The sequence below is a fragment of the Pelophylax lessonae genome, assembly GCF_965119305.1.
Source record: "Pelophylax lessonae genome assembly, chromosome: 4".
NCBI lineage: Eukaryota > Metazoa > Chordata > Amphibia > Anura > Ranidae > Pelophylax > Pelophylax lessonae.
Window position 1 is genome coordinate 59213692 of NC_138771.1, and position 140891 is coordinate 59354582.

A 140891-nucleotide genomic window follows, 5' to 3' on the forward strand; every position below is an offset into this window, starting at 1 on the left:
TGTTTGAGCTTCATGAAACTTGCCATCTACTGTTCTGGCAGTGGTAATTTTTATAATAGTAACGAGTAACTATGCAGCACAGAAAAAAAATATCGGAGTAGAAGTATTGAAATTATCGGAAAAAATGTAGTGAAGTAAAAGTGGAAGTAGGAGAAAAAAGGGGGGGCGTGGCTTGGCACGGGCAGGAGATGGCCGCTTGAACAAGGAGCTCCGAGAACGATCCGGTCTCCTTAGCCATCTCGGGCACTGAAGCACTCAAATATGGGCAGATCTACAAAACCTGGACACAGCACCAAACCCTCCAGGTCCGGAAGCAGCGCTGCAAAGCAAATACCGGATTTCTTCTCCTCACAGCGATCCAGCAGAAGAGGCTCTCAGGGACACAAGATGGCGCGGGCTGCATCCCAGGAGGATGAGAGAGAATACGACACCGACTCTGTGGCAGATACTGAGGACACGGTAGGAGATCCTGAAATTTCAGATCCCCCTCTGAACTTTAAAAGCATGTCTGCAATAGCTGCAGACATAAAGAATTCATTCGCTGCTGCAATCATCGATCTGAAGGCAGACATCAACAGGCTTTCTGATCAGATGTCTGCTGTAGAAAAGGCGGGTAGACACAGAGCCATTAAAAAATTGGAAGACGTCTCCCTCTCCCATTCCTTGCACCTCATAGCCATGAATAGGCAAATTGAGGATTTGGACAATCGGGGTCGAAGAAATAACGTGCGTGTCAGGGGGATTCCCGAATCGGTTGATAGAGAGCAGATCAAGCCAGCCCTAAGATCTATATTTAACAGCCTGCTTGAAAGGCCAGAGGAATCTCCCATTGACTTTGAGAGAGCCCATAGAGCACTGCGCCCCAAAGCTCCAGACGATGCCCCCCCCCGAGGGATATAATTTGCTGCCTCTCGAGTCATCCGTTGAAGGAAGAAATTTTAATGAAGGCGAGACAGAACGATCGCATCTTATTTAACGAGCAAAATATACTGCTATTTCAAGACCTTTCCCCTATAACATTGAAGAATAGAAGGGCACTTAGACCATTGCTGGAGGTCCTCAGACAGAAGGAAATGCAATACAAATGGAAATTTCCTTTTGCTTTACAAGTCACACATGGAGGGAGGCAACACTTACTTCGCACCCCGGCTGACCTGCCAGATTTTTGCGCAAATTTAAGACTTGGCGAAGTAGAATTACCCGAATGGTATGCTGAATTCTTGCTGCCCCACTCTCCGGGCCATCCACATGAAGGGAATGATTCTCCGCCACCCCGCTCTCCTCATAAGAAACGGGGGAAATTCCAGAGGAGGCGCGAACTGGATTCGCTTTTTGGGGCCTCACCCAAAACCCCCAAAACACCGAAAAATCCTAAAGCCAGAGATCGTCCTTGAGAAACCTTTTTACTTTCCTATCTCTCCTCCACTGCGGATTACGTCTATGGGTTACTAGATGCTCTACAAAATGTTTTCGTTCTTTCTTCAATGCCCACAGATACCTTACAGTTAATATTAATACAGACTGCCCATGTCTGACCTGTTTGAATTTTTTCACATTGCTTGCCCGAGATCTTTCATTTCATGTTATACAATTATTTCATTTCATGGTTTGGCCACTTGAGGGCAGCAGACGTTCACAAGTTTGTTTCTCAATTAGTTTCCCTGAAACTGAAGTCAATACAGTATTTCATCACTGAGTTTGAACCTGGTTCTTTTTACTTCCCCAAGGGTCTTCGGACACTGTGAAGTCACCTAACGGATAGCCTAAATATACGTTTGAATTTGTCCATGCACTGTTACTTAACGGGCAACTACCCTTTTACAACTAAAGAAAGTAGACTCTATACTTGTCTTTGAGATAATGGCAGACATTAGATCCAAAGACAAAGGCTGCTCAGGACCTTTTTTCATACAACCTTATAGAATAGCAAGCACCTGACAGGATTCTTGGCCTAGGTCCTTTTGACAGGGGTGATGGACAAAACGACTGCCATAAGTCCTTTTTTTTTTTTTTTTTTTTTTTCAAAGCTGATATATTTGAGTATTTCATACCAGGCTATGCAGCTATGGTGCAGAAATCATATGGCTACTGTACGTCATATATGGCTGTACCCCATTTTAATGGTGCCTGAGGGGTGTATTATACTGGGCATTGACAAAATGGGGCGTTGAGAAACTACAATGCCTATAAGTGTCCTAAGTTTACTCTGTTATAGCATTCTCATACTATGAGTGGTTAACGCCAGAGAAATGCTGCTGCCTTCTAGTTCTGTTACCATAATTGTTGTTTTTTTTTTTTTTTCTTACGTTTCACATTATGGAGACACGGATTGTTTTCAGTCCGTTTACTGAATACTTTACATTTTATACTTATATTAGATTGATTAATCTCTTGAACTGTCTTCCACGACCTCACCAGGATAGTCAGTGTTTTTCTCATATTATTGAACTGCTGTATTTTATCCTTTATAACAGCGATCTCAACGGGACCCCAGCGGGTCCAGTTTGACATCGCACCACCTAGAGTCTTTCCTCTTTATCTCTACTTTTCCTACTTTCTTTCTACCCTCGTGTGACTCCCACTTCCCCTTACTTACCTCTCCCCCAATCCACCTTTGTTTTAATCAGATTTTTATTCGTCCCATACCACTAGGCCTCGCTAAGTTCAGACTCCCGATTCAGGGGACCCATTGACGGACATCATGGTGTACTCATATTTAGGTAAGAACCCTTTTTTGATTTCTCACAATGTGAATGGTCTCAATACGCCAGAGAAAAGGAGGAAAATCTTAGGCGAACTTAAAAAAAGCGGACCGCAGATAGTTTACCTCCAGGAAACACACTTTAAAGGAAAGAGAACATCCACAAATGACTAATCGGTATTTCCCCACAGCTTATTATGCAACCAACGAACTTGCTAAAACAAAAGGGGTAGCAATCCTCCTGCATAAGGACACACCTTTTGTTTATGAAAAGCACCTGGCAGATCCAAACGGGAGGTACATTTTTCTTGCGGGTACACTGAACAAAAAACCGTTAACTTTAGTGAATGTGTATTTCCCAAATAAAGCGCATTTGACCTTCTGTGCCCAATTGATCACGGAGCTTAAAAGCTTTGCTCGGGGTTGTGTGATCCTGGGTGGGGACTTTAACATACCCCTTAACCCCCTGATTGACACCTCCTCGGGCAAATCTAGTGTCTCATATACCATCCTTAGAAAAAAAAAAATCCTGTTACAATCGGTCACCCTCATAGATGTATGGAGAACGCTTCAGCACTCCGCAAAAGATTATACTTATTATTCTGCACCGCACAAAAGATACACAAGGATTGATATGATTTTTATCACACAAAGAGATCTTGCAGAGGCGACGAGATCGGAGATAGGAGTCATCTCTGTCACTGACCATGCACCTGTTTCCCTACACATGCAGATTTCCTCTAGGCGGAAATGCGATCGCTCGTGGCGTCTGAATCCTTCTCTGCTACTAGACACTCCCACCCAAAACCATATTCAATTACTTTTGAAAAATTATTTCACAGAAAACACTTCAGAGGAGACCCCTCCCTTGACTGTCTGGGAGGCTCATAAAGCAGTGTCCAGAGGAGAGCTGATCCGCATTGGCGCACAAAGGAAAAAAGAAAGGGAGGACATTAAGACCAAGTTGATAACTAAAATTAAAAACCTTGAGACTAAACATAAACAATCTTTGGCACAACAAGCGGAAGAAGAACTTCTTCACGCGAGGAAAGAACTTAGAGAGTTACTGGATACCAACACGAAGCGTATCCTATTCTTCAAAAAGTCCCTATACTATGAGCAAGGCGACAAATCAGGGAAAATCCTAGCCAGGGCACTTAAAGAGACACAATATGCCAACAACATTTATGGTATTAAGAATGCTCATGGTCACCTTCTACAAGATTCTAAAGACATAGCAAACACTTTTGGAGAATTTTATGCTAATTTATATAATATTCCTGCTCAAAATAAACCTGCGAATGTTACAACCCACAGATCACAAGCCATCAAAGACTACCTAATAGGAAGTGGCCTGCCAACACTAGATCAGGAAAGCCTTAATAACCTAGAGAAGGAGATTACGGTAGATGAAATTATAATGGCAATTAAATCCCTAAAACCCGGGAAGAGTCCAGGCCCAGATGGCTTCACTTCTCAATACTATAAGATATTTGCTGATCTTCTGGCCCCCTCTCTAGCTAATGCCCTAAACTCTATTAAGAATAATCACACGCCTTCTAGCGAATTTTTACTGGCCCACATAACCGTGATCCCTAAACCGGACAAAGATGATACCTCTTGCGCCAATTACAGACCCATTTCGCTACTTAACACCGACTTAAAACTCCTGGCCAAAATTCTGGCGGACAGGTTGAGACCCCTTTTAGAAAAAATTATTGGACCAGCCCAGGTGGGCTTCATGCCTGGTAGAGAGGCCAGAGACAACGTCATTAAAGCGATTAATCTGATGCACGGAGCTCGCAGAGCTGGATTCGAGGGCCTTCTCCTGTCTACGGACGCGGAGAAGGCTTTCGATCGCGTTGCTTGGGATTATCTCTTCGCCACATGCGAACACCTGGGCCTCAGAGATAATACAATGGCCTGGATTCGAGCTCTTTACTCGTCCCCTAAGGCCAAAGTAAAAGTGAATGGGGTCTTCTCTGATCCAATAGAATTAAAAAATGGTACTAGACAGGGTTGCCCCCTTTCCCCTCTCCTTTTCATCCTAACCCTTGAACCCCTGATTCGTTCCATTAACATGGATGCCTCTATCCAAGGAATTAAATTACCCCAAAAAGAATTCAAAATAGCTGCATACGCAGACGATCTACTCCTTTTCATCGCACAACCTCATATTTCCATACCCAATCTTAATTTGCAATTCAATCATTTCAGATACTTATCCAATTTCAAGATCAACAACTCTAAGTCTGAAGCAATGAACCTGACACTTCCCACCCACATGATTAACCTCACCAGGGCTAACTGTCCATATAAATGGGAGCAGCACTCTTTGAAATACCTAGGGATAAAGCTCACACCCGACCCCAAAGATTTGTTCGATGCTAACTTCTCCCCGCTATTAAAGTTGACTGATGACCTCAGGAGATGGGATAGAGGCAAGTTTTCGTGGTTCGGGAGAGCTGCAATCATTAAGATGGCGGTTTTGCCTAGATTATTATATCTGTTCCATGCTCTCCCGATCCACTTGCCCAGTTCCTTCTTCCGGAAACTAACTAACATTCAAAGAAAATTCATTTGGGCGAATAAGCACCCACGAATCAATTTTGGCTACCTACAACGAAGCAGAGAGGAAGGCGGGATGGGTATACCAAATTTCTACAAGTACTACATAGCCACTCACCTTACGAGGATTATTGATTGGCATTGCCACGACAAAATAAAGGACTGGGTAAACATTGAAAAGTACTGGACATGTTTTCATACCCAACATCTGCTATGGTCCAGCCATCTCTCCTACCCAAAAGAAGTTAGAGCTCATCCCCTGATATACCCTACTCTTGATCTCTTCCGTAAATGCATGTCAAAACATAACTTGTCATCCTCTCCTAGCCCACTCACATCCCTATTTAATAACCCGGACTTTCCGCCGGGACTTCAGAATAAGTCTCTGTTGAGGATTACTAATGGTAAATTGACACCGCTATTTGTTGCTGACTGTTTCCGTAATGGTAAAATTCTGAGCTTTGAGTCGCTAAAAACAAAGTGTTCCCCAAACCACCCTCTGACGTACTGGAACTACGTACAGATCCATGACTTCCTCCAAAAAAACAAGACCAGAGCACTTCTCTTTAGAGAACCTACTGAGTTTGAGAGGTACTGCATGCACCAAACCCCACTAAGGGGAGTTACCTCACTGGCCTACAAATGGCTTAATGCCACAACTAGAAACTTTTCTGACCCCTACAAACGCAAATGGGAAAAAGTGCTCGGAAAACATATTTCTGAGACTCAATGGAGGAAGTCATGCGTTTTCTCGTACAAGTGTTCAATTAGTACGAAGTTGCAAGAGAATGCATTCAAAGTCAGAACTCAGTGGTATAGAACACCGGCGACCCTTAAAAAATGGTACTCCAATGCCTCAGACAGATGTTGGCGTTGCAATACTGACCAAGGCAACTTTCTACATATATGGTGGTCTTGTCCTAAGATCCAGCCCTTCTGGATGTCAATTTCCCATTGGATTAAGCATGTAACAGGGAACCAACTAGATCATGACGCATTGACATTTCTGCTCCATATAAATTCATTTTCATATAAAGCATACAAGTCCTCCTTGGTTAGGCATATGTTGAACAGTGCCAAGAGTTTAATTCCCTTGCACTGGAACTCTTCCAATGTTCCCTCAATTAGAGATTGGATCCTGAAACTTGACCAACTTTATGAAATGGAAAGGACAGTAGCTATGAAATACGAAAGAAATGATCCATTTCACAAGCTGTGGGCTAACTGGAAATTATTTACTGTTTCACAAGAATACCAAGCACTAAAATTCTCCTTGTAAAGTAATTGCATTAAGAAACTCTCCCCCTTTGATGCTTACTGGATGATGACCACTCGACCATTGCACCTGAGCACTTTAGGCGCACTCGGTGTGCCTATTGATCAATATCCCCCCCATTCTGAAGGCCTTACACCAACCCCCTTTCTTCCCTCCCCCCCTTCCCCTGCCCCTCCCTTCTCATGTCTGTCTATCTGTCTCTCTTTCTTGTTTCTTCTTCTTCACCTACACTTCACCAACCTGGCGAGGCCTTATCTTACCCTCGTCAGGGAGATGAAGCTAAAACCATAATCCAACGTCTAATATCTACGATGCCCAATAACTTTTATTGCATCCTGGACTATCTCTTTCTTCTGATACGGATGTAATAATTTACTATTTTTTGAAGATAGGTTTGAAATTGCTTGCCTTTATTGGGTTTAGGGGTTACGGGGCGATTGTGAATACTATGCCTCTGTATTTTATTCTTTCATATCTCCCCGGAATTACTTATATAACCCTGTACTACGATATATATGTCCACGAATGTATGTTGAAATTTTTCTTTGTTGTATTTTAATTACTTCAATAAAGCACCTTTTTGTGTTAAAAAAAAAAAAAAGAAAAAAATTCTACTCCAGGAAAGTACAGATACCGCCTTTCGGTACTTTTTTTTTTTTTTTGAATAAACTTTATTGAAGCAAAGTTACGGTACATGAAAATGTAAGTACAACATTAACCAACACATTTTACATTTTTATGGGAGTCAGAGGCCGAGCAATAGCAGAAGCTCGCAGCTGACTCTAAAAGTAAGGGTATTGTGCATTAAACAAGATACAATCATCAAATACACTAGAAACCTAGTTGGATGGATCTCGCGCATTTATCATAACTGACTAAACAAACATAGAGGGGGGGGGGGAGATGGAGGAGCGGAGAGCGAGTGAGTGAGGGCAGACTTTGAAAGAGAAGGGGGGGGGGGGAGCTAACTCCAGAACCATTGCACCCGAGTCTTACCCAGGGAGAAGGTATGAGAACGTATCTTCTTGCAGAGTGGTAGTGACATCCTGGGGTAGCGAATCCATAAAGTCCTGCCAAGTGAGATAGTAACGGTTAGCGGATGATGGAAGATGAAAATCCGTATTAAGTCGATCCTTGGTCATAAGGGTTAGCAATTCCTTATGAACCTGGGAGACTGAAGGAACTACTGTCGTTATCCAGTTTGCCAGTATTACCCTGCGAGCTATCAGCAAACACGTTAGAGTCCATACCCGAGGGTATGGTGGCGGGCGGCTGGACCAAATCTGGAGCTGTTTGTCCCAATGTCCAAAGATTAGTAGAAGGGGATCCTTAGGCAAATGAAGAAGGGTGATCCTTTTAATGAGCAAAAGTACTTGGTCCCAGAACGTGGATATGAACGAGCACGACCAGAACCTATGGAGTAGGTTCGGCCTGACGACCTTGCAGTAAGGACAGAGGCTGGTAGAAGGATCGTCTTTGTTACAAGTGAATGGTATATAAGCCCTATGTAAAATTTTCAGCTGCGTTTCTCTCCAGGTTTCACTAGGGGTTATGCGCAAAGTTCTGTTGTATCCCTGAAAGAGTTTGGTAACTATGTCCTCAATAGGAAAGTCTTTCGCCCAGTTAGCCGCCGAGGAACTGGCATGGTGGAAAGAGGAGAGCTTTTGGAAAGGTTTGTATATATCTGAGATGCAATACTTCCCCGCCGCCAGTAAAGGGTCCAGTAGAGGATCAAGAAAGCCTTTGTGTGGGCCTCTGTTAGTTGACTGAAGAAAACTGAGGCATTGTATAACCGAGAAGGTATGTGAGGCCGGTAGCTGGTAGGATTCCAGGATATCACTCATAGACCTTTGCTTTCCTGAAACGGGGTCACAGAGATCCGAAAAGTATTTGAGAATTTGGATATGGAAAGTGGAAGCTTTAAGCGCTTTCTAGTCTCTCTCCAGGCAATCACCGTGTCTCTCAGAAGAACATTGTGTTGAAGCCTGGATGGCATACTTTTCCATTTGGCGTGTAGTAACGCCGCCAGCGAGTAGGGAGCAGACATTTGCGTTTCCAGGTCGTAGTTTGAATAGCAGGAAGACTGAGAGAGCCAATCTAAGGATATCCTAAGAAGGCATGATAGGTTGTACATTCTAACGTCAGGCAGGCTAGCACCCCCCTCGCCCCTGCGAAGACAAATTTTACTGAAAGAGATGCGTGGTCGCTTGCCCCGCCAGACAAACCTGGAGATAGCCTTATTAATAAGTTTGGTGTCTGTGTGTTTGATTAACAGAGGGATCGTTTGCAATGGATACAAAAGTCGGGCGAAGCTGACCATTTTGACCAAATGACATCTACCCAGGAGCGAGAGAGGGAGATCCATCCAACTATCCAATTCCTGTTTGAGCTTCTGAAACAGCGGAGGGTAGTTTAGGGAGTATATTGAAGACGGAATTTTGCCTATCTTAATACCCAAGTATGTAATGTGTGAGGTGGCCAGGGTGAAGGGGGCAGAGGAGGCCCAAGTTGGTTTGTATCTGGTACCTAAGGGAAGTATTTCGCTCTTCGCATAATTAATCCGCAGGCCAGAGCAGAGTTTGAACCTATCAAATGTGGAGATAATGGTGTGCATGTCTGAGGAGGGGTTTTGAGTGAAGATTAGAACATCATCCGCGAAAAGCGATACATGAAGTTCATGGTCACCTATCAGGATACCGTGAAGTGGCGCGGCCTCCAACAGGTATCTGGAAAGAGGTTCTAGAGCCAAATTAAAGAGTAGTGGGGACAAGGGGCATCCCTGTCTCGTTCCCTTGAAGAGTCTAAACTCGTCGGTGAGAGAGCCGGCCACCCAAAGCCTGGCCGCGGGGGAGGTATACATCGCCTTGACAACGTGCGTGAAAGGTCCCGAGAAGCCAAAAGAGGACAGAACCTTGGAGAGCCATGCAAAATTCACGTTGTCAAAGGCCTTCTCCGCGTCCAAGGTGATGATCGCCAGATCTTTCTCCGAGTACACCCTAGCATGGTCCAGGGCCAAAAGGACCTTACGTATGTTAGATGCAGCTGATCTGCCCTTGGTAAAACCGGATTGCGCCGGGTGAATCAATGAAGGCATAATCAGGGCAAGCCTGGACGCGAGTATTTTCGATAGGATTTTGACATCCAAATTTAAAAGTGAAATCGGCCTATATGAGCCAGGTTCTAAGGGATCTTTACCTTTTTTCGCCAAGAGCTTTATAATGGCCTGATTACCTGTAGGGGGATAGGGGCCTCCGGACCAAACGGCTGAGTAGACCTCCAGCAGGGTAGGTCCCAACGTCTCTAGAGCACTCTTATAGAATTCTCCTGTAAAGCCGTCTGGGCCGGGGGCTTTGTTAGGGGCAAGATGTTTTATGGTGTCTTGTACCTCTGAAAGTGTCACCGGGGCGTTTAAGGCCTCCAACTGGGTCGGGGATATCTTGGGTAGTACTACGCTGTTAAGAAAAAAGTCCGCCTGAGTGGCATCATAAGGGTCAAGGGAATAGAGAGATTTATAAAAGTCGCGCATGATGGACTGCACTCCCGCGGGAGTGGACTCCACCCTGCCCGAGGCGCGCCGGAGAGAAGCTATATGTGTGGGTTTGTAAGGGGCCCTGCAGAGCCGCGCTAGTAGTTTGCCCGCCTTGTTCCCAAACTTATGCATAGTAGCCGTGAAGTGCGCTCTCTTAGTAGATTCCAATTTATCAGCCCAGGAATCAAAGGCTTGTTTCGCAAGGACCCACGCCTGTCTGTGAAGGGGGGAGTCAGAGGACAGCAATGTAGTTTGGGCCAAACGAAGGCGCTCACTCGCCCGGATAAAACTCGCCGAGGCGTTCTTCCTATAGGCAGAAGCGTAGGAGATGATTCGTCCGCGAAGGAAGGCTTTACCAGCCTCCCAAAACAGAGTCGGCTGACAGATGTGGGATACATTGTCTGCCGAGTATTCCTCCCAGGCCCGGGTCAGGAAGACCTGGAAGTCTGAGTTGTTGTGTAAATAGCTCGGGAATCTCCACAGGTGGGAGTCTGCGTTTTTATCCGGGGGATCTAGCGTAATGGAAATAGAGGCGTGGTCAGAGATGACAATGTCATGGATTTCAGGGTCTTCGATCCTATGCGCGGCAGAAGTAGAGGAAAAAAAATAATCTATTCTAGTGAATACATTATGGGGATGGGAGTAGAATGTGTACTCTCTGTCGGTGGGGTGATGGAGTCGCCACACATCCGTCAGATGGAGGGAGTCCACGATACTTGCTAACGGGTTCAGGGTTGGGACATTGGTTCGATGGGACTTAGACTTCACCGTGGACCTATCTATGGTAGGGTCCATGATCAAGTTAAAATCTCCGCCAATTAGGTGCGGGACGTGGGGAAATTTAAGCAGATGGTTTGATAGGGCCCTAAAAAATGGTTGATCGGGTACATTGGGGGCATAAACGTTGGTCAGCAGAATTTCCCTGTTGTTCAGTTTCAAGTGCGCCGAGACATAGCGACCGCTATCATCCGTAACTAGGGACAGAAGTTCGCATGATAAATTTTTGTGAATTAAAATCAGCACGCCCGCTTTTCTACCCGCCGCCGCTGAACCGTATACCGTGCCCACCCACATTTTTTTCATACGGAGGAAATCTGCTAGGGGCAGGTGGGATTCCTGAATCAGTGCAATATCAGCCTTAAGTCGTTTGAGGTGTCTAAGGACCTTCATCCATTTAAAGGGGGAACGTAAACCCCTGACATTCCATGAAATGACTTTCATGGAGGGTCCAGGTGATTTAGGTGTGGTGCAAGAGGTATAAGCAAGACATACTGAGGGGCAGCAAATAGAAGTAGTGTCAAGTATATTGGTGCTACCAGTGGCAGGAACGTGTATGGTACTAGGAGCCTGGTTGATCCGGCTCCAACCTTGGAGTCAGTTAGAAACGTGGGGGGGGGAATAAGCCAGGGTGGGGAGTGAAAAGACCAAAACAACAAAACATGCAGTGAAAGTAGGGAAAAACATCGTGAACTTCACTTTTTTCCGGATGCTGCAACTGTGGTAGACGGCAAGGTCCTTGGTACAGACCCAAAACAGGTCTATAAACACCTCGGCCCGCCTCGCCCCGAGGGCGCCAGGAAGCGAGTGGTTATCGAGGGTCCAGGACAGATTTACCCAAGTCCTCCAAAGTGCCAGCATTGTCAGCGCCGGAATACACATGAAACATAATACGAACCGAACTGTAAAACATAACTAGCGGTCACATAACTACTGAAAGAAAAAAAAAAAAAGATTGCATAATAGCGCAATAGTGCTCTAGTTACTTGTCTGAGGCCTTGCCTCATAGGTAGACCAAAGTGCTAACTCAAAAAGTACGTAGAGAAGAATACTTCACTGTTCAACGCAGCACCTCGGTAAGAGGAGAGTGGAGTGATCCATGGCTGTGGTAGGTCAGCGATGATGGTTAGAGCGACCGCTGACCGCTTCGGAATATTTCTGTCTTTTGGGTGACTCCTTGCGAGGACTCCTCGGGACCAGAGATCGCTGGACCGGGGGAAGCCTGACGTCCATGTTACTAGAGCCATCTCTGTTGAGAGAGCTGATGAAAGAATCCGCTTCCGATGGGTCTTGGAAAGCCAGTTGTTCGCCTGAAGGCGATCGCAGCCGAAAGATAGCTGGGTATGCCAGCGTAAATTTGATCTGGGCTTGATGCAGCTTGGCGCACACCGTCTGGAAAGCTTTTCTCTTTCTGGCCACTTCGACCGAGTAATCCGCAAAGATCAGTATTTTAGTGCCATCGATCTGGAAAGACTTGGCCTGTCTGAACTTTTGAAGAATCGCTGACTTATCGGCGTAGTTCAGATATTTGGCGATAATCGGTCGCGGTGTCGATCACTCAGAGGAATGAATCCCCATGCGGTGGGCTCGTTCAACAACGCAGGTACCTTGTAGGCCCAGTGCCTCTGGAATTCTCTTAGAGCACAGGTCAGGAATGGCAGATGGTGGCACCGATTCCGGTATCCCTATGAACCTGAGGTTACTCCTGCGCGCTCGATTTTCCAAGTCCTCCAATTTTTGTAATATAAAACGGTTAGTCTTGTCCTGAGTCTCCTCAAAGCTGTGAGAGCTGTATATCTCCTCTTCCACACTGGCTACCCGGGATTCCACTTCCTGCAGCCTGTGGGAATGCTCTGTAAGCTTGTGCTTAATCTCCTGCATGCCTGCTGCTACTGCAGACTGCACAGCTGCGGATATGGTGGGGGATAGGAGAGCCACCACCGTTTGGGCTATGCGGTCCGACTGGGGGTCCCCCAGAGAAGGCACTGGGGAAGCCTGAGGGACGTGGGTGTCCATCTGAGCGGCATCCGCCGCTCCAGCGGTACAGGCCGAAGCCGGGGCCTCGATTTGCGGCGGACCCGGCGGAGCGCGCGGGCCGCCTTTCTCCAGGAATTTGTCCATTATATGGATTTATAGGAGCCAATGTAGTGCCCGGAGGTCGGGGAAGTAGCGGCCTGCCCGTACGAGGCGATGCGGGGGTTTTATATGCTGCTTTTGTGGTCCGACCGCGGGAGCCGAGGAGGGATGCGGTCACAGCATTCGGCGCCGGAACCGGAAGTTCGCCTTTCGGTACTTAAGTACAGTAGTGAAGTAGTTCTACTTAGTTACTATACATCTCTGGTGTCAGCTGACACCAGCCTGGCACCTGATCCGACAAAACCTGCTGACAACAGATGTATGGCGACACGTTCGCCATCCGTCCAGTGGGTCGGATCTGATGAAAACGTTTTTCATCCAATCTCCCCCATAGAGGAGAGCGGGACTCTGAGAGGTCCTTCTCTGCACATTGAGTGGAGACATGCCTGTCATCTGTCTGCTCAGCGGGGATCAATCAGTGGAGTCCTTCAAAACGGATCTGTCCCATATGAAAGGGGCCTAAAGCTTTAACTTTTTTTCTTTTTTTTTTATTAAAATAATAAACCTATTATACTTTCCTGCTCGGTGTAATAGTATAGTGCAGAGCAGCCCCAATCATCTCTTTTCTGGGGTCCCCTGCCAGCACTCTTGGCTCCTCTTCCCCGCCGAATGCCCCCATAGGAAACTGCTTCCTATGGGGGCACTTGTGCATGCTTGATCCTGAGACAGGCTGATCATGTCTATTCCGAGGCACAGACCAGCTCAACCCCTCCCCCCTACTCGCAGTTTTGGACTGACGGCGGCAAGAGCCAATGGCATCCCCTGCTCTTAACCAAGCCTGGAGAGAAGAGCTGCTGCACACGTGCACATCACTGGATTGAGATGGAGCTCAGGTGAGTATTTGGAGGGGAGGGGGGCTATTAAAATGTTTTTTACCTTAATGCTTAAAATACATTACAACTTTCATACAAATTTCTCTATTTTTAATTAAAGTTGATCCAGGGAATATCCGATTGCCTCATGGGGGATCAGGATTAGGAAGGATTTTTTTCCCTTGCTGTAGCAAATTGGATCATGCTTTGCTGGGGTTTTTCATCTTCCTCTGGATCAACTGTGGGTATAGAATTGTGTATATGGGATTGTATGGTTGTGGTTTTGTTTTTTATTGGTTGAACTAGATGGACTTGTGTCTTTTTTCTACGTGACTATGTAAAAAAAAAAAACCTTTTACCTACACAACAACTTCACAATGGTTTTAAAGGCTCAAAGTTTTTTTTACCTTCATAGATACTATGCATAAAGGTAAAACACCATCTGTGTGCAGTGCCCCCCCAGCTCCCCCTAATACTCAACTGAGCCCCTTCTCGATCCAGCAATGTGCACAAGAGCTAAGCTCACTCCTTTATCATTGGTTGAGACAGCAGAGGAAACCATTGGAATAGAGAGCAAAGCGGACACCTAGTGTAGTGACAAATAGTAGGGGATTTCCCCTCAATTTAGGGAGGTTTACTCTTACTTCCTCTTTTGTTTCCTGGACAGGGAGAGAATGGAAATCTTCCTATAGGACAAACAGCAAAAAAAAAAAACGACTGTACACGTGTTTGCATTTTGGTGTGCGGAGACAGCAGAGGGGAGCTTTAAAGCTGAACGCGGGGGAGATCAAACATTGTATATCCTTGAATCTCGCTGTGATTTGTGTATTTCTTCCCCATCTGTGCAGTAATCCAGTGTGAGACTTTCCCTTTTAATATAGACCGCTCACTGCTGCTCTCTCTCCTTGTGCAGGGTGACTGGCCTCCTCTCCGCCCCCTCCTGTAGTTTTCTGCTGACAGCTCTACTACAATTCCCATGACTCCATTCCTCTGTAATGAAGGGCTTTCTTGACTTTAGCTCTCCCCCCTGCTGGCTGGAGGAGGATGGTGCGTGACGAGGAAGAGGATTCCTTCTCCACATTGCTGTAGCCCAGCACCTGACTACAAAACTTTATTGCTGTCACAAGGGGATTATAAGTCGCTCGGCATCCTAAAGCCATTTACAACAGCCATGAGCTTGTTTTTAAAGTGGTTGTAAACTCCCATAGGTGAATTGTACCTATAGGTAAGCCTATAAGACCTTATATATCCTTTAAAAAAAAAATAATAAAAGACTTACCTATAGGTACTGTAAATATCTCCTAAACTTGCACCATTTAGGAGATATTTACTGTATATGCAGCCAATGATGTCATCGGTGCATGCACTTTGAAGGACGGCCACCCATGTAGTTCCTTTAGAGTCCTGTGCCGTGACTGCATGCGCGAGATTGACGATACGGGGCTCCAGTCAGTCACACAGCTGGAGTCCGCGGACCTGGAAGGAAGACGGGTGAAGATGAATGCAGCCTCCAGCGGTGACAACACATCCCTGGAGGGCTTTGTTTGCAAGTAACTACCCAAATGACCCTGATCAAAAGTTTACACACCCTGGTGATTCTGGCCTGATAACATGCACACAAGTTGACACAAATGGGTTTGAATGGCTATTAAAGGTAACCATCCCCACCTGTGATCTGTTTGCTTGCAATTAGTGTGTGTGTATAAATGGTCAATGAGTTTCTGGACTCCTGACAGACCCTTGCATCTTTCATCCAGTGCTGCACTGACATTTCTGGATTCTGAGTCATGGGGAAAGCAAAAGAATTGTCAAAGGATCTGCGGGGAAAAGGTAGTTGAACTGTATAAAACAGGAAAGGGATATAAAAAGATATCCAAGGAATTGAGAATGCCAATCAGCAGTGTTCAAACTCTAAAAATGAAGATGAAGGAAAATGAGGGGTTCTGTTGAAACCAAACCACGGTCAGGTAGACCAACTAAAATTTCAGCCACAACTGCCAGGAAAAAATTGTTCGGGATGCAAAAAAAACCCCCCACAAATAACTTCTGGGGAAATACAGGACTCTCTGAAAACATGTGGTGTGGCTGTTTTAAGATGCACAATAAGGAGACACTTGAAGAAAGATGGGTTGCATGGTCGAGTCGCCAGAAGAAAGCCATTACTACGCAAATGCCACAAAGTATCCCGCTTACAATACTTCTGGCACAAAGTCATTTAGAGTGATGAAACCAAAATTGAGCTTTCTCCATCGTCCATCGACAGACAAAGCCTCATCTTCATGAGCTGAGTGGGTTATGCTGCCACCTGCAGGAGTAGTCTAGGCAGTACGTTAGTACAAAACTTTTAACATGTACACGCCCACAGGGCTGTCCCTCCAGGCATAACCTCCACTGCCATAGCCCAGCACATCAGTTTGTTTCTGCCTAGAGGAGTAGGACCTAGGTTTCCTGCTGGGACTCCGGTTTCAGTTTTTTTATTCTTTTCAGAATATTTTCTTTTTATTTCTCTTTACTCACTTGCTAGCTAGTGTTCAGGGAAGAATTTTCCTGGTGATCTACAAGCAACGATGCCGGCTGGGGCTTCACACTTGATAATCTAGATTCTTATGGTCCCCCCAGTCTGGCCTACGAGTGTGACAGGTTATAGTCCCGATCTAGACCCAGCCACGACGGTGCCCCTTTTCCGGATGGGGACGAGCGGATGCCTTGCCGGGACGTGACAACCTGGAGCGCCCTGAGTCGCAGCGTATCCCTTAGCTGGCAGCACCCCCAATTTGGGTAAGCGGAGCCCACCTGGTCCATGGTGAGTAAATGTGCCCCCCTTGCCCCTGCTGGCCTTGGTGGGGATGTGGGCCCTCTCCTGGGATAATGGGATTTGTGCCTCCCAAGAGATCCCCCTGGCCTGCCCGATGCCCAGTCCTACCCTCCCCCCCTTCCCTGTCCCTGCGGTGGCTGTTTGTCTGGAGTGCCTGGCACCTTGGGGGGGGGGTGGCATGGTACCTTGGGCTTGCTAGTCCCTGTTGTGGTTCCTAAAGGCCTTCATGTGTTGGTCCCTGGCCGCATGGCTCGCCGTGGGCTCCGCCATCTTAAGTGTGGGAAATGTGAATTTTTCCCCATAGACTTGTATGGGGCAGCCATTTTCCCTGAAGCTTCCTATTGATATGTATGGGCATCTATCTTTGCGTAGCCCCTGTGCTATGCTGACCAGCGTGACCTTCCTCAGGCGACACCACTTCCTGTGCTTTTGTTTCCTGCTGCTAGCCATGGTCACTTCCTGTCTTTCTCTCCATGCTGCTGGAAAAATCAGGAGGACGGTTTGTCTGAGGTGGTACAGTACTTGGGGCTCCTGCGGGCATATTCCTGCACATTCTGCTGTCAGTTTAGTTTAAAGGGGGTTCCCTGCAGACCACTGCGATCGGTGGTGGGTGCCGTGGTCGGTGCTCTTAAAGCGACAGTTCTCCATTTTTTGCCACGATTACAGCAGCCCTGGAAAGCCTGGCGACTAAAGTTGATTTAGTCTTGAAAAAGGTTGATAGCCAAAAACGGCGCTTGCTGTCTCCATCTATGGAGGTGTCCTCTGAATCAGAGACTGATGTCGCCCCGGACCCTCCCCTACCTGAGGGGTCGCTGTCCTCTCAGTCAGATGGTGGAGAGGCCCTGTCTTCTTCAGCTACAGCGCGGGAACGCGCTTTAGTGGAAGCCTTGATTATTTCAGTATGGGATACTTTAAAATTGGCTGATGTGCCCACAGCAGCAGGGACGCAGGTGGCTTTTGGCTCCCAGAAGTCTCCAAAGACTGACAGGGTTTTCCCTGGTCTCAATGCTTTTCACGATATTGTGAATGACCAATGGCGGCGCGTTAAGCACGTGTTAGTTGTGCCTTTTGCTGAAAAGGTCTCCAACCGTTGGATGGTGCCACCTAAAGTGGACCACCCTGTATCCAGATTAAACAAATCTGGCCTTGTTACGTCGACAAGGTATCTCCATTGTGGGATATATGGACGATCTCCTGTTGCGAGCAGTCTCCCATTTGGATCTGCTGGACAACGTCTCTATCACCATTCAGACCCTTCAAGAAATTGGCTGGAAAATCAGTTTAAAAAAAAATCTGCCCTGACGCCGTCCGTGTGGGTCCTCCACTCTGCTCTGGCGAGGGTCTTCCTTCCCTTGTACAAGCTTCAGATGGAGACTGATCAGTCCTCCTTGCGGGCCTGCATGAGGGCCTGGAGTCTAATGGTCTTGACCTTCGAAGCGGTCCTGTTTGCTCATTTTCACACAAGACAGTTGCAGAAAGAGATTCTGACAAAATGGAACAGGGATTCTTGTCTTTGGACCTGAAGATTCGGTTAAGCCATCTCACAAAGTCGGCTCTCTTGGTGGCTCCAGTCACCTGTCCTGTGCCAGGGCAAGTCCTTCCTGCCGGTGTTTTGGACGGTGGTCACCACGGACGCCAGCCTGTCAGGCTGGGGTGGAGTGCTGGGGAAGCTCTGTACCCAGGGGACTTGAACGACTGAAGAGTCTTCCTTGCCGATCAATATTCTGGAGCTGAGAGCGATCAAGCTCTGCCTGCTTCACTGGACGAGTCAGCCGTGGTTTACATCAATCATCAAGGGGGCACCAAGAGTGCCCTTGCGGCTGAGATTCTAGTGTGGGCAGAACATAATGTTCTGGCTCTTTGCGCAGTCCACATCCTGGGTGTGGAGAATTGGCAGGCGGATTACCTGAGTTGTCAAGTGTTGGATCAAGGGGAGTGGTCCCTACATTCAGGGGTGTTTCATCTCCTGTGTGCCTGTGGGGGACTCCAAAATTGGATCAGTTTTGCGAACGGGAAGGTTCAGCGTTTTGTGGACAGGTATCGGGATCCTTTGGCCGACGTCACAGATGCTCTGGTGGCTCCTTGGATTCAGTATCGCCTGATCTATGCCTTCCCTCCCCTCGTTCTCCTGCTGAGGTTTCTTCACCGGGTGGCGATTTAAGGTGTCCGGTCATTCTGGTGGTACCAGACTGGCCTCAGTGGTCCTGGTACGCAGAACTGGTAAAAATGGTCATGGATCCTCCATAGCGTCTTCCTCTGTGGGAAGATCTACTATCTCAAGCACCGATCTTTCATCCTGCTTTACAGTCGCTGGCTTTAACGGCTTGGCTGTTGAAAGCAAGGTGTTGAAGGATAGAGGTCTCTCTGATTCGGTGATTCCTACCCTTTTGAAGGCCAAGAAGGCGACATCTAGGAAGATCTATCATCGAACATTTCATGGTGTGAATCGCTTACAGCTGCACCCTGGCTTGTTCTCTATAGCTAGGGTTTTGGCCTTCTTACAAAAAGGGGTTGAGCAGCGCTTAGCGTTGGGCACTATCAAGGGCCAGGTGTCGCCCTTGGCTATTTACTTCCAACTTCCGTTGGCTACTAATAGTTTGATTCACACTTTCATTCAGGGGGTGCATCTTCTGGCTCCTCCGCGGAGATCCTAGTTACCGCCGTGGGATCTTAATCTGGTTTTGTCTGTTATTCAAAAGCCTCCTTTTGAGAATATTAGGGAGATTTCTCTGCTTTCTTTGTCACAGAATGTTGCCTTCCTAGTCGCTATCACTTCTGCTCGCAGAGTCTTAGTTGGCGGCACTGACCTGTCATTCGCCTTATTTGGTGGTCCACAGGGATAAAGTGGTCCTTCAACCTAATCAGTCTTTTCTTCCTAAAGTGGTGTCGGATTTTCACCTGAATGAAGACATTGTGTTATCATCCTTATGTCCTAAGCCTAAACATCCCAAAGAAGTTGCCTTGCACTCTCTGGATGTGGTTCGGGCGTTACGGGTTTATCTGACAGTTACTGAGTTCTTCAGGAAGTCGGACTCTCCCCTTGTCCTTCTGGAAGGTCCTCGCAAAGGTTTGGCTGAGTCCGCTGCTACCATTTTGAGATGGATCAGACAGACGGTTGTTCAGGCTTATTCAGTAAAGGGTCAGAGGTCCTCCTTTCTCTGTGAAGGTGCATTCTACTAGAGCGCTGAGTGCATCTTGGGCTTTTCGCCCTCAGGCCTCTGTTGTACAAGTTTGTAAGGCAGCGACTTGGTTGTCTGTGCAAACCTTTACAAAATTTTACAAGGTGTATTTGTTGGCATCTTCGGATGCTTCTTTTGGCCGCAAGGTTTTTCAGGCTGCTGTTTCATAAGAGAATGTTTTTTTGTTATTCTCTTAGGGGTCTTTTCCCTGGGTGAGCTCCTGTTTGGTTGAGCTCCATTTTGCCCGGTTGACTAAGTTTAGCCTCTTGGAGTTGACGTTAGTGTCTGGTTGGGCTTTTCCCACCCCTCATGCCTATACTGCTTTGGGACGTCCCACTCAGCTCATGAAGAGGAGGCTGCATCTGTCCATGGGCGATAGAGAAAATAGAATTTTTGTAAGATATTACCGTATTTCTCTGATGTCCATCGACAGACACAGCAACCGACCCCTCTCTATGGGGATGGTTCTTTTGTCATCACTGTCTGCAACCAAACTGATGTGCTGGGCTGTGGCAGTGGGGGTTATGCCTGGAGGAACAGCCCCGTGGGCGTGTACATGTTAAAAGTATTGCACTAACGTACTGCCTAGACTACTCCTGCAGGTGGCAGCATAACCAAATCAGCTCATGAAGATGAGGCTGCATCTGTAGATGGACACGAGAGAAAAAGATTTTACGGTAAGATCTTACAAAAAGCTTATTTTTTGGCCACAACCTTAAGTGCTACATTTAGAGAGTCAACAAGGCCTATAAAGAAAGGTACACCATTCGTACTGTGAAACACAGAGTCAGCTCGCTGATGTTTTGGGGATGTGTGAGCTACAAAAAGGCACGGGAAATTTGGTCAGAATTTATGGCAAGATTAATGCAGTATATTATCAAAAAGTACTGGAGGAAAATTTGCATTCATCAGCCCGGAAGCTGGACCTGGGACATACTTGGACATTCCAACATGACAATGATCCTAAACACAAGGCTAAGTCTACCTGTCATTGGCTACAACAGAATAAAGTGAAGGTTCTGGAGTGGCCATCTCAGTCTCCTGACCTCAACATCATTGAGCCACTCTGGGAAGATCTCAAACATGCAGTTCATGCAATCCAGCCCAAGATTTTACAGGAACGGAAGAATGGGCAGCTTTACCATCTAAGAAGATAAAGAGCCTCATCCACAAATGTAAGACTTCAAGCTGTCATTGATGTTAAAGGGGGCAATACACAGTATTAAGAACTGGGGTATGTAAACTTTTGATCAGGGTCATTTGGGTCGTTTCTATTGCCATTATGATTTAAAAAAGTAAACAGTTGACTGATAGATCACTGCTTGACAGAAGCCATTTATTATCTATGTGGAAGCTGATATAAAATATACAGCAGGAGTGAAAGAAAAGTTTTTGTGTTCTTCAAATTCTCTGAAAAATGGCCAACAAATCATAAATTCTGCCAAGGTATGTAAACGTACGAGCATAGCTGTAAAAAAAAAAAAAAAAAAATTTATATATAAATTTTTCTTTACTAATAATGGCGGCGATCAGTAAATTATAGCAGGACTGTGAAATTGCGGCTAACAAATCGAACACCTGACACTTTTGGGGACCAGTGCTAAAAAAAATATGCATTGTTACTGTACCAATGACATTGGCAGATAGGTGTTACCATAGGGGTGATCAAAGGGTTAACTGTGTTCCCTGGAAGTGATTACTAACTGTGGGGGATGTGTTTTGACTGGTGGAATGTAAAGATCTGTGTTCCTGCTTAGCAGGAACACAGGATCAGTACATTCACCTCACAGAATGGTGGTCTGCCTTGTTTACATGGGCAGCCCACAGTTCTGCCTGTCTCCTAAACGATCGGTGAGTCACGCTGAGTCTAATCACAGCAGGAGGGGGTTGTCGGTGGCGTGCGCTCTAGATCCGGAAGTGTCAGATTCTGTACTAGGTATGTGATCTGGAACAGAGCAGCCGCCCTGCTCCAGTATATCTGTGTGGGGCGGTCCGCTAGAGGTTAAAGTGTATTTTAGTTGTATGGTCTACCCTCAAGTTGTAAAGCGCTGCGTAAACTGTCGGTACTATAAATCCTGTATAATAATAAAACTGCTAGGCAACATTTTATAACGCCATTCTGTACTCACAAGGGAAACTGAAGAGATAACTGCTACAAGATAGGCACAAGGTCGTTACTGATTGCCTATACTATCTATGTAGAAGCTGATATAATATACAGCATGGTTGACCTCTTATGATCTGGAGGGCTATGAGTCCAGTAAGCGGTGTACTACTGTTGGTGTAGTGAAGAACATTTGGTTGCATTCACATGCTTCAGGCACAAAATTTGGACTTGACACTTTTTTTTTTTTAAATGGACTTTGTTCACTTTATAATTAATTCACTTTACACAAATTTAATTTTACTTTTTTCATGTTTACATTTTTTAAAGGGAAAGCGCACCATTTTTGTACATTTGCACAAAGTTGATTATGCAGAGGGATTGTGTGCAGCTTACCCGTTTTACGTGTTCCTTTAACACTAAGCGCAGAGTCTTTCATATAATATTTATGGCCCACTGCCTGCCATACTAGGTCACTAGCTTGAAACAAAGTATGCAACAGGGATGATCTCTGATCTGCACACTTGTTTCAGGAAAGTGATCCAACTATTAGCAGCCACCATGATCCCTACTGACAGATTTCTTATTAACCCCATACTGCAACAGGAGAAAAGCCAGCCATAGATAGAACACATCACAACCAGTTCAGCAGGAACCGGCCAAGATTCCATCCATCTATGGGCAGGCTGATTACACCCAGGTCAATTGACTTGGGTACAACCAGCATGTCAGATTTTTAGCATGCGATTATTGCCAGTGGCTGTAGCTGCAAACAATAATCATTGTGGACTCCCTGCTACAGAACACAATAACTCCATGGGAGGGATTCACCTGTAAACATTGACTGTGTTGATGGGGGAATCTTGTGATTTTTCTGGTTGCACAAAAGCCAATTGCATAGTCTATGGCCTGCTTAAAGCTTGTAGGAGCCACAGAAAAATTTAACAAGTTTTATTTGTACTAATCTGTTGTTAATTAGGCTCATGCTGCAAGGAAATAAAATTACACATTATTTTAGTAAAAAGCAATTATGTATTAAAGTTTACATTCAGATTCTGTATAGAAAATTGCCATCACTGTCAAAATATTCTCTCCCTTTCTGTACAACTTTCATCATATTTTCAGGTCCATTGTTTGCCAGTTCTTCTAGTTCATGATCACTTATTACCTCCCCATCCCATGTGTCATCAAGTGTCTCCCCATCCTCTTCTACAGGGACACTGGGCACAGGTTCTCCCTGTACACTAAGATTAGCACTAGTCAGAGCTGGAGAAGGTGGAGCCTCCCGGACCTTGTGAAGGGTGATTTGAGGCATCAGGGAATTATCTTGGGGTCTCTGTGCCCCTTCTCCTCGCACAGCTACATGAGAGATGTCTGATGTTTTGGGAGAAGGAAGAAGTGGTGGGGAGTGACGGACTAGCAGCTGCCTGGCACTGTTACCATCTGCTGCGATGTGTTGTGTTGGATGTTTAGAAGAAGACATCAACTTAAGCTGGTCCTGCTTTGTCCTCGGGGAGATTTGTCCTTGGTGTCCAGAAACAATAGCATCCTGTTTCATCTTCCGAGCTTCTGATGGGACAAATTTGGACTTCAATACTCTCCTGATGACATCGGTACTAACATTAAATCCAGAAGCAAGGCGCTGTAAAGTCCACTCCTCAGGGAACTCCTGCTTCAAATATCTGTATAAAAAAGGGGGAAAAAAATGTATTAAGGACAGTAGATGTGCTATACACTTTATTTTTTTTTTAACACCACATTATCATAGTACAGAGAACAGGTGTAGTAAGTCTGCCCCTCTGCCAAATCCCTGCAAACACCTGCAAATCTGGGCTCTGAAAATGAAGGCGGGAGTTGTTGTTTACATACAGCTATATACAGTATGTTTTACTTTGTTATCTTTAGGGGGGGGAGGCATCATAGAACGAATGTAGCATGTCTGTCCCCCTGCTAGTAATTCTGGTGCTGCAAATATATATCTCTCTCTCTATCTATACATACACTTTTTTTTAAAATAAAATATAAGTGGCTATTCCCCGTTTCCCTTAAAAACATTAATTTCCTCCTTTTTTTCTTTTATTTTTTTTATTATAGAAACTTTGTTCACACTTGTGCGATCCGATCCTGTGCGAACTGCAAGATCGCACTGCGATATGCGATCAAACTGGGGGTGTCATTAAGATTTCATTGACACCCCCAGCGTATCGCATATGGCAGTGTGAACTGCCGGGGGTGCGTTTGCGATGCGGGAACAGGCTGCGAATTTGCAGCCTTCCCGCATCGCATAAGTGTGAACCGGGGCTTAGTCCCGGTTCACACTGCCACGACTTGATCACAGTCGTGCTCCATTCTGTGCAATGGAACCGTTCTAATCAGAGTGACTCAAGTCGCCCCGACATAGAAAAAGGTTCCTGCACTACTTGGGGGCGACTTCGGAGCGGCTTGCATTGACTTCTATTAGAGAAGTCATTTGCAAGCCACGTTTAAGTCGTGCTGCACGGGGCGGCTTCGAGTGCCCCAGTGTAAACCGGCTCTTATTTAAATTTGCAAATAGCTTTACAACGTTTTGTACTATAGTCTTTTAATCCTTGCCTATGTGCCATGACCACTGCCCCAGTTTTCCTGTTTCAGGGTGGCTCTTTTCTCTTGCAGCATTCTATGAAGCCACCTTTGGATACGGGAATTAGAGTGGTGTCATCCCACACCATGTGCGTCAATAGCAAGGCACTCCTTTGCTCCTCCCTTAACTAACCTAACAGACTGGCTCGAGACTGCACTGTCCATTTTAAATTCTTTCCTGTAAAGACTGGAAGTTAAGCAAAGCAGCATTAAAGTCACTGTAAAGCCACTTGTAAAGTCTCTCCAATCTCCTCTGTTAGATAATGTTATGTTCCTCAATATGTGGGATTAAAAAAAAAAACAAAAAAAAAAAAACGCTGTGTACCTTATTCTATAGCTCACGTGACCACCTGGCTCTCTCCTCTCCCAGACTGAAAGCTACAGAGGGAAGGGCCGAAGGGCAGTAGAGGAGGAGAGAGCCAGGCGGTCACGTGAGCGCCAATCTACGCTATAGAATAAAGTACATGGCAGGCTTTAAAAGAAAAAAAAAAATCACTCACATTGGGGAAGGCAACATTAACAGAGGGGATTGGAGAGACTTTACACTGTTATTCTATCATCAGGAGCAGAGGATCGGGGAGCTGACAGGGAGGGAGGGGGGAGAGGACCAAGGAGGGACGCGGATGATGGGAGCTGACCACGGTGTCAGAGCTCAGCAGGCATTTCAAGTGATACATGGGGCCAAATTACACAGCACAAGCACTGTGCTTTATAACAGGCTTTAAAGGAAAAGGATCTTTCTTTCTTTTTTTTTTTTTTTTTAGGGTTACAAACACTTTACGAGAGAAGGGCAGGCAGCTTTGAAACTGCCGATACTGGTGAGAATTTTAATAAACAGTTTACTGTGGAATGTTTATTTTATTGTGCTCAATGCGATAAGCTAAAAATGCTGAGGTTCAAAATGCTATAACTAAAATCTGGACTAATAAATGCACCTGCAAAAATGACGACATCTCCCACTGGGACCCCTACGTTATTACAGAACAGTAATCTAGAAGTGGACAGGAGGAACGAATGATTGAAGTGGGAAATCAGGAGATTGACACTCCCTGAGGTGTTTTAGGATTTCAGCAGACTATTCCGCTTCATTAGATCAGTGTTTGATGGTGTGGCTGCAGGGAAGGTACCAAAAACGTAAATGTATTTTATGGGATAGACCAACACAAAAAGGATAAATGGTTTTCAAAATCTTTTACAAATAAATATCTGAAAAGTGTGGCGTGCATTTGTATTCAGCCCCCAAATCTAAACTTACTATACTTTCCCTGCAATTATAGCTGCAAGTCTTTTTGGGGATGTCTCTACCAGCTTTGCACATCTAGAAAGGGACATTTTTGCCCATTCTTCTTTGTAAAATAGCTCAAGCTCTGTCAGATTGGACGGAGAGCGTCTGATCAGCAATTTTCAAGTCTTGCCACAGATTCTCAGTTGGATTTAGGTCTGCACTTTGACTGGGCCATTCTAACACATGAATATGCTTTGATCTAAACCATTCCATTGTAGCTCTGGCTGGATGTTTAGGGTCATTGTCCTGATGGGAGGTGAACCTCTGCCCCAGTCTCAAGCCTTTTGCAGAGTCAAACAAGTTTTCTTCTAAGATTGCCCTGTATTTGGCTCCATCCAACTTCCTATCAACTCTGACCAGCTTCCCTGTCCCTGCTGAGGGAAAGCATCCCCACAACATTGTGCTGCCACCACCATGTTTCACGGTGGGGATGGTGTGTTCAGGGTGATGTGCAGTGTTAGTTTTCCACCACACATAGGGTTTTGCTTTTAGTCCAAAAAGTTCAATTTTGGTCTCATCTGACCGGAACACCGTCTTCCACATGTTTACTGTGTCCTCCACAAGGCTTCTCACAAACTGCAAACGAGACTTCTTATGGCTTTCTTTCAACAATGTCTTTCTTCTTGCCACTCTTCCATAAGGGCCAGATTTGTGTAGTGAATGACTAATAGTTGTCCTGTGGACAGATTCTGCCACCTGAGCTGACCTCTGCAGCTCCTCCAGAGTTACTATGGAAGTCTTGGCTGCTTCTCTGATGAATGCTCTCCTTGCCCTGCCTGTCAGTTTAGGTGGACGGCCATGTCTTGGTAGGTTTGCAGTTGTGCCATACTCTTTCCATTTTCGGATGATGGATTGAACAGTGCTCCATGAGATGTTAAAAGCTTGAGATGATTTGTAATAACTTACCCCTGCTTTAAACTTCCCCACAACTTTATCCCTGACCTGTTTAGTGTGTTCCTTGGCCTTCATAATGATGATGTTTCTTCACTAAGATTCTCTAACAAACCTCTGAGGGCTTCACAGAACAGCTGTATTTATAGTGAGATTAAATTACACACAGGTGGACTCTATTTACTAATTAGGTTACTTCTGAAGGCAATTGGTTCCAATAGATTTTAGTTAGGGGTATCAGAGTAAAGGGGGCTGAATACAAATACACGCCACACTTTTCAGAATTTGTAAAAAAAAAAAAAAAAAAAAAAAAAAAAAAAATGAAAAACATTTATCATTTTCCTTCCACAATTCCGTGCCACTTTGTGTTGGTCTATCACATAATAAAATCCCAATAAAATACATTTACAGTTGTAACATGACAAAATGTGGAAAATTTAAAGGCACTGCATATTTACCTTCACTTCCTATCTGCATGGTTTATCTATGGGAATGAAAAGAGGAAGCCATATGTAAGCTCCAAGTCACTCTGATCAAACCTTACACAAGGTACACAAAGGGCTTGGGACATTCTCCCTGTCCCCGTGTGACAGCACTGGTGCCTACCAATCAACTGCCTAATCACCCAGTGCTTTATCCCGAGCGGAAAGAAAGAGTGTCACATGCCCTCCATAGAGGTAATGGGTATAACCTCATCAATGGGTTGCTGCTTACTTATCCAATCACCTCTTCAAGGTAAAGCAGTTGCTATAATTTTTTAGCTGTGTATGCAGTGCCGCTTTAGGTTTAAGTTTTTTTTTTTATTTTTTTTTTAATTACCGGATCTGCTCCATTGCATTCCAGGTCAGACGCCTTTCAGGTGCTCCAGGGGGTTCCATCTCCTTCTTTATTTGTTTGAACCGGATTGCTTCCCCTCGCCTTTTCAGCATTCTAGGGAATAAAATAAAATATAAATAAGTAAAAAAAATAAATAATAATAAAAAAAAAAAAAAAAAAAAAAGAAGGATCGAGGATACCTCCACAGTAAAACTGGGCAATATATTGTGTAAATGTCACTATAGCTTTACTTAAAAATATTTTATTTTTTACAATACAAAAGGTGTGGCAAAAAAACAAAAAGATACAGCGACCCCTGCAAGGAAAGCCAATAAAGATGAATTCCAGGTGTGAATTTAGCACAGTTCCATCAGATAAGTATGTATACATCATACTGGTGGGATCCCTGTGGAAACTAGAAATCACTAGTAAACCGCCCGTCCCCCTTTGCTTGTGCGTAGTGGTGAACACAAACATAGGTCACCCCTACACATGTAAACAGTGTTCAAACCACACATGTGAGATATCGCAGTGAACGACAGAGTGAGAGCAATAATTCTAACACCAGACCTCCTATGTAACTCTAAATTGGTAACCTGTAGTAAATTTTAAAATGTCGCCTATGGAGATTTTTACGCAATGTAGTTTGGCGCCATTTTAAAGCATGACATGTTGGGTATCTATTTACTCCGCATAACATCATCTTCTAGATGTTACAAAAAAAGGGAAAAGAAAAGAAAAAAAGAAAAGAAAGAAAAAAGAAAAGAAAAGAAAGAAAAAAGAAAGGAAAGAAAAAAAGAAAAGAAACAAGAAATGGGCAATTTGGGACTTTATGTGAGAACTGGCGAGCACTGCTCAGTGTCTCCATCCCTGTGAATAGTCAATTGAAAAACAAGATGGGATAAATGAAGGTGTGTGAAAAACAGCCGGTCCCTAAACTAGGGACCGGCTGTTTTTCACACACCTTCATTTATCCCATCTTGTTTTTCAATAGAAGAAAGAAAATAGAAAAGAAAAAGAAAAGAAAAAAAGAAAAGAAAGAAAAAAGAAAAGAAAAGAAGAAAACAAATAAGAAAGAAAAAAGTTCTAGATTGCGTTTTATTTTTATTTTTTCCAAACAAAATTGTGTTTGAAGATCACTCTGCAAATACTGTGTGACAAAAAAAAAAAAAATCCAGTGACAGTTATTTTATTCTTTAGAGCCTCCGCTGAAAAAATTATACATATTTTTTTTTTGTTTATATATATATATATATATATATATATATATATATATATATATATATATATATATATATTTTTTTTTTTTTGGGGGGGGGGGGTTCTAAATTTTCTAGCAAGAGAACACTGATTTTTACATATATGAGAAAAGGTGTCAGAATTGGCCCGGGAAAGCAAGTGGTTAACAACCGCTGTTTTTTTTTTTTTCTAGGACCTGCAAGGTAAAGGAATAATGTGTTAGTATGCATTGCATACTAACACATTATGTGAAACTTGCCTGAAAATGAAGCATCGCTGGGGGCGGGCTCCATCTTCACCCAGTCTTAAGCCTCGTACACACACAACGATTATCGGCCGACCGATCGTCCATCTTTTGTCCAGAGTGGTGTTTTGTTGGTTGGAATGTGCCCGACAGAATTATACTTCAGAAGTGATGTCATGTGTTGGTTTGCTTTCTTTGTGTTCTTTCATCTCTGAGCATGCCCAGACTTGCTCATAAGATTTTTCCCGGTCGAAATCTGTACTGACTGCACGAAAATCGGCCGTGTTTTGACAGAGGACAAAAATTTTATAGCCTGCACACCAGGATTTTTTTCGGCCGAAAAGTTGGAGTCGGTTGTCGAAAGCATCATACTAACAAGCCGAAAATCTGCAGATCGGTCGTCGGATGAAAATTCCCTGCCAATTTTCGGCGCGTGTGTACGAGGCTTTACTTTCCAGATCCGCCGACTCCGGCTGTGTGACAGACTGGAGTCGTGATGAGGTCACTCCTGTGCATGCGCAGGGGAGCCGCCATTTACGGCACGGGTGGCTGTTCATTCAGAGCGCATGCGCTGATGACATCATCGGCTGCATGTAATGTATATGTGTATATGTCTCCTGAACGCTGTATGGTGTTTACAGTACAGATTGGGAAGCCTCATTATTATAGGCTTATCTATGAGTACAAGTTATGCACAGGATTTTACTTCCTCTATAACATGAGCAAAAAAAAATAAAAATCACACAAACAGCTGACAGTGAAAGGATTAAAGACAAACTTTTCTTTGTAATTATATCAGGTTTGGTGTTCATGTACTGGTGACACCAGGGCAGTGTTGGTGTCTGTGGTGTCTGTGTTGTTGGTATTTATGTCCTCTCAGCAGGAGGGAGGATTTTACCTCATTTCCTATCCCTATGAAGTAAAATGTGTCCCCAGTGAGGACATTGCCTCTTATTTCCTGTACTGGTGACACCGGGGCAGTGTTGGTGTATGTGGTGTGTGGTGTTTGGTATTTATGTCCTCTCAGCAGGAAAAGGGAGGATTTCACCTCATTTCCTGTCCCTATGAAGTACAATGTGACCCCAGTAAGACATTGCCTCTTATTTCCTGTACTGGTGACACCGGGGCAGTGTTGGTTAGGGGGAAGTCTCCACAATGGTGACACAGAGAGTAATACACCCCTAAGAAAGCCAACCCCTCAGTCATACAGGTGACACCGGATATGCATTACCTCTGGACTTCCTGCTCCTCATTCCCCTCACTCTCCTCCAGCTCTTCCTCGTCCCCAGACACCGGACTGAACGGAGGACGGCTCCGTAGGGAACGACATCCCAGCAGAGCCGGGCGGGAGCCGCTACAAAGCCAAATTCTCCTCAGGGACCATAAAATCGAAGCAGCCATCGCTGGATATCGATTGGTTACGCCTGGCCTGTGCCCTGACACACACGCTGCAGAGTAGAATTGTGGGCGGTGTTCCCGTGCAGCGCCACTGCTGATTGGCTTTCCTTTGACTCCTGGCCTGTCACACCCATCTCTCAGCATCACGCCCCTTGGCTGTTTCTATAGAGACAGAACCTTCCTCCTGACTAATCCGGAAGTAGTCCTTCTCTTTTCTCCTTCCCTGGCATCTCTATTTGGTTCCTAGGGAAGTTACTGCAGAATATTGATGGGGATGACTGAGTGATCGGGGTGGTCAGAGCTGTGCTGGGTGAGTAGAGGACTGCTGCTGCTCTGTATAGGGGGAGAGGGGGGTGGTAATGTTCCTCTTCTGATTTATTGGGGAGGACACAGAACTGACCGGAAGTGCAGTGTCACAGCTGTCATTTCATCCCTGCCAGAACACCTCATCCTTCTCATCAGAATATATTCCCTAAAGCTGGATACACACTATACAACATTTCCTTTAGATTATCCTTCAGCTGTGTAGTGGAAGGGCCTGCCTGATTGCATACAAATTAGAAGTGTTTAGATTTGACCTCATATTATATGGTTTTGGTAAATCTAAGGGAAAAAATCTAAAGACAATTGTATAGTGTGTATGGCCCATAAGGCTGGGTTCACACTTGTGTGATGTGGGAACCAGTGCGATTCCTGAATCGATGGCGGTGTCAATGTAGAGTTAAAATAGAACTATAGGCAATTTTTTTTTTCTTTTTCATTTTTGGAAGACCAAGGGAGGAGGGTTATATCCCCTGCCAGATATATTTTTTTTACCACATATGTGTCTCATTGGGGAGATTTACCTTCACATCCTGTCCCATACCCAAACAGGAAGTGAGAGGAAATCCCTGCCAATTAAAGGAATTCTTTGGGGACCCCCAGGTCACCAAAACTAGTGTACCCATTGGAAAATTTCCCCTTTATTACTTTTCTGGAGACGACCCAAAATGCTGGAATTTTTATTTTACTTTCCCTTTCAATATTAATGATAAGCAGGACAAATAGAGAGGGAGAATCTCCTTAATGGGGGCACAGAAAGCAATAAAAACCTGACTGGGGTTCTAAGACATCGCTATCCAAAAAAAAAAGTTTTGCCCTTAGATATAATTTAATGACACCCCCAGATCAGTTCGCAGATTGCAGTGCGAACTATGAAATGGTGCAGGAATCGGATCGCATAGGTATGCAATCTGATTCCAGTGTGGACCATAAAAAGGGTCCTGCACCATTTTGGTGCGAATGCAATGCGATTTTAGACATACGATTTGTATGGCTGAAGTCGCATTGCACAGACATCACGTGTGATCTTCACAGCAATGTGGTGCGAATCACATGTCGATGTCTGTGATCACACCAGTGGGAACCCAGTCTAAAGCCTCGTACACACGAGTGGAAATTCGGCCGGGAATTTTCATCCGACGACCGATCTGCCGATTTTCGGCTTGTTAGTATGGTGCTCTCGACAACCGACTCCGACTTTTCGGCCGAAAAAAATTCTGGTGTGCAGGATATAAAATTTTTGTCCTCCGTCAAAACACGTCCGATTTTCGTCTCATTAGTACAGATTTCGATGGGGAAAAATCTTATGAGCAAGACTGGGCATGCTCAGAGAGGAAAGAACACATAGAAAGCAATCCAACACATGACATCACTTCTGAAGTAGAATTTTGTCGTGCGGGAAAATTCGTGTGCAGTCTAGAGCACATTCCAACCAACGGATGACCGGTCGGCGGAAATTCGTAGCGTGTGTACGAGGCTTTAAGCTGCTCATACACTACACAGTCTGGTTGTACAATCTCCTTCAGCTTTAACATAACTGTGTCATAGGAGGACAAACCTAAACAACCCTTTACACTTCTATCCAATCAGGTCATCCCTTCTATTACATAGGTGAATCTGAAGGAGATTGTACAATCAGATTGGCAGATATAACTAGCATAAAGATCCGCTGACACTTGTGGTTGTGGAGTAGCGATGGGCTCGGATGTGGTCAGATTGAGCCCCCCAGGAAGCCGGCACTGCACAGCGCCAATTATAGGCAGCGTGTGTATGTGCAGCTGCCGGTCAGGGAATGCCTCGCTGCCTATGATTGGAGGTGTGCGGTGAGGGCTCGTTGGCAGGCTCAATCTGAACATGCCCGAGCCCTTTACTATTGAGGAGGTGTAAAAACAGGTGGATAAGCCAAGTTTTTACTGCACATAATAAATAGGAGCTCCAGGCTCCCTCAGAAAAACTTAAAAGCAGCTACAAATGCTGAAGCTGCTGACTATAAGGACAGTTACCTGTCTGGGGATCCCGCAATGTCCTCATCTGAGCCGATTCTTCAGTAGGCTTCGGTTGCAGGCACCGGCATCTCTAGTAAGGGAAACAGGAAGTGAAGCCTTGCGGTTTCACAGCCAGTTTCCAACTGTCCATGCGCGTGTTGTGCTGTGCCTTGTGAATGGTCTCCTAGTCTTCTGGGACTTGTGATGTGTCCCAGAAGAGTGTGACGGAGGGGGGCCGAACTTCCGGCTCAGTTCGCTGCGGCAGTCTGAGCCGGAAGTGCGAGCGGGTACTTGTCAAACCCCCCCCCCCCCAAAAAGTGCCAAAGGTGGCAGTGGAGAGTGCAAACAAGCGGAGCTTCCCCCTTTTGGGAGGAGCTCCACTTTAACACTCCCCCCCCCCCCCCCCGGCCAATAGCAGATTGACGGCCGGGCGGTGGTTTAGTTGTCCTGATTGGGCGTGTCATATGATGTCCTATCAGAATGTGCCAATCGTGTGGCCGCGCAGGGGCGCAATCTGTTACCAGCCATGTCCATGGCCGATGATCAACCTGAAATTGGTACCATGTGACTGCCTTAGTCAAGGCAAGTCACATGACAATTGTAAACAATGGATGGCTTCCTTTCACACCATCCATTGAATACAACGGCGTTGCTAGTTGTGATTGGTCAGTGTGATCACATGGTACAGACAGGGCCAATCACAACCCATCTGTACCACATGATTAGTTCTGGCCAATCACAACTAATCAAAACAAATCAGACTAAATGAATCAGTTCCAGTCAGTAAAATTCTTGCTTATAGCATTGTAATGTACTACTATAAGCAAATATAATGTGTAAATAAATGAAAAAAAAATCCTGATCACTTCTTCAGAGTAGTGCAGTGTTACGGTATCATTATATTGTTCTGGTCACAGTGTGTTTAAAAAAAAAAAAAAAAAAAGATGTTAAAAAAATGTTAAACAAATTTATTGTAAATTAATTATTATTTTTTTTTATTTATTTATTTATTTTTTTTTTCAAAAAATTCTAACAAAAAATTACAACTTCAAAAAACTTGATGCCTCTTACTATATACCTTGGACTTTTTTTTTTTTCTTCAAAAAAGGGGTAATTTTAGGGGTGTATTTGTACTGTCCTGGCATTTTCAGGCCTCAAGAAATGAGATAGGCCGTCAGTACATAAGAATTGATTAATTTTCAGCTATATCCCATAGATTGTGGACTCTAAAACTCCCTACAGACAAATAATATACACTGATTTGGGTTATTTTGACCAAAGAAATGTAGCAGAATACACTTTGACCTAAATTTATGAAGAAAGATTATTTATTTGCAAAATGTTATAGCGGTAACAAAGAAAAACAAACTTTTTTTTCAAAATGTTCAGTATTTTTTGTTTTTTTAACAAAAACTAAAAATCCCAGTGGTAATTAAATACCACCAAAAGAAAGCTCTATTTGTGTGAACAAAATGATAAAAAATTAGTTTGGGTGCAGTGTTGCGTAACTGCGCAATTGTCATTCAAATTGGGATTACACTAAAAGCTGAAAATTGGCCTGGGTATGCCCTATACAAAGTTACATTGGTTCAGGCTGGTCTAGTATAAGGCCTCATGCACACAGGGCGTTTTTGCAGCTGCTGTAAGGAGCGTCAGACATTTTTTTTTTTTTTTTTTGCAGCTTAAAAATACCCCTCCATGTTATTCTATGGCCTCATGCACACACAGGCTTTTAGGAGCTCCAAGTGGCATAGGCGTTTTTAAGCTGCAAAAGAAACCCAGGGCAAGTGCGTTCAGGAGCAGCAGCGTTAAGCTGTAAAAACGCCCAATGCTGCTAAACGCGCCTTAACGCAGTACATCGGCTCTTAGCAGCGTCAGGCATTTTTTAAAATGTGAAAAAGAAAAAATGTGATTGGTCACAACAGGGCTTGACAAATTTTCCTGAAATCTAGGAGCCAGCTAAAAAAGTTAGGAGCCAGTTTTTTTTTTTTAAACTAACAACCAAGCTTTATTTAATAAAACGGATACTAAATTTACACATAAATACGACTAGAACCCCACTCTCCTCTAGCGCAATTGGATGGAAACAGACTGTCTGTCTCTTTCCATCCGATGCCATCTGATCCGATCCACGGGATGGATAGAAAAGAGAACCACCATCCGTCTGCTTTTGGAGGACAGGATCAGATGGCGGCAGATTACTGCTCCATAGAGGAGAATGAAGGGTCCGATCAGGTCTGCCTGAAAAACTGACAGGCGGACCTGATCAGACAGCCCGTGTGAAAGGGGCCTTCGGCTGTGGCATGGCGATGAGGAAAAAAAAAAGATATTATATATATATATATATATATATATATATATATATATATAATATATATTATTATTTTTTTTTTTTTAATAATTGGAAAAAAATATATATTTTTTTTAATTTTTTTTAATAATTAAAAAGAAAAAAATATTATTTAGTTTTTACATTTAAAAAATAAATTAAATGAATAATAAATAACCACACTCCCTGTCAAAGGAAACTAACTGGACAGGGAGATGGTAATGCATTGTGAACAATCAGGCAGTGGAAACAGTAATTACAACAGTCATTACTCCGGGCCACCACAAGAGGGCGCCAGTTCCCCATTGGAAGCCTCTCATCTCAAGTAGGCCGAAAAGCCGGGGCCTCAATTTTCGGACGGCCCGGAAGTCCGTGCACTCCGTGCGCGGAAGTCCGTGCAAAAATGACAGGACACCTTCTGCAGGGCACCCCAGGCGCCAGGTCGCTAATTCTAGTTGCAAATGCGACCTGGCGCCCGGGTTTTGTCGAGGCCTGGGTCACAAATAGAATAGGGTTGTGTTTATTTAAAAACGCTGCTAAGCGCCGACGCGCTTAAATGCGCATTGACACCAATGCGAAATGTTGCTAAAGGCGCATTTTTGACACCACTTTTTCCTGACGTCAGAAATAGCTTTGCTCATTTTTTCTGACGCCCTGTGTGCATGGGGCCTAACTGTATAAAATATTCCATGCCTGGAATTCATCTTGAGAAGTCCGGTTAAAGCTCGTTTGGCTGTACTTCTCCTGTGGATCACAGGAGTGCAGATCGTTCTTCACTCCTGTGATCTGTTTTCAGCTGACATCACCGTGCTGGTCCAGGCTCGGGCAAGATCGCGACCACATGCCTGGACCCGCACCCGGCTCTACCTCTCAGGGAGCCAGCCACTCCCGCCCCATCCACAACCCAGCCCTCCAGTGAGCATGGGGGGGATAGAGCAGAGAGCCGATGACTGACAGTAACAAGCTCTCTGCTCAGGGAGCCCTGAGAATTGTTCTCAGTGTAGAGGTGCCGGGGACAGATGTAGCATCAGACCGATGCTGCACCCACCTAGGTAAGTATGAGTGCAGTGATTTGCTTTACGTCACGACAATAACTATACCCCCTGTTTCCTTCAGCAGGAGCAGTACCGCCTGCTGGATGCAACCTGTTCAAGTGCAGCACAATGGAGTGGGATTTTAGAGGGTAAAACAGGCGGGGAGGAGACAACATAACACCTAACAGCCACCATTTACATGCCCCACTGTAGATCACTCTTCAGAGGGCATTACTAATGTAAACAAGCCCTAATAATGTTACCTTAGAAGAGCCTTGGGTTGAAAGCATAGACTGGTGGTTAAGCAAATCTCTGGGAGGGATATGGTAAGAGAAAAACAGCATAATACAGAATGATGTTGCATGGTGTGGAGCCGATGTCTCTGTGTATGAATTCCAGCAATAAAAAAATGATGGGGTATCTATCCTATTCACCTGGTACATGTGGCTGCAAATTCCACCCAAGGGAAAAAAATGGATAGTGGCGCAGCAACATATTCCAAGGGGCATTCATGCACACTGGGTGTTTAGCCCTGGTACATGATATCCCAGAATTTTTTGTGGGCGAAAGGCAGAGACGCACTGTCCATCCTCGCTGTATGAGAGGCAGACAGTTGTTGTGGCTGGACAGTGTACCTAACGTGCTACTAATATTTAGTGCAGTATGTGCCCAGGGATGAATGCCCAGAATGCACGCAGTTTGTGTTCTGAGCATTCATCTTCAGGTGTATACTCCACTGAACATTAGTGATGCCTTTTGCACCTTCCAGCAGCAGCTGTCAGCCTCTCATAGAGGTCCTCTCAGCCTCTCATGGGTGCTGGCAGTGGGGCTCCCAACCACAGAAAAACACCAGGATCTCATGCACCTGCACTAAACACCCAGTGTGTGTGAGGCCTATCATGTATGACCCACAGGCTCCCAGTAGAGATAAGCGTGGGCATCCTCCGAGCCCAACTCTGTCTGCTGTCATACCCTCCTGTCATACTCTCTGCACTCCTGCATTTACTGCCCCATGGCATACCCTTCCCACTCCTCTCCTGCACATACTGCCCCATGGCATACCCTCCGCACTCCTCTCCTGCATATAATGCCCCATGGCATACCCCCGCACCCCTCTCCTGCATATACTGCCCCATGGCATACCCCCCGCACCCCTCTCCTGCATATACTGCCCCATGGCATACCCTCCGCACCCCTCTCCTGCATATACTGCCCCATAGCATACCCGCCGCACCCCTCTCCTGCATATACTGCCCCATGGCATACCCTCCGCACTCCTCTCCTGCATTTACTGCCCCATGGCATACCCTCCGCACCCCTCTCCTGCACATACTGCCCCATGGTATACCCTCCGCACTTCTCTCCTGCACATAATACCCCATGGCATACTCTCCGCACTTCTCTCCTGCACATAATACCCCATGGCATACTCTCCGCACTTCTCTCCTGCACATACTGCCCCATGGCATACCCTCCGCACCCCTCTCCTGCATATACTGCCCCATGGCATACCCTTCCCACTCCTCTCCTGCACATACTGCCTCATGGTATACCCTCCGCACTTCTCTCCTGCACATAATACCCCATGGCATACTCTCCGCACTTCTCTCCTGCACATAATACCCCATGGCATACTCTCCGCACTTCTCTCCTGCACATACTGCCCCATGGCATACCCTCCGCACCCCTCTCCTGCATATACTGCCCCATGGCATACCCTTCCCACTCCTCTCCTGCACATACTGCCCCATGGCATACCCTCCGCACTCCTCTCCTGCACATACTGCCCCATGGCATACCCTCCGCACTCCTCTCCTGCACATACTGCCCCATGGCATACCCTCCTCACTCCTCTCCTGCATATACTGCCCCATGGCATACCCTCTGCACTCCTCTCCTGCACATACTGCCCCATGGCATACCCTCCGCACTTCTCTCCTGCACATACTGCCCCATGGCATACCCTCCGCAATACTCTCCTGCACATACTGCCCCATGGCATACCCTCCGCACTCCTCTCCTGCACATACTGCCCCATGACATACACTCCTCTCCTGCACATACTGCCTCATGGCATACCCTCCGCACTCCTCTCCTGCACATACTGCCCCATGACATACACTCCTCTCCTGCACATACTGCCCCATGGCATACCCTCCGCACTCCTCTCCTGCACATACTGCCCCATGACATACACTCCTCTCCTGCATATACTGCCCCATGGCATACCCTCCGCACTCCTCTCCTGCACATACTGCCCCATGGCATACCCTCCTCACTCCTCTCCTGCATATACTGCCCCATGGCATACCCTCTGCACTCCTCTCCTGCACATACTGCCCCATGGCATACCCTCCGCACTTCTCTCCTGCACATACTGCCCCATGGCATACCCTCCGCAATACTCTCCTGCACATACTGCCCCATGGCATACCCTCCGCACTCCTCTCCTGCACATACTGCCCCATGACATACACTCCTCTCCTGCACATACTGCCCCATGGCATACCCTCCACACTCCTCTCCTGCACATACTGCCCCATTGCATACCCTCCGCACTCCTCTCCTGCATATACTGCCCCATGGCATACCCTCCGCACTCCTCTCCTGCATATACTGCCCCATGGCATACCCTCCGCACTCCTCTCCTGCACATACTGCCCCATGTCCTCTGCAGTCCTCATCTGCACATACTGCCTGCTAAAACACTTATTTTGCATTGTTTCTTATATCCCCAGTGTTTCCTGTTTTGCAATAGGCACACTTTTTTTGCTAGGTAATGTTTACATTGCATAGACTTGAAGACTTGAACTAGAGTATTATTCTCCTACTGCTAGGTATTACCTTGCTGAGATATTGACCTTAACTTATTTCTGTAGGTGTGCTGCCAATAAACAACAAACATGGCATCAGAAAGGCTAGATCCTCCAAATTTACCGGATTTCACCATTCTTAAAAGGTTGGCTCGAGACCAGCTGATCTACCTCCTGGAGCAGGTATGGGTCCTTGCCTTTCAGTCTTGCGTTGATACCCACCGAGGTACCTGCTGTGTATATTGATTGTCTCTAAAGAATTGTTCCATTGTAGGCTGAGATTTTATCAGGCAGTCTGTTTTTTATTATGATTGATTAAGCTCATATAGGCAGCATTTATATCTATCTTATATCTAATTAGCTCCCTGGAAAAAAAGATTTGTTTATTGAACCTGAGCTGATGAGCCCACTGGATCGTATTGCCAATGTGTCAATACTGAAGGTACGTTTTCAATGTGTTCATTTCTCTTTGTATCAGCGTATTACTCTGTAAAATTGATCGTTGTTTTATCACCTTTCTTTTTTTTTTTTTTAGCAACATGATGTTGACAAATTGTATAAGCTTGACCACAAACCCATTTACACCAATGCTGACCAGTAAGTCATTTAAATCCCATTTTCCCTCTGTAATTAGATTGTGTGATTTTAAAGTTGGAGTGAAAACAAATATTTAAAAAAACTATTTTTTTCAGTTAATCATCAAATAGTCATTGGGTATATTTTAAAGGTCAACTTCAGGTCTGAATAACAATAAAAATATAAATAACCCACCAATAGCGAAAGCAGAAAAAGGCAGTCTATTGCTTTCCAGTGCTGTTTCCTGTAGACTCACTGCTGCCACTGGTCATCTGGGTTCAGTGATGCCCGGCATCATTCAACCCGCTTGCTGATAGCCCTAGGGGTGTGTCATCTTGCCAGCTGGGGCTTACAGTACTGCTGTACGGTACAATGCTCACACATCATTACATGAATGGAGTTCTGCACAGGTGTAGAGCCTACCACCAGGGTGGAAAATGACCCCATAGGTCATGTGACTGAAGAGAAAAGGTATTTTAATGAAGGGGGGGGGGGGGGGGGCGCGGTTGTTGCTCAGGCTGGAGTTAGCCATGGAACTGAAAACAAAAAGTGAAGGTCTGCTAAGTTAGAGATACATTTAGAAATGTTAAATGTGCCTAAACAGAACCCTGCAGAGTGTTCCTTGTGTCTGGAATTCATGTTGTGCTTTTTAGTATGTAAGTGTGCCTAGGCACTCCTGTACCTACAGCCTCATAGCTGTATAGCTGTATATCTGCAATGTCAGATCTAGGGCTCTCTGACTGCTAGTCCCAGGAGATTTGGAGATGTCACTTCTGTGGTGTTCTCCTTGCTCGAGGTTCTGACACGAGGAAGCAAATTCCCTGCTTCTATCGGGATGGCTGCTTCCACACAGAGACATAGTGCAGAGCAAGGTATAGTAAGTCATTACCACCTTCCCGGGGATTTCATTGTTCTGACTGGACGTCATATGATGTCCTTCAGAACAAGCCTCAGCGATCGGTGGTGCCGTATGTTGCTCGGACACCCTGCATCTCCGACTACGGTTAAGAGCCTATGACGTAGGTTCTTTACCATGTGATCAGCTGTGTCCAATCACAGCTGATCACAGTGTAAATAGGAAGTCTCGGTTATCAGCATTCCTCTACTCACTCTGACAGTGTGTGAGTAGAGGAGAGCGGCTTTCCTTACAGGGGGGGTCTGCACTGATAGTCATTGCATTGATTATCAGTGCAGTCTCATCAGTGATGCCTGCCAGTGCCTACCAGTGATCCCAATCAGTGCCCACCTGTGATGCCAAACAGTGCCTCCTCATCAGCACTGCCCATCAGTGCCCATCATCGCCACCTGTGAGTGCCCAGTAAGGCTGCCCATCAGTACCACCTATCAGTGCTGCCTATTAGTGCCCATCAGTGTTGCATATTAGTGCATCCTCATCAGTCCCCATCAGTGTCGTCAGTGCAGCCTCATCAGTGCATATCAGGGAAGGAGAAAAATTACTTATTTACAAAATTTTGTAACAGAAACTTATTTTTTTTTTTTCAAAATGTTCTGCCTTTTTTTATTTGTTTAGCAACAAATAAAAAACCCAGTTGTGATTAAATACCACCAAAAGAAAGCTCTATTTGTTTTAAAAAAAAAGATATACATTTTGCTTGTGTACAGCATTGCATGACTGCGCAATTGTCATTCAAGTGCAACAGCGCGCTCAAAGCTAAAAATTGGCCTGGGCAGGAAGGGGGTGAAAGTGCCCGGTATTGTAGGGGTTGAAGTGATAGATTTTTTTTTAAATAAAAATACCAAACATGCCTATGCTTACCTGCTATGTGTTATCATTTTGCACAGAGCAGCCCTGATCCTCCTCTTCTGGGGTCCCCCGCTGGCGCTCCATGCCCCTTCTCTTCATTGGGTGCTCCCACGGAATGTCGCTTTCCATTGGGGCATCCATACAGGCTTGCTCCCGAGTCCCACTGCTGCATCCATTGAGACAGACAGCGGGACTTGGTCCCGCTCCCTGCTCCTGTGTCACAGCTTTTGATTGACAGCAGCGGGAGCCAATGGCTCCGGCTGATATCAATCTGTCCAATGAGGAGAGTGATAGCGACTGGAACCACTGCGCTCGTGCACATCGCTGGATCAGTGGGGGGCTGCAGCACAGAAGGTTTTTTTACCCTAATGTAGAGAATGCATTAAGGTGAAAAACCTTAAGGCTTTACAACCACTTTAAGAGGGAAAGAATTGGCTGCATGGAGACCACAGGCAATGCTAGTGATTAGTTATTTGCCCTTTGCCTGCCTTTTTTTTTTTTTGGGACACATTTTCCAGAGTTCAGTATCTCTGAGAGCCAGCCATAATGTATTGCGTTAAACAATGCCACCTGTATGCAATGGTTTCAAGTTCTGGGAGCTGATAGGTATGTTTTAGGCAGCTTGTAGTAATTAAAGATGACAGGGAGGACCACAGCAGTGCAATGATACTCTTTGACAAAGGTGACAAAGGAAGCTGCAAGTCTGCAGTAGTGAATAGTGTATATAACCTGACTATGCAATGTGGCAATTGTGTGTAAATAGCAAGATTGTCCAAACAGGATAAAAAATATGTATTTGATAAATAAAACAGTTCACGCATGAATATTCTATGAGGTTGATTTACTAAAAGTAAACACACTGTGAACTTCGGAAGTGCTGTTGCTCTAGAGCTTAGTTAAAAGACGGCAAACTCTACTGCCTTCCATCATCCAATCATGTGCAAGCAAAAACAGTTTTTTATTTTCCTTGTATATGAAGGGGTATTCTTTGCAAAGTGGAGCTTTGTCTTATTTACTGAGCTCTGGAGCAACTGCGTTTGCAACGTGCACAGTCTAGTCTATTTACCTTTAGTAAACCACAGTGGCAGAGCTAGACTTTTAAAACAGGGGTGGCAAAGGGGTGGCAAGCTATTATTTTGGGGGGTCAATATACAAAGTGTTCAATTACACTAAAAATAAGTTTCCTGTGTGTGCTGCCGCATTATGTTTTGTTTTGGAGCCGTTTGGAGCACGAAGGAGCTGCGTGTCAGCTTAACCAATGAAAAGTGTAGCAGCAACACGTCCCCCATATAGACTTCCCCCCGTACAGTAGGCCAGGGTAAGGTGAGGTCCCGTCCCCCATATAGATCCCCCTTACAGCATGCCAGGGTGAGGTGAGGTCCCGTCCCCCATATAGATCCCCTCCTATGCAGGCCAGGGTGAGATGAGGTCCGGGGACCTCACCTCACCCTGGCCTACTGTACTGGGGGAGATCTATATGGGGGACAGGACCTCCTCTCACCCTGGTCTACTGTAAGGGGGGGATCTATATGGCGGACCTCACCTCACCCTGGCCTGCTGTAAGGGGGTAGATCTATATGGGGGACGGAACCTCACCTCACCCTAGCCTGCTGTAAGGGGGGATCTTGATGGGGGACCTCACCTCACCCTGGCCTTTTGTAAGGGGGGATCTATATGGGACCTCACCTCACCCTGGCCTGCTGTAAGGGGGGATCTATATGGGGGTCCTCACCTCACCCTGGCCTGCTGTAAGGGGGGATCTATATGGGGGACCTCACCTCACCCTGGCCTGCTGTAAGGGGGGATCTATATGGGGGACCTGGTCCCCCATATAGATCCCCCCTTACAGCAGGCCAGGGTGAGATGAGGACCCCCATAAAGATCCCCCCTTACAGCAGGCCAGGGTGAGGTGAGGTCCCCCTTATAGATCCCCCCCTTACAGTCAGCAGGCCAGGCATTGGGCAAGGGCAGGTTCCCCATAAGATAGATCCCCTTTCCTTTACAGACTTCTCACTACTCAGTCAGTCACTAGTACAGTCAGACAGTACTACAGTAGTAGTCTCTTACCTACCTTTTGTAGTGACCAGCATGCCCCCCCATCAATGTAGTGACCAGCATGCCCCCCCCATCAATGTAGTGACCACTGACCAGCGTACCCCCCCCCCCCATCAATGTAGTGACCAGCATACCCCCCATCAATGTAGTGACCAGCATGCCCCCCATCAATGTAGTGACCAGCGTACCCCCCCATCAATGTAGTGACCAGCGTACCCCCCCATCAATGTAGTGACCAGCATGCCCCCCATCAGTGTAGTGACCAACGTACCCCCCCCCCCCCATCAATGTAGTGACCAGCATGCCCCCCATCAATGTAGTGACCAGCGTACCCCCCCATCAATGTAGTGACCAGCATGCCGTGTCCCCTTCAATGCAGAGAGACTTACCTAAGGTAGAAGAACACAGCCTGACATCCATCCCACATGTTCAGTCTGCCCCGCAGCTAGTTCTCTTGACCGAGCGGTGAGTGCGGCACAGCGAACCAATCACGTCGTGAGTAGCGGCACAGCGAACCAATCAGGTGTGCAGGCAAGCGTGATTGGTTAGCTGTGCAGCTGCTCACGGCGCTGCTGCTCACCACTCAGTCAGGAGAACTAGCTGCAGGCAGGCAGACGGAACATGTGGGACAGATGTCGGGCTCTGTTCGGCTACCTTCTACAACCACTGAGTATCGTACGTTCGGCGATGTGACTATCGCCCATGCTCTATCGTTCAGCCCTACCTATGAGTGTAATGTTTTCAGCGGGATGGCAGTAGGGGTGGCAAGGACTTTGTCTGGGGTGGCAATTGCCACCCCAGCTAGCCCTCTGGCTCCGCTACTGGTAAACCAACTTCTCTGTCTGGATGGAACTCTGCTTTAAAGTTGAACTTCGGCAAACTTTTTTTTTTTTTTTTCTTTCTATGTGGTGGGCTTGTGCCTGCACTGTACGAGTTAGCTGCTCATTTTATTCTAGGGGAGAGAACAGCAGAGATATACTTATCTGATCCACCGATCCTCTCTGCACGAGACCGGACCAGCAACCCCTGCACTCCAGTGGTCTTGAAAATGGACTGTTCCTGACGTCCGCACGCTCCATAGACAGGAACAGTCAACCGCTGGACCATGGTTTTCCAGGAGGATCAAAGGATCAGGTGAGTATAAACTTTGTGCTCACCCCTAGAAAAAAACAGCAGTTGACCCATGCATTTTGAGCGCTGCCCCATGCATGGGAAAAAACAATTGCCTGGAGTTGTTCTTTAAAGTCTTATGGGGTGTTTCTGCATGTGCTATAAATGTAAGAAGTCTGCGTCTTTGCAATGATTCCCATATTATTATAATGAATGATGAACCTTTATACATTTACATTATGCAACATGGAGCACTTTCCTAACTAAGCTCTTTAGGGTTTGCTGTTTTACTACATTTTGTTACCCTTTCCCTATTTATTTGCAATAACATTTTGGTTATTTTTGTCTCCAGATTGTGCTTTTTAATAAGACCTCGTATTAAACATGTGAAGAATATCGCCAGTAAGTGTATCTTCTTTATTCCTTCTTATAGATCCTCCTGCCATCACTTTAAACTTTCTTTTTTAAGGTGTAGAAAAGTAATGCTGTTCGTTGCAGCCAGTCAAATTCTAAAAGGGATTTGTATAATGCAGTCATTTTATTAGCTTCAATATTTTCTGTAGGCTATGGGAAATCATAGAGTGCTCAGTTTGCAAAAATTTGCCTTTACCTCAATCGGTTCCATATTTAGCATAATTGAATTTATGTAACATAATGTCCCCTGTATGATATTTTAAAGCTGAAGTTTAGGTATGGCAATTTATACATTGTTACATCGGTACAGCTTGGACCAATATAAGTACGTATGTGCCATACATGTGGGATCCCTGTGGAAACTGGAAATCACTGTAGTAGGCACCGATTATTATAATGATCTTCACTGTCTTGTGGGTCCTGGGTTCTAATGCATTGTGAACCCAGCTGTCGTCCTCTCGTTATTGACCCCATTCAGGGAACACTTTGCATTTTCTCAATGAATGCAAAGCATTCTCTGATTGGACAATTACAAAATGGAATGTGTTTTCTGTAAGGTGCCTATGCCACGCGATTGTGCCTCTGTGTTTAGGGCAGCTGAGCAGTTTCTCAGCATGGGACCCTGAAACTAATGGAGATCACTGGAGTAGCGATGTCTAGAACTGTGATTTCCAGCTTCTACTGGAATCCCACAGTTATGTCACATACTGTACATACTTACATACATCCAAGCTGGATCTGCAATTCAAATCCTATTTGATTTCATAATTCAATGTGCTAATTATACTGTTGTTCTAGTTGCTGTTGTCTGTAGCGATTACTGATAAGAAATCAATCAATCATTGAGGACCTTTTGCACCATTTGCTGGGTGGTTTTTAGTGGGCATTCTTGCTTCTCTAAAAAAAAAAGATAGGACCATGGTGGTACAATCCATTGCAAACAGCGAGCGTCTTTCATTTTCCTGACTGCGCTCAGTTTATGGAAGGTGAATGCTTATCAGTTGCTGCATTCTTTGAAATGCTTTATTATAGTATAACTAAAGGAAAAACTTTTTTTTCAGTTTTGGATAATGTGGAGATGGATTAGAACACCTGTCAGTTTTTATTGCTGTCTGTGCCCCTGTTAAAGAGATTCACCCTCTCCATTTGTCCTGTTTGCCATTATCATTGAAAGTGAAAGTAACAGAAAATCCCACATTTTGGGTTGTCCCCAGAAAAGTAATAGAGGGGAAATCTTCAGATAGAGACACTAGTTCTGGTGAGCTGGGGGTCCCCAAGGAATTCCCTTCATCTGCAGGGATTTCTTCTCATTTCCTGTTTGGATATGGGACAGGAAGTGAAGGTAAATCTCTGAAATGAGACACAGATGGCGAAATAAAAAATCTGACAGGGGTTTTAATCCTCACTTGCTCTATCCAAAATAAGAATAAAAAATTGCCTATAGTTCTACTTTAAACAAATTGGTCTAAACTAGTGATCGACCGATATTGTTTTTTTAATGCCGATACCGATATTTTGGTCATCGGATATCGGTATCAGCCAGTATGGGCCGATATTTTCGGACATTAAAAAAAAAAATTAATTTTTATTTTTTTTCACAGGTACTGTTGTGGGGGGATCTGGGAGTCCCCAAACCCCTACTCTGCACTTAAAAAGCATTCAAAACGCCAAGTTTTGAATTTGGCGGCAAGTACGGTTTTTTACATGGAGACCCGATCACAGCCGAATGCCTGTCCATGCAGTAGGATGCCCGGGTCTCCTGGTGGGACGAGAGACCCGGGCGAGCCGCGGAAGGGGTGGCGTCCCCTCCCGCTCCTTGTAATGACAGCCGAACGGCTTCTCAGCCACATCGGTTGTTATTACAAGTCAGCCGACCGTCGGCTATGGACGCCGGTACCGGGGTGATGCCTCTAGCTGCAGGCATCACTCCTGTACAGCACTTTCCCAAAATATCGGCAATATCGGTAACGTCAGGGGCCGACTCCGATATATCAGGCAAAGTGCATATCGGCCCCCCGATATATCGGTGTTGCCGATAATCGGTCGATCCCTAGTCTAAACACCTATGGTCTATCATTATGACTAACTCCTATCCTGAATATCATTATAGAAACATATACTGTGTCTGTTCTAAGTTAGCAGACGGTATTTCAAACTTGTTTACACCCAAGTTATGTTCTTTACTTCTTTTTATTTAACTCTTTTCCTATGGAGCCAAACATGCTTTAATAAAGCCTGCAGGCACGCTACTCATGATACCCTAATGTTTACTCAAACATCCCTTGCCTAGCAAGTTTTTTTCTTCATATATTTTTTTAAATTTGTTGCAAAAAGATAAATATGCACTTTTTTTATTTCTTTATGATCAGATAAAACATTTGCAGCCTTCAGGCAGAGCTTCCTGCAAAACAGAGCTTTTCTGCTTTTCTTGAAGTAGCAGATAGCAGCTGATGTGGTAAACATAAAGCCTAGGTTCACACTGAGACCGTTTTGAAATCATGCGAGTTCAGCTGAACTCGCACAATTTCAAGCCAGCATTTTAGTCCAACTTCGGGGGTGATTTCACAGACATCTGTGCGGGCTCCTGCACAAATGTCTATTGAAATGGTCACCAAAAGTAGTACAGAAACTACTTTTGGGAATCGGTGCTGCACCGCAAAGTCGGCTTTGCGCCGATTCAAACGGTGCAATTGCCAGCAATTGTCTCCAACTTGACATGCAATTTGACATGTCAAATCGGACCAATGTGAACATGGGGCTAAAATCGCTGCTTCTACAGGAGTTTTGCATTTTGCCTATAGAAGCAGCTCAATGTTTTCCTATGTGTCCATGCCCATTAGGACGTTTAGAGGCATATTTTAGGCTTAGCTTAGAGGCAGTAAAAAACGTTCTGGATTGCGTTTTTGAAAGGAGTTTTCTGACAGAAAAAAAACGCTAAAAGCTTCTAAACGCCTGTGAAAAAATGTTAACCACTTAAGCCCCGGAAGATTTTACCCTCTTCCTGACCAGGCCCTATTTTGCGATTCGGCACTGCGTGACTTTAACGGACAATTGCGCGGTCTTGGGACGCTGTACCTAAACTAATTTGACGTCCTTTTTTCCCACAAACAGAGCTTTCTTTTGGTGGTATTTGATCACCTGTGCGATTTATTTATTTATTTTTTTTTTTTGATCATGCTCTATAAACAAAAAAAGAGCGTAAATTTTGAAAAAATAACAATATTTTTCACATTTTTTTATATGAAATCTCCCCCAAAATAATGTAAAAATCAAAATTTTTTAACATTTTTGGCCAATTTGTTTTCTGCTACAAATGTTTGGTAAAAAAAAAATCGCAATAAGCGTATTTTGATTTGTTTGCGCAAAAGTTATTGCGTTTACTAACTAAGGGAAACATTTTTGTTGTTTTTTTAACGAGTAATGGCGGCGATCTGTGATTTTTTTTTTTTTTTTGAGGGACTGCGACATTGCGGCGGACAGATCGGACCCTTGACTGACATTTTTTACACTTTTGGGGGTACCAGTGACATTACTACAGTAATCAGTGCTATACATATGCACTGTTACTGTAAAAATGACTGGCAGGGAAGGGGTTAACTTTATTGGAGAAGGAGGGGTTAAGTGTGTCCCTAGGGGCGTGCTTCTAACTGTGCAGGGATGTGGCTGTGTGTGTGTAACAGCAGAGATCAACGGTCCTACATAGCAGGACCGTTTGATCTCTGCTGTTACACCAGGGAGAATGACAGGCGGCTTTGTTTACATTAGCCGCCTGCCTTTCTCCCTCTGTAACTGACGATCGCGAGTGACCGGCGGACATCCGGTCCGCCGGTCACTCGCGCAGGGGGGTTCGTGAATGAGCAGGGGTGGGAGCGCGCCTCCGGCGGTGCGTGCTCGCCCCCTATTGGCTCACAGGCTAGGGACGTACCGGTACGTCACTTTGCCTGCACGGGAATTTTTTTATTTTTTTTTTTTTCTCTGCCAAAATAACTGACTATTTTTATGCCCAATGTGCATGGACCCTAAATTTCAATGAGTCCTCCTCTGCTAACAGGGAGGGCAAAATCTTAAAGCGCCTCATCTTTAAAAATTACAATTCAAATGAATCGAAATGGCCCTTGTTATAATAAATTACATTTCTATGTTAGATAAAAAATGTTTCTCTTTCTTGCCATAAATAAAAACATAAAATGCTGCTCCTATCAACTCGTGACCTAAAGACACTTTAGAAGGTCACATGGTCTGTTTGTGACCTGGCTTTGTGACTATTTCATGTCATTAGAGACTGCAGAGAGACTAATATTTTTATTAGGACGCGCCGTGTCTTGTAGACTTATAGTGGAATAAAGGAAAATTGGCAAGGGCAAAACCAGGAAGAAGTACCTGCCTATGTAATAAACAAAGATGGCTCTCCTCCTGTACAAAGATACCTTTTACATATGTGTCTAAGGAGCACTAAAAAGACTGTGAGCCTTATTTAACCAGTGAATGTTGTCGCCAGAAAAAAGTATATGCCATATATACTCGAGTATAAGCCGACTTTTTCAGCATGTTTTTTCATGCTGAAAAAGCCCCCCTCAGCTTATACTCGAGTCACGGTCTCACTTACCTTTTCCCCAGTCAGTGCGCATGCGCCGCCGCTTGGGAAAGCCTGTACGCGTTCTGCTATTTCCAGGCAGACGGCGCATGCGCAGTGACGTGTTGGCGCCATTTTTAAAAGTAAGGCGGAAAGGTAAGTGAGACTCCTCCGCAGTACTGCAGGTAAAGGTAAGTGAGACTTCTGTACCATGCCCGCAGCACTGCATCTCCTGTACCACCTGTGCCATGCCTGTGCTATATCTGTGCCATGCCTGTGCTATATCTGTGCCATGCCTGTACCATCTCCTGTACCATGCCCACAGCCCTGCATCTCCTGTACCATGCCCACAGCCCCTGTTTAGGGTCTTGTGGTGGTCCAGTTGGGTCCAGTAGCTGCTGCATTTCCCACCCTAGGCTTATACTCGAGTCAATACGTTTTCCCAGTTTTTTTGTGGTAAAATTAGGTGCCTCGGCTTATATTCGGGTCGGCTTATACTCGAGTATATATGGTAGGTTGTTCTTTCCTAGCCAAATCCAGCATTCTTTGCAAACTTTAACATGGTTGTGCTGTATAAAAAATTATTTTTTATTTACAGAGCTTGTAAATGCAGACAAGAAATCCAAAGTCAGTAGAAAGTACAAGATCATATTTAGCCCCCAAAAAGTAAGTTTTATCATTTTTATGATTTGCAAATGAATAAAAATTAATTTTTTTATTAAGCCTTAATTACATGGTTTTTCTTTGTCCAACAGTTTTATACATGTGACATGATCCTTGAGCAGGAGGGGATATATGGTGGTAAGTGTTGTTTATAAAATTGTACCGAGTTGCATATAATGTAATAAATTAAAGTGATTTTACTTTGCAAGTCGTTGTGCTTTAAAATCATGAAAATAGGTCTCTGAAACAAGAACTACCTGATTCCAAACCTTGCAGGCTCCGAGGAGTAATTTTAATCTGAAATTTCACAGCCATAGCAACTAGAAGTCTATCTTTTATAAAAATAATAAGTGCACATAATGTATGTTTTCCGGACAAAAATGTCCATTTATTATTTTTTGTAAAGCTGCCTGCAAAGTATTGCAGCCACAATTGGTGGTGCAATGCCAGGCCCCTGCTGACTCTTCCTCCAGCTCTCTGTCTGTACTGAGCTACAGATCTTCAGTTGGAGAGCAAGAGAAAGTGTCAATGGACTACGAGTGTGGTGACTACCGAACCTGTGTTCCATTGAGAACTACAAGTCCATCTGCTGTGGTGGTGGCTTGGGGATGGATGGGGATTCATTTACACCATATTACATGTTACACCCTAAATATAGGTGTAATCTATTGCAAAAGGTGGATTTAACCTTTTAGAAGCTCTATTCACACCTGAGTGTATCGATTTACTGGCATTTTTATGGCTTTTTTTGAAGCAGCTTTTTTAAAGTGCTTTATAAGTGTATTACAAGCATTTTACAACTTGAGGCATTCTTTCTTAGCCAATAGAAAGCGCTAGGGGGAGGATAGGGAGGAAATTAGGGGTGGAGAGCTGCAATTTGAGCATTTTACGGGCATTTTACATGTGTTTTTCTGGCGTTTCTGTTGAAGTCTATGGGGCCAAAAACGCTTGTAATCTGCCAAAAAGAAGCGCGTGTAATTTTTGAGCTTCAAGTGTTTTGATTTAGGCGACAGAACGCTCAGTTGTGATCAGGGGGCATTTAAATGAATGGGATTTTGCTTGTTGGGTATTTTTGGAGCTTCAGAGCTGAGCTTTTTATCACTCAGATGTGAACCGGGCCTTAAAGTTGAGTAAAGCTAGGCACACATGTAACAAAAGAAAAGCAGTCCATTTCCCCCACCTATGCTAAACAGCATAGATGGAAGAATCTCCACTGCCGGCTTTTGTATTTAGTAGCTGTGACTGCCTGAATGCCTGAACAGACACTGTATCTGATAGGATATAATTACTAGTCAGCACTTTGCTCTCCTGGAGGAATCCAAAATGGCAGCACCCACGAGGTTCTAACAACCCTGTATAGAGTCTCAAAAGGAAAAGATTCTGAGCAGGGGCAATGATAGGTATTTTTCATCTATTGTCTAGATCAGGGGTCTTCAAACTATGGCCCTCCAGTTGTTCAGGAACTACAATTCCCATCATGCCTAGTCATGTCTGTGAATGTCAGACAGAGTTTTACAATGCTTCATGGGACTTGTAGTTCTGCAACAGCTGGAGGGCCGTAGTTTGAAGATCCCTGGCCTAGATGGTATGGTTTACCAGAAGTTTAGGTGTCTTACTAGCATTTATTAGTCCAGTTTTAATGTGATCGAGCAATTGGTAATGAAGCAAATAATTTCTGTTTTAAAGCAGAAGACAACTTGCATACTCTTTTTAGCATCACAGGAGTCTGTCAGGAGTTTTCCATTAGGGTCCTTTCACAGGGGCTTTCCGCCTGACGGACTCCGTTTTGCTGAGCGGAGATCGATCCGCCGATCCACGCTGAGAAGGCGAATGACCGCTCGGTCTCCACTTACTTTGCAGAGACGGAGCTGTCAGATCTCCGCTCTCCTCTATGGGAGATCGGATGAAAACGGACCACCTGTCCGTTTTCATCCAATCCTTCAGACGGATGGAAAAATAGGGTTTCCATACGTCCTGATTTTACGCACTGGATCGGATCGGATAGCAGTGGGGCTGACATCCACTGCTCCATAGGGGTGCATGGAGCATCTGATCGGGTCGCCTGAAAAACTGACAGGCGGACCTTAGCGGAAAGCCTGCGTGAAAGTGGCCTTATCAGAGGCACATCCCAACCTTTTCTGCTAATTACTGGATTACACTGATAGTGTCACCAGTGGGGCAGGTCTAGGCACAGGAAGAGCTGCCTGATGGTGGCTTGCACCTCTGCTAATAAGGTGGGTTGCCTTGCAGCCACACAGCACAGTAGAATGAATATAAAGTGGGTCCCAGGCAACACATCAGCTGCAGAATGCCCACTAGAAGCGCTTTTCAAAACTGATTTGTCTTCTTAGTTTCTGTCCTCATTAAGGACTCGTTCACAGTTGTGTAGAGACCTTCGTTTTTTTTTATGCGCTCTGTGCACGTTTCAATGCAACCTTTGTTTGAGCTGCTGTGTAGAAATCTGCAACATGTGCATTTTTCTGTCCTGCACCACAGCTCACCTGCAGGTACATTTTTTCCTGCGTTTCTATGCACTATAACTGTGCTGTGGTGCATAGAAATTAATGAAATATCATACTGTAACGCTTTAATAAATAAAATAAAAAAAATAAACAGGTGTGCAGTTTAACTGCTTGCTGACTGCCTCACGTAGGAGTATGGCGGCAGAGCGGCCCTACTGTGCTGGATCACTTATCTACTACGTGATCCGGCACTTCCGGGTAGCGGGTTTGCCAACTGTGCTGTGATTAGTCACAGTACAAGCCGATCAGCGGGTGCGGGCCAATGATTGACCGCCAGCACACGCTGATCAGCGAAGAGGCTGACAGGACAGAGCTCTGTGAATGTAAACAATACAGAGCTTTGTCCTGTCATCGGGGATGTGCCGGTTTTTGTTTCCAGTAAAAACCCGGTACATTCCTTGGTAAAAACATCGCACAGTGACTGCACCAAGCACTGTTAGTCCCGGTTCACACTACCGCGACTTGTCAGGCGACTTGGTTGCCTGACAAGTCGCGGTCCATTCATTGCTATGGGAACCGTTCTAATAGGAGCGACTCAAGTCGCTCCGACTTAGAAAAAGGTTCCTGTACTACTTTTGACAGAAGTCGGAGCGACTTGCATTGACTTTCATTATGTGAAGTCCGTGCAAGTCGCGCCGAAGTCGCGGTGCATGGCGACTTCACCAGTCGCCCCCCAAGTCGTGTCGCCATAGTGTGAACCTAGGCTTCGTTCACACTAATGCGTTTTTTCATGTTTTTTGCAAGAATGCATTTCCTTTTTTTTTTAACATAGGTTCCTATGGAACACGTTCACATCAAGTCATTTTTTTGCCTCTGCGATTTTGGAAAGGGTTGGGGCCTTTCTTCCCTGCAAAATGCAGCATTTTGCATGTAATGGACTTTAATAGGCATGCATTAAAAACACAAATCCTGCGTTTTTGATGCGTTTTTGACGTGTCTTGCATTATTTAATCTGCTCAACAATAAAGTGGCCAAATAAAAAGAAAAAGAATCAAAAACGCATGAAAAACCCATGAAAAAAAAGAAAACGCAGAAAGCACAGCAAAAAGCACTGCTAAAACACTCAAAAGCAACATGCATAGGTGTGAATTAAGCATTAGGCAGACATTTAACCTCTTTATCGCCCCTGATGTTAACCCCTTCCCAGCCAGTGTCAGCCAGTACTGTGACAATGCATATTTTTAGCACTGATCACTGTATTAGTGTCACTGGTTCCCACAAAGTGTCAAAAGTGTCAGTTAACCACCGTTCACACTGGGGCGACTTGTCATGTGATTTGACAGGTCCAAATTGCATGACAGGTTGCACCCTATTGTTGGCAATGAAACTGTTCAAATTGGTGCATCGCCGACTTTGCAGTGCCACGCTGATTTGAAAAAAAGTTCCTGAACTATTTTTGGTGTTTCCAGATGCGACTTGCATAGACATCTGTACATGAAGGTGCACAGATGTCTGCCAAGTCGCACCTGAAGTTGCACTGACCTACGGCTTTGAAATTGTGTGATTTCAAGTAAAGCCGCATGATTTCAAACCCGCATTCAGTTTTAATGGGGGCTTAGAGTCAGATTGCTTGCCATACTATCGCGGTTCTTCTATAAGTCGCTGATCCCCACCTTTACTAGTATGCAAAAAAAAACAATTAAAATTCCAGTGTATATCCCATAGTTTGTAGACGCTATAACTTTCATGTCAATATACACTTATTGGGATTTTTTTTTACCAAAAATATGTAGCAAAATACACAATGACCTAACTATATGATAAAATGTGATTGTTTTCCTTTTTTTTTTTTTTTTTGGAAATGTTTTATTTCAGAAAGTAAAAAATAATGTTTTTGGGGGTTTTTTCCCAAAAATTGTCGGTCTTTTTTTGTTTATAGCACAAAAGAAAAAAAAAAAACCAGTGGTGATCAAATACCGCCAAAAGAAAGCTCTATTTGTGGGAAAAATTTATGTGTATTTCGTTTATGTACATCAGCATTGCATGACCATGCAAATGTCAGTTAAAGTAACGCAGTGCCAAAAAGCAAAAAATGGCCTGGTCATTGGGGGGTAAATCGTGCAGAGGTCAAGTGGTTAAAAGCACAAGGCACCTCTGGCCAGAACAAAGACGTCCTGCATGGTAAAACACAGGGGTTGATTTACTAAAACTCAAGAGTGCAAAATCGAGTGCAGCTCTGCACAGTAACCAATCAGGTTCCAGTTCAATTAAAGAAGCTGAAGTTAGAAGCTGATTGGCTACCATGCACAGCTGCACCAGATTTTTGCACTCTCCAGTTTTAGTAAATCAAACCCACAGAGTCTTCCAATGCAGGTAGTGTGAACTAAAGCCTCGTACACACGCAACGATTGTTGGCCGACCGATCGGCCGTCTTTTGTCCAGTGTTGTTGTGTTGGTTGAAATGTGCTCTAGACTGCACACAAATTTTCTCGGCCAACAAAAACCAACTTCAGAAGTGATGTCATGTTCTGGTTTACTTTTCGTGTGTTTTTTCTTCTCTGAGCATGCCCAGTCTTGCTCATCACATTTTTGTCTGCCGAAATCTGTACTGACTGAGGAACAATCGGGCCGTTCTGTTGACGGCCAACAAAAATTTTATAGCCTGCACACCAGATTTTGTTCGGCCGAAAAGTCGCAGTCGGTTGTCGGAAGCATCATACTAACAAGCCGACAATCGGCCTATCGGACGTTGGCCGAAAATTCACGGCCAACAATCGTTGCGTGTGTACGAGTCTTGAAAGATTACTTAATGCAGAATTAACTCCCCAGTATACTCACCTCCACTTTTTTTTTTTTTAAATCAGATAGCTTTTATTGAAAAAATAAACGGTACAACGAGATGAATACAAGAGACACATAGTGAACAAGGGGTCATCTAACAGGTATCCACCGGGCCTAGAGCCAGTTATATACCATCCGTAGTGCCAGCCAGAATTGTCAAGTGTGTAGGGCAGAGGTGGTAACCTCCGGTGCTAAGTAAGACAAGTCCTCTCATCATATACATATTACCGATAATACTACATTTTTGAAATTTTTGTTCTAAACTGGCGCAAACTAAAACGAAAACTACACGCTACATTGCCTATGCATGAGCCATCTCCGGCACCATTGTACTTTAATATTGCGGAATGGATCATCAATACCTGACTATTATAATGAGTGGATCTATACTATGTGTCCTGCAAGTGGAAGAGGTCAGTCCTCTTAGGATTCTATTAGAGACTAGTTGTACCGGGGCCAAACCGGGAACATCCAGCCAGGCGTTCCATATACGTTCAAATTTTCCAGGCTGTTTGTAAGTGAGATTCTCCGAAGAAGAATCCCATTCACTTCCCCAACCCATTCTGAATGCGTGGGAGGAGAAGAGGAGAGGCATTTCCACGCTATAAGTTTCCTAGCTAGAAACAATACCCTTAGGATAGCAAGCTGTGTATGGGAAGGATATGTCTCTTCATCCATCCAAACAACCCAGTAAGCATAATTTAGGATCAAGTATTGTCCAGTATCGTGTAAGCTTTGGGCACTCCCATAACATGTGTAGAAGCGTGCCATTATGAATTTTACACCGAGGGCATAACGGGTCTCTCCTCTGCCATTTATGCAACCTAAGAGGGGTACGATACATACGGTGTAAAATGAATAACTGTGTAAGCTTTTGTGTAGATGAGAGGGAGACTTTAAGTACATTGTCTAAAATGGTAGACCAGTCTTCATTAGATATATGACCTATATCCTCCGCCCACCCCTTTCTGCAGGCTAATGACATTGCTTTGGAGATATGCGTCAAAAAAAGAGTTATATAGAGAGGAATTGAGGCCCTTCTTAACTGTGGCTCCCAAAAGTCTGGTCAGCACCACTGGGTCAGATAAGGCCCAATAAGAGGTCCTAGTCTGAGCGGATATAGCATGTCTCAACTGCAAATACTGGAAAAACAGGACATTCAACAGTCGAACTCTGCTCTAAGTGATTGGAAATCTTTCAGTAGCGTTCCCTCATATAATTGTGGTATATACATCAAGCCATGTTTAGACCAAGCGGAAAAGCCCTCCAATTTACACAATTCTGCAAAATTATGATTGTTAAGAAATTGGGAGTATCTAGTGTATCCAACGTATTAAAGATCTTGTTTCGTTTTATTCCATAGTCTATCCAAAAGAACCAAGGTGGGATATCCAGATAGTTTCCCCAATTCACCTGTCTGTATACACGACACAACATTATCACCAAATAGAAAGGAAGCTATAAAATTTCTATTGGGCTCCCGGGACTCAAGGTAACTCCAACCCGCCAAATGTTGAAGTTGTGCTGCTAAATAATAATAGTACAGGTTAGGAACTGCTAGGCCACCTGCGTCCTTCGCCTCCTGTAATTTCTCCAATTTTATACGGGGAGCTTTCTTTTTCCAAATCAGCGTGTGAAATAAAGTATTGCATTTCCTAAAGATATGGATAGGTATCCAGACTGGGGCATTATGTAGAGCATACAGCAGTTGTGGACTCCAAATCATCTTAATTAAATGACATCATCCCACCACCGAGAGGGGTAATTTAATCTAGCTAGAGGATTGCTCCTTAAACTTATTTAGCATGGATCGCACCGACTGGAACTCTTTAGCTCAGTTTAATTCTAAATCCATACTCAATACGTCCCTAATAGAAGCTAACTATAAGGTGTTTTTACGATGGTACATGGTCTTGGTCAGGTTGGCGGCGGTGGTTCGGACCGCATCCCCCCACTGTTTCAGGGGATGCAGACAAATGGGCACTGTCATTCACACCTGGTGGACTTGCTCGAAAGTCAGAAGGTTCTGGATCCGCATATACAACTTTATTTATTCCCTGACTCGTGTTAATTTAGTGAAAGATCCCCAACAGGCACTTCTGGGTAAACCGGTTGAGGGGGTACCTAAACATATTAAACGCCTCATAGCCTTTATATTCACAGCCGCTAAAATAGCAATAGCCCATTCCTGGCGGACTCCGGTAGTGCCGATAGGGCTGCTGAAAGCCAAGCTGACCTGGATCATGATAAATGAGAGGATGGTGGCCTTACTCAATGATAAGATGCACTTATTTGAAAAAACTTGGGACCCCTGGATGAGATATCTGGCTACTCCTTCTTAGGTGAGGAGAACAGCTGACCTTTTGGACCACAAAACTTAGATGTGCACCCCGATTCGGGGATAAGAGCCTGGGCGCCGACCCCTCCTTTTCCCACCGCTACTGTTCTCTTTTACTACCCATTCCCTACTGCTCTTTCCCTCTTTCCTTTATTTCTGGATCCCCCTTTCTTTTCTCTTCTTTTTTTTTTGATCATAAGTTCTAATGCCTGTCGCAGAGATTTTACTGGCGGAGTACCATGGTTGGTCCGAATTTGCCGTTGGCCATGGCCTCTGCCATGGCTCGGTGCAGAGAAGGGTTTCTTGTGGAATGGCAGTTGGTAGATGCCTCCCCCAGTCCAGTAGGCGACATTGGGGTCGGGGGCTGGCCCGGGCCCCGCCCCCCCCCCCCCCCGGCGCCCCCATGGGAGCTCACTGCACCCAGGAGGGGAGGCGGGGCCCGGGGCAGCCGGCCTTGAGAGTGAGGGATGGGGGGGCTATACATAGGTTACAGTTTAAGCCAGTATCCCGCAGCTTACATTTTTTCAGTTTTATATTTACTGTTTTGAAGATGCTGTATTGTTTCTATGTTTAATGGCCGTGACCCGATGACATACTTTGCACTGTTGTGACTTCCATTTTTCATGAAAATCCAATAAAAATATTGAAATATAAACTTATTTAGCAGAAGATCAATGTTAAGTTTAACATAGGTATTTAGGTTAGGGTGAACAACAAATCCTAGGTAACGGAACTGTTCCACCACACTAATTTGAGATGCCTTATGTGGTAATGGAGTAGTAAGAGGGTCTAAGGGCAACAGCATGGATTTATCCCAGTTAATTTTGAACCCAGAATAGGACCCGAAGGTTTGTATAAGTGTCATAAGGCAAGTCAATGATCTATCCGTGTCCCCCAGAAATATGAGGGCATCATCTGCATAGAGCGCTATTTTTTCTTCAAAGCCCTCCCTGCGAAACCCCCCTGATATTGGGGTGATCCCTAATGGCCGCCGTTAGTGGTTCCACCGCAAGGGTGAACAGTAGTGGGCACCTCCACTTTACACCCCTCACCAGCCACTGACATCTTCTCCACGAGTGCTGGATTTTCAGCCTCTTAATTGACTGGGAGGGAATGATATCATCCTGCGCATGCGCACAGGAGTCAATCATTCTGGCACGACCGAAATGTGCTAGGAATGCATGCTGAGCTGCACATGTGCAGCTCAGGGCACATTTGGTAGAAAACTGCAAGCAGGTAAGTTTGATTTAGTTCCACTTTAACTGCCATGTGTTATGCAGATTTCAGTCCTGTATCAGAGTCATTTCAAGCGTATGTGTATTTTCTATATACAGATGTGACCACTGATGAATGGTCTTTTTACCTCCTTCCACTGGATGATGATATTATCAGCATGGAGCTGCCAGAATTTTTTCGGGACTATTTTCTAGTAAGTAATATCAGTGATCCTTCCTCATATTAATGTGTAAATTAAGCAAAGAGAATCGGTTATGCAGAAACCTCTGGCCAGTAAATAAATACTAAAAACAGGGACTCTGTAAAAAAATTCAGTTTTATATACGTACCAAGAACCATCCAAAAACATTTGATGCAAAAAATATATCTGTATGCTAGCCTTAAAGTATACATTATGTGTAGTGAACTTTCTTTATTTTTCAGTTTTGGATAGAGTGGGGGAGGGTTAAAACCCCTGTCAATTCTTCTTTTTTTTTTTTTTTTTTTTCGTGGAGTCAAAAACACTGAAAATGTGCCAGCAACATGTAGATAGGAGAAAAATTTTTAGTTTGTAATACTCTCTCACAGTTGCCCCTAGACACAAACTTTGGAAAAGTGCAATACAAATAATTTTTTTTTACATACAGATTGCTTTGAATTTTTAAAGCGGTAGCAAACTTCACTTTATGTCTTGTACCTACAGATAAGCCAATCATAAGACTTACCTGTAGGTACAGTCATGCCTCCTAAACGCACACTGTTTTGGAGATCTTCACATTTGCAGACGACTTCACGGCGCATGCACACTGCGCTCTGAATGGACGGCACACACCGAAGTATGATGTCCATTGAGATCGCTGTGCCGCAGCCGCGACTGGGACTCCCATGCACATGCAGAGGAGTGACGTCTTTGTGGCCCGGCCATTTTTTTATATTACCGGAGCCTTCAAACCCGGAAGGAAGACCAGGTGAAGATGGAAGCACCAACACTAGTGACAGGGCGCCGCTGGAGGGCTTTGATTTAAGGTAAGTTTGTCATAATGTGCCTGTATGCAGTGCATACTAGCACATTATGACTTAAACCATCTGGGGGCCCACACTTTTTTTTTTTGTCCGAGTTTACTATATCTTTAAGGATGAACGGTGTTCAGTGTTGTACAAAATGACATAAATATACTGTTGACACCATTCTTGCAAGTGATTATTACACATCTATAATTGTACCATTGCTGTAATAGTAATGTGCTGTATGGACAAAACAATTTATTTATTGTAAAGCGCTGCGAAAAACGGTCAGCGCTATATAAATCCTATATAATAATAATAATTTATTCATTTTTTCCAAGGAAGGAGACCAGAGGTGGATTGGCACTGTCCCCCGAGCGCTTAATTTATTGAATTCCATCTTTGGTCCAATCTCGAAGATATACGGAATAGGAAGATGTTCTAAGGTAAGGATTAGATAAAATCATTATTGGAAATTGTTGGAAATAGGATATGCACCTTGGGGAGGTTACTCAACCTCTGTCTGCATCCAGGCTGAGCAATGTAGATGATTTCCTTGTTCCAAGTGAAAGATCAGAGATCTGCAGGACCATTGAAGATTTCATTATTAGTGGCAAGGAGGGTTATATAAACCTCTCAATTTTTTTTGCTGCAAAAATGTATCTGACAAATATATTTTATACTTAATGCAGATGGTCCTTGACATATGGCGGGAGTACCTAGATGATGATGAAAGCGATCGTAAAGACCGAAAGCCAGAAATCGGACTTGTATTCATGATTGACAGAGGTTTGGATTGTTGTAATGAATACTATACCACAAATATGGACTTGTCTTTTACAGCATCATATTATGAATGTTGTACAGTATACTAATCAGTGGAGGGCATTGGTAACATCATATACAGACTACACCAGGGTCTTTACTTTTAGTAAAGCGATGAGGTTAAGAATTAAAAAGATACACACAGAGTACACCAACAGTTCAATGTAATGCTGAAGGAATGCTAAAAAATAAAAGTAAGAAGACTATGAACAATTGCAAAAATTCTCGCACACCTTTATATACAGTTTGCTTTTTTAATATAGTATTAAAATGGTTAAAGAAAACCAAATAATATTATTTGTACATAGAGGCTCTTTATTGCTCCTATGCATGTCCCTAATACTAATATTGTTCTCTAGCAATCTTTGGATAGCAGCTGTGAACATTCTGTGTTAAAAAATATTCAGCCTGCTGGGAAATGAAGAACATGTCACTAACTAGAAAGACTAGAGTATTGTTTTAATGCTATAAGTATATGTCTTTATATTTCCTAATTGTGAGACCCCATGGGGATTTTTTTTTTTTTTTGCAATTTTATCATACTTTGTTGTTTGTTTTTTTTTTTTTTTTTATGGATGTACTCCTGTGAAAACTTAATAAACCTAACTTTGAAAAAACTTTAAATCAGCCTTTTGAAGGTTAAGTCCATATTTCTTTACAGAAATTTCACAGCTGCGAAGACACAGTGAGATATATTATTACTATTGTAGAATAGACTAGATTCTTGTGTAAAACAAATATAAGACAGTTGTGGACCTTAGAGCATTACTCAGTGATATAGCCAATGCTTATGGGCACATGGGGTACACAATCAAACATTTTCTCCTTTGTTAAATTGCAGATGTGGATTATGTCACTCCATTGTGCTCTCAGGTGGTGTATGAAGGGCTTGTTGATGATATTTTCCGTATTAAATGTGGTAAGTCGTTTTTTTTCTGTTTTTCAAGAATTTTATCCTCTGCATGTTTTTTTTACCGCCATGTATAGGCGCAGCACCTATAGAATAATTCCAGATATGGGTTTTTTTATACATAGTTACATTGGTCCATTTTGCGAGTGGAAAATGATTGAGGGCCAGTGTGGGGCTGCCTCGGGAGCCGTTCTCCCAGCGATCGCCCAGGGGAAGAGAGAGAGGAGAGGAAGAGGAAAGCCAGCCAGATAATCACAGAGCGGGGATCGCCCCACTGTAACAGCTTTCATTTGAATAGCTGGGTGCTTGCCTTCAAACACAGTCCCACCTCCTGGCCGGCTCCTTTGATAGACAGAACACCGTTCCAATGCCTGGACGTGTGACGTCTGTCATGGGAGCCAATCCATTAGACGGGACTGTGTGTGATGGCAACGCCTGGCAATTCAAATGAAAGCCGTTAGAGCGGGGCGATCCCCGCTCTCTGATTATCTGGCCGGCTTTTTTCTTTCTCTCCTCTCTCTTCCCCTGCACTGCTCAGGCTGCATTGATGGGCACAGATGAGACTGCATTGACGGGCACACGTGAGACTGCATTGACGGGCACAGCAAGCAATTTTAGGGTTCTAGACAGTACTGCAAGCTATACAATCCTAACTTGGCTTAGTGCAGTCTCTATTGACTAACATCAACAAAGATTAGGGTATTCTTTGTAAAAATACATTTTATAGTTTCCAATGAATGTCTATCTGGATTAAATTGTGTTTTCATGTCTGCCTGGAGTTCCACTTTAAAAAAGACTCTTTTAGATGAGAACCACCAAGAGGACACCTGGAATGGTATTGGTAATTATGATTGGGCCATTTAAAAGTCTATGCTTCTAAACTGATGGTATAACTTTTGATCCCTAGAAGCAGGAGGGTTATGGGAGGTTACCAGTGATACTGGGACAGTTCATTGAATACAATGCCTACATTTAATATCATGTTTTTTTTATTGTATAGGAAGTGTGGAGTTTGGGCCAGAAGTCACATCTTCTGATAAAAGTATTAAAGTTCTCCTAAACTCTCAGGATAAGGTAAAAAATTACTTTTTTTTTTTTTTTTTATGTATATGTAAGACCTTAAACGTTACCCTCAGGAGACCCAGTACAATTCATTACCAGTGCTAATGCCTGGTACTGAACTAGCTGACACCATCCTCTTACATGATATTGCCATACATAGACAGCCCAGTAGAACTGTCAGTAGTGTTTGAAGGGAATCTGTCATTATAGAAATACAGTAGGGGGGCTGCCATAGTCAGGGCATTCGGAGGGGTCAGAGATCACCTGAAGTCCTGACAGCTGCTTGCCTGTTAATTGATTGACCCTACACACTGCCTTTCATCTTCTGAGTGTATGTTATGTGTGAGATCAGGCAATAAACATGCAGCGACGTTTAAACTTTAGGTGATCTCTAACTAGATTGAGATAATTCACAAGTCAAGCTAGGCAGGAGCCCTAGAGCCAGGTTGACATCCAGGGGGTCCAGCTGCAAACTTCATGCTCCCTGTGATAAATCAGTGGGATGGAACAACTGGTCAAATCTATGCATCTGCTAGTCACTTTACAGGGGAAGATGGAGATGTAGGCAGTTGCATCTAATGGGGCCGTGCCAGTATAGACAATGCAAATGCAGCACCTTCTCTGTGTTTATTGCACTCATTGTCAATGTTCATCAAAGATATTGCGAGACTAAAGTTGCTTCCTTGCCGCTTTCCATAGTCCTTCAGTGCTTCTAAAGCTGGTCATACACATGTAGTATACAGATTCCTCCATCCACTTTACCCAGCGTAGATGGTTGAATCTCCTGCTGCAGCTATGTTTTTTGACAGCCAGCCCTGCAGCTGTCAAAATAACCAATCAGCGGCTCCATCTGATTAGATGCAGTCACCCTTTGGCTGACAGTTTTCCCCCTGGCTCCTTCAATTTTTTCCATCCTGCAAGGTTGGGAGGGGGCAGCCGACAAGGCTACCTATTAAGCCAAATTTGTCTAGGTTCTCAGAAGATAGCTGAATTTTTCTCTGTATATGGCCAGCTTACCTCCCTGACACTCTGGCAAGGCTAAATTATCAGACACATTTTTGACTGGTTCCCTAAAACTGGTGTTGTAGGTCATATACATGTAAAAGAATTCCCAAAAAATGAAGATCTGGTCACTCCTGTTGCTTCAGAGAAGGGCGTGCACAGACAACAAATTCTTCTGGTCTTGCCAGTTTAGGAAATTCGCTATCAGCAGAAGTTTGTATTGTAGCAGACCTCCAGGTTTAGAAACAAAAAACTTAAATAGTTTATATTGAGATAGCCAAGCTCTGCCAGTTGAAGCTGTATATAACCCTATTGTTTAGTTCTTCTTTTAGAGCTTAGTATGGAAAAGTAGAAATGTATTGGTCTTGACCATCATTAATTTATAATGTCACAAAACATCTTTGTAACTGTCTGATATCAAAGAGCAGGTAGTTTGCATAAAAGTAGTCCTTCCCGCTTTACCAGTCTCGCCAGCTTTACAAAAGGACCCTGAATTGTTATATTGTTGGTTATGCTGAGTGAACTGAACATTCCTTCCATTAGAGACTATAAAACTTACAGACTTAGACAACTAAAATGTAAAACGGAAATTAACGTTTTTTTTTTCAGAGTGCAATTTTTTAATACTGTATTTAAATAAACTCAATGCATAGAAATGGCTTTACAGTCCATAGCTGTTCAGAATTCCCTGTGCTCCTTTTTGGTATATATGTAAAAGCATGCCCTTACTATCACTCACTCCTAGTACATTCCTGATCTTCAGTATGATAGAGTAATAATATTCAGGTGCATCTAAAAAAAAATAGATTATCATCAGAAAGTTAATTTATTTCAGTAATTCAATTCATAAAGCAAAACTCATATATTATATAGATTCATTGCACACAGGGTGATATATTTCAAGCATTTCCTTCTTTTAATTTTGATGATTATGGCTTATAGCTAGTGAAAAAACAAAAATTAAGTATTTCAGAAAATTTGAATATTGTAGACTCATGGTGTCACACTCTAATCAACTAATTAACTCAAAACACCTGTAAAGGTTCCCTGAGCCTTTAAGTGGGTCTCAGTCTGGTTCAGTAGGTTACACAATCATAGGAAAGACTGCTGACTTGAGAGTTGTCCAGAAGACAGTCATTGACACTCTCCACAATGAGGGTAAGTCAGAAAAGGTCATTGCTAAAGAAGCTGACTGTTCGCAGAGTGCTGTATCCAAGCATATTAATGGAACGTTGAGTGAAAGGAAAAAGTTTGGTAGAAAAATGTGCACAAGCAACAGGATTGTGGATCAAAGGCCATTCAAGAATTTGGGGGAGATTCACAAGGAGTGGACTACGGCTGGAGTTAGTGCTTCAAGAGCCACCACACACAGTTGTATCCAGGACATGGGCTACAACTGTTGCATTCCTTGAGACAGTGTCAGAAGCGTCTTACCTGGGCTAAGGAGAAAAAAGACAGGATTGTTGCTCAGTGGCCCAAAGTCCTCTTTTGGATGAATGTAAATTTTGGATTTTATTTGGAAATCAAGGTCAAAGTCTGGAGGAAGAGTGAAGAGGCACAGAATCCAAGTTGCATGAGGTCCAGTGTGAAGGTTCCACAGTCAGTGATGATTTGGGGAGCCATGTCATCTGCTGGTGTTGGTCCACTGTGTTTATCAGGTCCAAAGTCAGCGCAGCCCTCTAGCAGTAAATTCTAGAGCACTTCATGCTTCCCTCTGCTGACCAGCTTTATGGAGATGGTGATTTCATTTTCCAGCAGGACTTGGCACCAGCCCACACTGCCAAAAGTACCAATACTTGGTTTAATGATCATGGTATCACTGTGCTTGATTGGCCAACAAACTTGCCTGACCTAAACCCCATAGAAAATCTGTGGCGTATTGTCAAGAGGAAGATGAGAGACACCGGACCTAACCATGCAGACGAACTGTAGGCCGCTATCAAAGCAACCTGGGCTTCCATAACACCTCAGTAGTGACACAGGCTGATCGATTCCATGCCACGCAGCATTGATGCAGTAATTCATGCAAAAGGAGCCCCAACTAAGTATTGAGTGCATATTATACTGTACAAGGACATACTTTTCAGTAAGCCAACATTTCTGCATTTTAAAAAATCAGTTTTTTAATTGGTCTTACTGTATTTAATATTCTAATTTTCTGAGATACTGAATTTTGGGTTGTCACTAGCTGTAAGCCATCATCATCAAATTTAAAAGAAAGAAATTCTTGAAATATATCACTCTGTGTGTAATGAATCTATATAATCTATGAGTTTCACTTTTTGAATAATAAATCAACTTATTGATTATATTCTATTTTCTTTTAGATGCACCTGTGTATGTATAAAAATATATAATATATTCACAGTGATCCCTCAAAAATGCTACCTTTAAATTTAAAGGACATTTTCACCAAAAAGGAAAAGGTGAGCTAACTTCAGATATCCTAACCATCTTCCTGAACCCTGCTGCACATTTCGGCCATGATGCCCCGAGATCTCGGTGTAGTGGGCTGCTATCACAATACACAATCCCAAAGTGAGTATTCATCACACAGCTTGGCATGGCAAGTGCTCATAGGTCAGCATGATCACATGACTGTGCTGACCAATGAGAAGTGCTTCTTTCTTCTGGGACACCTTAGCAGACTAAACAGCTTTAGATGCTCTTCTCGTTGGTTAGCACGGTCACGTGGTCGTGGGGCATCATGGCTGCTATGTGCAGTGGGGTCCAGAGGGTTGGCCAGGATATTTGGAACTAACTCACCTTTTAAATTTTCGTGAAAAGGTGAACCTAATCTTTAAATCGGACATTGTCTATGTTCCTGGTTTGTAAGGCCTCATTTACATGGGCCATGTGTTTATGCAGCTTGAACTGCCAGGTGCTGCATCCACACAACCAGTTTAAATTTTTGGGGACAAAGCAGCTGCTCATCCCAATTTAACAGGCGTTTGGGTGAGCTGCTCCAAACACAGAGAGTTCACAGAGAGGATTCAGGGTTGCTCACCTTCATGCCTGTTAAATGGGACGAGAAGCTTTGTCCATGCAGCCGCCGCGTCTCCATACTCTTACATCACCTGCACGAAGCACCCCGCGACTCAAACTGCATAAACAAGCAGCCCCTTCACAGTGTATGGGACTTAGTGCTTGTGTGAATGAGGCCTGAATCTTCAGAAAGGCATTATTGGTACATACTCCTTTATAATGCTTATCCTGACATTTTATTATGAAATAACAATGTTTAAAAAAAAAACTGCATTTGTGTGTGATTTCCTTTCTTGCCCATTGTCACATTTCATACATTTGTAATAACCATGACATTTTCCTGTGGAATTTGGTTATAAACACTTTTAGGATCTCCCCCGCATTCCTGATCTTGTAGCACTCCCTCCTTAGCTGCCATCGTTCTTACCTTCTCAGATCTGCAATTCCCTGTATTGCTAAAGGAGAAGCTGGTAACATACTCTGATCTTATCTGTAAACTTGATGTTCCTCTCAAAGCAGCACAGCAGCTACTCTGCTATAATATCTCCTTTCCCTAACCACTGTTTCGTTTAATGAAAGCAGTTGTTGGGTGGGTTTCATATAATACTTACAAGGGTATCTCTATAGAGAACTGTAAAACTACACTTTGAAAAGTCCTGCATGCTGCATTTTTGGTGCAGTTTTGCAAAAGCACACCAAAAAAGCATCTTGCATTGCAAGTCCTTTCCTTTGGAGTGTGAAAGTAGACCATGATGGGCAAACCTGCCTTTAGTAGATATAAATAAAGGGTTAAGGAGGACCTGAACTGTGGAACCTGTGCCCAAAAAAGGTAAGCAGAGTTAAGGTAAAGGACTAGTTATCAGTACTACCTATGGGCTCCCTGCAGTTGATCTTTTTCCACTTACTGGCTTACCATGCCTTGTTCTATACTGGTAGGGATTATTTAAGCATCAGCATGAGAGGTGGAAAAATGTACAAAATGAATATCAAAATGAATATCAGAAGTAGGGAGGTGCACATCCTTGGGTACAGTTTCCTCTCTAACAAAGAGAAGAATGAACAGCGCCTTAGTAACATCACCATATCTCACTTCAAATCTCAAAAGAGTAGCAATGCCTTAGAGCAGTGGTCCTCAACTCCGGTCCTCGGGGCCCACTAACAGGACAGATTTTAAGTATTACCTTGGGGAGATGCAGACTAGAATACTGCAATCACTGAGCAGCAAAAGAGATCACCTGTGATGTAATTTAGTTATCTTGCAAACCTGGCCTGTTAGTGGGCCCCGAGGACCGGAGTTGAGGACCACTGCCTTAGATGATCTCACACTGCAGATATACCACTATGAGGCTACAGAACAGAACCGTGCCTAGGCGCAGTAAGGCCTTGTTTACACTTGGGTTGCGATCTGCATTTGGATCCAGATCCAGAGAGCATTTGACAGGTGGTGAGGAGTCGTCGTATTGCCTCCTCCCCACCTAAATACCAGACTACTGCACTGCAACTATGTGCATTGCATGTCATTGTGGGTTGGTTGCATTGCGGCCCCATTCACTTTACAGGGGGTATCATTCCTTCCGCACCTGAGAAGTAAATCATCGCAGATGCAGCATATGTACATGTCTGGCTGCTGACTTTACTACTAAAGGGGGAGCGGTTGTGGGGTGGTAGAAATGGTTCAAATGTGGTTTTACCGCCCCAACCACTATTGTAACTGAGCCCTAAATGCACTGATATAATTCAGGAGGATTTCATGATTAAAATTAAATATTTCAGGGTACTTCTTAGCCACAGTCAACATTTCTAGATGTTTTCTATAACATGGCAGATCTTCCTTTTTTGAGTTCAACGTTAAGGCTGGGTTCACACTTGATTCCCATGCAGCTCACATCAGGGGTCCAGTGCGACCCTGTTCTCTGTTTCAGGGACGAATCGGGCCCAAATTTTTGCCTGAATTCGGACCTGAAACGTAGCCAAAGACGCAGAGAACCCCTGTGCAATTTGCTCCGCAGCCGCACCGAAGATGTGTGAACCAAATCTATTGAGAGCCGGTCACAGTCTCCTGTCATGTGAATTGGATGCGGAGAAACCCGCATCCAATTTGAATAAGTGTGAACCCAGCCTAAAGGTCTAAATTAAAGAAGAACCTGATAGGTTAAAATATGGGAGATGCCTTTGCCTAATTGTGTTTTGACGGTGATGGGTCCAGAGCTCTCTTTTATCTTTGCTTTGTTACCTTGTGAGGTACTGATTTGAAACTAGTATGTTGTGTCTAGTAGGCCTGGTCAATTGATGAGTGCTTAAACTTCTTTACCCTCCATGGTCAATTCACATCTGTGAATTTTTCATAATATAAAATTATTTATAATTTCATTCAGCATAGCTCAAATCCTTTGTAATCAATTAATGAGATCTCACCCCTGGAGATAGAAAGGCATAAGGACCCATTAAGTTGGTTCACTCTCCTGCATCTGACAAACTAAAATATCGCTTTATGCGTAAACTGGCTCTTCAAGCCGTAACAGACAGAATATAGTTATGTTTAATTTAGCCAGAGCTTTGCATTAAACTGCATTAAAATACAAGGAATCCATAGACCATAGTCAGTTAACTAAGCCATGTACACACATATAATTCCACAGATTTGTAGTAAAGTTGGGTTGTGTGGTGTACCGGTGATAACGGATATCCTTGTGATGTGACCACTTTTAGAAATGCATTACCCAGGAGTGCGCATGCGCGGCGCGGGACTGATGGCAGCCTAGTGCAGGAGCTCCGCTCGCTACGGCCGAGAAAAAGCTGACAGGGTCCAGCTGAACACATCTCACAAGCTTCGTTTGATCACACCCTGTTAGCTACAGCCTCTGTGTATGTCGTCCAGCCGCAGAAAGAACCGGAAAACGCCGCAGAGGTCCCTAACCCATTACCTTCTCAGGGCAAGGGAAAAACTAAACATGGACCAAGATGGCGCCGCCCGCCCCCAGGCACATGTCGGATCCTCCTCTCCGGCTCCGGTGGCCGCAACGATCGCTACCCCCCCTCCGAACAGTGAGTACACAACCCCTTTATCAAAGGCTGACCTTGACAATAGCCTGGAGGCTATGTACACAAAGCTAATCACTAAGTTTCAGGCTGGGCTAGATAAAACGGCTAATACTCTCACTCAGGAGATATCAGCACTTGGGGGTAGAACTGATAGACTTGAGACAAAACATGATGAGCTCTGCCTTGCCTATAAGGAGTTGAGCAGGGATCATGAGTCTCTCAGTTCAGCCTTTGATCAACTACAGGCTAATGTGGAGGACTTGGAAAATCGTAACCGTAGAAAAAATCTGAGGCTGCGTGGCATTCCAGAGTCTTACACTGACCTTGTCCCCACTGTGAACAAACTTTTCAAGTCATTACTTCCTGAAACCACTGATTCCCAGTTCAGATGTGACAGAATCCACCGGGCTTTGCGTCCCAAACCCCCGACTGACAAGCCCCCAAGAGATGTGATATTATGCATGCAAGATTTTATCACCAAGGAGGAGATACTAAGAGCAGCAAGGAATACCCCCAACATTCTGATTGACGGTCATAGAATTCAAATATACCCAGACATATCGCAAGCTACACTTGAGAGGAGACGTGGCTTAAAAGAGATCACCTCTGTTCTACAATCAGCTCATATACGTTACAAGTGGGGATTTCCTTTTAAACTGATAATACCACACAATGGATCCACATATATAATTACCAACGTCCAAGAGGGCCTTAACACCCTAATAAAATTGGGTTTGATGGATCCAGCAGCGGCTCCTTCACCCGCTCCTGCTCACCGCCTATCACCCTTATGGCAGACACCAGCCTCCAGGAGAAGTCGCAGAAGACCGCGACAAGATTTAGCTTGATTTGTCCCCTACACATTCTAGCGATCTTTGTTCACATATCCCCCTGCATTTTAATATGCACTTTTCCTCTATGTTGGTCCTTAATAATAGTCACTTCCTTCTTGGATATAACCCAAAAATATGAAGTGGAATTTCCAGACGGGTGGCATTCATCTTACCAGAGGGACAGTGTCGCCTATTGTCTTACATTTAGAGCTTCATTGATCTACCACATTATTTAAATGACACTGCTTACTATACCCAGATTCTTGCACTCTACTGCCATCTAGAGGTGCCTAATAGGAGATAGCAGCTTTCCACTGAAACAAAGTTTCTTCAAGGATATCAATACAGAATTAACATGGAACTGGATTTGAGCAATCTCACATAACCCTCTCATTATCTACAATGCCTTATTCACTATAAGGACAAATTGACTAGTGAGAGTAGTTCTGGATATCTGTTTTAAGGACCAGTTGTTGACATTTATTAGTTAACTTTTGGGTTTTTCTCGCTGCCACTAAAGTTTACTGCGGTTCTTTTCATATAAACTCACACAACTGAGGCTTTATATTTTTGTTCATTAACAATTCTCGAATGGCCTTATGCGTTAGTCTCATGCTTGTACATGACGCACGCACTCAGTGGATTGACAGACACCAGCCCCCTCAGTGGGATCCTTCCCCCAAGGCTCTCTCCCCTGAGACTTGCGGGGATCCCTTTGGGCTGCTGGCTTTCGATCTGCTGTTTAGGGGGAATTTTCCTCCAGTTCAGGTTTTTATGTTCCGGTACGGTTACAGCCTACCGACCCTGGTTTATTCTTTTTTGTTACATGTTTATAGTAACTACTAATTATGATAAACTATATGCAAATATCTTGAGATATATACACAAGATGCCTTGTATTCACTTTTGTAATGAGAATTTATGTCATTACCATGCCCTGCTTTGCCTCAGCCGGGTTTGGGTTCTGACAAAATGCACTACCACTTTTTTCAACTCCCATGATGTCACTCCCACATTTCGGGCTATTTTGGATGGGTGGAACACCTGGTCATTAAGTTTGCACCTCTCCTTTAACACTATGTCATTGCCAAAGGAACTTCAACACACATTTAAAAATGGCAATTAAAGTAATCTCCCACAATGTCCAGGGATTCAACTCCCCTAATAAACGCAATAAGGCGTTCCACCAGTTCAAACGCCTTAATGCAAAAATCTTGTTACTACAAGAAACTCATTTTGCAGTCAATAATCACCCCAAATTTTTTAATAAATCATATAATCAATCCTTTTATACCACCTTCTCCTCTAAAAGCAGAGGTGTGGCTATCTTCATTCACAACTCCCTCCCACTTGAAATTCAGGATTGCTATAAGGACCCAGAGAGCCGTTTCATAATCATCAGGGGTCGCATCCTGGGTAAAGCGTTAACAATTGCAAACCTATATGCTCCTAATGGTGCTACAGTAAAATTCTTTCTTGACTTTTTCGCTGAATTGGAGAAATTTCACTCTTCCCACATAATACTAGGGGGTGATTTCAATATGGTTGCCCATCCAACCCTAGATAGGAGCAACCCCTCTCCCTCCTCTAAAACTTTCCCTAAAATTTTGGAACGAAAACTCAACACTCTTCAACTAGTTGACACCTGGAGATGTTTAAATATGGGTGCTAGGGAGTACACATTCTACTCTAACCCCCACAACACCTCAGCCAGAATAGACTATGTGTATGCATCTCAGGTGGTACTGGCTAATTCTGTTTCTGCAGATATATTCCCGTGTGTATGGTCGGACCATCACATGGTGATATATGACACGAAGGGCATAGGACTCTCCCCCACTCCATTTTCATGGAGACTAAACGACTCAATACTGGCGAATATACAGGATTCCAAAGAGGTCTCGGATTCTCTTACAGAATTTTTCGGGCTCAATCCCATTGACGACACCTCTATACAGAATACATGGGTAGCACACAAAGCATTTATTAGAGGAAGACTAATTGAATTGGCGGCTAGGAAAAATCGTTTGCGTACCACCAAAATACAATCCCTGACCAAAGATCTTCAAACTCTCTATAAAAACTACAATACACTGCATGACATGAACACCAGAACCTGTATTGATCAAAAAAGGAAAGAACTGAATGACATACTCTCTGAAAATGCCGAGAAATCCCTTAAATACACTAGATCCAAATTCCTTTTGTATGGAAATTCTTCTTCCACAATGCTTGCCAGAAAATTAAATCAATCTGTCAGACCACCACATGTATATAAGCTAAACACGTCTTCGGGCTTGACTACCTCCCATCCCAAGGAAGTCATGGAAATTTTTGAAAAATTTTATTCAAACCTTTTATCCCCTCCATCTTCATTAGCCCCACTAGACTCCCAGAAATGGCTGGATGAAATTCCAATACCCTCTATATCGGAATCGGACTATGAACGATTAAATGCCCCGATCACGGACACTGAAGTTGAACTGGTCATTAAATCTCTCCGCAATTCCTCAGCCCCGGGACCAGATGGATTTTCTGCCATCTACTTTAAAACTTTCTCTCAAACTCTTGCCCCTAAACTTTCTCAGTTATTCAATCACATATTAAAAGGCCACGAGTTCCCTGAAGAGATGTCTTTTGCTAATATGGTATTACTTCCAAAACCCAATAAAGATCTTTCCAGTCCCCAGAATTTCAGGCCAATCTCAATTATTAACAACGATCTAAAACTATTTAGTAAAATTCTTGCAGCCAGACTATCAACTATAATCCATAAGCTCATCTCCACCTTCCAATCAGGCTTTATTCCAAATCGCCAAATTACGGATAATATTAGATTGGCCTGTAACGTCATACAAGATGCTAACCTACACAAAAAACAATTATTACTATTGGGTCTTGACATTCACAAGGCCTTTGACAGTGTTTCCTGGGATTACCTTAAACATCTCCTCCCCAGATTTGGACTCACAGGCGAGTTTCTAAATGGTTTCATGGCCCTTTATAAAAACCCCAAAACCAGGATTAGAATGACAGGTTGTAATTCCAACTTCTTCCCGCTAGGCAGGGGCACTAGACAGGGATGTCCCCTATCCCCCCTGCTATTTGCCCTGGCCATTGAACCTCTCTCTATAGCTATCAGAAGACATGATGGGGTGAGGGGATATGAGAAGGGCGGAGAATCATATAAATTAAGCCTTTATGCAGACGATGCTATACTTTTTATTCCAGATCCTTTGCGCTCGCTACCAAATTTGTTGACAGTTTTGGAGAAGTTCGCAGGAGTATCGGGTCTAACTATTAACATGTCAAAATCTATTGCGTTACCAATTAACTTTCCTCCACAAGACATCCTAAACCTAAAAGATGCATTTCCCTTTGTGTGGGCTTCCGAATCCATCCCTTATCTTGGGATACAGTTATGTAAAGAATATAAATCATTATTCCAATCCAACTTCCCTCCCTTAATGACCAAGATTCGTAGTCTACTACAAATATGGTCCTCTTATCATCTGTCCTTTTTGGGGAAGATAACAGCAGTTAAGATGACCATCCTTCCTAAAATGTTATATCTTTTTCGAGCTCTACCTATAAGTCTCACCAAACGGTTCATCTCCAAACTTCAATCACTTGTCAATAAATTTATTTGGGGTAACAAAAAATCCAGATATGCCGCTAACATTCTTTATCGACACCAACGATCGGGGGGTTTGGGTCTCCCTCAGATTTGGCCATATTACATAAGTTGTAGGCTCTCCCAGCTTGGATACTGGCACACTCAGCCGACGAACTCTCCATGGGTTTCGTTTGAGGCACAATCTATTGCTCCATTTCATCTAGCCGGTCTGCTATGGGACCCAACAATCCCTATACGTGGAATTTCTACACGTAATTCAGTGGTTTCAGACTCCCTTAAAGTTTGGAGATCTGCAAATAAGCATAGTTCTTTAACATCCACTCCTCAATTGGGTGCTTCATTTTTGGGGGACCCCAGATTCAAGGAAGCATTTCATTCTCCTCACCAATTTACGTGGTGGTCTAAAAACAAACTGACCACGTTATTTGACCTTTTTGATGGAGGAATCATGTACTCATTTGAGCATTTGACAGAACACAAGAATGCTCCTTCATCTGAAAAATTAAACTACGATTTAATCAAGAGTTACTTCACCTCCTATCATGCTCAGCCATCTGGAACTCCCCTCAGTTCCTTTGAGCGAATATGCCTGGAAAACCCCCTGGGGGGAGGCCACATCTCTACCTTATACTCCACCCTAAATCCGCATGATACTGAGACTAAACTGAAATACATGACGGATTGGGAATTGGAGTTGCGGGAAACCATTACGGCTAGGGATTGGCAAAACATGTGGTCGAACCTACGCGGCTCGACAAGATCACTGGGAGTTAGGGAGAGGATGCAATGATACAGGTTCGTTTAAACACATATTCTGGGACTGTCCTAAAATACAAGACACATGGTCGGAAATATTCCACGCATGCGCGAAAATTACGGGTAGAAACCTTACACTCACTCCATCACAATGTCTATTGTTTCAGGACATCCCAGACGTTTCCAAACCATTAACCCGTCTGATACATACGCTATGTGTCGCAATGTTATGGTCTATAACTAAACAATGGAAAGAACCCAATGTACCATATGCTCTGGTTAATCACAGAATAGAAGATATTAAATCTATGGAAGCATATCATCATTCTATTACAAATTCCAAAAACACATGGGATCAAAAATGGAACCCCTGGTTCATTTATAAATGCTCCATACTCATTTAATATGGGATACGATCCTTGCTTCCCTATGTGCTGGAAGGATGGTCTCTTTTGCCACACTAATGGTTGACCGGACAGGGCGTCCCCTCTTGAGGCAGACGGGAGGCCCACCATAAGTCCTACTAATCTTGTGTATATCTACACTATCCCAGATATAAAGTCGTTTTATGTTACTTTTTTTAGAAGTATTAGCTCTATCACACATGTTTTCACATGGCTTAACAGGTAAAATCCTACCTTATCTCTACCTGTCAGACTTGAATTGCCTTCTTTATGATGATGTTAACATATTCTTAACTTTACACTCTTAAGTTGGTTACTGTTTATATTTCTCATTATTATAGACATGAGATGTTCATACGGCTCTTGTAATACTGATATTTTATCATTGACAATGCATATATATTTTTGTATTCATTTACATTCAATAAACGTTTATAATCAAAAAAAAAGAAATGCATTACCCAGATTTGGAAAATGGAAACCAATAATGCACTGATCCTTGATGCATGGCATAAATATAAATGCTATAGTGTAGTTTCTAAATAACCCTTTTTGGGAAAGAGTAATTGCAAACAACATATTTAGGCTGTTGCATCATTTCTAGTTAGGTCCCATTTAATTAGGTAAAGAACACAACCAAACTGTATCTTCTTAGCCATTTCTTTAGTTTCCTTCACAGCTTTCATTGGAAACCACTTGCCAAATGCAGAAATAAATATTGGTGCATCTAAAATATATTTAAAGTGGTTCTAAAGGCTCAAGTTGTTTTTACCCTCAAGCATTCCTTGTGTGCAGCTCCCCCCTAATACCAGAGCCCCATCTTGATCCAGCGATGTGCATGAGAGCCTTGGCTATCCAGGGACTCCCTCTGCTTATTGGCTAAGAGAACAGCGGGCGCCATTGGCTCCCGCTGCTATCAATCATATCCAGTGGGCCAATGAGGAGAGGGGGCATGGCCAAGCCACGGCTCAGGAGCCCCCATTGCAGGATGCCACCTCTGGAGACACTCAGCAGGAGGGAGGGGCCAGGAGCACCGGCTGGGAACTTGAGAAGAAAAGGTTTAGGGCTGCTCCGTACAAAACCGATGCACAGAGCAGGTAAGTATGACATGTTTGTTATTGTTTTGTTTTTTTTATTCTGCCTTTAATATCACTTTAAATCTTGACCATGTAGTAGAATATAGTAATTGGGCAGAATCTGTTGGCCTTAGTGATCCATAATCTTTCAGGCACCAACATTTGACAGAGGTAGTCATGAACATTCTCCTGGAAACTTGGCTAGAATCCAATACAAGATTGTAATTAAAGTACATTCTGACATTTGTGAATGCTACTGTCTTTGAACTTCTACACATCTTAGATAAATGCATAATGTCTAACATGTACAGATGACATGATGATTTCCTTGTGATCTTTCTAGGTATTTGGTGAAATTCGGAATGAACATTTTTCAAATATCTTTAGCTTTCTGAGTCAAAAAGCTCGCAATCTGCAAAGTCAGTATGATGTAAGTAAATGGCTTTATGGAAGCCAATTGTCCATGTCCAAATTGCATCAGTAATTAAAATTGAACTTCTGCAGTGAAAGGTGGAAAAGTGAGCAGGTTCTCAGTCTATTTGTCTAGTCACAACCTCCTATATTATGGGAGAGCTCCAGCAGGTTCAAGTAGATACATATTCGCCAGCACACCAAGGATCTTGTAAAAGCAGTCCAAAAAACTTTATTCCAGATAAGATCACATCAAAAAACATATATAGTGCAACGTTTCGGAGCCGCACAGGACCCCTTCGTCAGGCGGCTCCGAAACGTTGCACTATATATTTTTCTGATGTGATCTTATCTGGAATAAAGTTTTTTGGACTGCTTTTGCAAGAAAGGCAGAAGGCAAGTGCCACAAAATCAGCTAAAAATCCTTGTACCTTTATTAAACACTGGTGAAAAGTAGCTCATAAGCGCCAACCCATTTCAGCAGTTAGGCCTTAATCATGAGCCATGATTAAGGCCTGACGGCTGAAACGTGCTGGCATTTATTGTCTATTTTTCACAAGTGTTTAATAAAGGTACAAGGATTTTTAGCCGATTTTGTGGCGCTCGCCTTCTGACGTTTTTTGTGACTGTATAAGAAGATTGCAGAGACTTCTTTAGGCTGAGTCACTTGGGCTTGAAGTGGATGATTATTATCCGGAGGTAGCAGCCCAGGCACACCTGTTACAGGTTTTAGCCTGTCTTAGTGCTACTTTAGAGCAACAGAGGGAGGAATTTATAATTGAAGGTATTAACCACTTACCGCAAAGTGACGTACCTGTACGTCGGCTGACTTTGCGGCGTTATACCGGGGTGATGCCTTTACCTAGAGACATCACCCCGGTACCGTTGTTTAGACCAGACGGTTGGCTTTCCGGTGGTAATGACCAATGTGGCTCAGGAGCCGCTCGATCGTTACCCCGGCGAGCTGGAGGGGACGTCCCCCCCCCCTCCCACCGCCTTCTGTGTCCGCCGGCTTGATGGAGTCCTGATCTAAGCTGGATGGGGCTTCAATCGGATCTCCGATGACGTAACCCGGAGGCGGTGTCCATGACGTCACGTCCGGGTTACTCTGCTGCTAAAGGCGGCAGATTCAAAAGACTAGTGTATTCAAAAATGCCGGTTTTGGCGTTTTGAATACATGGAAGTGTAGTGGAGGGGTCTAAGGTCTTTTAGACCCTCGATCCCTCCATAAAGAGCACCTGTCACTGCATATTGCTGTCACAAGGGATGTTTACATTGCTTGTGACAGCAATAAAAGTGATCAGATTTTTTTTTTTTAAAAAAAAGGCTGTGATCAAGTAAAAAAAAAATTTTTAGTCGCCGCTAGCTCGTGCACGAAAGAAAACGTATATGGAAGTCGAGCCGCAAATTAAATCACTGTTCAAACCACACATGTGAGGTATCGGCGTGATCGCCAGAGCGTGAGCAATAATTTATAAAAAGAGCTACACTCCAACTCTAAACTGGTAACCGTTAAAAAATTTGAAAGCGTCGCCTATTGAGATTTCTATTGATCGTAGTTTGTCGCCATTCCACGGGTGTGCGCAATTTTAAACCGTAACATGTTGGGTATATATTTACTCAGCGTGACATCATCTTTCACAATATACAAAAAAATGGGCTAACTTTACTGTTGAGGTTTTTTTAAATGCTGTGAAATGTGTTTTTATGTAATTTTTTCCAAAAAAATGGCGTTTTAAAGACCACTGCGCAAATACCGCGTGACAAAAAATATTGTAATGACCGCCATTTTATTCTTCAGAGTCTTTGCTAAAAAAATATATATAATGTTTGGGGGTTCTAAGTAGTTTTCTAGGAAAAAATACTGATTTAAACTTGTAAACAAAAAGTGTCAGAAATAGGCCTGGGGCTTAAGTGGTTAAATATTTCATACTTTGTATTAATTTAGAAAATACAAAGCATTCTCTGAATGGTGCCCATGCTGAGCGGTTGACCTCCTGGCCATTCAGCGCGGTATATACATAATTGCATTGGTCCAAGCTGCACCAATGTAATCATGTAAAAATCTGCTTCAAAGGGAAGAGATGGAAGAAAAGCTGCTGAGTGACTGAGTGTAGAAACTGCTTCTCTGTGAGATGTTTGGTTCTCCTCCTCAATGCTTTAATCTGATCAAAACAGGTGTTTGATCACAGCTTTTTTATAGCAACCTCATTGTGGAACGTATGTATAAAAGGTGCTGGCAACATTTTTTTTCGCACTATTGCACATGTGTCAAACACAAAGCCCGAGGGCCATTTCATGTGGCTCACCGCACCTCTCCTGCAGCTGCAGGAGAGCTCCAGCCCTCCTCCAGACTCTGTGCTTTCTGCTTTCCAGCACTGCCTCCAGCTTCTTCCCAGCAGCAGCACAAGATAAGGGTAGTGCACTGTAATGTAAGGGAGGGTGGGGGACTCAACTTCTGATGGTGGGGAGGCTCCTGGCATCTTATGTAAGGGTAGGGGATGCTCTGGACATCTAATTTTATAGATCCAACCGGCCCTTTTGAGGGCAGTCATATTGAAGATGCGGACCCCTGTACTATAGCAGCAAAAATATTGTTTCACCTATTCTCTGAACTGCTGAATTGACAGCCGGAAGTCGATTGATTGATATGGGCAAAAAAATATTGTTATCCTGGACCAGACTCCCTTAAGGGTATAGGCTTACCAGATTCAGGTAAGAGAAAAGCAGATGCTCTATGAATCTTGTCACCTTGATAGAAGATCCAGGCCCACGTGAGCGGTAGACTCAATGGTCATTGGATCATGAAAGAAATGTAAAATACGCAATAGCGTAAAACCCAACAACTAGATAAATATCACCAATGTGACAAAGGTGAAAACGTCATCTGTGACGAAACGTCGTCAGGGCACGGCGTACTAACGTCATCCGATCGCGACCAGAGAGTGCGGGCGAGCGAAGCTGTTCGGCCGGCGGCTGCATACAATTGCTCATTCCATCCTGGTTTCTGTGAGTGTTCTTGCTTTTATTTTTGGAATAAATTTTACTGTTTTACGCTATGGGAGCCTCTCTCTCTCTTTTTGAATGGTGAACATTGGGAACATCTGAGGATCAGTTGCTCGAGTCTATTGTCGGACCCCCAACCATTTATTATCATACAAGCGTGGTTGATCTAAAGATCTGGTAAGAGGCGACCCCTACTGGTTCCTTTTCGGTACTGAATCTTGGTGTCTCATTGGAATCTGATTTTTACACACTTTGATTTCGTTCACATGGTAAGAGGCTCATCTAGCTGGTGATGGTTCTACACCTACCTTTCATCATTGTTTTTCACTTTGGCACATATATTATTGTCGTCTGGTAAGAGGCAACTTCAGCTGGAATTTATCAATTGGTTTATATACACCTACCCTTATTTATATTTGGTAAGGGGTATTTAACACATACTAATTTCTTTAATTTACACTTTCCACTGTTAATAGAGATCTTTGGTGGTGGTCTAATTTATACACACGATATCCTCAAGTCACATTGGTGATATTTATCTAGTTGTTGGGTTTTACGCTATTGCGTATTTTACATTTCTTTCATGATCCAATGACCATTGAGTCTACCACTCACGTGGGCCTGGATCTTCTATCAAGGTGACAAGATTCATAGAGCATCTGCTTTTCTCTTACCTGAATCTGGTAAGCCTATACCCTTAAGGGAGTCTGGTCCAGGATTACATCTAGGATTTTGTCATCATCATTTATTATTGGGACTTTATGGACTTTACATCTCCATTTATCATACTTAGCGCAACTTAATTTACAAATATTCTACAGGGTGTGGTCACACTTGAAGTTGCTGCTGTTCAAAATTATTTTCTTTAAGCGCGGTTAATCCCCCTCTATATACAAAAAAATATTGTTGTTAGCACAATTTTATACAAGTCCCTGACCACAGAATATGTCAATATATTGACTGTAATGTGAGTTTGAACTAAAGATACCCCTGTACTTATGCCTCTGGGTCCAACTGATATTGTTTCTAGACATGTATTGGATGTATTAGACATTATTAACATTATGATTATGTTGAATCTGTGTTTATTAGAACAATCAGTTGCATATAGAAAGTTACATAATGTACATTGCTTACAATATCACGAATCATACATCAAACCAATGCCAGATAGGTAATGAACATCTATATGAACAGCGACCATAAATGACAAATCCGTTATAGTGGCTAAAACAGTATAGGGTATTACATGACTCTTAGTTCTCGGTTTGACCGTGTTGGGGAATCATAAGTATTAATAAAGACTATATACGGAAATATGCAAACAGAATTTAGTAAGGGAAAGCCAAAAGAGTTAGAGCATAGAAAGAAGAAATAGGAAGGGGGGGAGCCTATGGGGGATCGCCCGGAGAGTCAGAAACAAAAGTATCAAATTCGCTGGAAAAACGAAAATTGAGCCATACTGACCACATGATAGTGTGAGATTCTGATTTACCATTCTCCCAAGACACCATTCTTTAAATATGTTCAATCCTGTCCACCTCACATGCCCATTGAGCCTTAGGGGGCGCCAGTGGTTTACGCCAATGTCTGGCAATCACCGATCGCGCTGCGGTGAGAAAGTGGCGGATGAGGCTTTTTTTAATCTGTTTATGAGATCCTGGCAACATAGACAAGACTGAGCCTCATTGGGGAACCTGTCACCGACCAGTTTTTCATATAGAACCAGTATTTTGTCCCAGAAGGGTATGATACGGGGACACGTCCCCCCAAACATTATGATTATTATTATTATTATTAGACATGTTTTAGACATTTATAGTTAATTTGCATTCTGTTACTCAATCATAGAAACGTCAAGGAATGGACATTAAACAAATGAAGACTTTTGTTTCCCAAGAGCTGAAGGGATTGAAACATGAACATCGGTTACTAAGTTTACGTATGTGGTGATCTTTCTAAACTCCTTAGTTTATATTACTGCACAGTTCCTAAAAGTGTTGTATACTGATTTTTGTACGTTTTTTGGAAAGAGCAGTCACCTTGCTGTTTTGTAAACAAAGTATTTCATTCAGCCAATGTTTCTTGCTGTTTTTGAACATAGGATAAAACATGTCGACAAATTCTTCTTGCATTTTTTGTAAAAACCTTAGAGGTTAATGATGATAACTTTCTTTTTTTCTTTTTTTTTAAATAAGATATTGGGGCCTGTGAATCTATAATGAAGAGGAAAACCAAACAAGATTTTCAAGAATTACTGAAAACAGAGCACTGTGAGTATTTTACAAGATTTCAATATTTCTGTTTGGACCAATTCCTTTACCAAATGAACTTGTCCCAAAAAATAATTTAATGCAGGGCTTGACAAATTTGCCTGAAATCTAGGAGCCAGCTAAAAAAGTTAGGAGCCAGTTTTTTTTTTTTTTTAAACTAACAACCAAGCTTTATTTAATAAAACGGATACTAAATTTACACATAAATACGACTAGAACCCCACTCTCCTCTATAGCGCAATTGGATGGAAACAGACTGTCTGTCTCTTTCCATCCGATGCCATCTGATCCGATCCACGGGATGGATAGAAAATAGAACAACCATCCATCTGTTTTTGGCAGACAGGATCAGATGGCGGCAGATTACTGCTCCATAGAGGAGACTGAAGGGTCCGATCAGGTCTGCCTGAAAAACTGACGGGCGGACCTGATCAGACAGCCCGTGTGAAAGGGGCCTTTGGCTGTGGCAAGGCGATGAGGAAAAAAAAAAAAAAAAGATTTTTTTTAATAAGAATTGAAAAAATAAAAAAGAAAACCATTTTTTTATTTTTTTTAATAATTAAAAAAAAAAAAAGAAAAAATTATTATTTATTTTTTTTACATTTAAAAAATAAATTAATAATAATAACCACACTCCCTGTCAACTTACCTTTAAGCAAAGGTAACTGGACAGAGAGATGAAGCCTTAAAAAACTTCCCTCTCCTCTTTGGAAGGAGATGGGAAGGCATTGAGAACAGGCATTACTCCCGGCCACCACAAGAGGGTGCCAGTTCCCCTAGCCTCTCATCTCACAGAAGAAGGCCGAAAAGCCGGGGCCTCAATTTTTGGACGGCGCGGAAGTCCATGCACTCGAGGAGAAGGTGGGGGCACAAAAGGGACAGGACACCTCCTGCAGGGCACCCCAGGCGCCAGGTCGCTAATTCTATTAGTAAATGCGACCTGGCGCCCGGGGTTTGTCGAGCCCTGCTTTAATGCGATGGTAAACCACAGCTTACTACCGCCAAAGCTTCTGTTTGAGCCACTTCAGGAAACCACCAGTACTTTCTGTGAACAGTACAAATATCAATGCCTTAAATACCTGCAATTTTGCTAAACCCTGATATCAGAGACCAGTTAGGGTCATGTCAGGCAAGCATTACCATTAGGTAAAGCTGTTACCCTGTTTTGAATGATGTTGCTGTCATCCGTCTGACAGCATCTACTCTCAGTTTGAGGTGTTTATAAAAACATTAAGAATTCATTGACGAGTGCATTTGACCTGCAGTTGTCCACCTGCTGATGTGCTTTTGGGCTGCTTCAAGCGGAATTTCATTCCCATACACTTTTGTGGAAATGCAAAACCCATTTGACATGAACAGGACCTTCCACTGCCTGGATTTTTTCAGTGCCGCCCCATGCCCATCGCATCTGGAGCAAGAATGTTCTATGAGCATAGGGAGAGCATAGGGAGGGTGGGAGATTTTGCTCCAATACAAACAAAATTATAAACGTGACTTACTGCTAGAATAATGCAAAGGGAAAAAAGTTACTAGCAACTTTTAACTAAATTCCTTACCTTTCCTTTAATGGTCTGATGTCCCTTGCTGGAACTGGCATCTTCTACCCAGCTTTTTCCAACTGTTAGGCTGCAGCCTTCTTTATTGGTCGGCGCAGGGTGGCGCCATTTCTGCACATGCGCAGGAGTTCAGTCGCCCCTGCACACAGTTGTTGTGCTGTAATGTAAACTGAGCTGCGATTGCTCTGCTCAATGTACATTCCAATGAAGACTGCAAGTAGGCAGGTGGGTTCCTTTTTTTGAAATACAAACGAAAATGTGCTGCGCTAATTCCCTGTGCATTCTACACACTCATGGTGAATTGTGCTTTTTATTTCATCCTCTTCCCATAACTGACTTCATTATGTGCCACATAGTGAAATGCAAGATTCTTCAAACCATAAAAAACAAAAGAGATCAAAGTGAAATTTACAGCTCACTCCTAAATGGCGATACAGTGTAATATTTAAACAGTCCAGAAAGTCTCACAAAGTGCAAGTAAAAAAAAAAAAAAAAAAGGATAAAAAAGGTTTGATGACACCATAATAGCCACAGCCAACCTCCAAAATGCTTTCTTTGTTTGTACTGCTGTTCTTTAGCTCTGTCACTATCCCACAACAAAATTCTGGTCAACTTTATAAAAAGTTTGGTCTGGTCACATTTTGAGTATTGATCTTGAGTATTCCATCCAGTTTTGGTCACCAATCCTCAGGAAGGATGTGCTGAAACTGGAGAGAGTCCAGAGAAGGGCAACAAAGCTAATAAACGGTGTTGGAGGACCTCAATTACGAGGAATGACTACAAACAATAAACCTATAATCTCTGGAGAAGAGACGCTTAATAGGGAATAAGATAGCTATATACAAATATCTTAATGGTGATTCTAGCACAGGGAGTAAACTATTCAGTCTCTGGTTGCTTAACAGTACAACTCAATGGAGTTAGAAAAGAAGCGGTATAACCCTAAACTGTGTGAAGGGTTCGTTACTGTCAGTGCGGTAAGGATGTGGAACTCCCTTCCATAGTGGGTGGTGGCTGCAGGGAGCATTGTAAATTAAAAAAAAAAACTCTTAGATGGGCATCCTAGTGAACTCAATATACAGGGATTAGGGAAATCGTATTAACATAAACGCACACCTACCCAGGTTGAACTGGATGGACTAGTGTCTTTATTCAACCTTACCAACTATATAACTCCACTACCCTGAAGCCTAAGACTTTTTCTAATGTGTAAGGAATGGTTTAAGTCTATCTATAAACTATACAGGACTTTTCTTGGACCTTTTGTATAGTAGGTAATGTAGACAACACAGATGTTTGTGAAATAAATGCTGTTACTTTGCTTCATATTAAACACCTTAGCTGTCTTACCTGTTTTCCTTCTTTGATTCAGAGCAATTTTTACATTCATGCTATAACAATAACTTTATTAACAAAGAAAAAGACATATTGATTTTTCAGGACAAGTAAGGCTTTATTTTGGCAAGGTTTCCTTACCCCTATCATACTTTGTGAGTCTGACCTGGAAAAGATACGCAGAGCAGAAGTTCTGATTTTACTGGCTTTCTAACCAGTCATTAAGTCAGAAAGTATTGGAGCAAAAACAGCCAGGCAACTAGTATTCTAAGAAGGAAATCTGCAATGGTGCCACAGAAAAGGTTTCCTTTTAACAGTGTGTAAATATGATTGATTGAAATTTAGTTAGTAAAAGCTTCGGAACCATATGATAAATAGTAAAGTGATCCTTATATTTCTTGCCACTAGATAATTTTATAGAAAACAAATGACCCCTACATTACATGAGGCTATTATTATTTCTGTAGGAAGTCTCAGCTCTGCCTCCTGGAACACGCCTGAACTGTACTTGAACTCTGAAGTTGTTCAAAGTCATATACAACAGCAACAGATAAGAGCAATTGCATGTGTGATTTTGTGCCAGTTTTCCCTGCTCTGCCTTTTCTCTATCATTTCAGAAATCAGTGCAGGCAACCCCATTGTCAGCCCGACACAACTTGTGTGCAGGAGAGGATGAGCATAGGCTTTGTAAATCTCTGCCATCTTTAAGTGGAACTTCATCCAAAACTTTGTTGTTCTGGGTGAAGTGGGGAAAGTCTATATACGGTACTCTCCGGTTGCCGATGTTCCCTTTGGTCAGTGATGGCCAACCTTGGCACCCCAGATGTTTTGGAACTACATTTCCCACTGCAGAGTGCGTGAGCATCATGGGAAATGTAGTTCCAAAATATCTGGGGTGCCAAGGTTCGCCATCATTGCCCTTGGTGATATTTCCCCTCTGGTCCTGTCTCTGTGACCACACGGGAAAAGAGGGTAATTTCTCAGGGGGACACAGCAAAAAAAAATTGGAATCATTCTCTGCAGTACTGTTAAAGAAGTACTTTTCAAGAACATTTTAAATATAATGTGCAAATCAGCCGGTGAGATCACCATCAGATCTTGTTCAATATTTTTATTGTTTTTAACCAAATTTACCAGAGGGCAGGACTCTGGGATTACAAAACAACAATAGGAATAGTAATAAAGTAGCCCAAGCAGCAAAACTGTGAGACAATGAGGCAACAAGGTTGGCGATAGTCAAAAATCGAATTTCGACCTATTGCTGACCGAATGTTTAGGTAAAGGCGGTTGAAGAAGCTAAGCAGTATAAGAAAGGTTGGTCTAATTTTAATTTTCAAATGATTTAGGAAGCTATGGCTGCCTAGGCTTGGGATATTTCAGAATTCAAATAATGAGGAAGTAGGAGAAGAGGGAAGAAAGTGGTAGGGAAGTTACCGGGAGGGGGGGGGGCACCTGAATCTGGACTAGAGAAAGGGAATTAAGCTAAATCAAGGGCAGTGACAATAAGCCTCGATTCACACTATAACTTGCATGTGAATCGCACAGGAACCGCACCACATTACTGTGCAATTCAATGGAGTGCCATTTGAGCCCATTCATTTTGGCGATTCTCACGGGGACCAGATACCAGCGAGTTAGAACTTTGTAGTTCGTTTCTAGGGCGTTAATATTCTGTGTTGAACTTTTAGTTGCATCCCAGTTTATGGTATCTGGAGAGATTCTGAGGTCTTGTTCCCATTTGGATGCCTATGTAGGGAGGGTTAGGATTGGCTTCATCCAGTTGTTGCTGCTATAAATAAAATATTGGGCCTGGGGAATGGGGGTCATGGCAGCATATGTGTTATCACCCTCAGATCTTAACTAACCCACCCTGCCTCACCCCAGCTACATACTTTCCAAATTTATGGATATGGTGCCATAAAAGTCTCTAAAGCCCCGTACACACGCGTCGAAAATTGGCAGGGAATTTTCGTCCAACGTCCGATCTGCCGATTTTTGGCTTGTTAGTATGATGCTTCGACAACCGACCCCAACTTTTCGGCCGAAAAAAATCTGGTGTGCAGACTATAACATTTTTGTTGGCCGTCAAAACACGGCCGATTTTCGTGCAGTCAGTACAGATTTCGACAGGGAAAAATCTTATGAGAAAGTCTGGCCATGCTCAGAGAAGAAAGAACACAAAGAAATCAAACCAACACATGACATCACTTCTGAAGTAGATTTTTGTTGGGCGAGAAAATTCGTGTGCAGTCTAGGCACATTCCAACCAACAAAAAACACTCTGGACAAAAGACGGACGATCGGTCGGCCGATAATCGTTGCGTGTGTACGGGGCTTTAGGATCGACTACACGGCTGTGCAGAGCAGGAAGAAGATCTGGAACAGTAAGATGTAATTATCCTGGAAGGTCACAGCTGTAAGTATGTAGCTGGGGTAAGGGTGGATTAGCTAAGATTGAAGACAGGGTAAGTATATTTTCTATTGAATTTTTCTGACTACTTATGAAATCTGATAGGTGGCAATTACCACTACATCTTTATTCTTTGTGTTATGTTGTTAAATATATCCTTTTATAAACCACTGATTAACTACAAATTATCTAATGTTGTATTCTGTCTATTCTAATTACAATATTTTTTATATAAAGCATTACTGGAAGGATTTGATATTCGAGAGAGCATCGGTGTAATAGAAGAGCACATTAACAGACAGGTGAGTCAACCAAACATTACATCACAGTCTGTAAAGGGTATTAAAGAGATTAAACTAAAGTTCTACCAGTTTACAAAACTCTTTGGCCACATCTTGAGTATGCTGTCCAGTTTTGGTCACCAGTCCCCAGTGCCAGGACAAGGTCATCCAACGCCCAGCGCAAAGATGCCAAACGGTTAGGGTTAGCAGTCGCTGTCATTATTCCTTTCAGCCTTGTAACAGAAGCATCTGGCAAAGGGCGCCCCCATCCTTGCAATAAACCATTGTGGCCAGGGCAGCCCGAGACACTTGAGAGAAGATATGATCACAACATGCATATCTTTAAATGGTGACTCTAGTAACTATTAAATCTAAGGTCTCTATAGAAGACACATGGCCACACAATGATGTTGGACGAGAGGCAGTTCAGTCTTAAACTGTGTAATGAGTTCTTTACTGTCAGGCTCCGTTCACATATTGGCATCCCAGATCGCAGGCAGAATCGCCACAATTCTGCCTGTGATCCTGAATCACATTGAATTGCAGGATGCCTGTGCAATTCCTGTTAATTTCAATGGCACCCCAAACACGGTGCAGTTTTGCTGCGATTTTGCCCGACGAATTGCGGTAAAACCGCACAAACAGACGGGCAGGACGCCTGTTGCCCAAAGGAAGTACAAGAGCTTCTTTTGGGTGACAGGCGTCCCGCGATTCTGTTTGCGCTATTTTACCACGATTTGTTGGCTGACAATCGGGGCAAAATCTTGTCGCATTTGGGGTGCCATTGGAAGTGACGGGAATCGCATGGGCGTCCCTCGATTTGACATGATTCGGGATTGTGGGCAGAATCGCCGGATCCGGGATGCCATTATGTGAACGGAGCCTTAGAGTGGTAAGGATGTGGTGGTGTCAGCGAGGAGTGTAGATAAATTTAAAAAACTTGTAGATATGTTTCTTATAGAACACATTTGTACAGGGATATGGGGAACGGTATTGATATAAACACACACTCAAGTTGACCTGGATGGACTGGTGTCTATTTAACCTTACCAACTATGTAACTGCGTAAAGAGACACAAAAAATCTTTGTTCTTTAATGGTTGGCATCCTATTTTGTAGATTTCCCCCATAGATAGTCTACGCCTGCTATGTCTGCTGTCCATCACAGAAAATGGTAAGTGTGATCTTGTATTACTGTAAATTTATCTGTAGATCATTATAAGATAGTGTCTCATGCTGTTACTAACTAGATCATGTTTGCAGGTTTAATACCTAAAGATTACAAATCACTGAAGACTCAGTACTTACAGGTGTGTGATGCTAATAAATCTTTCATCAGTGACCCTAAAAATGTTTTCTTCTGTTGGGCCAAGGAAATCTTTTTATTAAAATGTATTTGCGGAGATGTTGAACTCTATCCATTTACTATACAGTGACTGTACAATACAAGCACTCCCGTGTATTTCATTAATTGCTGCGTCCCAGCTGATAATAGCATGGACATTACCATGCACAAAGCAGGTCCAAAATGAACAGGCTGTCAGTGACACATGCAGTCATAGTGAAGGGCAGCACTGGTTAGTTAGATTTTTTTGGTATGCACCAATTTTAAATGTGCAGATAATCTAGTTTAGGGGTCTCCAAACCTTTTAAACAAAGAGCCAGATTTCTGTCCTTCAGACTTTAGGGGAGCCGGATTGGCGTCATTGGGGGGTAGAAAATGTCCCGGGCTCTGCATCAGTGACTGTAAACATGGCCTCAGGGTTGGTGGTCAGTTGGAGGAGGAATTGTACCCCATCATTGGTTTCAGTGGAAAAAATAGTGACCTATCGTTGGTATCAGTGGGAAGAATAGTGTCCCATCCTTGGTATTAGTGGGAAGAATAGTGTCCCATCCTTGGTATTAGTGGGAAGAATAGTGACCCATCATTGGTATCAATGGGAGGAAGCGGTGCCCGTCATTGGTATTAGTGAAAGGAATAGTGACCCGTTATTGGTATCAGTGGGAGGAATAGTGCCTCATCATTGGTATTAGTGGGAGGAATAGTGTCCCATCATTGGTATTAGTGGGAGGAATAGTGTCCCATCATTGGTATTAGTGGGAGGAATAGTGTCCCATCAGTGGTGTCAGTGAGATGAATAGTGCCCCACCATTGGTATCAGTAGGAGGAATAGTGCCCCATCATTGGTATCAGTAGGAGGAATAGTGTCCCATCAGTGGTGTCAGTGAGATGAATAGTGCCCCACCATTGGTATCAGTAGGAGGAATAGTGCCCCATCATTGGTATCAGTAGGAGGAATAGTGTCCCATCATTGGTATTAGTGGGAGGAATAGTGTCCCATCAGTGGTGTCAGTGAGATGAATAAAGCCCCATCATTGTTATCAGTAGGAGGAATAGTGCCCCATCATTGGTATCAGTAGGAGGAATAGTGTCCCATCATTGGTATCAGTGAGAGGAATAGTGTCCCATCAGTGGTGTCAGTGAGATGAATAGTGCCCCACCATTGGTATCAGTAGGAGGAATAGTGCCCCATCATTGGTATCAGTAGGAGGAATAGTGTCCCATCAGTGGTGTCAGTGAGATGAATAGTGCCCCACCATTGGTATCAGTAGGAGGAATAGTGCCCCATCATTGGTATCAGTAGGAGGAATAGTGTCCCATCATTGGTATTAGTGGGAGGAATAGTGTCCCATCAGTGGTGTCAGTGAGATGAATAAAGCCCCATCATTGTTATCAGTAGGAGGAATAGTGCCCCATCATTGGTATCAGTAGGAGGAATAGTGTCCCATCATTGGTATCAGTGGGAGGAATAGTGTCCCATCAGTGGTGTCAGTGAGATGAATAGTGCCCCACCATTGGTATCAGTAGGAGGAATAGTGCCCCATCATTGGTATCAGTAGGAGGAATAGTGCCCCATCATTGGTATCAGTAGGAGGAATAGTGTCCCATCATTGGTATTAGTGAGATGAATAGTGTCCCATCATTGGTATCAGTGGAAGGAATAGTGTCCCATCATTGGTATTAGTGGGAAGAATAGTGTCCCATCCTTGGTATTAGTGGGAGGAATAGTGACCCATCCTTGGTATTAGTGGGAGGAAGCGGGGCCCGTCATTGGTATTAGTGAGAGGAATAGTGACCCATCGATGGTATCAGTGGGAGGAATAGTGACCCATCGATGGTATCAGTGGGAGGAATAGTGTCCCATCATTGGTATCAGTGGGAGGAATAGTGTCCCATCATTGGTATCAGTGGGAGGAATAGTGTCCCATCATTGGTATTAGTGGGAGGAATAGTGTCCCATCATTAGTATTAGTGAGAGGAATAGTGCCCCATCTTTGGTGTCAGTGGGAGGAATAGTGCCCCATCGTTGGTGTCAGTGGGAGGAATAGTGTCCCATCATTGGTATCAGGGGGCGAAATAGTGTCCCATCATTGGTATTATTGGGAGGAATAGTGCCCCACCATTGGTATCAATAGGAGGAATAGTGCCCCATCATTGGTATCAGTAGGAGGAATAGTGTCCCATCATTGGTATTAGTGGGAGGAATAGTGTCCCATCAGTGGTGTCAGTGAGATGAATAAAGCCCCATCATTGTTATCAGTAGGAGGAATAGTGCCCCATCATTGGTATCAGTAGGAGGAATAGTGTCCCATCATTGGTATCAGTGGGAGGAATAGTGTCCCATCAGTGGTGTCAGTGAGATGAATAGTGCCCCACCATTGGTATCAGTAGGAGGAATAGTGCCCCATCATTGGTATCAGTAGGAGGAATAGTGTCCCATCATTGGTATTAGTGAGATGAATAGTGTCCCATCATTGGTATCAGTGGAAGGAATAGTGTCCCATCATTGGTATTAGTGGGAGGAATAGTGACCCATCCTTGGTATTAGTGGGAGGAAGCGGGGCCCGTCATTGGTATTAGTGAGAGGAATAGTGACCCATCGATGGTATCAGTGGGAGGAATAGTGACCCATCGATGGTATCAGTGGGAGGAATAGTGTCCCATCATTGGTATCAGTGGGAGGAATAGTGTCCCATCATTGGTATCAGTGGGAGGAATAGTGTCCCATCATTGGTATTAGTGGGAGGAATAGTGTCCCATCATTAGTATTAGTGAGAGGAATAGTGCCCCATCTTTGGTGTCAGTGGGAGGAATAGTGCCCCATCGTTGGTGTCAGTGGGAGGAATAGTGTCCCATCATTGGTATCAGGGGGCGAAATAGTGTCCCATCATTGGTATTATTGGGAGGAATAGTGTCCCATCATTGGTATCAGTGGGCGGAATAGTGTCCCATCATTGGTGTCAGTGGGAGGAATAGTGCCCCATCATTGGTGTCAGTGGGAGGAATAGTGCCCCATCATTGGTGTCAGTGGGAAGAATAGTGCCCAGTCATTGGTATCAGTAGGAGGAATAGTGCCCCATCATTGGTATTAGTGAGATGAATAGTGCCCCATCATTGGTATTAGTGGGAGGAATAGTGCCCCATCATTGGTATTAGTGGGATAAATAGTGCCCTATCATTGGTGTCAGTGGGAGGAATAGTGCCCCATCATTGGTGTCAGTGGGAGGAATAGTGCCCCATCATTGGTATCAGTAGGAGGAATAGTGTCCCATCATTGGTATTAGTGAGATGAATAGTGTCCCATCATTGGTATCAGTAGGAGGAATAGTGCCCCATCATTTGTGTCAGTGGGAGGAATAGTGCCCCATCATTGGTGTCAGTGGGAGGAATAGTGCGCCATCATTGGTGTTCGTGGGAGGAATAGTGCCTAATGGCTGGAATACACGATAAGAAAATCGGCCGAAAATTTCCGTTCAGCGAGCGATCGACCGATATTCTACTTGTTAATGCCCGGCCATCAATGAGCGATATCGATATTGTGAATGAAAAATACTGTTTTAAAAACACGAAAAATTCTGTCGTCTCGTTTGCGAAAGAACGATATTCTATACGTTGGTGTTGAGGTCGTTCAGTTTAATTCTGTATAACCTCATCACGCAACCTCATCATTTAGCCAATCTTTCCCTCCTCTGGCATTCAGAACATTTTAAAGGGATGCAGGGACAAACTGGAAGGGGTTAAAGTGACACTTAACAATATCCTTATTCTCCAAAAATAATCCATCCACACAACTGCTTAATGGCCCTTAACCACTTGACGACTGCCGCACGACTATTTACGTTGGTAGTCAGCCCCTCATAGGCAAAGCGACGTAGGGCTACGTCGCTAGCCTGTAAGGGTTTTGGGAGGGAGCGCGCGCCGCCGGATGCGCGCTACCGCGCGGTCACGGACCCCCCCCCCCCCCCCCCGCGCGTGTGCCCGGCGGACCCGATCGTCCATGATAGCGGGAGAAAGGCAGGCGGCTAGTGTAAACAAAGCCGCCTGTCAGTCTCCCCTGTGTAAGAATGGTGATCAAACGGTTCTACTATGTAGGACCGTTGATCACTATTCTTACACATCAAGCCACAGCCAATCACAGTTAGAATCACGCCCCTAGGACACACTTAACCCCTCCCTCTCCAATACAGTTAACTCCTTCACTGCCAGTGTCATTTTTACAGTAACAGTGCATATATATATATAGCACTAATTACTGCAGTAATGTCACTGGTAACCCCAAAAGTGTCAAAAATGTCAGTCAAGGGTCCGATCTGTCCGCCCCAATGTCGCAGTCCCGCAAAAAAAAAATCGCAGATCGCCGCCATTACGCGTTTAAAAAAAAAAACAACAAAAATGACAAAAATCTTTCCCTTTGTTAGTAAACGCAATAACTTTTGCGCAAACCAATCAAAATACGCTTATTGTGATTTTTTTTTTTTTTTTCTTACCAAACATATGGTAAAAAAAAAAAATTGGCCTAAAATGTTAAAAAATTTTGATTTTTACATTTTTTTTTTTGGAATTTCATATAAAAAAATTTGAAAAATATTGTTATTTTTGCGAAATTGACGATCTTTTATTGTTTATAGCGCATGATCAAAAAATTGCACAGGTGATCAAATACCACCAAAAGAAAGCTCTGTTTGTGGGAAAAAAAGGACACCAAATTCATTTAGGTACAGCGTCGCACGACCGCGCAATTGTCCGTTAAAGTCACGCAGTGCCGAATTGCAAAATAGGCCCTGGTCAGGAAGGGCGTAAAATCTTCCGGGGCTTAAGTGGTTAATCTGGTTTTCATGAAATCTTACTGTGTTTTTCTGCCTCCTTGTAACATCCTCCTTGGGCTCCTACACCTCTTCTTTTCCCGCTCACTTCTGTTTGTTTGGAGCAAGTAGTGGACATTAGTTGCAGTTATGTGCACTTCTCTGTGCTGACTACAAATCCCGCAGTCCATAGTCCATCTCAGGAGTGAGCCTGGAAGGGTGGCTACATTCCTACATACAGTGGGATCATTGGGAATGAACGCAGGCACAATTTGGGGCAGGCTTGGAGCGATTGAACGTACTTGTTGAAGGCATAAGAATACAAGCTTGAATAGAATTTTCTTTTTCTAAAGCAGAGTTTATTGTCACTTTAAGTCCCATCCTTACCTGTGCTCTGTCCACCAAGATCTTTGCAGTGTAGCCTGCCCAGCACTGCACACCTTTTCTTCACAACTCTCTTCATGTTTCTGGTTTGTTTTCCTCTTTACTGTCAGGTTGCACAAATATGATGTCTGCTTACCTAAGTACCCCAGAAATTTACAGTGAAACACCATTGGGGGGTCACGGCTTATAGTTTCCAAACATATATTTATAATGGCTTTGCATCCTGTATCTTTTGCAGAGTTATGGCCCAGAGCACCTGCTGACATTCTCCAACCTAAAACGAACCGGCCTCCTCACTGAACAAGTGCCTGGAGAGACGCTGACTGCGGTGGAGAGCAGAGTCAGCAAACTGGTCACAGACAAAGCAGCAGGTGAGAGACTTTCCCTAAAGTAATACTTCCAAACATACCAGACAAATCTCCTGCACTAGGAAGGTGGATCCCAGGGGGGGCAAGCTGAAAGGTCTCTGTCCGGGCTTAAAGCAGAGTTCCGGCCACACATTTCAATAAAAATACCCCCAGGACAGTCAGGGCTAGTACATTCCACAATGGATAGCCTCTGTACTGTCCCGGGTCGCACTTACCTTTTATAAGAAATACTTACCTTGAAAATTTCTTCTCCAGCGCTGCCATCTCGGATGTGGGCAGCTGAAGCCGGCGCGGTCCTCTTCTGCGTCCTCTTCTCCTAGAATGCACGTGCACCGGCCCCCTCGTCACTTCCGGTGCAGGCGCGTCATCCCTCCACTTCCATCCCTCATCCCACAAAATTGCATATAGAAATCCCCGCAAAAGTGAATACATATAGAGTAACTAGGAATATGCAATCGTATATTCTGGTATATACAGTTGTATGAAAATCTTGATTCAAAAAAGGACTCTGAGGGGAAAAAAAAAACAAACATTCCCCTCGGGGTGATCTATGTACATTGCAATGATTTTAACAAACTTTGTTGCAGATTCCAGGTGGCCATATTGCATGTTACAGATAATGACAGTGCTGCAAATTGAAAAATATAAGTCACTTGTAATAACATTTAATTACAATATGACTTGTATAGGAAATCCCAAACTAGATGAGATAATATAGCGCTTGCTGATGTGTGCAGGAGGTGGTAGGAGTAGGTATACAATAAAAAATCATTATCTAAAAAGGCTGTGCCCTTAAAACATAAATATCATGAGGGTTAATATAATAATATAAATAATGTGCCAAGATCAAGTCCAACAAATCACAGTAAAGGTAAAGTGCTAAGTGAGATTCAAAAATAGTTCATAAGTGATTCAGTGATGGGTATTCCAAAAAAGTGCCAAAAAAGTGCAAGTGCTTGGTGCTGGATCCTCCAATGGACCAGGGAATCCAATCATGCAGATGGTAAGAGGTAAGATGTAAACTCACCAGATAAGGTGGGTCTCAACTACCTTACGGCAAAGAGACCAATAACGCTTTAGTGACCCTCCAGGTCAGAACAATGGTAACTGCTGGGCTCCGATCCCTCTCGGCCGGAATCCCCCAGGTGGGGTAAAAGGGTTCCTCACGGTCCTCCAAATTATATTCAGGGAACAAAAAGGACAGGCTCCGGATGGTGCAGTACTATTAAGGTTGGTTTATAAAGTTTTAAAAACAGACAATGAATAAAAAAAACGCTGTACAGAGCCCGCTTGTGAATGTCTGTAGCGTGGAGAGCGGCTTGCGTTCCAGGCTGACTTCCGGGCTGACGGCGTGCGTTCCACCTGACACGCGTTTCGTCAGAGCGTAGTGACGTCTTCAGAGGTCTAATATGACTTGTGTACCAATTGTATATGCTATATTTTTTAGTTTCAGATTTTTCTCCAGAAAAGTGGAGCCATTTAACCACTTGCCGACCGCCGCAAGTACATATACTGTGGCGGTCAGCCCCTCCTGGGCAAAGTGACGTACCGGTACGTCACTCGCCCACGAGCCAATAGGGGGCGAGCGCGCACCGCCAGAGGCGCGCTCCCACCCCCGCTCGTTCCCTGCCATCCCCGCGCGAGTGACCGGTAGCTCCGATGTCCTGCTGGAGAGGGAGAAAGGCAGGCGGCTAATGTAAAAATAGCCGCCTGTCATTCTCCCTGGTGTAACTGCAGAGACTATACGATCCTGCTATGTAGGATCGTATGTCTCTGTGGTTACATTACAAGCCACGCCCCTTGACAGTTAGAATCACGCCCCTAGGGACACACTTAACCCCTTGATCTCTAATAAAGTTAACCCCTTCCCTGCCAGTGTAATTTTTACAGTAACAGTGCATATTTTTAGCACTGATTACTGTAGTAATGTCACTGGTACCCCCAAAAGTTTCAAAAATGTCAGTCAGGGGTCCGATCTGTCCACCGCAATGTCGCAGTCCCGCAAAAAATATCGCAGATTACTAGTTAGAAAAAAAACAATAAAAATGACATAAATCTTTCCCGAAGTTAGTAGACGCAATATCTTTTGCGCAAACCAATCAAAATCCGCTTATTGCAATTTTTTTTTTTTTTTACCAAAAATATGTAGCAGAAAACAAATTGGCCTAAAATGTTAAAAAATTTTGATTTTTACATTTTTTTTTTTTTTGAGAATTTCATATAAAAAAATTTGAAAAATATTGTTATTTTTTCAAAATTGTCACTCTTTTTTTGTTTATAGCGCAAAAAATAAAAATCGCACAGGTGATCAAATACCACCAAAAAAAAGTTCTGTTTGTGGGAAAAAAAGGACATCAATTTTATTTGGGTACAGCGTTGAACGGCCGCGCAATTGTCCGTTAAATTCACGCAGTGCCGAATTGCAAAATAGGGCCTGGTCATTTAGCAGCCAAATCCTCCGGGGCTAAAGTGGTTAATAATCTGAAACTTTCTCTAAGCTGAGGGGAACGGATTTGTAAATTGTAGCTTTCACTGAGCAGGTGCAGCTCCCTGTGGGTAAAAAAAAAAAAAAAAGGCACAGCAAGTGTGTACATACCTTGATACTATCCATATATTATCCTACTGTATATACTGTATACAGTGCTCAGCATAAATGAGTACACCCCAACAGATTTGTCAGAAAACCGTTACTTTACTTTCAGAATCAACATTTTCTATGGGACACTCTGCTACAAAATACTCCCACAAATGCAGGCCATTGAATGCAACCAAGATTTGTTAATTTGCGCACACAAAAAATATTTTTCCTAACAAATTCATTCAATACCATGTTACAAAAATGAATATACCCCAATGAAAGTCTTAAGAGCAAAGCTACATTTTAGACAACAAAATCCTAATGAACAAGAATTCAACTACAGGTGAGTCTAATTATTCAAAAAACAGGTGTCCAACAGACAGTTCATTATAAAAGGGCGTTACTTAAAGAGGTTGTAAACCTAATTTTTTATTTTTTTTCAACCTGAAAGAGAAACCCATAATGAGCTAGTATGCATCGCATACTAGCTCATTATGAAATACTTACCTTAGAACGAGCCCCCGCCGTGCCGCCCGCTTACCTCTATGACGGGCAACATGTTCAGTTGCCCAAGATAAACAAAATGGTGATCTGCCACAAAGTATAATTGGAAAGCCTCCATCCCTGTAAATGTATAAAGAAGGAAGTTGGGGCATTGGGACTTTGAATGAGGCATGAAATGAAGAAAAAAGGATTTATTTTGAAAACATAAAATTTATACAGTTCATATGTTTATGGACAAATATTGAAACAGTATACAATTCATATTAGGAATGTACATACAATAAAATGGGATCTCAAATGGGATCGCGGCATCCGGCCATCTGATTGGCCGGAGCCGCGGTGACGTCACGCACGCGCGCGGGAGCTGACGGTCACGGCACGGGGCTCTGAAGGAACGGCACCAGCGGTGATGTCACTGGCTGCATGTAAAGTAAATATCTCCTAAACGGTACATGTTTAGGAAATATTTACAGTACCTATAGGTAAGCCTTATCCTTGCAGAGGAGGGTTTACTTCCTCTTTAACAAAGAAAGCCCCTTCCCATTTCATGCTGTCAGCAATGGCACCACATGTAAGAGAAATGTCACAAGGCCTGAGAAAGGCCTCTTTCACACGGAACGGACCGTATTGCGATCCGCTCCGGCACTTTTTTTTTTTTTTCCACGGACACGGATGACATTTGTGTCATCCGTGTCCGTATGTCCGCATATCATCCCATCCGTTTGCGGATGATATACGGACATAATGTAAGTCTATGGGCATTGCGGATGTCAGCAGATGACACCGCTGACATCCGGTTTTGCGTCCTTTCCGTTTTTTAAACGGAAGAAAAATAGGGTTCTGTTCCGTTCCAAAAAACGGAACAGAACTGAAAGGACGCAAATCGGATGTCAGCGGATGGTTATCCGCTGACATCTGCAATCCCATTGACATGCATTATGTCCGTATATCACCCGCAAACGGATGGGGTGATATATACGGGCATACGGAACGCCCGTGTGAAAGGGGCAAAAGAAAACGATTTCTTTACACAAGAAAGGTGAAGGCTTCAAGAAGATCAGCAAAGCTTTACTTATCAGTCAGAATGCTGTAGCAAAAGTGATACAAAAATTTAACAAAGATGGAGCTGCAACCATCTCACAGAGACGTCCAGGTCATACCCAGAAGTTAACAACTCGACAGGAGCGCCTTCTGATGAAGTCAGGTCCACTGCAGTTAGCTAAAGAAGTAGAAAGCCAAACTGGGGTGATTGTTTCCCCGTGACACAATACGGCATACACTGCAGCCGAATGGTATGAATGGGGGTCGTCTACGAAGAAAGCCTCTCCTAAAGCTCATGCATAAAAAAGTCCGCCTAGAATTTGCCAGGGCCCATGCTGAAAAAAAAAGAAGACTGCTGGGACTGTGGAGTGATGAAACTAAGCTAAACGTTTTCAGAACTGATGGCTTCAAAACGATATGACTTTGCAAAGGTGAGAAGTACAAAGAAAAATGCATGGTGCCTACAGTGAAACATGGTGGTGGCAGTGCCCTTCTGTGGGGCTGCATGAGTGCTGGTGGTGTCGGGGAGCTGCGTTTCATTGATGAATTCATAGATGTACTGCTCTATATTGAAAGAGAAGATGCAACCATCACTCAGTGTCCTTGGTCATCTCAAACTTTTCTAACATGACAATGATCCAAAACCCACATCTAAGGCCACTGTTGCATTTCTGAAGAAGAACGGGGTGAAAGCGATTCAGTGGCCAAGTATGTCTCCTGATCTGAACCCAATCGAACACCTACGGGGAATGCTGAAGAACCAAGTTGAGCATCATTCTCCATCCAGCATCCAGGAAGAGGTAATTCTTGAAGAGTGGAAAAAGATAGATGTTGCAATATGTCGCCAACGTGTTTATTCCATGCCTTGAAGAGTTGGTGCTGTCCTTACAAATCATGGAGGTCATAGAAAATTCAAGACGTAGTATTTTTTGTTGTGGGGTACAGTATATTCATTTTTGCATCAACAAATTTGAGTAAAACTTAAGATTTTGTAATCTAAGTTCTATTATTAACCTTGCTTTGAGCTGAACAAATGTTCTATAAAACTATTTTTTGGAAATTGTCTTGTGTTTGAGATATTGATTAAAATCCTTTTCAAAAGGGGTGTACTCATTTATGCTGAGCCCTGTGTGTGTGTGTGTGTGTATGTATGTGTATATATATATATATATATATATGCACACATTTTATGTCCATTCTCCTTTCAGTACAACTCATAAAACGATTTATTATATCACTAGTCATTTTTCAAATTGTAGCAACTTCAAGTTTTCCAAATTAGATTGTGGTTGAACAGTTAGATAATATAGCAATTTGAATTTCCTGTATTGAATCTCCCACTTTATTTTACCTTTAGGAAAAATTACTGACGCGTTCTCATCCTTAGCCAGGAAGAGCCATTTCCGAGGTATCAGCAAAAAACTTGGACTAGTAAGTGGCTTAGGGTTTGATTATACAACTTCAGGCACCATACACTGCACTGATAGATCAATGCTGTGGAGAGTAATGCCTGGTACACACTATGGGGTTGATTTACTAAAACTGAAGAGTGCAAAATCTGGTGCAACTCTGCATAGGAACCAATCAGCTTCCAGGTTTTATTGCCAATGCTTTATTGAACAAGCTGAATTTAGAAGATAATTGGCTGCCATGCAGAGCTGCACCAAATTCTGAGTGCAACCGTTTTTGCCCAGGCATCACTCCGGTACAAGCACTTTCCGAAATATCGGTAACCTCCGGGGCCGATTCCGATATATCGGGGAAAGTGCATATTGGCCCTCGATATATCGGCTTTGCCGATAATCGGTCCATCCCTACTCCTTACCAGCACTCTCTTGCTGCTCATACCTCCTCCCTAGCTGGCACTAAAATGACTAATATCAGCAACCTAGGGATCAGTGATGTCACTTCTCCGGTCGTGTGCTTTGGCCTAGCAATTGGCTGCTAGACCCAAGTACTGTCATAGGGGAGGATGCCACTTGCTCCTCCTTACCTGGAAGTGCCAAGTGTTGTGGACAGTTTCGGAGATAGAAGGAACAGTTATGGATCACTTGTAAGGGGATCAAAGGGGTCTTTGCAATAAGACTATTACTTTGCTCTACATGGAAAATGGGAAACATGACACTGGGGTAGATTTACTAAAGGTAAATACTGTAGTCTGTGCACTGCAAGTGCTGTTGTCCTAGATCTGAGGGGAACATGCAAGGAAAATAAACTGCATTTTTACCTGCACATGATTGGATGATAGAAATCAGCAGAGCTTCCCTCCTTTTCAGAGCTTCTCTTCAGATCCACAGCAACTGCACTTGCATTGCACTTCTAGTGCACAGTATATTTTCCTTTAGTAAATCCACCCCAGTGTCTCTTTTAGAGAACCCGCTGACAACACTGCAATGTTGTTAATATAAATATAATGTCATAACAAATTCTATAATTACATGACAAAATGTGTATATATCTTTTCCTGCGTGTACTGTACGGGCCCCTCACACTGATACGTTTTTCCTGCTTTTTTACCTTGCAAAAAAAACGCATTGAATATTTTTTCCCTTTTAATCCTATGGAACTTTTCACACCACTGCGCTGTGGGTGTGGTGCGTTTTGAAAAGTCCTACATGCTGCATCTTTGGTGCCATTTTTAAAAAACGCACCAAAAATGCAGCTTCCCATTGAAATAAATAGAAATCGCAGTAAAATTGCGGTAAAAACGCACCCGCAATTTGCGTTTTTGGTGTGTGTTTTTGAGTCATGTGGCCATTTTCCACAGGTGCTGGTGGCCCAAAAACGCACCCCAAATCTTGCTACAGAGCAGTGTGAAAGGGGCTTAAGTATGTAATGTACTTTTTTTTTTTTTTAATCAATAAACTGGATTGAACAAATGTCTTGGTAGATTCCACGCATGGATGGAGAGTATGATCTGAAAACCCCAAAGGACATGGCGTATGTCTATAGTGGAGCTTACATTCCATTAAGTTGTAAATTAATAGAGCAGGTAAGTGAACATTCCATTCATTCATAAAACAAATGATAACATATGTGACTGCAGTGCAAAGTATCTTAACTGACACTCCAGGCTTCAGTAGAACATACATTGTTTTTATTTTCATTTTTCTGAGCTATAGTCAAAGCATAAACTGTTTTTCAGGTTTTGACTCGTAAAGGTTGGACGGGCCTTGAAGAGGTCACACGTCTGCTTAATGGCAATGAGTTTGCAGGTATGGAAGTTTTTAATAAATGATTTATTCTCTCATGAGAAGTAGGCAGCTTCTACTTTAGTTGTATGCATAATTTGACTGTAATTCTTTCTCCTACAGAGCAAATCTCAGATAGGAATTCCTATTCAGAATCACAGAGGATCATCCTGGCAGTTTTCCTTGGAGGATGCACATTTTCAGAGATCTCAGCGTTAAGGTTTCTGGGAAAAGAGACGGGTACTTTTTATTATATATTCTTGGGAAAAGTTGTAACATAAATTACAAAAGTGCGCTAAAACAAATGAGGAGAACAAAAATGTTCATAAATGGTGTCTGCTGAGCCAGCAGTTAACACAAAAACCTTTGGTATCCAAAGAATGTGATAAAACTATAAAAAAGTCTTTTTAATCCAAAGAATACGGTGAAGGTTGGGGAGTGATGGGAGGTGGGTGCGCCTCTTCCCAAACGATGATCCAAGGTGAAAACTTCAAACTTAAATGCATGTGATAACACCCAGTGATAGGAGGGGACTCTTACCACAATATGAAGAGATGCGAGCATATACTGTGTTATTCCGGGAGTCCAAAATGGTCAGCTAGATGATGCAATTCTCAGATGGAATGGAACGACCAACTGCTTCCAACTAGAGGGGATCTATAGGCTTCCAAGCAAGGGGATATTGCCACAAAGATCATGCCCAAAAGAAGAAGAGGGGACTATAGTGCATTACCTCCGGTTTATTGAAAATAATGTATAGAATAACACTTACAAAATCCAGATGAATAAGCAGCATATACAGGTATGGTCACGGACGTCTGCAGTACGATCCGAGACTTGATAGCAGCACGGCTAGCTCCCCCCTATTATATATTCTTGTCCTGATAACTGTTTGGAACATTTTGGTAGTTATATTATGCTAAGTACATGTCTTTTCTGCTTTTATCACTTTTTCTGAACACAAAAATGGGAAATAGCTATAGCAGGGCTCACAATTTCTAGTCCTGAGCTACTAGCCAGGCCTTAAGGGTTACTCCCCACCAGTTGCCCCACCTAACCCCTACCCTATCCTACCCTGCCCCGCCCCTAAACGCGCCCTCATAAATTATTTTATAAAATGACACTGTTCGAGCCGGTTCACATTAGAGCGATCCGACTTGCCGGGGCGACCTCACAAGTCGCGGTGCGCTGCTCGCACCGCGACCTCGGAGCGGCCGGCACGGACTTCATAACATTGAAGTCTATGCAGGTCGCTCCGGGTCGCCCCAAAGAAGCTCCGGACCCTTTTTCTAAGTCGGAGCGACTTGTGTCGCTCCTATTAGAACGGGTCCACAGCTTCTCTATGGCAGGCGACCTGTCAGGCGACCAGGTCGCCTGACAGGTCGCCCCAGTGTGAACCGGCTCTCAAATGTTTTTGCATGAATGCAGAAGTTACACAAATAAATAATAATAACAACTTTATCAGTGCCCATCAATGCAGCCTAACCAGTGCCCATCAATGCAGCCTCACCAGTGCCCATCAATGTCGCCTCACCAGTGCCCATCAATGTCGCCTCACCAGTGCCCATCAATGTCGCCTCACCTGTACCCATCAATGCAGCCTCGCTTGTGCCCCCTTAATGCAACCTCGCTTGTGCCCCCTTAATGCAACCTCGCTTGTGCCCCCTTAATGCAACCTCGCTTGTGCCCCCTTAATGCAACCTAGCTTGTGCCCCCTTAATGCAACCTCGCTTGTGTCCCCTCAATGCAACCTCGCTTGTGCCCCCTCAATGCAACCTCGCTTGTGCCCCCTCAATGCAACCTCGCTTGTGCCCCCTCAATGCAGTCTCGCCTGTGCCCCATCAATGCAGTCTCGCCTGTGCCCCATCAATGCATTCTTGCCTGTGCCCCATCAATGCAGTCTTGCCTGTGCCCCATCAATGCAGTCTCGCATGTGCCCTGTCAATACAGTCTCACCTGTGCCCCGTCAGTGCAGTCTCACCAGTGCAGGGGAAGAGAGAGGAAGAGTAAAGGGGGCCGGATAATCAGAGCGGGAATCCCTGTGCTCTAACATCTTTCATTTGAATTGCCGGGTGCTCACTTTCACACACAGTCACGCCTCCTGGCTCAGCTCCTATGATAGACGTTACCCGTCCCGGCATTGGACCGGTGTTCTGTCTATCAAAGGAGCCGAACCAGGAGGTGGGACTGCGTGTGAAGGCGAGTGACCAGCAGTTCAAATAAAAGATGTTACAGTGCAGCGATCACCGCTCGGATTATCCGGCCGCCTTTCCTCTTCCTCTCCTCTCTCGCCCTCAATCATTTTTCAGTCGCAAAATGCGAGCAGGCAGGTGGAAAATATGAGGGCTGGTTATAGTGTAATTTCATGTATATTAGTCCACAAGGACAGGATGTCTGTGCAAATAGTGTGCTGCTTTACGTTTTTCTACCAACTTGTTTTTGCAAACCTGATGCAGTGAGAAAGGCCCTCCTTTGTACAGGCGGTCCCCGGGTTACAAACATCCGACTTGCATACGACTCCTACTTACAAACAGAGGGAGACAACAGGAAGTGAGAAGAAATCTACCCCTAGGAAGGGAAATTCACTCCTGTAAACGATATCACTGAAGCTTTATCACCAATTCCTTTTTCCACAACAACCCAAAATTTTCAAAATCCTATTGTCACAGGGACAGAAACTGGTTTGAAATCTTCTGAACAGGGGCACAGACAGCAAAGCAAACGCTGCATGGGTGTAAGCATGCTATCCAAAAAACTTTTAAATGATTTTTTGGGTGGAATTACACTTAAAAAATATACATGTCCCAACTTGCTTACAATTTCAACTTAAAGCGGAGTTCCGCCCAGTGAACTTTTTTTTTAATAAAAATACCCCCGGGACAGTCAGGGCTAGTATATTCTACAATGGATAGCCTCTGATCTGTCCCGGGTCGCACTTACCTTTTAGAAGAAATACTTACCTTGAAAATGTATTCTCCAGCGCTGCCATCTCCGGTGTGGGCAGTTTGAAGCCAGCGCGATCCTCTTCTGTGTCCTCTTCCGTCTTCTTCGGTCCCACGATGCACTGCACCGGCCCCGCCGTCACTTCCGGTGCCACAGCGTCATCCCTGCACAGCTTCTGGGCATGCCCAGAAGCTGTTTTGCAAGGTATGATGGCGCCTGCACCGGAACTGACGACGGGGCCGGTGCAGGCGCATTGATTCCTGGGAGCGATGACGTTCAGCTCCCAGGAATCATTGCAAGACAGGAAGTGACGAATCGCCGCGGCCGCCGAGGGGAGGAAGAAGGAAGTAAGGTGAGTAAATTATCTTCTAAACGAGGTAAGTAAAAAAAAAAATTGCGATTATCCATTTGTTTTTCAGGTGACCCGGAGCGAGAAGATGGAGGTAAGTATCATTTTAGGGTGGAACTCCACTTTAAAGTAAAATTATAGGCAAAACTTTTATTTTGTATAGAGCAGGGTTTCTCAACCTTTTTTCAGTCAAGGCACCCTTTAAAATTATGGACAGTCTCAAGGCATCCCATTCTAAAATGTAAAAAAACTATTCTATTAGTTTTACGCAATGCAGCAACATCCAAACGTAGGATACCCAACATTAGAGGTGATTTTTTTTACTTCCAAAGCAAATACACTTTTGCACACTGGTACTGACTAGTATTCCAATGTTTCTCTTCTCCATCAGTCACCTAATGTGACCCCAGTGCTGAGGGAGAGAGGCAGAGAAGGGTCAAACAAGGATGCTGTGGAGACAACAGACATCCTCCTTATCAACTGATGATGCCATTGGTTGCTAGGATGCCAGTGTCTAGAAAGTTGTAATGGTGCATAATGAAAACCCATGGCTTTGTGTCACTAAAGGCAGGCTTCAACCACCTGCTGGCTTGTATACAATTTTTAAACAATTTTTAGGCATTTTGCCAAGGTACCCTGGTTGAAAAATTCAAGTATAGAGTAAGGGAGGGTTATAACCCTGTCGGATTTGTTTTCGCCATCTGTGTCCCATTGTAGAGATTTCCTTTTGCTTCCTGTTCCATAGCCAAACAGGAAGTAAGAGGAAATCAATGCAAATTAAAGGAATTCCTTGGGGACCCCCAGGGTAATTTCACTTTCAACAATAATGGTAAATAGGACAAATAGAGAGGCTGAATCTCCCTAATGGGGGCACAGACGGCAATAAAGACTGAAAGGTGTTCTAATTTATCTCCACTATATCCAAAACAAAAAAAAAAACAAATCAGAACCTATCTAACCCGGGGATTGCCTGCACAGGCAGTTGTAATTGTTCCCTGTCTGCCTGGAAGGAATCCAGCTGTCAATATTGCTCTAGTTCAGTGGTCCTCAACTCCGGTCCTCAGGGCCCTCTAACAGGCCAGGTTTGCAACATAACTAAATTACATCACAGGTGATGTCATTTGCTGCTCAGTGATTGCAGTATTCTAGTCTGCATCTCCCCAAGGTAATACTTAAAATCTGGCCTGTTAGTGGGTCCTGAGGATCGGAGTTGAGGACCACTGCTCTAGTTTATGCTTTAAAGTAGAAGAAAAGCCCAATGCTGTCTATTCTTAAAAAATATTCCTTCCTTCCTTTCCCTCTCCTACCTAGTCTTTCAAACCTGTACAAAAAAAAGTGTGTACTTAACTATATTTAACCACTTGCCGACCGCCGCAAGTACATATACTGCGGCGGTCAGCCCCGGCCAGGCAAAGTGACGTACCGGTACGTCACTAGCCTGTCACTGACTTGTGAGCCAATAGCGGGCGAGCGCGCTCCCGCTGAGGCACGCCCCCGCCGCGGCTCGTTCCCTAACAAGTCAGTGCGTATGATCGGCGGACCCGATGTCCGCCGGTCACTCACGATCGTTCGCCGGGAAGGGAGAAAGGCAGGCGGCTAATGTAAACAAGCCGCCTGTCATTCTCCCCTGTGTAAAAATGGAGATCAGATGGTTCTACTATGTAGGACCGTTGATCTCTGTTTTTACAGTAGTAGCCATGTCCCATAACAGTTAGAAACACGCCCCTAGGACACACTTAACCCCTCCCTCTCCAATAAAGTTAACCCCTTCCCTGCCAGTGTCATTTTTACAGTAACAGCGCATATGTATAGCACTGATTACTGCAGTAATGTCACTGGCACCCCCAAAAGTGTCAAAAATGTCAGTCAAGGGTCCGATCTGTCCGCCGCAATGTCGCAGTACCGCAAAAAAAAAATCGCAGATCCCCGCCATTACGCGTTAAAAAAAAAAAAACAACAAAAATGACAAAAATCTTTCCCTTAGTAAACGCAGTAACTTTTGCGCAAACCAATCAAAATACGCTTATTGTAATTTTTTTTTTTACCAAACAGGTAGCAGAAAACAAATTGGCCAAAAATTTTAAAAAAATTTTGATTTTTACATTTTTTTTATGGGGGAATTTCATATAAAAAAATGTGAAAAATATTGTTATTTTTGCAAAATTGACGCTCTTTTTTTGTTTATAGCGCATGATCAAAAAATCGCACAGGTGATCAAATACCACCAAAAGAAAGCTCTGTTTGTGGGGAAAAAAACAATGTTAAATTCGTTTGGGTACAGCGTCGCATGACCGCGCAATTGTCCTTTAAAGTCACGCAGTGCCGAATCACAAAATACCCCCTGGTCAGGAAGGGAGTAAAATCTTCCTGGGTTTAGTGGTTAATAATGTATGTAAATGGAATCTGTGATCAATTCACTTTACATTACTTAGTGTATTTGTTTTTCTATTTTTAGGTTACAGGTTTGTTTTTCTAACCACATCTATTACAAATGCTGCACGGATGATGGAATCATTGAAAGAGACTAAATCATGACCCATCGGAGATTACCATGTTCTTACAGACAGTCACACTGGACAACCATGATCATGCTGAACTCTCATAATGTGAACTCATTAGTATGAAAACATTCCCTGCAACTGACAAAAATCCTTTGTCCAAAAAAAAAAATAATTGTACATAGGAAACACTTCAAGGAACTCCATTTATAACAGATCCTTTCTTCATCAATAGATCCTTTCTTCATCAATAGATCCTTTCTTCATCAAATAAATGTCTGTCAAAGGGAAACTGCAGTCTTTTAAACATGTTTACAGATATATTGTACGTGAATGTGATCTGCTTAGCGTAAATTATATTACAAATCAACTTTTGTATTTTAGCTGTGTATAGTTTTAAATATACTGTATGCAGGGCAGCCATCAGAAATTTTTGGGCCCCACACAGCTTTAGGCCTGGACCCCCCAGAGCCCGTCCAATGACCGTCCTACTGAATCCGCCCACTGGTGATCCTACCGAGTCCTTCAGTTCATCCACTTTTTTTTTAACTCTTACAACTTATTATGAAAATAAATCCAATTCAGCAAAGAGGCATCCCCATATGATCAGCAAAACAATGGCCCAATCCAGTAAAGATACACCCCAATCCAGAAAAGAGAAGACCCCGTATATTCTGCAAAGAGACATCCCAACCCAGCAATGAGACATCCAAATACAGCAAAGAGACATCCCAATCCAGCAAAGAGACAGACCCATATATTCAGCAAAGAGTTGAGCAAGGCTGCATTGGCTCTCTCTGTGGCTGCCCTGCTTTAGCAATTGCTAGTTACTACAGCAGCAACCACTCGGTCTCATTGGTTGGGGCCTGGGTGGCTGGGCCCCTTAGTACGTCCGGGCCCCCTACATGTGTATGGTCTTTCCCCCCCTGATGGCAGCCCTGACTGTATGCACCATACAGGTTTTGCTGCTTGCTCAGTAGTGCTACTTAATGACTTTGCTTCCATTCCTCTCTCTCAGTGCAAGTCTATGGGTCAAGTCTGACCTAATAAAATGTATCAGGCCGAATGAGCTCTTCTACATGTAAATGCTTCCGGTCTTCCCTGTCTATGCTGCACAGGCAATTTGAATCTCTTTCCACTGAGTTTGGGAACTTCTTCTTGGAACTAACTGTATTTTCAGCACAATGAAATCATTGTGAAGCCAATGAAATGGTTGATAATAAGCGGTTACATCTCTCAGTAGTGAGTGATGTGTAAGGGAGGGGGGATTCAGAGGGCATTCAGTGCACACTGCCCTATAAACATTGCTTGATCTGCTCCATAGTTCTGTGAATAACTTGCCATGAATGAATGAATGAATATGAATATTTTTTTTTTTTTTGACCCTAGTGTTTTTGTGGAAAGCATTATGTTAAACCGTACTGCAAACTGCTTCTCTCATACAGCAGGACAGGGGCTGTGTTCTGCATTATGACGACAATAGGCAAATTCACACTGCATACCTTAAACCTATAGATTATTAGTAAGTTCTAGAAGCAGGCAAATGATTGGCTGGTCACCAGAGCAGCATCCAAATCTTCAGATGGCCATTTGAGATAAAAATTGTGATGTTATTATTAGTGATCGACCAATATCGGTTTTTCGTTGCCGATACGGATATTTTGGCCAATGCATATCGGTAACGGCCGATATTTTCGTACATTTAATTTTTTTTTTTATCACTTGACAGGTACTCTTGTGGAGGGATCTGGGGGTCTAAAAGACCTCAACCCCCTCCTCTTCACTTAAAAGCATTCAAAACGCCAAGTTTGGCTGTTTTGAATGCTGTCATTTTTTTTGAATCTGGCGCCAGTACCGGAAGTGATGTCATGACATGACTTCATTGCTTATATCTTTAATTTGTACATATGTGAGTGGCATAATCAATAACATTTGTAAACAGAATTATGCTATGTGACCTCATTTCACCCTCAAATGAGCAATATTTGGAATATCGGCCAGTTCCGGGGCCGATACAGATATATCGGCAAAAGTCAATATCGGCCCTCGATATATCGGCCTTGCCGATAATCGATCGATCCCTAGTTATTATAAACATTTGAAGAAATTAAATTGGACCTTTACCAAAATTTCAGATCTGCATGCTGGTGTAAACTTGCCAACATTTTTTTTATGTTTTGCTGCCTCACTTACCTTTTTTTTTCTCTTGCACTTCCTGGTTTCCCTGGTGGCCCTGGCCACACAGATTTCCCCTGGGAAGGCAACATCACCACTGCCTTTATTGAAATCTCATACCTAAACTGTGAGATCTTGCAGTATTGGCAAACTGTGCATGTTGGAGAAAACAAAAGCTTTTCCCCCCGAGATCTCAGGGAAGGACTTTTTATTCCCCAACAGATGCCGGTAGTGTCGTGCGATGCATGAGTGTGTTGAAGAGCATGATGTCATGCGTTTCATCCCACACATGTGCAGTATCACAGACATTATTAAAACCGAGGCGCAGGGACAAGGACCTAAAGCAGCACAGAGGCAGAACAATATTAGATAAGTGTGAAGAAAAAGTCACACAGATATAGGTAAGTATTATTGTTTATTTCCTCCCTATTCAGGTATACAGGTCTATAGAGTAAGGACAGGGGGAAGGTGTTCCTCTTTAATGATGTGCTGCTGCCTGATTTCAGATGTGTACAGGTTGGTGTGCGTCCACCAGTTGTGCCAAATGTTGTTAACCTTTGTTTAAAGAAGTCTAATTTATTTTTTTATTAGTGTTCTGTCCCCCAGGGGATGTAGTTCTTTGTCCCATCTTTCTATGTGCTGTGGAAGTCTAGCTACGTGGTTCGACAGGATACCCCCTCTCCCCCACCGCCTGCCAACAACTCCGCTAGCAAGGAGACGGCTGCATTAAAGTGATTGTAAAGTCTTGTTTTCTCTTACGTCCTCCGACAGTCGCCGCCACTTCATAATCTTCACTAATGGGGTAATTGACATTTGCTCCGCAGGAGTAGCTAGGCAACAAGATTTGTTAATATCAAAGCTTTTAGCATATCACACCCCTAGGGGGTGGTCCCCTCAGTCAATACCTCCCTGCTTCCTGCATTCTCAACTCAGTTTCTAATGCCTAGCTTAGGAGTAGCTGGCTGACCCTGTGCTGGGGCTTTCAGTCTCAGCCTTCTATCCTCTTTTTGATTTTATTTTGAGTATTTTTCTCTTTCTTTTACTTAGCTGTTCTTTTCTCAGCATTAGTTTAGTTTCTTCGGATGAAGATGATCATGCGGAGCTGGGTCTCGGACTGGCCACCCTGGATCCCAGGGCTCAGGGCCAGGAGTTCCCCAGCCTGCCATCGAGCGTTCAGCTCAGGTTTCCCTGGCATATTGAACGACCCATCCCTGTTCGCTGCAGGGATGCTGCCTGTGAGGTGGCTACCTCACCGGACGCCATTTGCGGTTTCGCACCGCAGTTCCACTGCGTCCTGGCTGCGACACTCCCTGTCCTCAGTACAGCGGTTTGGTCGCTGGAGAAGGCTCCCCACGCCATCCGGACTGGTAAGTGCACTTCTATGTGGGGACCTGTCTGTTTTGGGTGTCAGTCTGTGACTGTGTGACCCTACATGTCTGTGTATGTGCCGAACTCCCTGTCAGATTCCTGTGTGGAATAGCTGCCTTTCTGTGGGCTGCGGGGGGGGGGGGGGGGGGGGCTCTCCCGCTCTGCTATGTGAGATGTATGGGGCAGACTGGGCTTAGACTTGCTGTGCGGCGGCCGCTACTGCGGCCCGCCATTTTTTTGCGGCAAATTATGGTGACCGGCCCTGTGTGGTACGGCGCTGTGTTTTGGCGCCAAACGCCGCCATTTTGGCGGCGATCGATCGTACAGCCACATGTCGGCGCCATTTTCTCATTGCCTAAAATGCCTCAGCCGTGCGGCCATGTTTGTGTAGCCTGCATAGGCTTTATAGGGCGGTCAGTCATTGCATCACTTCCTTTTGCTCTGGGACAGCGATCGGTGGCAGCAGCCTGTGTGGTCTCTCAAGGTTTTTACCTTTCCTTATCCTGTATTTCCTTGATCAGTGTTCCTTATCCCTGTGGGGGTCGGTGCATACAGTAGTGTGCGGTGGGCTACGCTCGCCGCGGTCTTAAAGGGGCAGTCCTCCTTTTCAATTATTGCTGGGGCATGGATTCTCAGGATTGCAAGTTTCCTCACACCTTGGTGGGGGGCCAAGGGGCTGCTGCATCCCCCGAGGGGGCTGATCTGGCTGCTATTGTGGCGAACTTGGCTTCTCAGGTGCAGATGCTAATGGCTGATCGATCCGCAATTGTCTATTTCCTCTGATTCAGAGGGCGATGGGGCTGCTATGGCTGGAGTGCCCTTCTCAGGGTCTCGTTCGTCTCTGGACCTTGTGGGGTCTGAGGGGGAGGCTGAGGTTGAAGGAGTTGATAATTCTCCCCCTGGCTCGCCTGAAGAGCTTGCACTCATGGATGAGTTGGTTGCTTCTATCAAGGAAACACTGCGTTTGCAGGATGAACCATGTCCTCCTGCTTTGTTGTCCTCTTATGGGACGCAAAGGAAACGCAAAACAGCGCAGGTTTTTCCCTGCCCTGCGGAATTTCAACGCGCTGTTGCTGAGCAATGGCGCAATTTAAAGAAGCCCTTTACTGTGACAAGTAAGTTCAAGCTGCGTTATCCGTTTACTCCCACCACTGAGGAGCGTTGGTGTGTGCCGCCTCAGGTGGATCACGCGGTGGCGGTTTTGAATAAATCTACTGCGATTCCTGCTGAGGATACCCCGGTGTTCCGGGACCCTACGGACAGGAGATTGGAGTCTCTTGCCCGTCATGCTTATACGGTTGCTGGTTCTATGCTGAAGCCTATTTTTGCTTCCATTTTGGCAGCCCAGGCTATTGCGGATTGGACGCAGGTGCTCAGGCGCACCCTGGTGGCGGACTCTGCTCCGCCGACAACATTGGCTATGGTGGATCAAATTCATCAGGGTGTCATGTATTTGTGTGATGCAGACTTGGATTTAGTCCCTTTGGCTGCACGCCTCTCAAGTGTGGCGGTATTGAACCGTCGCCTGATATGGCTGAAATGTTGGTCGGTTGACCAATCATCTCGCAAGACTTAAGCTAATTTGCCCTACGCGGGATCTCGTTTTTTTGGCGAGTCTTTGGATACTCTGATAAAGGGAATTTCCTGGGGTAAGAGCACTCTCTTACACCAAACTCACAAGAATAAGTTTGTTTGCGGTAAGAAGAATACCTCGTTTAGGCCCTCTCAGGGGTCCTTTCGTGCCTTTAGGTCGCAATACAAGGGCAAGCCCTTCAAGGGCCAAGGCTCCCAGAAGAAGCCGTGGGCAGGTAAGCAGAAGTCCGGGTCCGCTGCCCATACCAATTCGGCCTGAAGGGGCGCCCTCACCCGGTTCTGGGGTGGGGGGACGTTTGCTCGGGTTTCTTCAACCCTGGCTGGCCCGCATTCGGGACAGGTGGGTTCAGGAAATCGTTCGATCTGGATACAAGATCGAGTTTCTCTCTCGGCCGGCGAGCAGATTTTTTCCCTCAAATCTTCAGCTGTCTCCGGAGCGCTTGCAGGATCTGCACCTGGAGGTGCGGGACCTGCGGGCCCAGGGAGTGGTGGTTCCGGTGCCTCATCGGGACAGATTTCGGGGGTTCTACTCCAATCTGTTCACTGTGCCCAGAAAGGAGGGCAAGGTACGTCCGATTTTGGACTTAAAAGCTCTGAACCGCTTTGTGCGGGTTCGCAAGTTCCGCATGGAATCCCTGCGCTCGGTGGTGGCTGCCCTGGTTCCGGGGGAATTCATGGCCTCCATCGACTTGAAGGATGCATACCTTCACATCCCCATTTTCGAGGGTCACCAGAGGTACCTTCGATTCGCCATTGCGGAAGATCATTACCAATTCGTGGCGTTACCCTTTGGTCTCGCTTCGGCTCCGCGGGTTTTCACCAAGGTGCTTGCGCCGGTCCTGGCTTTATTGAGAGCCCAGGGCATCTCTGTCTTGGGGTATCTGGACGATATCTTGATTCGGTCTGCGACCAGTCAGGGCCTGGTGAACGACCTGTCCATCACGATGCAGACCCTGCAGGAGTTCGGTTGGACGATAAATTTTCCGAAGTCAACGCTGTGTCCGTCGGTTCGTCTTCCCTACCTGGGGATGATCCTGGACTCTGTTCAAGCGAAGGTCTTCCTGCCGGAAGACAAGCTCCGGACACTTCAGGACGAAGTCAGGTCCCTCAGGGACACTCAGTGCTCGTCCCTCCGGACATGTATGAGGTGTCTGGGATTGATGGTCTCGGCTTTCGAGGCGATTCCCTTCGCCCAGTTTCACACACGGGATCTTCAGGCGGAGATCCTGGCCAAGTGGGACGGGCGTCCGCAATCTCTGGATCTGCGGATTTCGTTGAGCCGCCTCACCCGAAGGGGTCTTTTGTGGTGGCTCCAGTCCCCGGCGGTGTAGGGGGGCAAGTCCTTTCGTCCTTTGTCGTGGACGGTGATCACCACGGATGCCAGCCTGTCGGGCTGGGGTGGTGTTCTGGGCGTTCTGTCCGCCCAGGGAACTTGGTCGGAGGAGGAATCCTCCCTTCCGATCAACATTCTGGAATTGCGAGCGATAAATCTCTGCCTTCTGCGTTGGTCGGAAAGGCTTCAGGGCCGTCCGGTTCGGGTGCAGACGGACAATGCCACAGCGGTGGCCTACATCAACCAGGAAGTAGCCGACATTCTGTCTTGGGCCGAGACACACGTCCCGGCGATATCTGCAGTTCACATTCCGGGGGTGGAGAACTGGCAGGCGGATTATCTGAGTCGCCAGACCCTGGACCAGGGGGAATGGTCCCTTCACCCGGATGTCTTTCAGATGTTGTGCGCGAAGTGGGGTTCCCCAGATGTGGACCTGTTCGCGTCTCGTCTAAACAACAAGGTGGAAAGGTTCGTGGCAAGGATGCGCGATCCTCGGGCAGACGCCTCAGACGCGTTAGTGGCATCCTGGCATCAGTATCTTCTGATGTATGCCTTTCCACCGATTCAGCTGCTGTCCAGGCTCCTTCGCAGGTTGACCTCGGAACCGCACAAGGTGATTCTGGTGGCGCCAGACTGGCCTCGCCGGTCTTGGTACGCAGACCTCGTGAATCTGGCGGTAGACGCTCCGTGGCGTCTGCCACTTACTTCGAGAGGATCTCCTGTCTCAAGGACCAATATTCCATCCTGCTTTACAGTCGCTGGCTTTAACGGCCTGGCTGTTGAAAGCCAGGTCCTGAAGGATAGGGGTCTCTCCCCTGAGGTCATTCCCACTTTGATCAAGGCTAGGAAAGCCTCTTCGGGGAAGATTTACTACCGTACTTGGAAGGCGTATTTTGCCTGGTGTGAGTCCAGGGGGTATTCCCCTCGCTCATACTCGGTATCGAGAGTGTTGGCTTTCCTTCAAACGGGCGTGGACCAGCGTTTGGCGTTGGCCACGATTAAGGGTCAGATTTCTGCGCTGGCGCATTCTCTTTCAACGCCCTGTGGCGTCTAATTCTTTGATTAGCACCTTTGTTCAAGGGGTGCGACACTTGGCCCCTCCTCAGAGGGACCCTTTACCTCCATGGGACTTGAACCTTGTTCTGTCCGTGTTACAGCATGCTCCCTTTGAGAAGAACAGGGAGATCTCGTTGTCTCTGTTGTCCAAGAAGGTTGCCTTTTTGGTGGCGATCACTTTGGCTCGCAGGGTGTCGGATCTGGCGGCCTTGTCCTGCAGCTCTCCCTACTTGGTGATTCACTTGGATAAGGTGGTCTTACGACCTAACCCTTCTTTTCTTCTGAAGAGGATCTCGGATTTTCACCTCAATGAGGACATTGTCTTGCCTTCGCTTTGCGCGAAGCCTAAGCATCCAAAGGAGGTGGCTTTGCATTCCTTTGATGTTGTTCGGGCGATCAGGGTTTACCTGTCATCGTCGAAATCCTTTCGCAAGTCGGATTCTCTATTTGTCCTTCCAGAGGGTCCTCGGAAGGGCATGGCGGCGTCGGCTGCGACCATCGCCAAATGGATCAGACAGAACATTGTGCAAGCCTATGCTTTGAAGGGGAGGGTTCCTCCTTTCCCTGTGAAGGCGCACTCTACCAGGTCTCTGAGTACGTCTTGGGCCTATCGTCATCAGGCTTCTGTGGGCCAGGTGTGTAAGGCGGCGACTTGGTCGTCCGTTCACACCTTCTCAAAATTCTACAAGGTGGATGTTCAGGCATTGGCAGATGCTTCCTTTGGCCATAAAGTTCTTAGTGCGGCAGTGCCTTAGGGTCCCTTGTTTGGGTCCTTGGCTGTTGGGGTGTTTTTACCCCTAGGTTACTTGTTTTTTCCTGGGTTGTTGCTCCTGTTGAGCACGTTTTCCTGTTGCCTAGTTGGTTCTCTTACTTTGGTAAGGTTCCTTTCTCTGATGTGGGTACTGCGTTGCTTTAGGCGCGGCTGCGTTTTTCCCACCCCTCATGTCTACACTGCTCTGGGATGTCCCCATTAGTGAAGATTATGAAGTGGCGGCGACTGTCGGAGGACGTAAGAGAAAACGTAATTTTTGTAAAATCTTACCGTAAAATTCCTTTCTCTGAGTCCTCCGACAGTCGCCGCCCCCGCGCCTCTTTTGGGGTTTGTTTATGTACTCTACTGCTATGCTACTGAAACTGAGTTGAGAATGCAGGAAGCAGGTAGGTATTGACTGAGGGGACCACCCCCTAGGGGTGTGATATGCTAAAAGCTTTGATATTAACAAATCTTGTTGCCTAGCTACTCCTGCGGAGCAAAGGTCAATTACCCCATTAGTGAAGATTATGAAGTGGCGGCGACTGTCGGAGGACTCAGAGAAAGGAATTTTACCTTTAAGATTTTACAAAAATTCCATTTTTTCTTTTTTTTTCCAATAAAAATAACAAACATGTTATACCTACCTCCTCTGTGCAGTTGGTTTTGCACAGGGCAGCCCAGATCCTCCTTTTTTGGGGTTCCTCTTCGACTTTCCTAGGCCCCTCCCTCCTGTTCAGTGCCCCCACAGCAAGCAGCTTGCTATGGGGTGACCCGAGCCGAGGCAAAGCTCTGTGTGTCCATTCAGACACAGAGCTGCAATTCAGCCATGCCCCCTCTCTCTCCTCATTGGCTAACTGACTTTGACAGCAACAGGACCCAATGGCACTGCTGCTGTGTCTTAGCCGATGTGAAGTGGAGTCCTGGACGGCTGAGATAGTTGTGGACTTCGCTGGCTCAAGAGGGGGCTCAGGTAAGTCTTAGGGGGGCTTAGAGGGGGCTGCTGCACACAGAAGGTTTTCTTTATCTTAATGCATAGAATGTGCTAAGATAAAAAACCTTCCTGACTTTACAACCACTTTAATAGCTGGTGCATGTCTCCAGCTCCAAGTGCTTTCCTGAACAAATGCCAGCAAGAGGAATGCAACCACCCTCAACGGCTTTCTGATGGTAAAAGGGAGGGAGGTGTCTAATTCAACAACCTGTCTAGCCTTCCCAAGGAAAATGGGACAAAATAATACATGCACTTTGTCCCCTGGGGAACAGAACACTGTAATACAAAAATAAATTAAACTTCTTTGCTAAAACGTAACACATACAGTATTTTATCCTAGTAAGTCTGGATGTTTGATACACTGAGATTTTTTACGATAACATGCTCAATTCACAAAGCTTTATTTGCAGTCATATGACCTGCCATTTTCAAATACCATTGGACTCCATTAAAAATGACTTTTTTTCAAAACAAGAATGCTTATCCTGGTGTATTAGCTTTATGAACTGAGACTAAGAAGGTCCACTCAATACAATCATTTGACCTTTGACATGTGCATTGCACAGCCCTTCTTTACATTGTAAAATTGACTACCGAATAACTGTTACAGAAATGACTGAAAATATTTACTTACTGGAAGTACACTATAGTTTCCCTTTATTTCAGGATAAGCTAACTTGAGAAAGGATTTATAACAAGAAATTATATCTTTGCCAAACAGGTATATACAAATATGAATAAATCTGGAGAGGTTGGAGAGAAAGCTAGGTTGTCTTGTACCGTGTCTATCCCCTTGTCCTACTGGATTTACAAGGTTTGTATGAATCTCTCTCCTTGGAGTCAGATTGAGAGGATAAGATCTTCCATGCACATTTATTTGGTAAACTCTTGCAAACCAATTACTTATTTAGGTTGATTTACTAAAGGCAAATACAGTCAAGTCCATAAATATTGGGACATCAACACAATTCTAATCTTTTTGGCTCTATACACCACCATAATGGATTTAAAATGAAAAAAACAAGATACGCTTTAACTGCAGACTTTCAGCTTTAATGTGAGGCTATTTACATCCAAATCAAGTGAACGGTGCCTCCCACTTTTTAAAAGACCAAAAGTAATGCGACAGATTAACAATCATAAATCAAACTTTCACTTTTTAATACTTGGTTGCAAATCCTTTGCAGTCAATTACAGCCTGAAGTCTGGAAAGCCTAGACATCACCAGACGCTGGGTTTCATCCCTGGTGATGCTCTGCCAGGCCTCTACTGTAACTGTCTTCTGTTCCTGCTTGTTCTTGGGGCATTTTCCCTTCAGTTTTGTCCTCAGCAAGTGAAATGCATGCTCAATCGGATTCAGGTCAGGTGATTGACTTGGCCAATGCATAACATTCCACTTCTTTCTCCTAAAAAACTCTTTGGTTGCTTTCGCAGTATGCTTCGGGTCATTGTCCATCTGCACTGTGAAGCGCCGTCCAATGAGTTCTGAAGCATTTGGCTGAATATGAGCAGATAATATTATCCGAAACACTTCAGAATTCATCCTGCTGCTTTTGTCAGCAGTCACATCATCAATAAATACAAGAGAACCAGTTCCATTGGCAGCCATACATGCCCACGCCATGACACTACCACCACCATGCTTCACTGATGAGGTGGTATGCTTTGGATCATGAGCAGTTTCTTTCCTTCTCCATACTCTTCTCTTCCCATCACTCTGGTACAAGTTGATCTTGGTCTCATCTGTCCATAGAATGTTGTTCCAGAACTGTGAAGGCTTTTTTAGATGTTTGGCAAGCTCTAATCTGGCCTTCCTGTTTTTGAGGTTTACATCTTGTGGAAAACCCTCTGTTTGACACACATACACCTACCTCCTGGAGAGTGTTCTTGATCTGGCCAACTGTTGTGAAGGGTGTTTTCTTCACCAGGGAAAGAATTCTTCGGTCATCCACCACAGTTGTTTTCCGTGGTCTTCTGGTATTGTTGAGCTCCCCGGTTCGTTCTTTCTTTTTAAGGATGTTCCAAACAGTTGATTTGGCCACACCTAATGTTTTTGCTATCTCTCTGATGGGTTTGTTTTGTTTTTTCAGCCTAATGATGGCTTGCTTCACTGATAGTGACAGCTCTTTGGATCTCATATTGAGAGTTGACAGCAACAGATTCCAAATGCAAATAGCACACTTGAAATGAACTCTGGACCTTTTATCTGCTCCTTGTAAATGGGATAATGAGGGAATAACACACACCTGGCCATGGAACAGCTGAGCAGCCAATTGTCCCATTACTTTTGGTCCCCTAAAAAGTGGGAGGCACATATACAAACTGTTATAATTCCTACACCTTTCACCTGATTTGGATGTAAATACCATCAAATTAAAGCTGAAAGTCTGCAGCTAAAGCACCTCTTATTTGTTTCATTTCAAATCCATTGTGGTGGTGTATAGACCCAAAAAGATTAGAATTGTGTTGATGTCCCAATATTTATGGACCTGACTGTATACTGTGCACTGCAAGTGCATTTGCTCTAGATCTGAGGGGAAGGTCTGCTGCTTTCTATCAACCAATCACATGCAAACAAAAATGCTGTTTTTTATTTTCCTTGCATGTGATTAGGTATTGTTTGCAAAGTGAAGCTTTACCTAAATTACTAAGCTCTGGAGCAAGTGCACATTATATTTGCCTTTAGTAAATCAACTCCTTTGTTCCCAGAGTATTGGGATACAGGCTCTGGCTGCATTAATGAATGCTCCGGAATGAACGAAAGACTTTTTTTTTTTTTATTATTATTTTTATGAATGCGTACGAAAACGAATTGTCAAAACAAACAAAAATCCGAAAGAACGAAAATCCAAAAGAACAAAAAACAATTAAAATTACAAGTTTGTTCTTTCCAACTATTTTGTTGTCGCTGAATATAAAGAAATAATTGCTGAATGCATTTGTATTAGTGTTTCTTTTGAATATATTCGGATTTATTCGATTTTCGGATGGGCAGGGTTAGTGTGTTATCTCTGGCCAATAAGCTTTTCCCTTATTCCCTTGTGTGTTTTTCTGTGCCAGACTGCATTCCATCCGGAGTCCAGACAGGGTGTGGTGGGCCGGTGGCACTGTTTTGTTGGATTTGTGAGTCTCTTGTGACACAGAGGGGTTTATTTACTAAAGGCAAATCCACTCTGCACTGCAAGTACACTTGGAAGTGCAGTCGCTGTAGATCTGAGGGGGACATGCAAGGAAAATAAAAAACAGCATTTTTGCTCATGATTGGATGATAGAAATTAGCAGATCTTCCCCTCGTTTCCGATCTTCCCCCTCAGATCTACGTTGACTGCACTTCCAAGAGCACTTCCAGTGCACATGTAGTGCACAGTGGATTTGCCTTTAGTAAATCAACCCCCAGAGAGTGAGAGGTAAATTATTAGGAATGCATCCCAAGTTACGAATGATCCAAAGTAACGAATGCCACATTTAAACGAATGGAACAAAATGAATACGAATGAATCAAAGTAACGAATGCCACATCTAAACAAATTAAACTAAACAAATGCATCCGAAGTTACAAATTATCTGGAGTAACGAATTCCACATCTAAAGTAATGAAACAAAACTAATACGAATGCATTCGAAATTACGAATTATCCGAAGTAATAAATGCAGCATCTAAACAAATGGATCAAAATTAATACGAATACATCCGAAGTTACGAATGATCTGAAGTATCGAATGGCGCATCTAAACAAATGGAACAGAACGAATACAAATGCCATCGAAGTTATGAATTATCCAAAGTAACGAATGCTGCATCTAAACGAATGTACCAAAATGAATATGAATGCATCTGAAGTTACAAATGATCCGAAGTTACGAATGCTGATCATAACGAATGACCTGATAATAAAAAAAAAAAAAAAACAAAGAAATGAAACAAAACAAATCAAATTTTTCGGTAGTGCACATATCTAGTCGCCAGTATGGGAAATGAGAGGTCATGTCCTCATTGGGGACACATTTTACTTCAAGTAGAACTAAAAAGCAAAACTGTTTTTCTATTTTAGATAGGGTAAGGGAGGGTTATAACCCCTGTATAATTTTTTTTGCGTCATTGGAGAGAACTTCCTTCACTTCCTGTCCCATAGCCAAAACAATAAGTGAGAAGAGGTAGTGTCCCCATTGGCAGATGTCTTGTTTATTCCTGTTCTGGTGACAACACAATATTTTTGGATTCTCTTTCACTGAGAGGGTGAATCTCCCTAATGGGGGCACAGGTAGCTATAAAAACCTGACAGGGGTTCTAATCCCTCTCCACTCTGTCTAAAGCTAAAAGAAAAAAAAAAGTTTTGAGTTTAAAAAACCCTTCGTCTACTAAGGTTTTTTACAAACCTATTGGTGGTCAAGGAGTTAAAGAGGAAGTAACCGGAAGGGTTATTTTTTTTTTTTTTTCTTTCTGACCTGCAAAGTAAAGGCATGATGTGCTGGTAAAAAAAGGTTGAGAGGTGGAGGGACAAGATTTACCCTCCGTGAATGGTTGCAATGAGGGGCTCACAGGGATATAGGTGCAGACAAAAAAAGCTTTAATGGTGAAGATAAACACACATGAAAAATATAGACAGGTAAATCTAATCAATAAAAGAGGTGTGGAAGCTCATCAGGTGAACTGTTTGACTCCGTGGACCCCTTGGGGGTCAGAATGGTACAGACAGCAATAAAACACATTGAGGTCCCCACCCACCCAGTCCCAGTATGCACTGTTGTTGGCGGGCTTAGTGTGATTAGTCGAGGAAACACGACCTGAAAATCACTCAAGAAGCCCGAGCAACTGTGCTGTGGCCAGGAGGGAACTATGGTGGGCCCGTGGAGGGAAAGTACATGGGGATGCCAATAAAGTGTGGGGAGGCACCTGAAAGAAATCTTATAGATATTGATATGACGTCATGTCAAAAAGTATCATCAGTGCATCACAAAAATTGGACAAAGTAAAGCATCATTGTCTCATGTAGTAACAGACAACACGGGCCTGCTCCCTATGATGTAAGTCTCATTTCCTGGCTGAGAGCCTCCAAGGAAACCTAGCCCAACGGGGCAGTGCACGGAATGGTGGTGCTGGGAGGGATCGTGGCTTAACCAGCCGTTTTGCTTAATCAGCAAGTACCGAAAAAAGGTAGGATATGTTGGGGGGATCCGGGCTTAACCAGCCACTTTGCTAGGACAGCAAAATAGATGAATGTTTGTTTCCTAAAAAGGATCTCCCGTGTGAGTAGAGGGAGGGCTGTATGATAGTCCCAAATAATGGCTTATCGCCAGAGATACTGGTTCACTGGGTGGCTGATCCACAAGTTGGCAGTGCCTGAACAGCTCAGACGTCTAGAGTCTGCATGAGAAAAGTCCCGGTCAGACCATTGGCTGGAGCTGCTAAAGGTTCCGGGGATGAGGTGTAGCGACCATGTATAACTGATGATCCAAAGTTGGATGTGTATTAAGGAAAGTGTTGGTCTTACCAGATATCACCCGTGCTCATCCAGGATAACAGGGATGGAGGTAGCATGCTCCGCACTTAGGTCACAGTCAGGGCAGGCAGACGCAGATGAAGGATGATTCGGCTGTCCGATGGATTTGTGACTGCCAGTGGCGTTGTGGCCTCTACCATCGAGGAAACTGCAGGGGCAGACTCAGTTCCGTGTCCGGGTGCAGTCCTGGTGCTGTTTCCGGGTCACGGTGGAAGTATACAGCCAGTCCGGTGCGATCTCCTACGGGGACGAAGGGTGGGCGGGGCGTCAACGTGTGATGTCGACGCGTTTCGCGTGCTTACGCACGCTTCCTCAGGACGTCATCACGTTCTCCGGGGTACGTTTATATAGGCTGAAACCATGGTGACAGCAATCAACAATTAGATCTTCCCGGAGATGTTAAGACTGAGGCCATCTGGTGGTATAAATGTGGTACTACCACCACTTTACCACAGCGGTACGGGTCTGGTATTGGTTCCCGATGTCGGTCAATTTGACCATATAAAAGACCTGGCGGTGAAGGGTAATAAAAGTCCAGTACAGAGGAGGGGGCGGGAGGAGGCGGGGGAAAACAAGGCCGTCTCACAAGACATAGTGTCGAGGTCTATGTAGTTTACACTTTTGCTTAACAATAACCGGGTTAGTAAATAACCATATAGTGTATAGACAAAGTAAAAACATAAATAGACACTAAGGTAAACATATATTCCCACTAGTAATTTGGCATGAGCCGGGGTACAACTCTAATGCAGAGCATGATCATCAAGGCAGGAGGTAGTGTACTGAAAGCAATTAGATGGCCTAAACCATGCTATTAGTTGAGTAAGGGGTGTACTGTCCTACAGTATGGATACTCAGGAGGGCAGAAAAAATATATATATATACAAATGATGGGAATAATGATACTATTTAGGAAGCGGCCCCTGATTAAGGGGGAACAGGGGGCAAACAGCTCATGAAGTGGGGGAGATTTAGCCATGGCTATTACAGGTCCTATAAACTAGTAGTGAGGATAAAGAGGCTAGGGGCTATGTTTAGGGGTCCAGGAAGACCTTGAGGCTTAGTTCCTTATTGAGCCCATATGGTGTAAGTGTGGAAAGCCGGAAAATCCAGGCTTTTTCAGCCCGAAGGAGTGCTTTGTCAAAGTCACCCCTGCGGGGTGAAATATTGAGGGCCCAGAACCCCTTAACTCTTAGGCCCCTGGGGTTACCTCCGTGATATTCATTGAAATGCTCTGCAAGTGGGGTGTCCTCTTTCAGCCTTATGCTTTTTAAGTGTTCCCCTATTCTGATTCTCAGAGTCCTTTTTGTCTTGCCTATGTAGTGTTTGCCACATGGGCAAGTGATCTGGTATAGGAGTTTAGATGTACTGCAATTAATGAAGGAGGTTATCCTGAATTCTTTCTTGCCAGTTGAGTCAAAGAAGACTGAGCTTTTTTCGACATATTTGCAAATGTGGCAGTGTCCACATGGGTACATACCCTTAAATTTGGGTAGGTCTGACAGCCAGTTACCATGAGATTGAGTTTTAGTGAATTCTGAATGCACCAGGTGATCACTTAGGTTCTTGGCTCTCCTGGCCACTAGAAGTGGTCTTGGGCCTACAATTTTCTTCAATCTTTCAGTGTTTTGTAGCACGTGCCAATGTCGTTCTAGGATACTACGTACTTCACCCCATTGGGTACCAAATTTGGTGATTAGTCTCGGTGGTGTCATTGTTTGGTCATTAATCTTGGGATTAGGTGTAAGGAGTTGGTCACGTGTTCTTTGTCCGGCTTGTCTTTTGGCTCTGCGAAGAGTGCGGTGGGAATATCCTCGTTCTCTAAATCGTTGGTAAAGTTTTTTGGCCTCTTTAATGTATTCACTGTATTTGGTACAATTGCGTTTAAGTCTTATGAACTGACCAACTGGAATGCCCCTCTTCAGAGCAGTAGGGTGTAGACTATCTGCCCTAAGGAGGGTATTGGCAGCCGTTTGTTTCCTAAATGTGGAAGTGACTAATCTCCCATTCTCCAGATTAATTTTTAGATCAAGAAATGAGATACATTCCTTATTCCAGGTGTAGGTGAGGTGGATATTCCGAGGATTATTATTGAGTTCGGTCAGAAACTCTTGGAGCTGATTTATTGTGCCATTCCAGACCAGCAGCACATCGTCTATGTACCTAAGCCATGTGAGTGCATGGCTCTGGTACATAGACGAGGCGTATACTGTCTCTTCCTCCCACAGTCCCAGATGCAGGCAGGCATAGGAGGGGGCCCAAGGTGCCCCCATAGCTGTGCCTCTGATTTGCTGATAATATTTGCCCGCAAACTGAAAGAAATTGTGGGACAGGGCAAAATCCAAGATGTCCACAAGAAATTCATTTTGTGCTGCACATAGGGGGAACTTTTTCTCGAGGAAGTGATAGGTGGCTAGTATGCCCCAGGCATTGGGGATGGAGGTGTATAGAGATTCCACGTCTATTCCTACCAAGATCACTTCCCCTTCAAAGTATAAGTCCCGGATTTTATTCAAAACGTCACCCGTGTCCCTGACATAGGAGGGTAAGTTACAGACTAACTCCTTGATGAGGGAATCAAGAAATTTCCCCACTTTCTCCAGAGGACCCCCTACTGCTGAGACTATGGGTCTCCCAGGGGGGTCCCGAATGTTCTTATGTATTTTCGGGATTATATAGAAAGTGGGGATATTGTAGTCAGTCACCTTCAGGAATTTTAGCTCCTTATTCGTGATAAGGCCTGCTTCTCTGGCAAATTTGAGTTTTTCATTCAATTTCGCCTGGACTTTAGGGAAGGGCGTCTCTTTGAGTTTATTGTAGGTGGATTGGTCTGAGAGAAGTCTATTTGCTTCCATTTCATAAGAAGCCTCAGAGAGCAGAACGACATTACCGCCCTTGTCACTCTTTTTGATCACTAGCCCCTTGGCCTCTTTTAGTTCTTTTAGGGCCGTTCTCTCGTCACAGGTAAGATTGTCAGGTGGCGACCATTCCCAACAAATCTTTTTGAGGTCTTCTTCAACAAGAGTGGCAAAGACATTTAGCCACTTGTTGTTTCTAAACTTGGGCATTGTGGTAGACCGTATACGGATGTTCGCCTTTCTAAGGTCAGGGGAAGAATCCAGGGATTCGTCATCACTGGATTCATTTTCGTCAAGTAATGATGTGAGAATTTCTATGGCCTCCTGGTCATTCGATTGTGACCCCTGTTGGTCACCATCAGAATTCATATCAGTAGCGTGGAGTAGTCTGTAGTAAATTTTTCTTAAGCGTGATGTGCTGGTATGCATCTATCACGTACCTGGCGGGTGGAGCCTGAATATGCTGAGGAAGGCCTCTCTTACACCTCTGACTCGGGCCCCTGGTAGTGTAAACAGGAGGCGCAGGAGTACAGAGTCGCACAAGTGCCTGATGGCGTGCTAGTGCTGGTTAATAGCAGAGTAGGATGTCAGGTGGCCACAGAACTCCAGTGGAGAGAAGGCAGCGGGTGTGACTGGGAGCTTCCAAGAACTGAAAGTGAGCAGAGTTAAACAAGCCGGGTCATACACAGGAAGAGCAGATCAGATGAAATAGATCTGATGGATAGAATTGGGAAGAAAAGATGGATGAAAATCATAGTTAGCAAAAAAAAAGGAGCTTGCTGGGTAGCTGAGTGTTTAGTATTGTTGTATGCAAACTCGGCTAATGGCAACAGTGTTACCCAGTCATCTTGAGAGAAGGAGGAAAAGCACAGTAAGTATTGTTCCAGAGTCTGGTTCGTCCTTTACGTCTGTCCATTTGCTTGAGGATGTATATTGTGCTCATGTGGGATCAATCCCGAGTGTGCCACATCCCGTAATGGAAAAGCTAAAGAAGAAGTTCCCCTTGGGGTGGGACTTTGTAGGCACGTATGATAATAACTTCAAAAATAGTTTATTCAAAATATTAAATTTATTGAAAAATTACATATACAGAAAAGATTAAAAACATATGGCAAGCTGATTACAGATCATGTGGTCATGTGGCAAAGAAATACCGCTGTATTTGAAGGAGAGTGCCCGACGCGTTTCAGAGTTCCTTCTTCAGGGTCAAACTTTTAAATAGCGGTCTGTAAGTGATTAATCACAAAGTAATCAATCATTCAGTATGTATCAAACAAAGGATACACATTTACAAAATGTAGAGAAAATAAATAGAATACATAGCATCAACCATCACTAGAAACATTTACATTGTGTGTTGGAACAACTTGGAACAAAAAATGGTAATAATATAACACTTACAGAGTCTGCCATATAACACTTTGAAGTGTATGCCTGCCAAAGATAAAAGCAAGTAGCTGGATTGCTCTCAGTGCTGTCTAGAATGCCTTAGTAAAGGAAACGATTGGTATAAGGGCGGAATCATATCATGTATGCACGTTCCAAAAATGTATGCCCGTCAGCAAAAAGCTGAATGGGGACAGCTGGAACCCAGAAGGATGGGAGATCTGCCAGGTGGGGAGAGAGGAATAATTACCACAACAATTGTGACTATGATTGCTGCAGTGGCAATAATATGATGGTTATGCTGCATTGGTGTATATCATGGCTGCTCAGAAAGTGCTGCATGCGCTCACTGAAATTTCTATAAAACATTAGGTTGCTCGTCATAGCAATAATGAGTAGATAGGTTGGTTAAAGACTAGATTGGATCGTCTCGGCAATTGTGGGAGCAAGAGATTTCCCATATATATTGGTACCAGGATGAAAAAGATACATTAACTATCCGCAATACCAATAAACAAAAACTAATGTATGAGAAAAAAAAAAATAAAAATAAAAAAGAAATTGGAATTCATTGAGCAGATGCAGCATTAGTGGCAAGCGGAACAACACCATAAGCAGGACCAGTATAGTAATAAATGGAAAATAGATTACCTTAGTAGTTGCATGGGCTAATTTTGGAACTTGTGCATCAACCAACTATCTTCAGGCAAGTGAGCAATGCTGAACACTGCCCGAAGAGAGGGTGTTAATATATGGTAGATAATGAATTCAATTGGAATTAGCTGGGTGTATTAACTCACCTTGCACCTGATCGGCAGTCTCCTGGTGGGTTCCCTGGTGCGCAGCCGCCGGACAGACTCCCCACCGCGCATGCGTGCGCATAGTGCGGCGGAAGTACGTGCGGCCGATGCGCTCCACCGGCACGATCACTTCCGCCGACGTGATGCGCAGGCGGAGGTGAAATGGGCGAGACCAAAGGAACTCAAAGAGCCAATGGTAATCGCTCAAAAGGCGGACATCACATGGGGTGCCCGCCTGCCGTGCCGGGCATGTCACCAAGGCATACTATGTAATTGGAAAGTAAAATGAAGGATTCTGGATAGATTTGAAATAATAATAATGAAGAATTGATGACAATGGGGTATATTAACTGTGTGAATAACTAATATTGCATTATTCAAAAAAATGCAAGATCAAAGAAAAAACAAAAAAAGGCTATAGTTCTAAACTGCAGCGAGAAGGCAGAGCAGCTATATGCCAAGTAGATCAAAAAAAGTCATTCCCTACATTACTGGATAGAATGGATAGTGACCTGGGGAGGAGAACAAAAAAGAGCACATCTAATATTACATAGTGGTATTAATACTCAATAATCAATATAACATAATGACATTGATGCTCCATAATTAAGGGATAAGGGAAAGGAAAGAGAAAGAGGGCAGCTCAATAACAATCAGTAAAAAATGGAAATTGGATATGTTGATATGTGAAGGAAGTATGAGATTATTGTTCCATACCTCCTGATGTGAACCCTTCTAAGAAGGGTTTAAAGAGGACCATTTTGTTTAGCCCCGGAGGATCTGTCGCCTTCAAGGTACAGATCCATTGGAGTTCTCGCTGTAAGAGAGTTTTATGCATTTTGCTGACGGGCATACATTTTTGGAACGTGCATACATGATATGATTCCGCCCTTATACCAATCGTTTCCTTTACTAAGGCATTCTAGACAGCACTGAGAGCAATCCAGCTACTTGCTTTTATCTTTGGCAGGCATACACTTCAAAGTGTTATACGGCAGACTCTGTAAGTGTTATATTATTACAATTTTTTGTTCTAAGTTGTTCCAACACACAATGTAAATGTTTCTAGTGATGGTTGATGCTATGTATTCTATTTATTTTCTCTACATTTTGTAAATGTGTATCCTTTGTTTGATACATACTGAATGATTGATTACTTTGTGATTAATCACTTACAGACCGCTATTTAAAAGTTTGACCCTGAAGAAGGAACTCTGAAACGCTTCGGGCACTCTCCTTCAAATACAGCGGTATTTCTTTGCCACATGACCACATGATCTGTAATCAGCTTGCCATATGTTTTTAATCTTTTCTGTATATGTAATTTTTCAATAAATTTAATATTTTGAATAAACAATTTTTGAAGTTATTATCATACGTGCCTACAAAGTCCCACCCCAAGGGGAACTTCTTCTTTAGCATTTGCTTGATGATGGTAGGCTGAGGAAAAGGATAACTCAATCTTCAGGGCCTCAGATATAGCTTTCCAGAATCTTGAGGTGAATTGTACCCCTCGATCAGATATAATATTATTCCGGACTCCATGAAGCCTCACAATTTCTTTAATGAACACTTGTGCTGTTTCCAACGCAGAAGGGGTGCCTTTCATGGGTAAGAAGTGTGCCATTTTAGAGAGCCGGTCGTCAACTACAAAAATGGCTGTACACCCCTCAGAAGGGGGATACACTATAAAGTCCATTGACACCATTTTCCAAGGTCTGTCTGGGATGGGCAGTGGTTTGAGCAAACCCCATGCTTTCGTCCTGCTGCTTTTGTTCCGGATACATGTGGTGCATGCCCCCACATATTTCCTACAGTCTTCCTGTAAATGGGGCCACCAAAATGTACGGAGTACTAATTCGGCTGTTTTGCTGGCCCCAAAATGTCCTGCCAACGCATGGTCGTGGCACAGGTTCAGAACAGAAATGTGTACACCTTCCGGTACAAAGATCTTGTCCTGGTGCCATAATAGATCATCCCTGGTTTGTAAAGGTGTCTCAGGGAGCAAGGGATGTCCTACAGAAGCCTGCTTGATTCGAGAAATTAAGTCTTCCTGCAACAGGAGGAAGTTTCCGGGAGATAGAATGGTGTCCGGGAGATCAGTTTCTTCAGATTCTGCGAACATTCGGGATAGGGCATCTGGTTTGGTATTTTTTGACCCAGGTCTGCATGTTAGGTGAAAGGAGAATCTTGCAAAGAACAATGCCCACCTGGCTTGACGTGGCCTCAGGCGTTTTGATGTCCTTAAGTATTTCAGGTTCTTATGATCTGTAAAAATAAGAATAGAATGAGCTGCCCCTTCCAGAAGATATTTCCACTCCTCCAGTGCTGCCTTAATCGCTAGGAGTTCACGATCCCCTACATCGTAATTCCTCTCGGCTGGAGAGAGTTTACGGGAAAAAACGCAACTGGATGCAGAAGGCTCTTGGTTCCTTGGCGCTGGGAGAGTACTGACCCTACTGCCATTTCTGAAGCATCAACCTCCAGGACATATGGTAGAGCCGGGTCAGGATGGTTAAGAATGGATGCTGACGTGAATAATTGTTTGAGGTTTTCAAAGGCAGACTGGGCCTCAGCAGTCCAGGAGAACCTGTTGCCCTGTTTGGTTACTTGGGTAATAGGGGAAATGATGGTTGAAAATCCTCTGATGAATCTTCGATAGAGGTTTGCAAAACCAATGAAACGTTGGATTCCTTTTTTATCAGTGGGAGCAGGCCAGTCCAGAATCGCAGCAACCTTCTGAGGGTCCATCTCTATGCCTCCGGTAGAAATTATCAGTCCCAGGAACTGGATGCTCAACCGCTCATACTCAAGCTTCTCTGGTTTGGTGTATAGACCATGTTGTCAAAGAGCACCTTCCTTACATGTTCCCTGTGAATTTCCAAAGAAGAAGAGAATATCAAAATGTCGTCCAGATAGACAATAACAAAAAGGTCCAAAAAGTCTCGAAAAATATCATTGACAAAATGCTGAAATGTAGCAGGTGCATTACACAAACCAAAGGGCATCACCAGGTATTCAAAGTACCCAAATCGGGTACGAAATGCCATCTTTCATTCATCCCCGGCCAATATGCGGACCAAGTTATACGCTCCTCGAAGATCCAGTTTTGTAAAGATCGTTGCTGATCTGAGTTTTTGAAAAAGTTTGGGTACCAAGGGTAAGGGATACCGGTTCTTGATCGTAACTTTGTTAAGTTCACGGTAGTCGACACATGGTCGAAGGGAATGATCCTTCTTCTCAACAAAGAAAATGCCCGCTCCGGCCGGAGAGGTGGAAGGGCGGATGAACCCCTTTTTCAAGCTTTCATCAATATAGTCCTTTAGAGCCAAGAGTTCTCGTTCAGATAAGGGAAAAATCCTACCGAAAGGTACCTCAGCCCCGGGGAGTAACTCGATTGGGCAGTCATAAGACCGGTGAGGGGGAAGAGTTTCCACCCCCTTTTTGCTAAAGACATCCAGAAAGTCCAGGTAGGCAGTAGGAACAGATTTATAAACTTTGGAGTCTGAGTTCATACATAACAAAGGTGAACCAGGGGAATCTGATAAGCAGTGCTGGCAGCAATAGGAAGAGTTGAACTGGATCTCTTGTGTAATCCAATTGATGTGTGGGTTATGAGCCTGCAGCCACGGCATCCCCAAGATGATAGGAAACAAGGGTGAGGCAATGACATCAAGACATAAGAGGTCTTTATGGCAGGAAGCAATGATGACAGGTACTGGTATAGTCTCCTGTGAGACTAGTCCGGATTTAATAGCGGATCCGTCCGCAAGGTGAACAGAAAGCTTCCAAGTCTTGGGTTGCAGAGGGATCTGATGCTTGGCAGCAAAGGTTTGGTCAATAAAGCAACTACAGGCTCCTGAGTCAATGATAGCTGGAATAACTCTTCCTGGGAACTGTAATAGAACAGAGAGATTTAGATGAGAAGAGTTGTTAAGCTGAGTGAAAGGCCTGGGAGGGGAGATAGACAGGCACTTACGGAGTTTGGCAGGACAGTTCCTCACGTAATGACCGGGTTCCCCGTAGTACATACACAGATTATTCAGACGCCTGCATTGGCGTTCTTCCTGGGTGAGCGAGGGACGGAGTAGGCCGAGCTGCATAGGTTCAGCGAAATCACCAGCAGATCCTGAATTCTCAACGAGAGCGGGACCAGGAGGACTGGGGACCCGAGGAAGCATCCATACAGGGCGATAAACTCCGGTAGACCTCTCAGACCTGCGCTCCCTTAACCTCCGATCGATCTGAATAGAGAGCGGGAATGTGGCACTCCAACTCTAGCAAGTTCATCCTTTAGGGATTCTGAGAGTCCCATACGAAACTGGTAACGGAGAGCTGCGTTATTCCAATTTGTATCTGCACTCCAACGTCTGAAATCATAGTCCTCGACCACTCTGCGGCCTTGTTGGAGAGAATAAAGCGCAGTGGCGGTGCGTTGAGGGTCTTCATAAATCTGGGCCATGTCCTCAAAGAAGGAGGATAGAATATTAAGGGAAGCAGCCTTCTGTTCCAATAGGCGGTGGGCCCATGACTGGGGCTCACCCAGTAGCAAGGAAACCACAAATCCAACCTTTGTGGTTTCCAATGAAAAGGTGCGAGGCTGTAGGGCAAAGTACAGTTCACAAGCAGTGCGGAAGGCTCTAAATTTGCTGCGGTCACCAGAGAATCTTTCTGGGGTAGGCACTCTGGGTTCTGGAGGTAACATCACAACTGATGGAGGCGCAGGGTTTCCGGTGGAGGATGAGGAAGTAGCACTGGGAGTGGAGGTAGTAGAGGAGAGGGATAGGACCCGTTCCTCCAGTTGAACATAACCTTCCTGTAAGCTCTTCACAGCCTGTGTAAGGCCAGCCAGGTGTTGGCAAAGTTCATCCATGGGAGAGGTTCCTCGCTCAGGCTCAGACATGGCTGTCTCGTACTATCACGTACCTGGCGGGTGGAGCCTGAATATGTTGAGGAAGGCCTCTCTTACACCTCTGACTCTGGGCCCCTGGTAGTGTAAACAGGAGGAGCAGGAGTACAGAGTCGCACGAGTGCCTGATGGCGTGCTGGTGCTGGTTAATAGCAGAGTAGGATGTCAGGTGGCCACAGAACTCCAGTGGAGAGAAGGCAGCGGGTGTGACTGGGAGCTTCCAGGAACTGAAAGTAAGCAGAGTTAAACAAGCCGGGTCATACACAGGAAGAGCAGATCAGATGAAATCGGTGGAGCAGAAGGATGGTCAAGGTCAAGCCGAGGTCGATGCAGGCAGGAGGCAGGGGTGGTCAAGAGCAAGCCGGGTTGGTATTTCACAGGAGACAGGTAGCAGATGCAGGAGCAACAGGGTAAGCTGAAGACGAGACAGCACTGAACCTGTGTGCTGATCCAGCTTAAATAGTGCTCTTTCTTGATGAGAAGGGTGGAGCCAGGATTAGTCTGTGGGTTTAACTCATCCTATGCCAGAGCCTTCCTGACAGCATCGCATACTAGCACATTATGTGAAACTTACCTGCAAACAAAGCCCTCCACAGATGCGTTGTCACCGCTGGAGGCCGCATCCATCTTCACCCGTCTTTCTTTCAGGTCCGCGGACTCCAGCTGTGGGATTGGCCGGAGCTCCGTGACGTTCCTCCCACGCATGCAGTCTAGTCACAGGACTGTGAAGCAACTGCACGGGTGGCCATTCATTCAGAGCGCATTCGCCGATGACATCATTGGCTGCATATGAAGTAAATATCTCCTAAATGGTGCACGTTTAAAAGATATTTACAGTACCTATAGGTAAGCCTTATTATAGGTTTACCTATAGGCACAATTCATCTATGGGAGTTTACAACCACTTTAAAACAAGCTCATGGCTATTGTAAATGGCTTTAGGATGCTGAGCAGCTTATTAGCCCCCTTGTGACAGCAATAAAGTTGTGGCTGGTTGGGCACCTGAGGCTGATATTCACCATTGCCCTGGTGTCACAGACTCTAACCGATTGGGCTAAGCTTTTGCGCTGTGACCTGGAGGGGGAGTAGCTCCCCCCTGCCTTTGCTGAGCTAGCAAACCAGCTATTCCAGGGGCTGCAGTTTATCTGTGAAGCATCTTTGGATGCAGCTCCCCTAGTGTCTCAGCACTCTGTTTCGGCAGTGCTCCTTCAGCGTGTCTTTTGGCTCAAATGCTGGTCTGCGGACCAGACTTCTAAAAAAGCCTGACTGAGCTTCCCTTTCAAGGAGATCGCCGGTTTGGTGCTACCCTGGATGACATCATTAAAGGTCTCACGGGGGGAAGAGTACCTTTCTTCTGCAGGCTACTAAGGGCAAGGATCCTCATCTTAGAAGTAGGCCCTCCTTCTCTGCTCATAAGTTTTTCCGTCCCTCAGGGTCAACTGACAAGGGATCAAAGCCCTTCGGGGCCTCCTCTGAAGGATCCCAGCGAACTTGGTCTGACATGTCAAGAGCAGGCTTCTCCAGATTCACGGACAAGGCCCCTTCAGCAGGAAGGTGTGCCCTCAACCGCTGGGGGGACGTCTCCGCTGATTCCCGGCCCCATGGACTTCCCTGCTACAAGACAAATGGGTCCACAAGGTCATACGGTCTGGGTACACGATCGAGTTTCATTCTTACCCTCTGGTAAGGTTCTTCCTACCTACGTGCTACTGTCCCTGGTCCGCTTACAGGCTCTTTTTTGGGCGGTGCAAGACCTTTTACTTTAAAGGGTGATTGTCCCGGTTCCGACTTCAGAACATTTTCAGGGGTGTTTACTCAAACCTGTTTACAGTCCCCAGGAAGAAAGGCAAAATGCGTCCAATTCTGGACCTCAAGGCGCTGAACTGCTTTGTGTGGGTGCAGAAGTTCAGAATGGAGTCCATTCGCACGGTGGTGGCATCCCTGCATCGGGGATTTCCTCGCCTCTATCGACATCAAGGATGCTTACCTTCACATTCCAATATGTGCCAGTCACCAGCACTTCCTCCGCTTTGCCATAGGAGAGGAGCATTATCAGTTTGTGGCATTATCCTTTGGTCTCACCTCCGCTCCTCAGGTCTTTACGAAAGTGTTGGCCACGGTGTTAGCATTGTTACGCCAATGGGAGATTGCGGTACTGGGCTACTTGGATGGCCTCCTTCTGCGAGCGGAGTCTCCTGCTCTAGTGGAAAACCTGGAAATCACCACACGAACTTTGAGGGAGTTTGGCTGGATTCTGAATTTTCAGAAGTCTGCTCTGGTTCCGTCCACAAAGCTGGACTATCTGGGTCTGACTCTAGACTCGGCCTTAGCCAGAGTGCTGCTTCCTCCTGGACAAACTCCAGAAACCGAAGGCTGCAATATGTCTCCTGCTGTCCAGCAGATGGTCATCCCTCCGGACTTGCATGCGGGTGCTGGACCTGATGGTGTCTACCTTCGAGGTAGTTCAGTTTGCACAGTTCCATACAAGGTCCCTGCAAAGTGAGATTCTGGCCAAACGGGACAAGAATCCGCAGTCTCTGGACAATCTGATTCAGCTGAGCCGAGGGAACGAAAGAGTCCCTGATATGGTGGTTTCTTTCTCCGGCGCTTCGGCTGGGCAAATCCTTCTTCCCCTTGTATTGAACAGTGGTCACGTGTCTGGCTGGGGAGGCATCCACGACAAAACTTCTGCTCAGGGGATCTGGATACTGGAAGAGTCCAGACTACGATCAAGGTCTTGGCGGCCCCAGGGCAGTTGGTCCGACCCTGTGTGCAATTTATACCATTCCACACACAAGCCATCCGGGCCAAGGGAATTGGGAGGAGGAAAGGCACGAATTGCTGACTCTTTTGTTGTGATATGTGCCTCTAAACTGTCCCTGTCTGCATCTAAGAGAATCTGAATATTCAGGGATAGGAGTAGAGACTCTAGTTCCTGTTCACTACAGGGTGGGATAGGTGTAAATAGTGCTTTATAATATTCCAGAAAAGTGTCCAATCTATCTGCCGGGTCAGTAACCACGGCTCCCTGGACATTTCTGATGCAAGGGACACTTGTCTGAACTCTCTGTTCTGCCACCAACACAGATAACAGCCTACCATTTTTATTCCCCTTTTCAAATAAGGTTTCTGCCTTCTGGTCCAGGAGGTATGTGTAAGTTCAGTAGGATGTAGGGCCAATAGGTGACGGGCTTCTAACAAGGCCTCATCAGTGGCATCTGAAGGTCCAGAAGCATGAGCCAACTCGCAGACCAATTCCCTGACCTGTAGTTCCTGTAAAGTAGAATTAATCTCTCTACGGGTCTCTTTGATAGCCGAAATATAATGACCCCGCATACATGCCTTAAAGGCGCCCCCCCCCCCCCCAAATTAAAGTGAGGCAGATGGAGCATTGTCCTCCCAGTATCCTGAAAAAACAGGCGCTACCTGCGAGGTACCGACTCCTACTCCAACCCCCTGGGCTTAGCCTCCATGCACCCCTCCAATCCCTGACGGGGGGGCACTAATGTGGACTGACAAAGGAGTGTGATCTGAAAGAGTCGGTGACCAACCCCGATGACGTCATTTATGACTAAACTAGTAGACGTGGTCTACGACGGTGACGGCATCACACCCCCTGCTTTCTATTGGAGGACTCTCTTCATCTCCCCAGGAAGCCAGGACAGCGCTGGATGGAGCCCACAGGAACACCACGGCAATGCCCCTGAGATGTTCTGAATGCCTGATGACTGCTTCTGTATGTTCTAATAAAGTGTTATCTGTTAATGCACTTTTTTCTTTATACATGACAGCTTCCCTTCATGGTTCTGGGAGCATCTGAGGATTGTCTGTAGTTGATGATTGTTGGTGATCGTGGACCCCCATGCAGCTTCCCATGCTTTTATGATCTGATGCCTGTTTGACCACTTATCATTTAGTGGTCATATTGTTCCAGTAAGGAGATCCTTATCTCACCTGGGGTGTGAAGTGTGCTGATTTCATCCTTTAAGTCACCCCTTCCTCCTTGCATGATCTTATGGCTTATCTTCCTCTGGATTGCTGCTTTTTTGGGACTGTTTTTTATTCATGACACATCACCTGATTTATGATATAATTATCATTTTACTTATCAATTTTAATTTACATGTCTCTAGCGCTGCACTATTTTTATTATTTATTGCTTTTGGAAGTTTGTATTTGTCCAAGTGTCAGCAGCTTCCCTCATTAGCGCAGTGTTACATTTTTCTATTTTGAAAGATTTAGACTGCAGGCTGGCCATTTCAGTACCCGGATCCTTCTTCTGCGCAGCCATGATGTTGTAATTGATGCAGTATGTGGTCTGGCATTGTCATGTTGGAAAATGCAAGGTCTTCCCTGAAAGAGATGACATCTGGATGGGAGCATATGTTGTTCTAGAACTTGGATATACCTTTCAGCATTGATGGTGCCTTTCCGGATGTGTAAGCTGCCCATGCCACACGCACTCATGCAACCCCATACCATCAGAGATCCAGGCTTCTGAACGGAGCACTGATAACTTGGGGTTGTCCTTGTCCTCTTTAGTCCGGGTGACATGGTGTCCCAGTTTTCTAAAAAGAACTTCAAATTTTGATTCGTCTGACCACAGAACAGTTTTCCACTTTGCCACAGTCCATTTTAAATGAGCCTTGGCCCAGAGAAAACGCCTGCGCTTCTGGATCATGTTTAGATATGGCTTCTTTTTTGGCCTATAGAGTTTTAGCCGGCAACGGCGAATGGCACGGTGAATTGTGTTCACCGACAATGTTTTCTGGAAGTATTCCTGAGCCCATGTTGTGATTTCCATTACAGTAGAATTCCTGTATGTGATGCAGTGTCGTCTAAGGGCCCGAAGATCACGGGCATCCAGTATGGTTTTCCGGCCTTGACCCTTACACACAGAGATTTTTCCAGATTCTCTTGGTCTTTGGATGATATTATGCACTGTAGATGATGAGAACTTCAAACTCTTTGCAATTTTTCTCTGAGAAACTCCTTTCTGATATTGCTCCACTATTTTTCGCCGGGGAATTGGGGATCCTCTGCCCATCTTGACTTCTGAGAGACACTGCCACTCTGAGAGGCTCTTTTTATACCCAATCATGTTGCCAATTGATCCAGTAAGTTGCAAATTGGTCCTCCAGCTGTTCCTTATATGTACATTTAACTTTTCCGGCCTCTTATTGCTACCTGTCCCAACTTTTTTGGAATGTGTAGCTCTAATGAAATCCAAAATGAGCCAATATTTGGCATGACATTTGTTTCACTTTCAACATTTGATATGTTATCTATATTATATTGCGAATAAAATATACGTTTATGAGATTTGTAAATTAGTCCATTCCTTTTTTACTCACAATTTGTACAGTGTCCCAACTTTTTTTGGAATTGGGTTTATATATACAGTTGATAAGGACAACTCTCACTTGGCCTCACCAGGTTGCTTGTGGAAGCAGTCACACTGCTTTGAACATACTGCAATGTGTATGGAAAGGGTTAGATCTCCTTGCCCTTTCTCCAGCAATAGAGTTGGTGAACTACATTATCTTCAGGATGCTCTCTAGCATCCCCTTTACTGACACTTGTTCACTGACTCTTCTAACTGCAGGGATGGCTTCCCCTTAGGTCAGGCCCCTTGACACACTTTACTCACTGTATGCTGAATCAGATCCTTCCAGTGTCTCCCTTCCAGTCAGCATTTCAGGACCTCCTGGTTTAGTTGCTCTCTAGCTCTTTAGGCCCTCAGGTTGACCACCTGAGGCCGCGTGGCAACTTCTACAAAGGAGGAGACAGCCGCCCCTTTCCTCCGGGACTCAGTTTCCAGCTGAAAGACCCCAAGAACATGTGCTCTTGGCATTTATACAGTATCCCAGCATGCACCAAAGCACTTTCCTCTGCCAATCACCAGGGCTGTACTAAATACCTGTGCACTCATTTGTCAGGTTTCCTCCCACTGTCCAATATGCCTTCCTGTTGGACCAGTGTGAAACACTTCAGACAAACTGAGCTGCACCTAAACACAATGAGCAGACCTCACTAGCAGATCCTGCTCTCTGGTAGGCAGAGAACAATATAGATTTACCTGGCAATCCTTCTGGTAAGCAGAAAGGATCCAAAACTATACTATCTAACACCTACCTAGGAGGGTGAGACACCCTCATACCCCAAGTGCCAAGTGACCTGAACCATGGGATGGTGTCGTTTATTCGCATTACACCCCTTTGAGTAACTTCAGACCAGGCAGGAACAAAGTTTCCAAAACTTTACTTGAAAAACTACAAAGGCATTACAAAGTCCACCATGTGGAGACATAATACCAACCCTAACTACAGGCTATGTGCTGCCCCGGTATACCTGCAAAGGTAGTATCCATGAAATTACAGAGTCAACTGAGGTATTCTCCAGCAGCTGGTGGTACATCCTGGTAGTAGTAATGGCGCTTTTCCACTGCATGGAACCGAACGGTACGGCTCTCAAAAACAGTACCACCTCGATTGTGGTTCCAAGAGGTACCATACCGGTACCATATCCCACAATCCTTTGCATGCCATCACTACTAGCCACTGATTGGTCAGAGAATCATTGTTATCCCACCCACTTAACTTTAGTACTACTTTAGTGGAAAAGCAAACCATACCGTACCGAACCGTTCCAACACCGTACCATGCGGTACCAGCAGTGGAAAAGCAAACTGGGCCAAGCAGGGCCGAGTAGAGCCGAGCCGGTACTTGCAGTGGAAAAGTGCCATAAGTGTCATCATTCCTCTCCCCATGCGTGCTGTTCACTGTCTCTCTCCCTTGCAGGTACATTTCCAGCTTTCTGCCGGACCTATTACAGGTCCCCGGGACCCCCTAGGTCCTTCCACCTCTCTAGTCCTGGGCTCTCTGAGGTACAGACCCCTGTGCCTTTTATATTACACAGAATCAGTGGATCAAACCCAGAAAAACCCACCAAACGACCAAAGAACTGGAATGGTATTAAAGGGATATTAACCATTTAAGTACTGGAAGGTTTTACCCCCTTAATGAACAGACCATTTTTTGCGATTCAGCACTGCATTATTTTACCTGAAAATTGCATGGTCCTGCGACGCTGTACCCAAATAAAATTGATGTCTTTTTTTTGTCACAAATAGAGCTTTCTTTTGGTGGTATTTGATCACCTCTGTGTTTTTTAATTTTTACGCTATAAACAAAAAAAGAGCAACAATTCTGGAAAAAAAAATATATATATATTTTTTTACCTTCTGTTATATAACATTCCCAATAAAAAGAAAAATGCAAAAATCTAATTTTTTCATCAATTTAGACCAATATGTATTCTGCCACATATTTGTGGTAAAAAAGATCTCAATAAGTGTATTTTGATTGGTTTGCACAAAAGTTATCGTGTCTACATACTAGGGGAAAGATTTATGCCATTTTTATTTATCTATTTTTTTTTACTAGTAATGGCGGCGATCTGCGATTTTTAGCAGGACTACGACATTGCGGCGGACAGATCGGACCCCTAACTGACATTTTTGACACTTTTGGGGACCAATGACATTAAAGCGGTTGTAAACCTAAAAAAAAAACAAAGAAAAACCCTGCAAGACAAAGGCATAATGAGCTAGTATGCATCGCATGTGCGCGGGAGTCATTTTCCGGCAAGCTCCCGGCAAGGAAAGCTGAAGGTCCGCTGGACCTTCAGAGCGCATGCGCCGCTCGAGTGAGTGGCTGCATGCAGTGCAAACATCTCCTAAACCGTGCAGGTTTAGGAGATATTAATTGTACCTACAGGTAAGCCTTATTATAGGCCTTATTATAGGCTTACCTGTAGGTAAAAGTGGAAAAAAGCGGGATACTACCGCTTTAACACAGTAATCAGTGCTAAAAATATGCAGTTACTGTAATAATGGCACTGGCAGGGAAGGGGTTAACCCAAGGGGCAATCAAAGGGTTAAATGTATGCCTAGGGGGTGTTTTCTAACTGTGTGGGGGATGGGCTTGTGAAATCAACACAGAGAGCTGTGTTCCTAAATAGGAGGAACACAGGAGCTCTGTGTTGATTGCTGACAAAACAACGGTCTGCTGTGTTTACAACAGCAGACTGCCGTTCTCTCTCCACGGGAAGCTATTCCGGGTGCCTGGTGGTAATCGCGACCGCCACCCCCGCGGATCAGCTTCCTCACTGGCGAATGTCGCGTGCCCCCAGGATCACTCCCGCCGTATGGGGGGACACACTGGGATTCCTTTGCTTTGGAGGCATTTCCTTTCACTTCCTGTTTTAGTTATGGGACAGGAAGTGAAGGGAAATCTCCCCAATGGGACACAAATGGCAAAAAAAATCCTATAGTTCTACTTTATTATACAATAAGGGCAAATAAACCAACAAGAGTCATCTGTAATATTCTGTGACATCTTATCACCATTACTCCATAGTACAGAAGGCTGACTATACATTGCAAAGGAGCATCTCTCTCCAGGACCTGTTCAT

General features: G+C 44.2%; 2 protein-coding genes across 2 annotated transcripts; one reads left to right on the forward strand and one right to left on the reverse strand.

Annotated features, from left to right (window-relative positions):
- Positions 1–22943: 22943 nt before the first annotated feature.
- Positions 22944–30405, reverse strand: NGRN (neugrin, neurite outgrowth associated). The gene is made up of 3 exons (XM_082253241.1): positions 30223–30405; positions 27512–27622; positions 22944–23579 (listed from the first exon to the last, which is right to left on the reverse strand). The coding sequence occupies exons 1-3, from the start codon at positions 30390–30392 to the stop codon at positions 22946–22948; spliced, it is 915 nt and encodes a 304-aa protein (XP_082109367.1). The 5' UTR covers positions 30393–30405; the 3' UTR covers positions 22944–22945.
- A 153-nt stretch (positions 30406–30558) lies between these two features.
- Positions 30559–107859, forward strand: VPS33B (VPS33B late endosome and lysosome associated). The gene is made up of 24 exons (XM_082253231.1): positions 30559–30699; positions 38938–39054; positions 39233–39313; positions 39407–39468; positions 44730–44779; positions 49963–50030; positions 50120–50165; positions 59003–59097; positions 60230–60334; positions 60581–60677; positions 61555–61632; positions 62624–62697; positions 76764–76850; positions 81689–81779; positions 82036–82110; positions 87649–87713; positions 88812–88866; positions 88956–89002; positions 94459–94591; positions 100069–100142; positions 101602–101703; positions 101857–101926; positions 102026–102142; positions 107650–107859. The coding sequence occupies exons 2-24, from the start codon at positions 38962–38964 to the stop codon at positions 107727–107729; spliced, it is 1845 nt and encodes a 614-aa protein (XP_082109357.1). The 5' UTR covers positions 30559–30699; positions 38938–38961; the 3' UTR covers positions 107730–107859.
- Positions 107860–140891: the final 33032 nt, after the last annotated feature.

Coding starts and splice junctions, on each gene's coding strand:
- NGRN (XM_082253241.1), bottom strand. CDS start 30,392: ATGGCTGCTTCGATTTTATGGTCCCTGAGGAGAATTTGGCTTTGTAGC. Junction 27,623..30,222: donor GAGGAGCAGGAAGTCCAGAG/GTAATGCATATC, acceptor TTTATTCCCTAG/AATGCTGAAAAGGCGAGGGG. Junction 23,580..27,511: donor AATGCAATGGAGCAGATCCG/GTAATTAAAAAA, acceptor TTTTTTATACAG/ATATTTGAAGCAGGAGTTCC.
- VPS33B (XM_082253231.1), top strand. CDS start 38,962: ATGGCATCAGAAAGGCTAGATCCTCCAAATTTACCGGATTTCACCATT. Junction 60,678..61,554: donor TGTATTCATGATTGACAGAG/GTTTGGATTGTT, acceptor GTTAAATTGCAG/ATGTGGATTATGTCACTCCA. Junction 82,111..87,648: donor ATTACTGAAAACAGAGCACT/GTGAGTATTTTA, acceptor TTTTATATAAAG/CATTACTGGAAGGATTTGAT.